The sequence below is a fragment of the Ochotona princeps genome, chromosome 7 (assembly GCF_030435755.1).
Source record: "Ochotona princeps isolate mOchPri1 chromosome 7, mOchPri1.hap1, whole genome shotgun sequence".
Classification (NCBI taxonomy): Eukaryota; Metazoa; Chordata; class Mammalia; order Lagomorpha; family Ochotonidae; genus Ochotona; species Ochotona princeps.
The window spans coordinates 43,417,241-43,561,419 of NC_080838.1; the positions used below are offsets into that span (position 1 = coordinate 43,417,241).

A 144,179-nucleotide genomic window follows, 5' to 3' on the forward strand; every position below is an offset into this window, starting at 1 on the left:
TTCAGCTCCCATGAATCCAACAGATGTTGCAGCACTGCCCGGCCTGGTCTGTACTTGATATCAGCTCTCATATCTACCAGTGGGAGTGATGGTCCAGCAGGGGAGACACTGCAACTAATTTTAACATTTGACCATCACTGTCAAGGCTTTTAAGAAAAAATCTCTTCAGCTAACCTTAGTAGTAATAGTAACCACAATATAGCTACTAATCATATTTTGATGCTCAAATTGTAAAAACCTGACTAACAGAAACCCTTCAAAAATTCTGAAACAGGAGCATTTTGTCCTGCATCCTAGGGAAGAAATAATTTATAATGATTTGAGATTTTCTGTAGGATGCAAGTGAAACAAATTGGAATTGATATAAACATTTCAGAGTCAAACTATTCTACCATTCCTAATTTTTCCAAAACTTTATTCATCAGATTGTCTACTATAATACTATTACAAAGCAAATAGTTTCCAGTAACTTAGTTGGTTGAAAGAGGAAATGTGTATTCGCTGCTCTTTGACTGATCTCAGATATGGTAATACTTATTACTGGGTATGGCTGAACGCTACATGTCAGAGTCAGATGAGGTCTTCTGTACATATTACAGCATCAATTTTCATTTCATTTGAGTTGTCATTAATTTGAGTGTCAAGAAGCTATCTGGAATATATTCTTCTTTTAGTGAAATGGCAAAAATGGAAAAATCTAAATAAAATAAAGCAAGCATATTTAAGGTGTCTTCTATATTTGATTCACCCATACTAGTCACATGGAAAAACCTAGAACCATATGGTAGAAAAACATATTTATACTATTGGGAGGAATTACAAGATACACGGTAAAGCATGCGAATAGTTCTGCAACAGGGAAAAAGTAAAAAGAACCTATTTCAGAGCACTTAGAAAGTTCTAAGAACTTTGAAAGGTTACATTAACATCTCTGTATTTTTGTTTTTTCAGTTTGTGAACCAGTGTCAAGTTAGGTGGCCTACACGATTTAGATTTTTTTCATCCATCTTGTTCATCATTTTGTATTTTCTTCTTTGTCTTTAGAAGACAGAGCAATTAAAATGTAATGCTGAATGGACCTAACAGACATTTATAGGACATTGCACTGTACCGCTACAGAGACATATTCGTATCAACACATGGAACATTACTAGGATAGATCATGTGTTAGGTCACAAATCAAATCAGCAATTTCTAAAAGATTTAAATCATACTATGTATCTTCTCAGATGAAAAAAGGAATAAAAGTAGAAATCAATAAAAACCTTGGAATACTCATAAGTACTTGGAAATTAAACAACATGTTGTTTAGTATCAAGGGGCCATTGCTGCAAATATAGTTCTGTAAAACTTGGTTTTATATTTCGTCCAATCAAGGGTTATGAATGTCATGCTACTGTAATTTTAATGATCTTTGATTTTTAAAAAAGATTAGTTGTACATGGGTGAAATGTTCATTTTCATTTAATAATTGTTGAAAGACATTATTCATATTCCCACTAAACTGGGATCTTGTTATTTTTCACTGTTGAATTTATTCAGTGAAATATTAAGCTATTTTACTGGGATGTAAAATAATGAAATTTTGTAAACATAATACTGGAAAAACATTTGTAAAATGCTCATTATGGTTATTAAATTTTAAGTGAAATCAGGAAAAATAAAACTGCTGTCAGTGGTTGTATAAAGGATTTTCTTCTACAAAGTATGTTGTTACCTTCATCTTATTTTAAATTGGAACGAGATGTAAAAATCTCTGGGGAGGAGAAATTAACATTTTAAAAAATGTTTTCATTTGTCTGCCACCCACATCTCTTTTCCTTTTTTTAACTGACTGCTTTAAAGCATACTTAATTCAATTAAACCAAGACAGCAGGATATGGAGGATTGATGAAACTGTGTAAACACACATTAGCCCCAAAGTGACTTCCTAATTATGAACTTTTTCATGTTAATTTATATTCTGTTTTGATAGAAGTGTGTAAATTACTTCCCATGGTATTGGACTAGTGGCCCTCCAGGAACTAGAATTAAATTTTGTATGTATAGTGAACTTATTAAGAAAGAGTTTTCTGGGGAAAGGGTAGGAGGAATCCCAGGGCCTATGGAACTGTATCATAAAATGAAAATAATAATAACAAAAAGTAAAAAAAAAAAAAAAAGAGTTTGCTTTTTTCCATCAACTTTTGATGTAGTCTATGAAAACAAACAAACAAACAAACAAAAAACTAATCTCCAAAACAAGCTTGAAGGTAGGACTTTTAAAACCATGTTTCATATACAGCTTGGGCTACCTGCCTCCTAGATCAGTGCGGGAGCCAGGCCTGAAATCCCTGTTTTGGACTCTACTTGCCTCTGTTATGTGCTCTGCGACATAGTAGGTCCACGTTACCCAACTGTGAGACCCCTTCCAACCACTGGTTCACTCCCTAAATGTCCCCAGCTGACAGGACAAGGCCAGGCCAAACCCAGAATATCCGCCCCCCTTTTCTTTCTAGCAAAGCAAAGCAAAACAAAACAAAAACCATTTTTTGACAGGTGAAGTGTGAGAGAGAGAATGAGAATCTTTCAAAGGCTAGATCACCCCATAAATGGCTGCAACTGCTAGGGCTGGGTTAGGCTGAAGACAGAGGCCACCAGCTCGACGTGTGTCTCCTCCGTGGATGGCAGAGGCGCAGTCTCTCAGGCCTTCAACCACTGCTTCCCTGGGCACGTTAACAGGGAGATGAATTAAAAGCAGAGCAACGGAGAACTGAACTGTCACTCACATGGGACAAAGCACTGCAGGCAAATGGCTTAAGCTACTGTACAGTGTCGGCCCCTCCCATGGGTATGCTTATACAGGAAAAAAAAAGATGATTTTCAAGATATCACTAATATTTCTAAGAAAAGTCTTCTGTTTTAGTTTTTCCTTTGGTAATGATTGTCAATTTGTGAACGAGTTCATGGCAAAATGTGAACTCCTCCAAAAAATTTAGTCAGGAAACAAGGAAATAACAAAAGAACCAAAAGGCGGAATGATCTTATTGCTACTAGGGAAAAGCTCAGTGGACAAACGGTGCTCCTGAAAGAAGTGGGTGGTTACAGATGGGACCTTTGATTTCAGTTAGTTTCCTCGTTGATGGGATTGCCAGCTGTGCGGATGGTGTTAGCTTTTGTCCATAAACTGAAGACTCCAGTGAGCCGCATGAGAGATCTTTATTCGGGCAGGGGAGGTAGCTGTGGGAGCAGAGAAGAAAAGAGAGAGAAGAGAGGGCAAGAAAGAGAGTGAGCAGAGGATGAGAAGAGCAGAGAGAGCATGAGGAAAAGAGGGTCTGATGGTCTGCTCCCTGGTGGGAGACAGCCCGAGACAGCTTCCACATGGCACGATGACCCATGGGTGTATAGCACTGGTCTTTTATGCATTGTAGGTGTGGGGTGGGGAGGAGGCGGCAGCTCCTCAGTTTGGGCATGCTTGCCTGGCATGTCACCATGGCAGGTGTTGATCTTCTGCACCTGAAACATTTGAAACATTTCTGAGTGAGAGTGTCTGTTTGACTTCAGCAAAGATAGCATTGAGACTAGTGAGACTCTCTTCTGTTGTTCGTGGCCAGAGGGAGGCAAGAAGGAGAGGTAGCCCTGAGATTCAGTCTGCTGCTTGATAGTCCAAGGTTACCAGGTATCCTTGCTTGTGTTAAGTTGTTTGGTTCTGTGGTGTGATCAACTCCTTCAGGAGTCGCTTCTTGTCGGCCTGGCAGATGGTTCTGGCACATCATGTGGCAAAGGAAAAAGCCTGGAGCTCTGACCACCCTGATCCTGAATCCACTTGCTTGAGTCAAATGTAGTTATTTGTTTCCTGGAAGCTAGAACTCTGTTGCAAGTGACAGAAATTTGGCTAAAACTGAGTGATAAATAAATATATATATGTGTATACATATATGTATATATATGTGTGTGTGTTGGAAGGATACTAGTGAGGTTTCTAGAGCCAAAGCACAGAAAAGCAGCCTCTCCTGGAAAGACAGAAATAAGAGCAGGTGCAGGAATTGCGATAACTGGAAACAAACCCTTCCCTTTCCAGAGGGAAGTCATTGGGATTTCCTCTGTGCCTCTTGTTTCAGTTTCTTGTTGCAGGCAAGTGTATGGAGGTAGGGGATGACTGCTAGTGCTTCTGGGTTCCTAATTATTTTCTTTAAAGTCATTTTCCTTTTTAAAATGTTTGGTTTTGTCACATAATGCAATGTAATTAATAAAATATATATATATTTTAAAAAAGAAAAAAATAAAATGTTTGATTTGGGGTGAGCATTCAGACTAGTCGTTCAGACACTAGTTAGGATGCCCTGCAACCTGTATCAGAATGACCAAGTTCAAGTTCGAGCTCCCCCTCTGATTCCAGCTACCAGCTACTGCAGATCCTGTGATGCAAGGGAGATGGCTCAGGTAGAGGGTGCCTGCTATCTGCATCGCAGAGAGTCAGTTAAAGACCTGAGTTTCAGCTGCTTTACAAAGCCGGCTGTATCCCGATGCCTTGGTGGTTTATTTTTCTCTTTAAATTCTTGGAGAGTGTCTTTTTCAATTAATTCCCTCTGTTGTTTAGATGAAATTGTCTGAATTCTTTTTACTTGTAACAAAAGCATTCTTACTAACATCATGAATATCTCAATTCTATCAACAATCCTTTGTTTGTGATTATTGTGTTGTTATTAAGCGCTATTATTGCCTTTCTACAGGTGAGGAGATGGAGTCCAGAGACCACGTTGCTTTTTTTTTTTTTTTAATATTGTTTTATGACACAGTTTCATAGGCTCTGGGATTCCCCCAACCCCTCCCCATGTCCTCCCCCCATGTTGGATTCCTCCACCTTGTTGCAGTATTACGGTTCAAATCCAGTCATGATTCCTTCATTGCGAGCATGAGCCCTGCATAGAGTCCAGCCTCTTATTGTCCAGATAGTTTCGACAGTTTCTTGAGGAGATCATTTCTGGTCTGAAAGTAGAGCTGGCAGAACATCATCCCGACCAATGAAAAAGCCACAACATAGCATCAACAAAAATTTACAACATTATGGAATTAATTGGCATGGTATTGAGTGACCAATATGTTAGAAACTTCAAGTTCTTAACCACATCCTGTGACTACTTCATTGACTATTTTAAAAAGTATTTTTTTTAAGATTTATTTTTTTATTTTTATTACCAAGTCAGATATACCGAGAGAAGGATGGATAGAGAGGAAGTAGAGCTGCCGGGATTAGAACCAGCAGCCATATGGGATCAAGGCGAGGACCTTAGCCACTAGGTCACGCTGCCAAGCCCATACTTCATTGACTTTTGAATTTTAGTTTATACACAACCAGCTGCTATACAGCTTAGAATGGTTATAAGGTACCATTCAGCTGTCTCGTGTCTATTTTCACTTTTATATTTAGCAGTTTATAGTATTGAAGCATAATTTTTACTGAACTTGGCGAATTTTAGGATAGTCCAAACTGGCTTATAACTCTAACTTTAACAATTGAGGCACAAAACAGTTTTGGGAGGGGTGTGCAGAGAAATCTTCAATACCTTAATGAAGAATAATTAATCTTTGTGTCCTACCTAGTAAGATATAAGTGAGTCCAAGCTGACCGTTTCCTGTCTCGTTCTGAGCTTTCCTTATTGGTCTCTGTCTATCTGATCTAATTTTTTGGGGGGTGGGGGGGCTCTGGCACGACCCTGATGAACATTGCAAGAGAGGGTGGAAATCCAAAGTTGGAACTAAATAAGGACCAGAGAAAACTCTCCTCCCGAGTCCCGAGGAAGTTTACTATTCTGTTTCTGAGGACTGACCGCTCAGGGCTCCTGGCTGTTGTTCTGATGTCATTCGATCCTGTGAGGAAGGATCTGGGCTTCTTCCATCCCGTGAGGGAGATCCGATAGGGAGTGGATGACCTCAGAATTCTCAGCCTACGAGGGCACTCCAATTCCCCGTGGCAGAGACCATGTTTTGTGGGGGTGAGGCAGCTTTGGAACTGCAAGATCCAGAGTAATCTCAGCTGAACCTGTACATCCTCTTACCACTCTTGAACACGACTGTCAGGGAAGAAGATCAGCTTCTCAAATAGCACATTGAAACTTGCAGGTAATTGACCAGTATTTTCATTTTTGCTCATATTGAGAGTTTTTCAGATTTGTTTTGAAGGAGCTGAGCCATTGCTGAAAATTCAATGACTTAAAAACAACAATAATGCATTATATCTTGAACATCCACAAGTTGTCCAAGGATCAGTTCATCCAAGCTGGGCTCAAGTGGGGTCACTTATGGTCCTTGGACCATTGGCAAGGTGGGGTTTTCCTATGCAGATGGTAGAGACAAAGGGAACAAACCCAGGTACACATCTCTAATTACAGTGCATCTGCTAATGTCCTTTTAGCCCAAAGAAATCACACAGCAGAGCCCATAGTCAATGGGTGGTGGATACACCCAGTCTCAGGAAGGGCAATGATGCATGGATAAGGGTAGGGATCCAGGGAAGAGTGAAGACTTGGGGCAGTTAATCCCACCTGCCACTCAGACAGGTACCACATACATTTTGGAATTATCTTAGTGGCAGTGTTCTGGTTAATTGTTCCTATGGATGGAGCACTCAGGAAAGCCTCCTCACCCTTCCGCTCCCTTGGCTGAAGTTCAAGGTTTCTCCTGCAGTGGTGGACAGATGATCGCAGGCTGTGAAAGAACGAAGAGCTGAAGCAGATGGGGACTAGCTGGACAGTCTGCTATTAGGGCCTTACCAGGTAGTATCTCTAGAGGAGTTAGTGCGGGCTTCTTCATAGTATGGTGGCCTCGGGGTGTGTAAACTACTTTAAGCACAAGACTTAAGAGCAAATGCTTGAATTCACAGGGTAAAAGGTAGCCATGGAGATTTTGTGTGGAGAACTTCACTTCTACCAGTGTGATCTATCAGTTACTAGCAAGTCAGCCTGTCATATTTTCAAGGGAGGATTATGTTTCACCCCTTCATAGGGAACTTCCAATCTCCCACAGTATGTGGGAAGCAAGCCATTGGTGACCACTTTTGCATTTGGGAACACATAATCTGCCACACAGAGTTCAAAAAGCAGATAATTAGCCCTGAAATGTGGTCATGATTTACCAGTTATAAGCCATTCATCTTAGGCCATATTATCTGATCTATCAGTGTTGGCCTTTAGTAGGGCATTACATCAATATTTATCAAATTGAAAAAAATGACTTCAGGCTTTGGCTTCTTCACTTAAGGGAGTTTGTAAGGAATAAATGAGGTGAAAGACTCTTTACGTTATTTGTTTATTTATCTAGGTATTTGAGAGGCATGAATATGAGAGAGAAAGTGAAAGTCCCATTCACTGATTCATTCCCTCACCCCCCAAATACAATATGCAGGGTACTGAAGTTGGGAGCCAGGAACTCAGTTCAGTGTTCCCACATGAGTGGCAGCAGCCCAATTACCTGCGCCTTCATCTGCTGCTTCACAGGGGCTGCTTTAGCAAAAACCTGGAATGAAGAGTTGGAGCCAGGGATCAAACCCTGATGTGGGATACAGGCATCTTCTGGACCAAACATCAGGTCCCTTCAAGTCTTAATGTTAACTTGTCTTGATATTATGTTTTACTTATACACTTCTTATGAAAATGGTCGACAGAAAGCTGTTTTAATAATTTAAAGTTTATTTTGCTTGCCTCTTTTATTTTCTATTTGTTTTCGAATGAAAGAGATAGAAATAGATAGCTACAGTGCCCATTTCCTGATTCCCTCCCAGTTTTCCCTAACAGTCAGGCCTGTGCCAGGCCAAAGCCAGCAGCCAGGAGCTCATCTAGGTCCCACGTGAGTGCCAAGAACTCAACGGTTTGAGTCAGTGCCTGCTGCTTCCTAGTGTTGGCATTAGCAACAAGTTGGAATTTGGAGCCAGGGCCAGGAATCCAACTCTAACATTCTGTTTTGGGATGTATACATGTTAATTGTTGCCTTAACCACTGGAATGAAAGCTCAAACCAGAAAGTTACTCTAAGATATATATTTTTAAGTTTTTATCATTTTGTTTTGTTTATTTGTGAATAAGAGAGAAACATGCACAGGAGCTATTATCATCTTTTAGTTCACTCTCCAAATGCTCGCAGAAGCCAGGAACCAAGAACCCAATCCAAGTCTCCCACATGGGTTGCAGGGACCCGACCACTTGAACCATCATCTGCTGTTCTGCAGGGATTTCATCTACAGGAAACTCTAACTGAGAGCAGAACTGAGATTCAAATTCAGACACTCTAGCATGGAAACAACCCAGATGTCCATCAAAAGAGAAGTGGATAAAGAAACTGGTACAGTTACTCTCCAGAATACTATTCAGCCATTAAAAAGAATGAAAACATCATAGCTTCTCTCCTTGCAATGACCGAACCTCAGACTAGAAGGCTAGGATTTCAGATGCAGAGATTTATGACAAAGCCTTGGGAGAAGTTTTTTGGCTTTTTTTTTCTTTTTTCTCCCCCCCGCCCCGCACTGTGGATATAGTGGTCTAGGAAGTGAGACAAAGGGGAGAGCACTTTATACTATAAGAAACATGACCAAGAACGATTTCTAGGGCTTCAGTGTGTCTCACTAGGAAACTGCATTATAATTCACCTAAAGCTTGCCCAACAGTGGGACTGTAGATAGGATTTTCCAGTTACCCTGAAACCTACAGAATCATAAAATCTTTCAGCTAAACCAGGGAGGGGTTCTGCCTGTGAAGAGAAGGGTAAATAAAAAAGGGACATTGAGCATGGACCTTGCAGAAAGAGAGTAACCTCAGGAAACTTGGAAGAAAGAAAAAGGGGAGGTGGGGGAGAAAGTTCTTATTAAAATGTTATTACTTATTATTTGAGAGAAGACAAGCAGAGCTCCTATATCCTGTTCTAATCCCTAAATAACCAAAATGGCTGGGATTGAGCAGGGTCAAACTGTGAGCAAGGAATTCAGTCCAGGTATTGGTGTGAGCGGCAGGAACCAGTTATCTGAGCCATCACCGTTGTCCCCATGAGTCTCCTCTGATGAGAAGCTGGAGTGAGGAATGGAAACCGGAAGTAGGATGGGCTCTACTGTGGAGCAACAGTGTCTTAACGCTGGTACTAAGTGCCAGCTTCCCCCACCACAGAAGTCTCATCTTTCTAAAAACAATTTTCAAACAAGAGAAACTTCTCAATTGCTAAGGAATTTCATGCATCATATCCCAAATTATGAATTCCATTATGTGTCTGATGTGGGCACTCGCCCCAGACCCTTGCCCTGCTACCTGATGGGCAAGGGCTAAAGCTTACTTCGCTATGGCCTGAGGCACAACTTCCAGACCTACACGTGGAGTGTGACCTCCAACACGGCTAGAAGGTCAAGGGGAATACATGTGGAATATGATCTCTGACATGACCATAAGATTAAGGGAAATACACGGTGTCATTTATCCAATGACTGTGTCTTTGGTGGGTGGGGGAGAAGGAGGCAGGGGGTCCTGCAGGAAGATGCCTTCCTGCCTTCCCCTTTCCTTCTCTTTAAGAGCTGTAGCCTGTGCATAACAAAGTGGACATTTCTTACCAGCTTATCTCTGGTGCTTTTTATGGCAAGACAGCACCTTTGCCTCACCCTTGGTAACCACGGGGCCTGCTGGCAGGCCTAAACTCCGAGACTCCGAGACCTCAGATTTTGATTTTGGTTTTGATATGGACATGAAGTCTGACAGAAATGAGTCCTGTCCACACTTTTCCTCAGAATAGACGGCATAGAATTTATTTCAAGGAATTGTCTTTGGAATCCAGGGTCCACTTGAATCCAAGTTGAGACTCGTGATTCCATGCAATCAGAACATATATAAATGAGAAAAAGCAGAAGTCCTACATTAAACCATTTAAAAACAAAATTAATTCCCACTACCCAAGACCTAAAAAATAAATCCAGAAGGTGGGCAGAGAAAGTGGGTTGTCTCATTAGATTTTTTTTTTAAAGATTTATTCATTTTATTATAGCCAGATATACACAGAAGAGGAGAGACAGAGAGGAAGATCTTCCGTCCTATGATTCACTCCCCATGCGCGCCAATCCGATGCCTGGAACCTGGAACCTCTTCCGGGTCTCCCACGAGGGTGCAGGGTCCTAAAGCTTTGGGCCGTCCTCAACTGCCTTCCCAGGCCACAAGCAGGGAGCTGGATGGGAAGTGGAGCTGCCGGGATAAGAACCGGCGCCCATATGGGATCCCGGTGTGTTCAAGGCGAGGACTTTAGCTGCTAGGCCACGCCGCCGGGCCCGTCTCATTAGATTTTGCACAGAACTTATTACCCATTTAGTAGCTCAATCCTTGAATTGGATTAGAGTGTTATAATGATTAATATATTTATAATATTACAAGGAATTTATAATGTGTCATTTGAAGCTGACCTTTCTCATGATTATTTTAGCCTAGAAGCAGTAATAATACTTAATCAAGTAAAACTTTAGATTTTTTTTCATGCCATCTCACTATATGTAGCTGAGTTACATGCTACTGTTATTTGATGGATACATTTTATTACATCCAATTTAGAGAGCAACCAAAAAATTAAAAGCTTAATGGCAAAGTGTTGTGCATAGCTTTGGAACATGGCTTAAAATAGCTTTATTGTCCTTGTTGATAAGAGGTGTATGGTCCTTAGAACAGGAGCTGATTTTCTTCTAGATAAAAATCAGTCAAAAGACAATTTCTACATGCTGACAACAGCCCCACCACAGCACCCTTTATTTTCCAGACATAGGGGGGATAAAACCAAGTTCTCAGCTTTCAACCAGTTGTGTCTCTATTTTTTAAATGAATATGTTTCTTGGATTACTCGTCTCACTGCAATTGGATCGAATCTCCTTTAAAATAATGAAGAGAACATTTAAAAATATATTTTATTTGGTACCTAATCAAGACTATCTAAATTAAGAGAAATCTAATGAGACAGTTATGTATTTTTCATTTTGTTTTTGTTTTTCCCATATTCCATTATTCTCTCTCTCTCTTTTTTTTAGTATGTTTTCATTTAAAGAGCAGACTCACACAAAGAACAAAAGAGAAAACAACGAATACATCCTTCAACTGCCTACAACACTTTGCGCTGGACAGGTCTGAGACGAAGAGCCCAGAATTCCATGCACGTGTTACAGATGAGTGCCAGGGACCCAAGCCTGCACGCCACCACGCGCTGCCTTCCAGCATGCCTACTACGTGGGATGCAGACCTCCTAATGCTTGACCCACTGTGCCACTATGCCCAGCCTGATTATTCATCTCTGCTAGGATCGAATGGGAAAGAAGATACACATTTCCTTTACTAAGTGTCTATAATTTTGAGTTACAAGTTGGGGTAGAGAGGATATAATAAATTTATGTTTGTAAAAGAAAGTGCATATTTGTTTTCAAAACTTTTTGTTAAGATTTAAGATTGTGGCAACAAACTCTGTGGCATATGATTATTTTGTCATTTACTAAATATCTAAATATCACTGACATCTGTCATTCTCTCAGATTTATGGTAGCTATTAGATCTGCTGCTGGTCTTTTTGGTGTAACAAGAAGAGAAGCAAGTATTTTACTGATAACAAAGTATTTTCTTAAATAGTTTGTAAATATGTTTCAATATAACTGGTTTGTCTCTAACTATGCCTTTTATTTTATACATTTGCAAGCATTATTTTGAAAAGGATTTCATGGGCTAATAATGTGACCACTGGAACGCATGCGACAAAAATGGCCAAGCAGTTATTTCAACCTTATTAGGGTTAACTTTCTTCAGTTGGAAAATTGTGCTGAAACTTAAATAATACACACAATTAGTTATTTTAGACTATAAGAATTACTGGCACAGTGTCATCACATTATTATAGAAAACTACTTTCTTGTAGTTTTAATATCTGTTCATCGGCCCAGAAGCACACCCCATCGCTAACACTAAGTAGCCATTGCCTCTTCCTCTCTCCACCCATCCTTGACATGTTAATCTCATTTCTTTCTCTATGGACTTAACTGTTTTAGCTATTTCATATAAAAGGAATCATACAATATGTGATATTTATGTATCTGACTTCTTAGCATAATACATAATATATCTCATACATCAGAATTATAGATCATCACCAACCTATATGCCTTTTTTTAAAGATTTATTTATTTTTATTACAAGGTCAGATATACAGAGAGGAGGAGAGACAGAGGGGAAGATCTTCCGTCCGATGATTCACTCCACAAGTAACCACAATGGCCTGGCCGGTGCGCGCCGATCTGAAGCCAGGAACCAGGAACCTCTTCCGAGTCTCCCACGCGGGTGCAGGGTCCCAGTGCTCTGGGCCGTCCTCAACTGCTTTCCCAGGCCACAAGCAGGGAGCTGGATGGGAAGTGGAGCTGCCGGGATTAGAACCAGCGCCCATATGGGATCCCGGTGTGTTCAAGGCGAGGACTTTAGCTGCTAGGCCACACCGCCGGCCCCACCTATATGCCTTTTTTAAGGCTGAAAAATATTGCACTGAGTGTATATGTCATAATACATTTATTCAAGTCAAGAAAAAAATAGGACAAACAACCTAATGTGAAACTTAACATTATGAGGCTGGCACTGTGGCATAAACTGCGACTCGTGATACCATCATCGCAAGTAGGTGCTGGTTTGTATCTGACTTTTCTGTTCCCAACCCAGCTGCCCGAGAAAAAGGATAAGGAAAGCAGCAAAGGATAATCCAAGTGTTGGGCCCCCTGCGACCCAAGCTGATGACCTGGATGAAGCTCCTGGCATGGATCTGACACAGCCTTGAGCTTTGTGACTGTGTAGAGAATGAACAAGTGGATAGAAGGTCCAGAACAACGTCCGTGTGAGGACTCTTGTCTCCTGCACGGCACAGAGTCTATAACATTCCCTGACACGGAGTATATGACCCTCATGGTAAAACGATAATAATGTTGACGGGTTACATGAAGGAAAGGACAGGGAGAGGCCGCGTGCTCCACGGGCGCGCCCAGGTCCCGGCGGGCGCGCTCCCGTCAGGGCATCCGGGTCAGGGCCCCGGGGCAGGAGGGACCGTCCGGGCGGTAGGGGGCGCCGGCGTGCGCCCGCGCCGCCCCGCGCCGCCCCGCGCCTCCCCGCGCCGGCTCGGACCTCCGTGGACGCCATGCGCGCGCTGCTGCCGCTGCTGCGCACGGGCCGGGGGTGGCGCGCGGCCGCCCAGCCGGCGGCGGGAGCGAGGGTGGCGAGCCGGCCGCTGCGCGCCATGGCCCTGTACCGCACGGAGGAGCGCGGCCAGCCCCACTCGGAGGACTACCGCGTCTTCTTCAGTGAGTAGTTGGCGGAGGACGGAGGAGCCGAGCGGGCAGGGCGCTGGAAGCAGCGCGGCCGCCCGGCCTCCTTCGGGCCTTCCCCCGCCCTCGGCAAGTCTGCTCGCGGTCAGGGCCGTCTCCCCGCGCGCGGAGGGACGAGAGCCACCCACGATGGGGTGGTGGTGGTGGTGGTGGTGACAGGCCCGGGCCCCGGGTCGTGACGCGCGGTCGAGCCCCTTCGGCTTGTTTCCCTTCCCCCGGCCGGGGCCAGCCGGCAGCCCTGAGCCATGGGCGGAGCCACCGCGCCGAGGGCCACTCCGGAGAGGCCGGCCCGGGGAACGGGGGTCCCGGGCGGCGGGTCCTGCCGGGTGCACCCCCCGAGGCCGCCCCCAGCCCGGAGCGTCGTCGGCTCGGCTCCGGGGAGACCGCTCGGGCCAGGCGACGGCGCTGTGCCACCCTGCCCCGTACCGTACAGGGAAGGGCCTCTGGGTGGCTGCCCAAGGTGTGGAGCAGGGGGTCGTTGCTGGAACGTGGGAATGGCGTCTTCGGTGCAGGCCCCTGCATGCCCCACTGATCTCCCGAGGGGAGCTGCAATTTCTAAACTCAGGACCCTCGATGGGGTTCCTAAGGAGCCGTGCCTTGGTTTTTCACATGTGTAAGATGGGGCTGTGAGAGTTACACAAATCCTGCCTGTAAAGTAATAACACAGCCTCGAGTATAAACGACCTATTAATTTAGGACACCTAACTGTTGGGAAAGTGCTTATGGTTATCTTGCGGTTAAGATTAAGGAGTATTTTATGGGAGTTTTCTAATGCAGCTGGTACTGAAAGTTCTTCTTTATCCACAAGTGGTTGTTGCCTTGCCTCTGTGCCGTGTATTTTTCCCCCATCCTTGCTTGATCAGGGTTGATCAGGTGAGCTGGTAACCTCAGCAAGAAGCCTCACATTTTCTGAATGAATTTCAGTCCAGAAGGTTATAATGCGAACCGTGGCTGGCTACAGTTTTCCATAAAAGCTGTATAAAATGGCTGTTAGCCTTTGAGCAGTAGAGATTGTCAGTTGCATAATCTGGTGAAAGTGTTCCGGATTGACAACAAACGCGGACATTATTAATAGTAGAAAAGGCAGTAAAGTTTGTTGGACACTGTTGGGCCTGTTCCCAAGAACAAGTTATGGGGCCAACCATCAAGGCCTTCCTAAGGTCTAGATTGTTAAGTGAGAGAATGGTGAAACTTGAGGAAACTGTTTTCCTTGAGGAGTCATAGGTGATTGTCACCTTTTGGCCCCGGCACCTGGGTGCCTGTGCCTTCAGCTGTCCTACCTGGTTGTTGACCTTGAAGTGACCCCAAGGTCCTCTCCGCCCTGGTGTTTCTGATGCCCTCCGCTAGCACTGTGTGGCTAGTGGAGGCTCTGACAGGTTGTGTTGGGAGAGAACTTCTGTTAGGGGGCTTTTCTGAAGCCATATACAATGGGGGGGGGGGGCTATTATTTGCTTAGCTACAAGTGTGCTTGAGACTCAATTGTTTTTCTGATGGTAGGATGCCATATGTAAGTTTTTTTTTTTTCTGACGCAGTTGGATAAGCAAGGCAGAAACGAAGAAAACATTTTACTGGGGCAAATAACATTGGAAGAAACACAGTGTGATTTCGGGCAAGGGTGTTAAGCCCATGGTGAAGATTCTACTGGGAAGGTCATGTTGAATTTGGACAGCTCCTGAACCAACCACCAGATGGCATTGTTGCCCAGGACTTTCTTGCAGGAAGGCATAGGACAGAGTGTAGGAAGGACTGGGTTAGGGTGAAGAGCAGTGTGGTCCCAGACTGGATTCAGCAGAAATGGGTGCCTGTAATGCAGTGTTAGGGTGTAATTCTCTCTCCAAACAAGACACGAGTATTGCACTCTTTGGCTGAAAATTGTTATTCCATGTTGTTAGACGTATTTTCTAGATTTTCTAGATCTGACCGACGAGCTACTAAGAGATACTCGGAGGTACTAGTACAGTGGAAGATGGATTTTGAGCTTCTTGTTGGTAGCTGTTGTCTTTTTCTAGATTTCCTAGATCTGTGTGGGAGCTCGGAGATACTAGCACTTGTGTAGCTGATTTCTCTTAAATCCTATTCATAAAAATCAGAATAAACAATAGATGGTGCAATGGTTCGGTTGGCTAATAATACCCCTGCAAACAAAGGTATTCCGTATGTGTGCTGATTCGTACCCTGGCTGCTCCTCTTCCCATCCAGCTCCCTGCTTGTGGCCTGGGAAGGCAGTCGAGGACGGCCCAAAGCTTTGGGACCCTGTACCCATGTGGGAGACCCGCAAGAGCTCCTGGCTTCTGACTTTGGATAGATTCAGCGCCGGCCATTGTGGCCATGTGGAAAATGAACCAGTGGATGGAAGATTTTCCTCTTTGTCTTTCCTTCTCTCTGTAAACCTGCCTTTCCAATTAAAAAAAGAAATCTTTTAAAAATGTATAAATAAAATCAGTGTTGAGCACTATAGAAACAGGGGTACAGGAGACAGGATAATAAAGGGGAAGGAATATCGTGGAAATCAAGAAGCCTCTTTGATGTTCCTCTTGGCCCTGTGGGAAACCGGCTGCGGTGGCTTGTGTCGCTTCACCTCACTGCCCCTATTTCATTTTACCATGGAATGACTAGACTGAGCAAAATAATTGTTTAAAGAGGTGCTGTGTTGAACACACGAGACCCATGGGATATTTAGGTTCTCTTTAAATGGGATTTCGTGATTTAGCAAGTTATAATACTTCTAGATTAAGTACATTAAGGTTTTGGGAAATTCTGATATAACCTTTCAATGACAGAGCACTTATTTCTCCAAATATTTGCCAACATCTTACCATCATTAGTGTTCCATGAAACTTGATTTGGAGAGCGCAACCTGGGCTGGTTTCTGAAGCTTTGAGAAGCAGTTGTGTTTTTACAACAGCTCTGGGTTAAGAGAACACTTAGGTTGTTGTCCTGGCTTTATGATCCTGGGCAAGTCACCAGATGGCGTCTCTTGCTTGGTTTCTTTATGTGTAAAATGGGGCAAGTACTGATAATATCGCACAATCACCATGACAGTTAAATGAGACTGTATAAAGATTATCAGTGTCTCACACATGGTAGATATTCAACGTACTCTGTGTCATTTTCCCCTTTAAGATACAGAATGAAAATTTCTATTCTGTGAAGGGTAATGAAAATGAGATGTGGATATAAAGTGGCTGTTTCTGAAACGCCCTTATCTGTTCATTGCTGGTTCTCAGAGTTGCAGTGCGGTACTAGATTAACTGGAGTTACACTGAGGTTATTCGTGAATACATTGGAAGACCTAGCATGGCGTGTGTATGTGCCTTTGGTTTCTTTAGTAGCTTTGTTTGTAATTTGAAGAATTATTAATTTATGTTTCACATTTTTCTCAACGGATAATAAGAACTACATTTTTCATAATTTGGACTTTTGTTGCTGTGGGGTAAACAACTGGTTCAGTTAGAGAAACAGGGTTCTGGATAATTAAAGTTGCTTTTGTTTAGCTTGACAGTGAATCATGTTGCCCTTTAAAAATTCATTTGCCTCATAGTTTATTCCAAGCATATACTTACGTTGAAATTGCTGTAGGTTTTCTTTACATCGTTTGTGTAATAGACTAAAACCTGCTTTTGAAAATATTGTACATTTAGACTTAGTAAGACTTGTGTGAGTAATGCACACAAAATGTTTTGAGTCTTAAATGTATGAGTCCCTGCAGTCTGTTTTAAAATTTTATTTTAGAGGATTATTGAGGACTGCCTAGTAACCAGGTCTTTGCCTTCACTCCTAGGAGGAATTCAGGAGCCAGGCAGAATAGCAGAGAGTGAGCAGTAAGCATTGCACTATGAAAGCCAAGATTCACACTTGAGGTTTCTATGGAAGGGAGTGGCCTTTTCTGAATTGTTTAACATTATGTGGGTCATTTAATCAGACAGGAGGTAAATTCTAATAAGACGGAGGAACGCTCCTGACTTCCTGGACAATAGGTGGAGATTTTTTTAGAATCCAGCTACTACGCCGCTCTTCAGTATATGTTCTGATGTTTCCTGTTATGATGGATAGTGGGCGTGTCATTTAGCATGGCGATGTATTACAGTGAACTTACACTGAGCTGTAAGGTCAGTCTTGGATCCCTCAGCTGATGGGAGACTGATCTAGGCAGTGAATCTCTTAATCCTCAGATCAAAGGGAACTAGCCTCTATTTTGGAGGTCTTAGGTATGGAAACCGTTATCCCCAGGTGACTCAATTGCTCCCTGTATCCCTAGAACTTGAGTTGTTGTAATAGAACATAGTGATTATCACATGGGTATGGATAAACTTGATTTGCAGTCCCTAAAACTGAAAAGCAGATTAGTTTTGGAGAGGAAATGCCATGAAATAAGAATCTTGTAATCTGTGTGGAAGAAAAGAAACTCTATTGAAGTTGATTTGTTCATTTATTTTGACAGAGAGAGAGAGAGGGCCTCCATCTCCTGGTTTATGCGCCAGGATGGCTAGGGCTAACCAGGGCTCAGGATCCTGAAACTTTATCCCATCTCCCGCATGGATAGCTGGGTCCCAAGCATGTGGATCTCTGTTCACTGCTCTCCTAGGTGCCTTAGCTGTGAGCTAGATCAGGAGTGGAGGAGTCCAGACTCAAACCGAGTCTCGCTTGGGATTTCTGCATGGCAGGTGATGGTCCACCCTGTAGTGCCACAGCGCAGCCCCCCCCCCCCCCCTTTTTAACATGTTTAGAATTTTATTTATTTATTTATTTAAAATTATTTTTTAATAATCTTACTTAGTTGATTAGGGAACAAAGTGTCAAGGGCTACAGGGTGAAAGTGGGTAATACCATTGTTTCCACATCAATATCATTTTACCCTGTATCTGGGGTCAGGGAAAAAAACAAAGGGAAAAGCCCCACCCAACCTCCCACCCATCCCAGATCCCCAACGGGAGGCGCGCTCTGAGGGTCCTGCTCATACAGTTTTGATAGTTCATCAGTTCTGGATTGCTGCCAATCTCTCAGTTCCAATCGCAATGAATCCTATTCAGAATCCACTGGCTGACAGTCTCTTCATGGTTGGGGTTCTAAGATCAGCAGTTCAGTTGGAGGGATCTCCAAAGAAACTTCATCTGAGATGACCCCAGGCCTGATTCTTGCGCGAGTTTGCTAGTACAGAGTCCAGCACCGTCTGTCACACCAATCACCTTATGCTCATGCTGGTCGTTGGGATTGCTGGGTTCGTTCTGTTTCCAGCCCGGTCTTCCTCGTGAACCAACGGGTGTTGTAGTCCAGTTCGATCCTGCCCACTTCATACTCGGTCCTCACGCAGACTGGTTGGAGCTGCAGCCTAGTTGGGGCTACTCCCCATAACCCCCACCAGTTCTGCCCCCTACCCTGGTTCCCATGCTTGCCAGTACGCACCGCAGGGTTGTCCAGTCTGTCCCACATCCTGTTTAGCTCTCGCACATGTGGATGGGCATTGAAGACCAGCTCAACCCAACCAGCCTACTATCCAGCCCACACACCTACTGGCAGGTGCCTTTCTGTGTAGCCACCCCTGCCCCGTCCTGGTGTTCGTGCTGTCCAATGAGAGTGGTAAGCGCAGCCCCTTGAAATTGACTTTTAAACTCCTTTAGATTCCTTAATCTGGGCCCGGTACAATTAGCTTAATTGGCTAGTCTTCCCCCTTTAAGTTCCAGGATTCCATATGTGTGCCAGTTTGTATCCCGGCTGTTCCTCTTCCCATCCAGTTCTCTGCTTGTGGCCTGGGAAAGCATTGAGAACGGCCCAAAGCCTTGGGATCCTGCACTCGTGTGGGAGACCTGGAAGAAGCTCTTGGCTCCTGGCTTTGGATCAGCTCAGCTCTGGCCGTTGCAGCCACATGGGGAGTGAACCAGCAGATGGAAAATCTTTCTCTGTTTCTCCTTCTGTGTAAGTTTGTGTTTCCAATAAAAATAAATCTGCCAAAAAAAATTATTTCCATAATCCTCTAAAATAAAACATTAGCTTTAGTGCTTGGTATAAAGCATTTTTTGATGCTAATGCTTGCAATCTAAATATATAAATATTTTTTGCATACACATATGTTTATATATAATTAACATCAGATTAAGTTTTGAATTACTGTGAAATTTCTCACCTACCTAGTGTAAGGAATAAACTTTTATCCTGGTACAAATTGCTGTACAAGAGAAGCATAGCTGCAAGTCATGGAATAAAATCTAATTTCAGGTCAGTTGAATGGAAAATTTTGACATGGTTTGGCATTTTCTTGGGTGTATTTATCGGCCTCATACAATACATTAATTATGCCTATGGATGCAGTATGATTTTTGACCATTGTGGAATAACAAAAAAATCATGGCAATCACAATCATTTATCTTCCTTTTACTAAAGTGAGCGCAAATTTATAGATATGTAATATAAAGTAGAAGTTATTTTTCTTTTTTGTTATTTATTTATGAATAATATTTCACAATCCAAACAACTTGTAGATATGGCTATCCAAGTCCATAAAAACCATTTATTCATTTATATTCCTTTTACCTTCCAAACTGGCAATTAGGAAACAATTTTATCACTTACATTGGCATTATCTTAGTATTTGGATATAATATTTATTTAGGTCCTGATTAGTGACATTTAAGAACACTTTTCATGAATTTTAATTATCTGAGATGTTGAGAGAGAGACAAATATACACGGAGAACCGTCTCTCCTCTGTATTTACTCCCCGGATGTCTGCAGCAGGTGGAGCTGGGCCAGATGAACACGAGGTGCTGAGAGCTGAGTCCGGGTCTGAGGCGGGCAGCAGGGCAGGGACCCACTGCTTGTGCCATCGCCAGCTGCCATGCAGGCTGCACGGTACTGGAAGCAGAAGGGAACTCGGGAGCAGAGGCAGACCCCACCCTCTCCAGTGTGGAGTGTGGGGTCCCACATGGCTAAGCCAGGTGCCCACTCACACACACTGTTAGTGGCAGAACTCAGTTTGTGGCCCTGCTTTTTCCTCAGATGTAAGTAATACTCCTCTTACTACGTCTCAATAAGTTTGGGGGCTTGTTCAAGCTCACAGAAAGATTGAAACTTTTGGGAAATTTAATTTTAAAACCGTATCCTAGAGTATTGATTGTTCTTAACTGTAAAGTTAACCAAACTAAGTGGGAAGTTTTTTAAAAAAATTCCTTTAGTTGAATAACAAACTTCCCTGGTTTGCCAGGATTCTTAGAGTTGGATTATTGTTCATTTCCACTGCAGTGGTAGGCCTCTGCCAAGAGGTTGTGCTTTTCTTCTCTTCAGGGTTTCTTTTCTCTTCTTTCTTTTTTAAACTTTTGCTATTTAAAGGAGAGAACAGTTGCAGATTGATGATCACTTTGGGGACAAGAACTTCCATTTGTGCTTATTGTGTATCCTAACTACCTTCTAGTTTTCTTAGGTATCACATTATTTTTAATGAAATTCACTCACTTTTGTGAACAGCCCTAGTGTGGGGCCTGTGGATTTGTTGAAGCAGCATCTCGGTGAAGATGGGGAAGAGCCCTGGCTCTTCCAGAATATTGCTGTGGAGTCCCTCCTACCTGCTCCACCTTCAACCCCTGGCAGCCACTGTTCTATTTATCCCCCGAGTTTTACCTCTTTCATAAGGCTGTGGAAATGAAATTGGTTAAGTGTAGCTTTTCACTTTGTGTAGTGTGATTTGGACGTGTTCATTTTGTTGTGTGTATCAGTTGTTTATTCTTGTTTGTTGAGTAACGTAACATTGAGTAAAAAGAACACCGTGTGGGTGTGATGGTTGGTTCATTTACTGGTTGGGCTGTTTCCAGTTTTGGGGGATATTGAATAAATCTGCCATAAACATTTACTTAGAGGTGTTGGCTACTTAGTGTAATTGCACAAGCTAACTATATATTTAACTTTATAAAAACCACCAAATTGTTTTTCAAAGTGGCTGTACCATTTTTAGTTCCCAGGACCATATTTCATTTGAATAGAAAATGAGAACGTGAGCAGGTATTTTCTGCCTCACTCTCTTTCCTTGGGGCCAGCATTGTGATACAGTGTGTTAAGCCGCTGCCCTGCTGACATCCCCCACCTACAGGCACTTGTCTCTGCTGCTTCACTCCAGATCCAGCTCCCTGCTGGTGAGGTTACCATGTGCTTGGGAGAGGCAGGCTTCTGGCTCTGAGCTATTCACGTCCTGCATGTTTGACCTGAAGATTTCTCTTTCTGATCACCCCTTGTCTTTCTGTAACTCTGCCTTTCAAATAAATATATCTTCTTTTTAATATTCATATTCATAAAAAAGCAAATAATCATTCAAAAATTGGCAATTTTGTTTCTTGTGTTCTTGTGTTACTCAAAGATAGCTGAAAAATCAGGCAGAGGATTTGATGTTTGATATTGTACTCAAAAGGGATTTTTTTTAAGTTTATCGTTTTGATGAATGAAAAACTTTATTGATCATAGTGAATTTCTTGTGGACTGTTTCTCACCTTTTTCTCTACTTTGTGCACAAGTGCTTCAGAAGTTACCCTCTGCTGAGGCGGAAAAACATTCGTGTTCAGTTTGGCGTGGAAAGTAAAATAGTAGGTTTATTATTGCATTTTATTAGGTACTCAGTATTCTTCCAGATGTGAGAGTAAAAAATGAAGAGAATCTGCTCCCTTCATAACTTAATTCTACTGCTAAGTGTGTACACCCCTGTTGAAGGGGTGTTGGTGTTTCACGTGTAGCATTGGGTCAGGTTCCATAGCTCTGCTTCAATCCAGCTTCCTGCTGATGTGCTGGGAAGGCAGTAGAAGATGGCCCAGCTGCTGGGCCCTTACCAGCCAAGCTAGAGACCAGCTGGGAGTTCCCAGCTGCTGACTTTGTTGTGACCCAGCCTCTGCCACTATGGCCCTGTGAAGCAGCGCGGGAAAATTCTCTCTCCTCCCTTTCAAATACATAAGACAACTTGTCGGCAACGCCCACGTAGCTGCGTACCCTAAGCCGAGCGGAGGGACTAGGGTTACAAAAAGACAACATACAGTGGGTCATTCTTGTAAAGAGAATGCCATTTATTTGAGGTTAGCCTGCCTCTTTTATAGTCTTCCTAGTTCCTCCCAGTATTTTCCCAATGCTCAAGCAACTCCTAAGCTCCCCTGGGGGCATCTTAAAAAAGGGGAAGCAGGGAAGAGGGAACTTGCTGTCAAGCCAGGGGCTAAATGTATCAGACCAAGATTGCCCATCCTGTTACCCAGTAGAAACAAGACCTGTCTTTATGCTTCTACTTTTTTCTCCTTTTTTCAGTTTAGTCAGGGCTTGCTTAGAATCATTTTAGATTTGGAAGAGTTGCAACAGTTGCAGAATCCTAGTGTACCACACACCCAATTTCCCCAGATGTTGGCATCTTTGATTCCTGTTATGCTGTTTTCAGAACTAAAGCACCCACTGTGGTACAGTGCTCTTCACTGAGTCCAATTTTATTCAGGTTTCACTCCGCTTTCCATTCTGGGATCCAGTTCCAGTTTTAGTCATCATCGCTCTTTAATGTCCAATCTGGTTTAGTCTCAGTCTTGATTTGTGTCTTCTTTGCTTGCTTATTAATTTGGTCGCTTGCTTCTATCAGTCTAGATTCATGTACATATATTTTATAATTTGAGATCTAATTTATTTTGTTGCTCAAATTGTTAGACTCTTGAGAATTTCTTTATTTTAAAGTATCTTAAAATATCACTTTAATGTACTAATAAGTGTTTGTTTGTTTGAGTAGTTGGTGAATTTCTGACCCTACAAGATGCTCAGGGCTCATTTTGTGTGTTTTCCATCCCTGCTTTATATTCTTTGGAGAGTGGTGTTTAGAAAGCAGAGTCGGGCCCGATGGCGTGGCCTAGTGGCTAAAGTCCTCACCTTGAACACCCCTTGGGCGCCAGTTCTAATCCTGGCAGCTCCACTTCCCATCCAGCTCCCTGCTTGTGGCCTGGGAAAGCAGTCGAGGACGGCCCAAAGCCTTGGGACCCTGCACCGTGAGGGAGACCTGGAAGAGGTTCCTGGTTCCCGGCTTTGGATTGGCACGGCGCTGGCCGTTGCCCACTTGGGGAGTGAATCATCGGACAGAAGATCTTCCTCTCTGTCTCTCCTCCTCTCTGTATATCTGACTTTGTAATAAAATAAATAAATCTTTAAAAAAAAAAAAGCAAGCAGAGTCAAGGCGCTAGATGTGCTCATTGCTGTTGGGATGCAACCAGTCTGAATGGCATCCAAGTGGGATGCTGATGTTGCAGCAGCAGTTTTATTTGCTGTGTCACAACTCTGTACAACTTTTAAGATAATGCCAGTTATTGAAATTTGGTATTTTCAGGTGATTTATTTGTTTTTTCTTAGTTACATGGGACCTTTGTATCTTTGAACTTTTCTTCCCATGGATTTGTAGTTAGAGGTGGATTTTACAAATTACTTAGGTTTCTCCCAGGGAACTTGACTTCAGTTTTACCACAATTTATTTAATAATGAATTTTGAAAAAACTGATATTTCTTGTGCTCACTTTGGCAGCACATATGCTAAAATTGGAACAATACAGAAAAGGTTAGCATGGCCCCTGTGCAAGGATGATACACACATTCATGAAGCGTTCCACATTTGAAAAGAAAAAAAAACCTGATGTTTCTTACTTTTAAAAAAAATTTTATGGTACAGTTCCATTTTGTCTAGCATTTCCCTACCCCCTCCCCAAGTTCCCAACTCTTGACTGATTTTCCCGATATTATTACAATAGTATAGTCCTTCATAAGCAGTCATAAGTCCATCATTTTGTTATTTAAGTGTGTCCTGACATTGCTGGCACAGACAATGCCAGACAGGCCAGCATTCTATGTTAAAATATGTCCAACTGTTTCATTGGGAGTCCATCTTTGATTTGGAAGTAGAGATGCATACTGCCTTGTATCTTCACATCTGGATATGATAGTCTCTGTTACATCATCACTGTACATTTCCTTAAATGAGAAGCCATGTAACAAAGTCAACAATAGGAATGAAGTTAAAAATTTTCAGTACCATGGAGTTAAACAACATGCCACTGAATAACCAATGTATCGATGAAGAAATGAAAAAGAAAAACAACAAAAACCTCTTAGGTAAAATGATGCTACTGTGGTATCTACACGTCAGGGAAGAATTTGATAAGAGAAAAGCAGCTGTTTTGAAGAAATGAAAATAAAAGCAAAAATATCAAAACCCATGGGTTGCAGCAAAAATAGTATGCAAAGGGGTGTCGATCTTATAGTTTGTATGAAGGCTACCTTGTATCAGAGAGAACAAATAGTATTTTTCTTTTTGGAATTGATTGAACAGAATGGTCTCTAGTTGGGACCATTAAGTTGCAAATGGTATAATTCATTCTTGTTAATGGCAAGATAATATTCCGTGGAGTAGGTTACCACAGTTTCTTTAATCACTTCTCTCTCTCTCTTTTTTTTAAAGATTTATTTATTTTTATTAGAAAGTCAGATATACAGAGAGGAGAGACAGAGAGGAAGCTCTTCTGTCCGGTGCTGTGCCGATCCGATGCCGGGAACCAGGAACCTCCTCCAGATCTCCCTCACGGGTGCAGGGTCCCAAAGCCTTGGGCCGTCCTCGACTGCTTTCCCAGGCCACAAGCAGGGAGCTGGATGGGAAGTGGAGCTTCCGGGATTAGAACCGGCGCCCATATGGGATCCTGGGGCTTTCAAGGCGAGGACTTTAGCCACTAGGCCACGCCACCGGGCCCAATCACTCCTCTTGATGGGCATCTGGGTTGTTTCCATGTCTTTGCTATTGTAGATTGTGTTGCTGGCTTCCTACTTTTTGAGTTTTAATCCATTTTAAACTGTCTGCTTTGGGAAATTTTAAGTCACAGGGATAAGTAAATGATTGTAGTAACCCAAATGTAATTTATTTGATATATATCCCCCTTTGGTCCTGGATTGGAGTAAGTTTTAAAAATTGTATTTAACCTTGAATTTAAAGCCAAAAAGTAAGTTTAAGTATATGAGATATTTCTGCTATAATAAGGAAGAATATGTCCTTTGCTTTAACTCTGGTTTTACTTCCTTTGCAGAGAATGTAGCTGGTCACTACATATCCCCCTTTCACGATATTCCTCTGAGAGTGGAGCCTAAACAGGTATATTTTAACTTGCTTTGGAAATTCAGAGTACTCATTTCTGTTATCACAAGAAAGTGCTCGCTGTATGTGCCTTAAAAATGGTAAGAGAGAGTTACTGTAACAAAACTGAAAACTTTCTTTGTGAAGTAAAATCTGTGTAAGGATAGGATTCTTTTAGGCGGATTTGGGGAAAAGGGTACCAGCAAGCCATGGAGTTGAGATTTGAGGAACATAAAAGCTTAGGGGTGATCATTTACAAAGTCAGCTAGAGGTTCATTTTTTAAATAACATAGTTAGCATTTTTGGGTTCTTCTCTATTGCTAGCTGCTATGTGGACATATAATATGAACTTCTAATGAGTGGCTATTATAATCTCCAAGAACACTAAAGCTGAAGGCATTTCATTAACTTGTCTAAGACCACATAGCTGGTGAGTGGCAAATCCAGGTTTTAAACTAACATTTGGGATCACCAATCTCATGCTAAAACTCCATAGACTAGATACTAGCAGAATAAAGCTGGGAAAACAAGGTCGTGTTTGAATACTTACTGTTGTGGAGCTAAGTGACTAGGCGGTTGTTAAGGGGGTGAAGAATGTCAGCCAAGTTGTGGAAAATTTCTGCTCTTAAATACAACTTTGGTCTCAGTAATCACTGGAGGCATTTTGAGCTGTCTTATTAATTGGCAAGGTGACATAGTCGGCAGCAGATACTAATGATCATCATTAATTTGGAAATTTTTTTTTCTTTAAAAATCATAAAATCTGGGGCTGGCACTGTGGCATATGGTAAGCTAATCCTCCACCTCCTGGTGCTGGTATCCATATGGATGCGGATTCATGTCCTGGCTGCTCCACTTCCCATTCAGCTCCCTGCATATGGCCTGGGAAAGCGACAGAACATGACTCAAGCTTTTGTGTCCCTGCACTGACATGGAAGACCAGGAAGAAGCTTCTGGCTCCCGACTTTGGTTTGGCTCAGCTCTGCCCATTGTGGCCATTTGAGAGTGAAGCAGACGATGGAAGCTCTGAAACCTGTTCGCTCGCGCTCTCCCCTTCTCTCTGTAACTCTGCCTTCCAATAAAAATAAACGAATCTTAAAAAAAAAAAATAAAAGTGGTGACTGTTGGGTAAAGTAAATAACCAGGACTACATCCTAGGTTTTGATTACATGGGGTTTGCTAATGGGATTGAGTTTTCATTTTTATTGAAGTTTTTTTGTTTTTCCTTTTCTTAAATTTGAAAAGCTGAGACCAAAAACTATGCCCAATGCTCCCATCTGTTGCTTCTCTCCCAGTTGTCCACAATGGCCAGGGCTAAAACACAATAAAAGCAATAGTCCAAAACTCGGTCCTGTTCTTCCTGTGAGTGGCAGGAACCCAGCCATTGACCACCGTCCTCTGCCTCCCGGGGCCTGCAGTGCCAGGAAGCTAGAATTGGAAGCAGAGCCGGCCTCACCTCCAGGCAGGCAGTCTGACATAGGATTCAGGTGTCCTCCTGACTCATGACTTCACTAAGCCAAAGACTGCCGCTGAGGTTGGGTTTTCCAGAACTGTTGGAAGATCAGGGAAGGAGTAGAGACCTGTGAGGATATGAGGAAGGTGCTTTAGATGCAAGAGTGATTTGACTTCCTTGGGATACTTACTCAGACCGAGCGTCACAAATGTCCTTCATGAGGTTTTGGAAGTCTGAGGCAGGGCCTGCACTGTCCTCTAACCCTGTCAGTGACGTTGGCAAAGGGAAAAATAGTGAGGATCCATCAAATTCTGGTGACCCTCAGCCAGGCTTCCCCATGCATTATCTCTGTCCTTCTGGAACTGCTATAATTTTGAAGTGAGGTGATTTGTTCCTGGCCACAGGTCTTGTCTGTTGTGGAAGTTATTGAATTTAGCTCTTCTACCACCAGTTTGTATTCTTTACTTCTGTTGTGTAATGCCCTAGCTCACTACTTCTGAATGTTTAGCTTCAGACCAAGAAGTCTCATAAATTTGAAGAGAAAATGAAACCAAAGAGAGGAAAGCAGGAACTCTGTGGCCATGTATGTCTGTATGAGTGAGAGTGTGCGTGCCTGTATACACTCATGCACACGTATTTTGTTTTGACCAGTGAACCACCAAACCTAAATAATCTCATGTTGCCCAACATGTCTCCTTGCTTTTGTCTAAAAGCGCTTGCATTCATTTATTCAGTTTTTCAACAAAAAAATCATTTCCTGCTGATTGTGAGCCAGATGCTGTTCCAGGCACTTGGAATACAGAAGTGAATAAAATAGAGGTAGCTCCCATTCAGTTGAAGGAGAGAGACAACCTACAGTCAGCCACATAATGTTAAGTGCTGTCAAAACACACAAGAGGGAAATGTGAAATAAAGAGTGACTAATGGATGGTATTGTGAGGAGTACACCCAAAGCAGACTCTTTATCTGATACCAATAATAATAGATCTCCATTGTCAAGAGCCATGTAATCAGTAAGGAGAAAGTTGGAAGAGTAATCTGAGAGCATTTGAGTGGATATATATGCCAGCTAAGGAGATTGGGGTCTCAGGAATATGAGATTTGGGATTTAGGATAGAACAGTACAGAATCAAACAGGCATGTCAGTGCATTCCAAGGATGCAGAGGTTGGCATCCATGATTTCCTAGTCCTCAGCCAGCAGTGACGGCACTCTTGCACCTGTTCCTCTGGGGTGTGGTAATTCAGGAACAGAAATGCTTTCGAGCTAACTTATAGTAATTATTTTTCTGTTTGCTTTGGTTTCTCCCTTAATAGATATTTTGGTATATAAATATTGTGTGTACTTGGTGAGCATTTGTGAATGGCACAGTTTCTCTTCCCAGCCCACCATGTGGTCTGTTTTAATTTGAAAGTGTTTGGTGGTGGCACAGTTATCACACCTTGGTGGAATTCACAGGAGGTATAGCAAGTGCTTTCCCGGCTTGTTAGCCACGCTCCCTGGAGCTTCATTTCAATAATGAAATGACTGTTTTATGCATAATCACTAGAAGCTGCCAGTCTTTTCTTTAAGACCGAACCGAGCTTTTGCTTATTTTATAAAACTTAGAAAAGAAACTTGAAAGAGATGTAGCTTTTCTGATAACGTAGTTTGTGAAACACTTTTGTACTGTGTTCTCTGGGGATACAGTTGCTGAGGGAAAAAGTCAGGGGGCATTTGGTGTCCTTTTGAGTCAAATGTTTGTGTAACTTCTTAGTGGAATGTTTAGTAGATATTTTTAACTTTTAAAAATCCATTTCGTTTATCTGAGAAACAGAGACTGAAAAAGAGACGGAGGAAGAGAGATTTCTCAGTTACTAGTTTATTCCCCAAATGCCCACAGCAGCCAGGGCTGGATCCTGCTGAAGCCTGGAGCTAGGAACTCCTGGGTTTTCCTTGTAGGCGGAGGGACCCTGGTGCTTCAGGCATCACCTGCAGCCCTCCCCATACCCCCCGGGGGCAGCATTAACGGAAAAACCTTTTCGCTGCTGTGCAGTGCCTCTGGATTCTTTCATGAAATACTACAATCATAAATATCGTATTTTCTTTTATAGGAAAATGGCATTCCTACAAAGAAAGCACGGAATGATGAATATGAGGTATATGCACTCTTGAAGATCTTCGTGATAGTTTGCATTTGTAAAGTACCACTGGAGTTCTCCCATTGCAAGACCCAGGTGTATTCTGATGTTCTTCAAATACCTGTTTGAGGCTACTAGGCCAGATACCACCATTTGGTTTTTCTTTTTCTTTAATCCTAATAAAGGATAGAAGTTACTATTTCAACTTCTTTTAGTGTACAATTCAGTGGCATTAAATAATATCACATCACTGTGTAATCATCACCAGTGTCAGTTTCCAGAATTTTTATCATCATGAGCTGAAACTCATTGAACCATCCCACATTTTCTTCTTCCTCCAAAGCTCTGGTAACTTCTGTTCTACTTTCTGTCTCTGTGGAACTGTTTTAGGTACTTTATTGCCATTTCATAGCATCAAGGCATGAACCTATATTTACTTACTTTTTCTGGTAGGTGATCTGTGGTCTGAAGTCTATTTTAGCTGGAAATTTGTCAGTTTTCTTCTTTGTCTTACCATGAAACAAAAGATTAAGAGACCCATTTTTCCTCTAGTAACAGACTGTTTGGAATAGAGAAGAAAAAAATTAATCAGTTATGTACTAAAGTTAATGTATTTTAAATGAATGCTTTAAATATGCAGCTGTCAAACCTTTGATAGGATACTGATTGGCCTCCATCGCCCCGTCTCTTGCTGTGGGTGCGTTATTATCCTACTGGTGCTAGACAGATTCTCCTGCCCTGCTTCCTGCTTTTCCTCCCCTTTCCAGTACCATTTCCCTTTGTTCTCTGCCTTAATTGAAACTTAGGAATCCAGCCTTTGAATACACTTCTACACATTTTTGTTGGAAGTTGTTAAATTTCTGCTCTTTTTGCCTGCTGCTCATCTTTTGTTTCTCTAAACTGATTGTTGTCAAAACAATTCTTGAATAATCTCCACTAGAGAATGTAGAATGTTGATTTAAACTTCGTATTCCTGACCCAAGTCTCTGCTTGGTGGGGCCTCTTTAATCTTGACATTGAGCGAGTGTCTGGTGCATACTGAGCATGAAGTTTGAGGACTACTGTCGCAGATGTGGGAAGGACATATATGCAGGTATTCAAGGCTTTATGGGTTCCTAGGAAGTCTGAGTGTTAACCTTAAACAGTCATTTCAGTGGCAAAAGCATAACCTTTATCCAGATAACCTTATTTAAATTTAATTCATAGAACACAGTGTTTGGGACTATCTAATGTGAGTTTATATGAAAGTTTGAGAGTTAGAGAGGAAGTTTGTGAGTTAAAGAGTTCTTGTTTTGTTCCTGCATGCAAAGCATACTGACTGCTTTTTTGTGTTTGTTACTAGTTTCTCTTGTTTATTTCTACAACTGAAATATAAGGTGAACATGAAGAAGAGGAAAAGAGGAAGACTAATTGTCCTTTATGATTAGGGGAATTCAGTATGCTGGCCACACATGCAACCTTTTGATTTGGTTTATGCCCCTTTTGTTTTCTTAATTTTTAGTAAATTTTGGCGGAACATTGTTGGTTTAAAGTTAGTTGAATGCATTTTAGCTTGAAAGAAAGACATTAAATATGCTCTTAGTGGTCAGGAACAAGCTGTCAGGAGGGAGTGGTATGGTTTACTGGCTTCAAATTCAGACCTGTTCTTCATTTATTGTTCTTTCAGCCTAACTCAAGTTTCTGGGAGTGGTTTAATAGGTGTCATTGTAAAAAAAACACTTGTCACCAGCTTGGTCTTGTCTGTCAGCTCAGAGTTTCCACATACATTTGTTCTCCTATAGCCAGATTTTCAGGGATGAATAAATTATGGGAACATCTGCCATTTACTTAATTTTTCTTTTTAATAGCTACTTCAGATATATTTAAACAGGTGCAGGGGTACCGTACCTCATAAAAGAGAATGGAAAAATGAAATGTAACAGCAGGTCTGCGTGTAAGTTTTGCTAAGACAGGAGTGAGACTTTTCTAGAAATGAGCAGTTGTGGAGAACTCATGGCTTCATTGTGACTCTTATTTCAGCTTTACAATTTTACCAGTGTAACCTTTAGCCTTATCTACAAATACTTAATAAAACCGTCCTTGTTTCTGTGGTTCAGTATATATTTGCATTAGTTGTATAAATGGCATTATTTGAATTAACAGCATTCTTTGTTTCAGGAAGAAATCCTTGTGGTGTTGTAATGCTTTAAACCAACCTCAGCTATATATTAAAATTGCTTGGAGAGCTTTTAAAAAATAATCAGTGCCTCTAACTGCCTACCACATTGGTTGAATTCAAATGAATGAAAGGGAGAAGTTTAGGATATTTTTTTTTTTAGTTTTGGCTTGCCAGGTGATTTTGATGTGTGGCACAATTGAGAATATTGAATCACTGCTTCTCAACCTGTGGTGAAGAACTAGTTTTCTGGATTTATTCTAATTTCTTGTAAGCTGATACTTTAAAAATGCATTACTGCAAAAGTAGAATTCAAGTTCTAGTTTCTGATGATTAAATTCAGTGAACTTGAAAATCACTGTGTTCAATTACTACAAATGTGTCTAAATGAGGCAGTAATAATCAGGTTGCATATTGACCCTGGTCCAAGGCCCCACTTGAAGAAGTACTGTTTTAAGTCATAGTGCATGCGTAAGATGCTAGTTATTGATAGCAAAATAGTATGCAAATTAACTTTAACCATAAAAGTTTCTTTGGACAGCTGAGGGTAATTATTTTTACACATTGTTGTGACTTTAAGTATTTTGATTTAAGTGCTCTAATGGGTTCAGATATGATAAAAAGAAGCAATGGTTCTTTTGTAACTAAAATAATCGAAAATTACTGGCTGTGCAAACTGAGTTTAGATATGTATCAGTCTAATTGCTGATATCCTTCATTTTTTTCCTCATGATCATAGTTTATATTTAAACATGATCTTATACTTTTCAAAATATTTTACTTCAAAGTATTCTGTACGTTTTGATTTCAGTTACAACAGTTGGCCTTCCTAGAAGCTTTGTGTGGTGGATGACAGAAATGATTCGTTAGATGAAAATGCAATTGCTTTCTTACCTTAGGAACCCAGCCTCTCACTCTTTAGTTGGAGAATGGAAATGAAAGCCTACTTTCTGTTCCCACTCCTGCTCTGTCACTGCTCTGTGCAGGCATTTCCAGGCATGTAGGAGCCTCTGATGGTGTGCAGAAGTGGCCAGTGATGTGGTAGTTTTAGTTCTGCTATTTCCAGGCAACTTGTCTAATTTGTAGTAGAAGAATATCAGGTATTAGGAAGGTAAAACAGTGTGTGAACTCTTATTTTTTTGGTGCAAAACTGGAGCATTCTTGTACTAGAAATTAATATTAAAAGATGTGCAAAAAATTTACATCCTCTCTCTTTTTAACTGCAGAATTTGTTTAATATGGTTGTAGAAGTACCTCGGTGGACAAATGCTAAAATGGAGGTATGGATATTTTATATTAAATGTGAAATTGAAGTGACGATTTTATGATAATATAAAGATGCTTCGGGCCTGGCTGCATGGCCTAGCGGCTAAGGTCCTCACCTTGAAAGCCCCGGGATCCCATATGGGCGCCGGTTCTAATCCCGGAAGCTCCACTTCCCATCCAGCTCCCTGCTTGTGGCCTGGGAAAGCAGTCGAGGACGGCTCAAGGCTTTGGGACCCTGCACCCGCGTGGGAGACCCGGAAGAGGTTCCTGGTTCCCGGCATGGGATCGGCACAGCACCGGCCTGTTGCAGCTCACTTGGGGAGTGAATCATCGGATGGAAGATCTTCCTCTCTGTCTCTCCTCCTCTCTGTATATCTGGCTGTAATTAAATGAATAAATCTAAAAAAAAAAAGATGCTTCAAATTGTCAACATATTTTGAATTTGGGATGGTTGACAGACTTGTGCGTGATTGAAAATTTGGGCTTTAATTTTAACAAGAAAAGTTTCGAATCTGAGTATATGCTTTACAGAGTGTAATTGGTTGTTTTCCCATTCTGGTTTCTTATGTGCATAATTCAGACATGAATTTTTTTGTCTCCCCTTTGTTTGAAAGGGGAAAATATTCTCAAGCATCTTCCAGTTCCCCCACTAGCATTTTTAAGATTTTCATCTTTTCCATGAAACAGGAACCTATCGAACTTACTTTCGCTTTTTAGAATTATTTTCTTTCTTTCAGAATTTGGGTAAGATCCAATCTGATTCTGAGTGTAATTTAATTTGTAGCTTAGTGTGTTTAGTTTGTTAATAAACTTCTGCAACTTTGAATGTGGTGACAAATATTACTTTAAGTATGTAAATGAAATATTGATATGTAGATGTGTATTTTTCCAAATTTGTACTTGGAGGGTTGTCATTGATTTTAGTAGGTTCTAGTAGGGTTTTCTGGTGAGCGTTTTAGTAGGAAAAGATAATGATATTAGATTGTTCATTTTTAAAAAAGATTTATTTAGTTTTATTGGAAAGTCAGATATACAGAGAGGAGGAGAGGCAGAGAGGAAAATCTTCCATCTGTTGATTCACACCCCAAACAGCCACAACGGCCAGAGCTGAGCCAATCCGAAGCCAGGAGCTAGGAGCCTCTTCCGGGTCCCCCACGTGGGTGCAGGGTCCCAAGGATTTGGGCCATCGTCTACTGCTTTCCCAAGCCACAAGCAGGGAGCTGGATGGGAAGTGGGTTTGCCAGGATACAAAATGGCGCCTATATAGGATCGCAGCATGTGCAAGGAGAGGACTTTAGCTGCTAGGCTACTGTGCTGGGCCCAGGTTCTTTTTACATTTTTTTATGTATAATGTTTACCCAGTCTTGCTACTCTTCTTGTTGGTCTGTTATAAGGTCCAAGAACCTGTGGTATTCTTTCTAATTTATGCAGTGTTTTTCATTCAAACAAAAGTTCAATTATTGTGTGTGTGTGTGTAGTGCAGCTTTTTCTTTATTTTTAAATTGCAGTGTAAGTATGTTTTATGGGATAATAATGTGAAAATATAATCACTGATTATGATTTATGATTTGAAAAAATTTATTGTGGTGAACATTTTATAATTTTAAATCTACAGAACACGGAGTAATAGGATTTATTAGTGCAGCATGTAATAATTTATCAAGCTAATCTACATTTCCGTCACCTCACATATTTACTGTTTTGTGATGAGAACATTTGAAGTTTATCAAAATGTATAGTATAGTTGTAATTCCATATATATTCCCCATACTGTTAATAGTTCTTAAAAGAAGCAAACAAAACCATAATCCTTAATGCTCCTCCATGATTGAGAGCATACTGTTTTCTCATCATTTCTCTTTTTACCCTATCCCCTTGTTTCCTGTAACTGTTTTCTGTAACTATTTTCTACTCTTTGCTTCTTTGACTTTCATATAAGTCAAACTATATATATAACAGAATAAGTGATTTTATCTTCCTCTGCCTGCCTTATTTCCCTTAGCGTAATGTTCTCTGTTTCCAGCCATGTTGTTACAGGTGATAGAATAGCCTTGTTAAAGGTTGAATACTCTTTCCTGTGCATGTGGAATACTACGTTTTCTTTATCCATTCATGTGTTGGACACATAGGTTAAGTCTGTACCTTGACTATTATCAGTGTTGCTGCAGTGAACTTGGGGCACACTAATTTCAAATACGTGATGAAATATCCAGAAGTGCTATCGCTGAATTATATGGTAGCTTTGTTTTTCACTTTTTTGAGGAATGTCCATCCAGGCTTCTGGGTGGCTGTGCTAACTTATATTATCACCTACAGTGTAGAAGGTTCTCTTTAATCCACATCCTCACCTCTTACTTGTTAACCTCTCTCTTTTGATAATAGTTATTCTGACAAGTGTGAGAAAAATATCTCATTGTAATTTAATTTGAATTTTCCTAATCATTGATTAAGTATCTATTGAATGTTTATGAGTTGTGTGAAATGTCTGTTTGGATCCCTTGCTTGTTTTTTAATCAAGCATTTTGTTTTCTTGCTGTTAAGTTTAATTCCTCGTGTATTTTGAAAATTAATCCCATATTGTATATAGGATTTTCAAATATTTTTTTGCATTTTGCAGGGTGCCTCTTTACACACACTTTCAAGTGTTTCCTTTGTGGTGCAGAAGATTTATTTATTTTAAGATTTTTTTTCAAAGACTTGCATGGAAAGAGGCAAAGACAGAGGGAGAGGAAAAGAAATTCTCCATTCTTTGGTTTACTCTCCAAATGGTTGGAAAGGCTGGAAGTGTGCCATTCTGACGTCAGGAGCCAAGAACAACTTCCTGCTGCTTTCCCAGGCCGTTAGGGAACCGGATCCAAAGTAGAGCAGCTGGGACTTGAACAGGTGCCATATAGGATGCTGGTGTCACAGGTGGGGCAGCTTTTCCTGCTGTAACACAATACCAGCCATTACAGAAGGCCTTTAGTTATGAATGCAATCCTATTTGTATAAAATGCTTTTGCTGCTGCATTCTTGTGGTCAAGTCCAAAAGATCATTGCACAGACCAGTGCTGTGTCATTTTCTCCCTGTGTTTGCTCCCAGCAGTTTATACTCCCCTGATCTTACATTTAGGTTTATAATGAATTTTGGATTGATTTTTGTGTGTCAGGTTAGGATCCGATTTTATTCTGTGTGGATATCTGTTTTTCCTAGCATTATTGATGGAAGAGACTTTTATTTCCCACTGCATGTTCTTGTTGCATTGTTGGAATCAGTGAAGTATACATGCAGGAATGTACTGCTGAGCTGTCGGTCGTGTGCCATTGGTTTATGCATCAGTACTTCTCCTGTCAGGACGATGTTGTGTGCTGTGGTGTTTCATTTTTGTTTTCAAACATCTTAACTTATTTTTATTTTATTTGATGGACAGAGGGCAAGTGAGTGTCCAGACATATTTAACAGTTTTTTGGGGGGAGGGGGTTCATCTTTGATTTGGAAATAGAGATGCGTACTGCATTATACCTACACATCTTGATGTGGTAGTCTCTATTATACAGTTACTGTGTATCCTCTTTAATGAAAAACCACAAAACAAAATCAGTAGCAGGAAAAAAAATAGAAAATTCACAAAAACATAGAGTTAAATAACATGCTACAGAATGACCACTATGTTGCTGAAGACATGAAAAACAAAATCCGAAACTTTGTTGAACAAAATAATGCTACTGTGTGACTTATGTGTCACTGAATAAATTAATAAGAAAAGAAAAGTTTTTTTTAAGAAATGAAGATAAAGGGCCTGGCACCGTGGCCTAGTGGCTAAAGTCCTCACCTTGAACGCACCGGGATCCCATATGGGCGCTGGTTCTAATCCCGGCAGTTCTACTTCCCATCCAGCTCCCTGCTTGTGGCCTGGGAAGGCAGTCGAGGACGGCCCAAAGCTTTGGGACTCTGCACCTGCGTGGGAGACCCGGAAGAGGTTCCAGGTTCCCGGCATCGGATTGGCTCAGCACCAGTTGTTGCGCTCACTTGGGGAGTGAATCATCGGATGGAAGATCTTCCTCGCTGTCTCTCCTCTGTGTATATCTGACTTTGTAATAACAATGAATAGATCTTTAAAAAAAAAAAGAAATGAAGATTAAAAACAAAAACTATCAAAACCCATGAGATGTAGCAAAAACAGTATTGAGAGGGACATTTATAACATTAGGTGCTTAAAAATTGAATTATCTCAAGGATTATTATAAAAAATTAACAAAGTAAGAAATAAGAAAAATCACAGCAAAAGTAAATGGAATAGAAACTAGAAAACTATGGATTACAGCAAGAAGGACCCAATTTTAAAATGAGCAAAACAAACTGTTAGCCAGACTAGCAAAAAAAGCAAGAGAGAAAAGCCAAATAAATTAGAGATGAAAAAATAAAACATTCTAAGAAACTAATAAGGTGGGTTCTTCTTGCAGAATGAATTCTTTCATTATTATGTGGTGTCCTTCATCTCTTTTAGTAATTTTTATGTCAAAATTTGTATTATCTAACTCTTTTTTTTTGCTTTAGCCTGGTTACTAACTTTTTTTTTGCTTTAGCCTGGAGTATTTTTTCCGTTCTTTCACTTTTAGTTTCCTCATATGCCTCTCTTGGAGGCAACAAATAGATAGGTTTTGTTTTTTGACCCAGTCTGCTAATCCGATGCTTGATTGATGAGTTTAAGACGTTTACATTCAGAAATAATATAGATAGATAATAATTTGGTCCTGTTCTTTTAGTAATGGGTTGTTCATTGTTTTAGTCTTCTTTTGTTTTTTGATTGGGACGTTCTCTGCATTTGCCTTTGGTTTTGGTGGGTGCTATTCCTTTTCTCTGTCAGGAGAGCATCTTTAAGTATCATTTGTAGGGCAGGTCTGGAAGAGGTGAATTCTTTCAGCTTTTCTTTTATGTGGAAGAATTCTTTTCCATTTTCAAAGGCAAAGGAAAGCTTTACTGGGTAAGTTATTCTGAGCTGACAGTTTTTTTTTTTTTTTTTGAATCTGGAACATGTCACTTGATTTTGTTCTGGCCCGTAGAGTTTCCTCTGAAAGGTCAGCTGTGAGTCTGGTTGCTATTCCTCTATGCGTTCACTTTTCACGTACATATTTAAGGATCTTTTCCCTGTGTTCAACTGAAGAGACGTTGATTATCATGTGTCGTGGTGAAGATCACTTCCGGTCAAACCTGTTGGTAGTTCTGTGCCCCACCTGTATTTATTTCCCAATTCTTTCTCCAAATTAGGGAAATTTTCCTGTATTATTTCATTAAATATATTTTAAAAAATTATTGGAAAGTGAAATATACAAAGAGTAGGAGAGACAGAGTAAAATCTCCCATCCATTGATTCACCCAAGTGGCCACAACTGCCAGAGCTGAGCCAATCCCATGCCAGGAGCCTGGAATTTCTTCCAGGTCTTCCATGGGGGTGCAGGTCTTCCATGTGGGTCTTCCATGTGGGTGCAGAGAGGAAGATCTTCCGTCTGATGATTCACTCCCCGAGTGCAACAACTGGTGCTGAGCCAATCCGATGCCGGGAACCAGGAACCTCTTCCGGGTCTCCCACGCAGGTGCAGTGTCCCAATGCTCTGGGCCGTCCTCAACTGCTTTCCCAGGCCACAAGCAGGGAGCTGGATGGGAAGTGGAGCTGCCGGGATTAGAACCGGCGCCCATATGGAATCCCAGGGCGTTCAAGGTGAGGACTTTAGCCACTAGGCCACGGTGCCGAGCCCCGTTAAATACATTTTTAAACCCTGCTTCTCTTTCTGTTCCTTCTGGAATTTCCATGTCTCTTATATTCAGGCTTTAAATCTATCCCTGAATTCTGGAAAACTTCTCTTAGCTTGACTCAGTCCCTCTTCCAGGTTTTTGATATTTTCCCCCATTGTTGAAGGAAATATCTTCTAAGTCTGAGATTCTTCTGTCTAGTTCATTTAATTATTGAGGCTTCCTACTGAATTTTTCAATTTGCTCCATTTTGTCTTTCATTTCTAATAATTCTGTTTGACTTTGTTTTCAGTGTTGCTATTTCCTGTGTGATATTCCTTAAATTCCTTGCACTCTTATGTGTACTTTTCGTTGCTGTTAAGAAGCTTTATAACAAGTTTTTAAAATTTTTGTCCCCCATTTCCTTGATGTCTTCCACGGAGATTGACATACCATTTTGCTCCTTTGAGGGGAGACATCAGTATTATTCATTGTACCTCTGTCTCTTCTTTGCTATTGCTCATTGTTATTCTGGTTAGCAGATTCGTCTCCTTAAGGTTGGTTTCTAAATTGTGTTGCCCACTGATCTACAGTTTGATTTTACTGATTGCGTTTGGTACCTGGTTCTTTGTTTGCAGGCACTTGTAACACTCTTAAGTGAGTTTCAATCTCAGACTCTTACAGTCTTCCACCATGATCTCCATAGTCCCAGCTCCTGGCTCACCAGTTCCAACCCATGTGATCCTGTGCTAGGACCACACCATTGCCTGCACAGCTTTTCTCCTACTCCCGCTTTGAGCAGTGCCTGGGAATAGGGAGACAGTAGCTGTCCTAAATTACTGCTCTGTCAGCAGTGCTGGTCTTGCTGGGACCTGTTGGCCAGTAAGTCTGTAGGCCACCCAGACCTATTTTGGGTGAAACTCATAGGATATCAGGTTGGTACTATTTTGTCTTTGAGAACAGCTTGATGTTTTGAGCCAGAAGTGAGTTCTCTTATGGCTTAGCACCTGTGCAGCTCGCTGTTGTTCTTTTGGCCCCACAGTCTTTTCCTGAGTACACAAAATGGCACCTGATGTGGCACTGGTGGAAGTCTGGGGCTGCAAACTACTAGGTTTGGGGCCACTAGTCTGGGGACTGGTGCAATGTGTTGAGCTGGACATGGGTTTCTCTCCCACGTTAGCACCAGTGGAGCTCACTGTTCCTCCAGCACCACCACCAACCTCCACAGCCTTTTCCTCAGTACAAAAAAAATGACACCTAACGTGTTTTTTTGGTTGAGACTTTACAAAGTGTTCTGCATATGAACATTATATTATGAACAGTGACAGTTTCATTTCTTGCTTTCCTACAGGAATGCCTTTCTCTTGTTTAATAGCTCTGATAGGGACTTCCAGTAATATATAAGGGAAAAGTTACACAAGTAAACATCCTTGTATTGCAGATCTTAGAGGAAAATAATTTGTTCACATTGAACGTATGGTGAAAATCTCTAGTTAGCTTTATTGTCATAGATGAATGGTAGTAAAATGTCCTAGATAACAGATAAAAAAATGCATTGATTACTCTTTTCCGCTTGCCATTCAATGACTTTATTATATGTGTTAGAAAGAATGATGTGTATAAACAGTAGTGCCTAAAATGTCATCATTTTCATAGTTTTTCATATGCAGTACTGCAACTTAAGAATAAGAGCTGGTTCGTTTCATTTTAAAATACCTTTAACCATTAAATTGGAATATTGAGAACTGCAGATTTTAAAAATGCTAGCTGGATTTAGGACTAACCATTTCTCATTCCCCTCTCCCCTTTTTCTTCCTGTACCTTTCCTAGATTGCCACCAAGGAGCCATTGAATCCCATTAAACAAGATGTAAAGCATGGCAAGCTACGCTATGTAGCGAATATCTTCCCTCACAAGGGTTATATATGGAATTATGGTGCTCTCCCTCAGGTAACATTTTTGTTATAATGGTAAAACTTTCCTGTCTTTTGAAAAAAATTGCCTTGTAAATCCTTTGAAGTACTTGAATTTAAATTGGTTCTGAGGATATGTCAGTTTCAGGGGTTTGTGAATTTGAAAATTTTTAATGTGTAGTTTTATTGTGTCAGTAAATTTTATTTCAAACCATAAATATGTCTTTACTCAAGTTCTTGGAGTTAGGAATATCAAAATTCACATTTGATGTTTTGGACACATTTCTTTTTCTGGAGAAGGCTTTACAGTCATGCCTTTAAGTATGATAGGTTAGACTTTTGCATGTTTATGTATGATCACAATAATTCTATTTTTTAAACTTCAGTAGATGAGTATCTTTTTTACATTTTTTTTCAGGTCTTATTGTGACTAGGTAAGTTGTATTACTAAGTGTTGTGAGTTTGTCACTTTTAAGTAGAAAGCACTGCAGCGATAAGCAAGGACTACATAATGCTAAGACAGCATGCCTATCGAGTACAGCACCGAGAATGTGCCAAGTCAGAAGTCTAGGTTTGGGTACCATAGGGAGCATCTGCCTTTTTGTTTACAAAAATCATTAGACCATCTATCTAACTGGAGGTAGTGTTTTTATGTATCTTAACATTTTTGCAAAATATTCCAAGATGCATCTGGAGAAATACATGAGGGAAAAAAAGATTCTTACTTAATCCAGTCTGCAGAAAACAGCTGCCTTTTTAGAATAAGCTTGGAGAAGAAAAGAGAAATGATTTCTAAAGGTTTAGGCAGACTTTGATTCAGTTAGCCCTCCCACGCAGATACATTCCTACTTAAAATGGGCTAGGAATGCGAATATCTGCTAGAATCATGAAAGCAGGTTTTCTGATTCCCCATGTGCCTAAATAGATACTTTTTTTTTTGACTCAACAGTGAAAGGTTAAGAAAGTTGTATAGCTATGAATGGAGACTGTAGGAAGGATGTGTGAGTGCAGGGAAGGCCAGAGAAGCCATGGAATTAGACACACCCAAAGCAAAGCAGGTCTGGATTAAAGTGAAATTCACTTGTTTGTCGGTCTATAAACAGTTGCCAAGGATTTATATGCTAGGGAATATATTATATGTTACATGTATAAACTCAGATGATATGTTAAACAAGGCAGCAGAAAGAATAAGCATGTGGATTTGGGAGCAGGTATATCTCCCTGGGTGTGTTTTCCCTTGCCTCACTTTGTAAAATGGAGAGCATAAAATACTTACTGCATATGGTTTTTGTTGAGGTTAAATGCTTTTGTCAAATTCTTCATGATGTCCAAAAAATCCCTTTAAAGCCTTTAACCTTGTCATCTGTATTTTTATTTCTTATTTCACACTTTATTTATTTATTTATTTATTTTTTGAAGATTTATTTATTTTTATTGGAAAGCCAGATACACAGAGAGGAGGAGAGACAGAGAGGAAGATCTTCTATCCAGTGATTCACTCCTCAAGTGAGCTGCAATGGCCGGTGCTGCGCCGATCCGATGCCGGGAACCAGGAACCTCTTCCAGGTCTCCCACGCAGGTGCAGGGACCCAAAGCTTTGGGCCGTCCTCGACTGCTTTCCCAGGCCACAAGCAGGGAGCTGGATGGGAAGTGGAGCTGCCGGGATTAGAACCAGCGCCCATATGGGATCCCGGTGCGTTCAAGGCGAGGACCTTAGCCGCTAGCTAGGCCACGGCGCCGGGCCCTATTTCACACTTTTTTTAAACCTTTCTATAACACTTAGAAATTGTAACCTGTTGTAGCCTTTAGTTATGTTTAATTTGTTTTCTAGCTGCAATACAGACTTAATAAGGGCAAGAATTTTGTTTTTACACCATCTGCCTAACTTAGTGCTTGGTACAGAGTAGGTTTTCAGTAAGTTTTTTTGTGAGATGAATAGATTAGTGAATGCAGTGTGTTGATGTGTCTATTTCATAAGCAAGTAAGGATATTGAACTTTGCTCTTCTTTAATTATTTGTCCTGTCTATAGGAAGTTTGTTCAGAGCAATTACTAACCCAAATGTGCTTGAGAGAGCATTTAAGCAGCTGAACTCCCTCTAAGTCACAGTCTGTCTGCTTAAGTTGTGATTTTATCAGTCTACCGTCATTATTTCACACCTTCAGCTGTGTAGATGGTTAACCCTCGTAACTTCTACACTCTGCATTCCTAAACTTCTTCAAAGTTTGAGATTAGCTTGGGTTAAAACCATCTTTATTACAGTGTTGCAGCTGTCTGCATGATTATTAGGATACCTCTCTGAATAATTTTTAGGGACTAACCAACCTTGACTTAAAGATTTCTGCTGTTGATATGTGTATTATTTTGAACTTATCTAAATATGGCTCATTGACCCAAATAGTTTATAACCTGAGTCAAGTGACTGAATCTCTCTAGGCCTTTTCTTCATCTAGGTGATTGTATCACCTCCCTCACAAGGTTATTGTGAATGCTTTGTGAACTGATCAAAGCAAAGTGTTTAGTCCCACAGTGAGTGCTCAGTGATAATGATACTGTTGGTGTACTGGTAAAGCTGACAGTGCAGAAAAAAACTGGTTCTCCATGTGGCTGCAGCAACCAAGTGCGCTCTAGTCTGAAGCCAGAAACTGGGAACTCCATCAGGGTCTCCCACATGGGGCTGCTGCTGCTGCCTTCCCAGCTGCTTGAGAAGAGTAGGAGCACTGAGCCAGAGCTGATATGGAGTGCTAGAGTTTCAGGCTGCAGTTTATTTTGCTGCAGCATAACACGCACCTCTCAGGTTTTTGTATCTGGAGTGTATGGTTTGGATTAGAGCCTTGTTCCAGAATGGTTTTCTTCACACATTTATGATTACTTATATGACATTCACTATAAGTGGTATACCATTTATTAATATGATATTGATCATGTCTTACTCATCCCTGATCCTACCCAGAGATAGTACTTAAATATTTTGTCATAGGAATGGGTGATTGACACTTAGAGGAAAAAGAAGCAGCAGTGGGAGATTCTGAAGGAAGGGAACTGCCACAGGAAAATAAATGTTTTAAGAGAGAGAGAGTGAGCGAGCGAGCGAGCAAGCACCTACCTACTGGCTCACTCTCCAAATGCCTGCAGCAAGTGGAACGGAAATGTTGTGAAAACCTGAAGCCTGACACTGAATCCCCAGGTCTCCCACATGGGTTTCAGGAACCCAGTTATTGAAGCCGTCACCATTGCATCACAGATTGTATTAGCAGGAAGCTGAAGGCATCAGCAAGAACTGGGGAAACCCAGGTACTGTGATGTAGTTCACTCACACCCACGCACACAAAACCATCCACTCCCAGACAATCACGTAAAAGAAAAGAACCATGAAACAGGATGAGATTGTATGTGAAAGTATTGCCATTTAATTGCTGTTAGCATCAAAGTTAGGACATTACTAACAGTGATTAGTAGCCTGAGTTTCAGCACTACAGTTTCAAAATTTTGTGAACTAGGTGAAGGTTCAACTTTGTTTACTTATCAGTAAAATGAATTAATAATAATCTGTTCTTCATGGAGTACATCCATATATATATTTGTGTTCCTTAGCAAGTATCACATATAATTACTGTGTGAAGTTATTATTTTTCTTTTTTACAAAATAATATTATGGTTTGGGTGCTAAAATGCTATTGGGCTTTGTTGATTTTTAAAAGCATAAATTTGGTTCAGTTTATTTCTGAATACACTGAATTGGAACTAAAAAGTAAATATCGGAGCTTAAGGCTCCAAAATTTAAAATAGGAGTTCATGTGTAATTACCTACATAATGTAAGAGGAAATAATGGATAATGTAAAATCCTAACTAATAATAATAAGTTGAATCTTGAGATGACACAGTCTCTGCTTCCTATTTTTGTAAATTCAATACAAATTGATTTAGGGAGCTTTGGGCCATTTCATTTATAACTAAACAATTAGCAAGTTTTTGGAAGGGATGGTGTCTAAGAGATATTTAAATATTTAAATAGGTAGCAGCTTCCTATTATACTCCTCCTGGTTTTTGAGATTTAATGAGATAGATAGAACCTTTGTTGAAGATTGGTTTATGTATTTGAAAGTCAAAATTGGCAAGAGAGATCTTCATCTGCTTACCAGTTTGCTACAGTCATCAGGGCTGGGATAGGCCAAAGCCAAATGTCAGGAGCGTTATCTGGATCTCCCGTTGCATGGCAGGGGTCCGGACATTTGGGGCATCCTTTGCTGCTTGTCCAGGTATATTGGTAGAGAGCTGGGTTGGGAGTCAGAATTGGAGCAGCTGGGACGTCGACTTTACAGGTGGTGCTTAACTGGCTACTCCACAGTGCTTGCCCGTGTAGTGCATTTTTTAACTGGCGTGAAATGCAGCGAAATCGTGTTTCTTTTTCTTTTCTAGATTATGTCTTGTTCTTTAGTTTACGAGGTGAAAACAGTTTCTTGTAGTACAAATGACTTTGAAAATAGCAGTTTTATTTCTCAAACATGGAAAGCTAGGCCCCTGTGCTGTTACTGCATCAGAGGAAGCAAGTAGTGTTAGAAGGCACAGTTTAGTCAGAGGGAAGAAGGAAACAAGGGCATTGCCAGTGAGAACATCCAAAATGAAACTTGAGGAGCAGATGTGCCCTTAGTTACTGACTAAACTTGGAAGATGAATATATCTGGAAATACCACCCACTTTGAGATGTGATTCTGCAGACAGTTGAGAGACAGAAAGGAGGAAATAATGTAAATCTGTTTTAATTGTAATGATTCTTATGGGCATGCTGGTGTTGGCCTTGAAGGTTTTTCGCTAGGAGTATGGTTGTCTATAAAACTTGATGAATTTGTATGGAAAGAGGAACATACATATTATAGTGCGTATTAACTTGTAACTCTTCTTTTTTTAGACTTGGGAAGACCCCCGTCAAACAGATGAGAGCACAAACTGCTGTGGAGATAACGATCCTATTGATGTTTGTGAAATAGGCTCAAAGGTTTGTTTTATAGACTGTTAATTCTCACATGTGTTTTGCTTCATTCATGCCATGAAGTTTCAGCCTCTATTCTTCAGTGCTTCAAGGTTTGAGTCTATTGTTTCATCTGATATTCAATTTATTGTTACATTTTTATCTTCTTTCTCCTAAACCAGGGTTTGTAAACTATAGGCCCACGATAATCTTGCCACCACTTGTATTTATAAATAGCACAGCCATTCGCACTCATGTTTGTATTGTTTGTGGCTGCTTTTTCATCACAACATAAACTGAGTTATAGATCAGATTGTACAGTCTGCATGGACTAAAATATTTGTCATCTGACCTTTTACACAAAAGGCTTGCCAAGTTCCATATCCAGCTTCTTTGCCTATTACCCAGACATCTTTAATGTGAAGAAATTCACATTGTGTACCTTTAATGTGTACCTTTTCCTAGGTTGCCAAATGCCATCAGAGGTATAGAAACCCCACAACCCACAGATCAGTTATCCATCAGCTCTTGTATATGTCTTTGATCAGTTCCTCCTTACTCTGTTTTCTGCTACACTTAGTGCTGATATTTTTTGTGCTTTTGTGCAGACATTCAGCTTGTCTCGCTTGGTTCTCATTACCAGCAGGGCATCTTATCTTTGTGTTTATAAAACTCATAGAAACTGGCAAACAAGAACCCCTCGTCATTCTGTCAGATGTAACACACTGCCTGTGCCTACAGACATTCTTCCTGTCCTCCTGCTATTCTGAGAGCTGTAAGTTTTACCTAAGGCCAGGACCTAGGCTGTGGTCTAGATCTGGTTCTTTCCACCCTAAGTGATGATATTTCTTTACCCTTTCTCTTGGTTGTCTAGCATTTCTGGCTTCCTTTCTTATACTGCCGCTCTTCTTTTTTCAAGAGGACTTTGAGAAGTAGTATTTTCAACACTAGTTTCCATTTTCTACTTTTCACTTAATGTTGAACCCACTGAAACCCCCTCCCAGTTATTTCCGTGGAACTGATGCCAGTAGATCTGTGTTAATTTTATTTAAATCATACCCAGTAGGCCTGTTTGATAGGCTTTATCTAACTTTAATTTGTCATGTTGTTTTTTTACTGTTGATTTTTTCCTTTTTGGATCAAAGTCAGTTATTCACTGATGACAAGTATCATCACATCTTGAATTTTCTGTGATCATTCTGGGTCCGTCTTCCTGGTTTCTTTGACATGCTTCTTTGTGTCTGCTTGCTCCTTGGTTAACTTGAGGATCCTATATTTGTGCAACTCTTGTTCTCTTGTAAGAGCTCCTTTGGCGATCCAATCCCAAGGACTGATGGTTTTGGTTTGGCTATCACATTGACAGCTTTACATCAAACCCGCATGCGCAGCTGCCTGCATCTGCACACAGGTATATTCTAGACATCTTAAACTCATATCCAACACAGTTATTTTTCTCTGATCTATTTCTTTCATTATTTCTAGTCTCATTAAATGATACCTCACTTTCTTCCCTGCATGCACCTCTCAGTTCTTACATCAGAAAACAGGGAAGTTGATTCTGTTCCTAAATAGCTTATAACTGTGTTTCTCTCTATTCTCATTGCTATTGGTTTTGTTGAACTTGTTTTAATTCATTTAATTCATCCGTTCTCAGGGATGTCTAGACCTTTATGCAGTGTATTCCCTCAGTGTGGAATGGACCATTCGCCCCCTTCACTTTATTTACTTCCTTTCCTTGTGCTTCTCTTCCCCCTGTCATTTTCATATTCTCACTGAAGGATTACTTCCTCTGGATCCCTTTTCTTGACTTTCCATAGGCTAAAATAATCATCCATTGTGTGTGCTTTGATGCCAGTATTTTTGCCGGGAAGGCAGACTTGTTCTTACACCTAGTGCCCATGTTGAACTCAGTACTGTTACATAACATAGGCTTAATTTAATAATGTTGAACTACTGAGTCACATGTTTCTATTTTAAATCAGGTCAGTTTCAATGTAAACTCATTTTAGCACTTCTAGTATTCTGTATGTAACTGATAAATGTTTAACTGAATAGCACTAAATTTGTTACTGGCAAACCAAAGGAATGGCTAAGAAAATCTGATGAGTTTTTACTGAAGAGTAAGACTAAATATTTTAAATATGAGTGATTTTTGACATGAAGATAGTTAATATTGAAATCATTTTTATATTTTATATAGAAAGCTTGGTACATAGTAGGTGTTTGGTATAGAATTACTGAACTATATTGCCTTATGTTTCCTATGAATATAAATGATCAAATGAGAATGCTTTTGGTTTACTATAGGACAGAAAGTCATAAAATGTAGAAGAAATTCTCAATCAACAGCAAGAGATTCTAGCATAATGAAATTATTAGATGTAACGTAAAAGAAAAATTAATTCTAGCATTGCAATTGCCAGTCAGTAAAATGTGTATGCTCCGTGCTACATGATGACGTTTTGGATAGTGGTAGATGGATACTTACAGTAGCAGATCTGTAAGGTTATGTCACTTACTGACATTGCAGCCACCTTAGTTGTGGTTGTGTACTCTGCAGTGTTTACTCAACTGTGAACTTACACAACACTGCCTCCCGCTGTGGTGGTGCTCGCCCTCGATGACACATGACTCTACTGCTGCTGTCTTCTACAACTCCGCATTTTGTAGGCCTGGCCACTGTTAAAATTTGATAATCACTAAACTGATGGACTTTTTTTTTCCTCCATGGAATCACATTTCTTATTTTTACATGATTTTGTTTTATCTTTGATCCAAATTCCTTCACAGTTTTAGCTTTTTTCCTCCAGTGTTATTTATTGTACAAGAAAATGTTAGTTTATGTAATGAAACCAAAAATAAATACTCCTTCAAAATGAATTGTAATATCAATATATAATGTTCATTTTATTTTTTTGCATTTTACACTTCTGTGGAAAATAGTAATAGCACATTTTGATTTGTGGGGTATTTTTCCACTTTTTTTTTTTTTTTGTTGTTGCAGAGTTTATATGAAATTTTTCCCGAAGATAGATTTTTCCTTTTAAATTTCCTTTGGGATAATTAGATATGATAGGCAGACTTTCGGAGATGGCCTCTTGAAATTGTACACTCTCGTCCCTAGAGCCTGTACGTGTGATAGGTAGGTGCTCCATTGGTTATGGAATGGTATATTGCACTTTACTCTAAAGCAGACAGATCATCCTGGATTATCGTGCAGGCCCAGTGTACATATTCAAGTCCTTAAAAGCAAGAAGCTGTTTGGCTGGTGGCTGAAGAGTAAGTCAGATTCATGTGAGGAAAATTAAGATATTGCTAGTTTGAAGGAGGAAGAAAGGCACAGGACAAGAAAAGCGGCAACTTCTGAGTATACGAGTATACCGTGTGGTCCACTTAGCATCCAGCAAGTGAGTGGAGGCAAGAGAGTGAACCTTAGTTCAGCAGCTGCAAGGAACTGAGTATGAGGTAGAGTCCAGTTGTGCTATGCTTCACCTCTTGATCCTGGAAATGATGGTTTGTTTATTCTGTGTTAAACCTCTGAGTTTGTGCTGTTTATCCAAGTGTTCACACCCCAAGTGGCTTCAATGGCCAGGGCTGAGCCATGTCAGAGTTAGGAGCCTCATCTGGGTCTCCCACATGGGTGACAGTGTTGAAGCACTTGGCCATCTTCCGCTGCTTTTCCAAAGCTGTTTAGCAGGGAGCTCGATTGGAAGCTGAATTGGAAGCCTGCATGGGATATTGGCATCATGGGTAGTGGCTCGCCATGCTGTGCCGCTCCATGGGCCCCAGTTTATTTCCTTAATTGACGAGACCTGAGCGGTTTGTACTAAATAACAAGTAAATATATAATTGCTGTCTAAAGAAATGGGACTTCCCTCCCCCATTTATTTATTTTTTTTTAATTTTTTTTTCTTCTTTTCTTTCTATTTTTTTTTAATATTCATTTATTCATTAATTACATTGCATTACATGACACAATTTCATAGATACTGGGATTCCCCCCCCTTCACCCCAAACCCTTCCCCCATCATGAATTCCTTCACCTTGATGCATAACCACAGCTCAGGTTCCGTTGAGATTCCCTAATTAAAAGTTTACACCATACAGAGTCCAGCATCCCACTTGTCCAGTTCAAGTTCAACGGCCTCTTAGGGAGGCCCTCTCAGGTTTGTAGGCAGAGCCAGCAGAGCGTCACCTCGATCAATTAGAAGCTCCAACATATCCTCAGCAACAGTCCAGGTTTAAAGAGAGAGATCTCTTTGTTGACTCCCCAGTACCTGGCGATGAGAAGGGTGCTTAAGGAACATTGTGCTAGACAGTTTCTTTAGTAATAGTCTGTTTTATAGGCAAAGAAAAGAAGCATAGTCCTGGAAGTTAATAATAGATTGAGAACCACACATGTAGAAATGTTTAATGTTTATTACTTGATGTAAGTAGTAGGTTAAGCTGCGACTTAATATGTTGACTCTAACATCCCATGTTGGAGAACTGGCTTGAGTCCTGGGCTACTCTATTTCTTATGCAGTTTCTTGCTCATGTTCTTAGAGAGCCAGAAAAGGTGGTGTGAGAACCCACACCCACTTGCAAGAGCCAGATGGAGCTCCAGGATTCTTACTTCAACTTGGTCCTGCCTGTCTGTTGCAGCCATTTGGGGAGTGAACCAGAAGCTAGATGGTTTTTCTCTCTGTATGTCACATTCTGCTTTGCACATAAGTACATTTTTTTTTAAAAAAACAGAACTATTCCTTTCTGTTGCTTGTGAGGTCAAAGTGTTTATATCGTCCTGCTGGAACTTGGGAATCACATGGGCAGGATTCTGGCTTACCTGTAGAAGTCTCATCTGGTCTTATATTGTTTGCAGTTGCAAAGTAAATGAGATTTTATCTGTAAAATTGAAAAAGTCAATTTGATTTGCTTTTAGAAGCAAGCTATGATTCCTGTGAGTTCTGCTATGTACCCTGCCACCAAAGCCTGCTACGAGGAACTGGATCAGAATGTTGGTTTGTGCCGAGACTCAAACCGACATTCATGTGGGATCTTAGAGTCACAGGAAGAGCCTTAACCTGTTAGTCCACAGCACTGCCAGACCTTATGGCTTGAAATGATAATCTTTTTCAATTTTTAAAAAATATTTATCTATTTTTATTGGCTAAGCAGATTTACAGGGAGAAGGCGAGACAGAGAGAAAGATCTTCTGTCCAGTGGTTCACTCCCCAGTGGCTACAATGGCTGGAGCTGAGGCAGTCTAAAGCCAGGAGCCAGAGCGTCTTCCAGGTCTCCCACATGGCTGCAGGGTTCCAAGGTTTTGTGCCATCCTGTACTGCTTTTCCAAGCCACAAGTAGGGAGCTGGATGGGAAGTAGAGCTGCCATGATTATAACCGGCGCCCATATGGGATCTCAGCACTTTCAAGGCAAGGATTTAGCCATGGAGCCATTGTGCCAGGCCCTGAAACGATTTTTTTTTTCTCAAAATAAATAACTTAGGGGACAGAATTATACCTTTCTTGTTCCATACCTTACTTTCCAAATATCAAGGTATATCAAGAACTTTTTTTCTAAGACATATGTTCATAGTTCAGCTTCAGGTGGAATTCCATAACCAGATAAACTGTCAAAAATAATAGTACAGAAAAACTGTACATATAAACCTGGCATTGTCAATAAGAGGAAACTGCTGAAACAACTTTAAGAGCATGGAACATCTGCTTTTGTGTCTTGCTATTTCCAGGTTCTCTTAAAATCTTTTTCAAGCATTTTATGAAAGCATTTTGTTTTGTCTATTTCTTCAATATTAATAGTTCTTATGTTGTCACTGATTAGCTTACTAAGACTTTGTTTCATCAGACTTAAAAAAAAAAAATCTGCTTTTGTTTGAAACTAGATTTTGTACAGAGTGAAGGTTTCTATCTGCTGCAATGGCCAGAACAGAGCTGATCCGAAGCTGGGAGACAGGAGCTTCTTCCAGGTTTCCCACATAGATCCAGGTTCTCTGCTTATGGCCATGCTCCACTGCTTCCCCAGGCCATAAGCAGAAAGCTGGATTAGAAGTAGAACAGCTGTAACGTGAACCAGAGCCCATATGGGATGCCAGCACCACAGGACAGAAAATTAGTGTGCTATACCACCATGCCGGCACCCTATACTTTATTTTTTAGTAGTACCTGATAAATATAGGATGTGGAAAGGTACTGTGAAGAGCTTTAAAGGGACTCTCAGTGGGATCGTCACCATGGCCTAGAAGGCTAAGCTTCCCACCTTTGGCTCTAGCATCCCATACAGGTGCCGGTTCATGCTCTGACTGCTGTGGTTGGAATCCAGCTCCTTGCTCATGTCCTAGGAAAACAGCAGAGGATGGCTCAAGTTTTTAGGCCCTACACCCATGAGTAGACCAGAGGAAGCTCCTGGCTTCCAGCTCTGGATCAGCTCAGCTAAAGCCGTTGTGGCCATTTAGGGAGTAAACCAGCAGATGGAAGATCTCTCTCTCTCGTTCTCCTCTCTATAACTGCCTTTCAAATAAAAATGAAATAAATCTTTAGAAAAGAAGAGAAAAATAGGGAGAGAGGCTGATTCTTGGGTCTCTTCTCTCTCCAGACAATAGGAACCAAGTTTATATTATACAGTGATGTCTTTATGTGTACTGTGATTTCTAGGCCTAGTAGATAAGTTAGATTAAAGATACAATAAATAACTTCAGTTTCAGCACCAAATTGCAGCAGTTTTATGCTATATATTTTGTGTGCCAGTTTTTAAAAATGTGTGTCATGTTTTTACTTTTATGAACTTGATTTTTAATTTTTTTTGTTAAGTAACCCCTGGATATTAAAATGACTTACTTTTGAACTTCTCAGTTTGAAATAATGCCTGTTACATGCAGCTGTGTAGATAGGTATAAGGGAATGGGTTATAATGGAAATTCCAGGTTCTTCTGAAATAGCTGACAGTGATACGAGGTGGATTGCTGTTGGGAGACACATTAGCTTCATTACTGTCATCTCAATTCTCTTAGTCCATCCATTGCTCATCTTTGCATTTCCTTTTGTCTCTAAAGTTTTCTTGAATAATGAGATTCTGGTCACATTTGTCTGTACTGTGTCATTCCCACAATCACTGGTCCTGTTTTAGTTAGTGAAATGAAATAAAAGTATTACTTCAACTTTTGATTTCTCTGAATAGAGCAGGAAATGTTGTCCCCTTTCTAGAATAAGAGGTGGCAGCCAGGGAAATTCTTTGCAGAAGAGGGAAAGCCAAACATGGAGAAGATGGTAAATACCAGAAGCAGTTGTCTGTTGTGTGGGAAAGAATTCTGGGAATGCTACCAGGGAATTGGTTTAAACCTCAAGGTAGTTATGAGTGAGCTGGAGTATACTTTTATACTTTTGAAGACTGTTTATTTTTCCTGTTAATTGCCTATTTACGATTTCTTTAGATTTCCAGTTGAGTTTTCATGATTTTTTTTTACAGCTCTGAATTTATTGGACATTAGAGCCCTTTGAGTATCTCATAAATTGCCAAATATGTTTTCCAATTCTTGCATATCTGCTGTGTTAACTTTAAAATTACTAATATTCTCTTGTGATGCCTGTTTTAAAAAAAACTGAAAACATTATCTATTTATTTGGTGCACTACAATGAGAGAGGTAGAGTCAGATGACTGTAACAGATCTGGACTAAGCTAAAGGCAAAACCTGGAACTCCATCTATGGCTCCCACACGGGTGGCCAAGGCCCACGAACTTGAACCACCCTCCTCTGTTTTTCCAGGCACGTTATCAGGAAGCTGAATTGGAAGTGAATTAGCTAGGACTTAAACTGACTGGCTTCTGTGATATCCGTTTTATCATTAAGACCATCTAGAGAGCCTGACGTGGTAACCTAGTGCCTAAAGTCCTCCCCTTGCACGTGCTGGGATCCCAGAAGGGCGCTGGTTCTAATCCCAGTGGCCTTGCTTCCCATCCGGCTTCCTGCTTGTGGCCTGGGAAAGCAGTCAAGGATGGCCCAAAGCCTTGGGACCCTGCACCCGTGTGGGAGACCTGGAAGAGGCTCCTGGCTTTGACTTCAGATTGGTTCAGCTCCAGCCGTTGGTGCTGCTTGGGAAGTAAACCATCGGATGGAAGATCTTCTTCTCTGTCTCTCCTTCTCTCTGTATATCTGGTTTCCATCAAAATAAATAAATCTTCAAAAAAATCTAGATAATTTTTGATTGAACTAATGTATTTTTTCAACTCTGAAAGTTCTATTTAAGTCTATATTATTTCCTATTCTCCCCATTTTTGTAAATCGTTTCAAGGCTGTGCATATTTACATTGGTTACTTTAAAGTTCTTTCCTGTTGATTTCATCATCTGTTATTTCTTGATTTGTTTCTGATTTTGTTCCCCCTCCCATAGAGTTTACATTTTTCAACTGATAAATAGAATTGTGGATGTTGTAAAAGTTAAATTGAATGCGAAAGTTGTGTTGTTTTACTTTAAAGAAGGTTTGTTGTGATGATGTGACTATAAGTTGTAGATGATCCTGATTTTTTACAGGCATTTTTAAAGAACTTTGTTAGGACAGAACTAAAATCCCCTTAACTCGAAGACTAGTTTAATTGTACCAGTGAGGAAGGCCACTTTTGGACTGTTTGCTGAATAACTGCCTGTGACGTAACATGTGACCACCAGCAAAAACTCAGTTGGTTCTTCTCTAGCAGTTATTCTCTGCTTGGCCTCTTGGGATCTTCCACAGGTGTGCGGTTTTGTCTTTATTCAGTGTTTCAAAGGAACTCTTTTTGTGAATTTCTGGTATTATTTGTCATCTCCAACATACTGTCCCACAGATGCCTACTGCCTAATTCCTCCCCTACTTGCGATCTGTTTCTGTTACGGTGTGACCGCGTGTTGTTCCTGGGTTCCTCTGTCTCAAGCACTGAGTAGAAAACCAGAGCAACCACAGGCTCTCGTTATTTGCTTGCTGTGTTGCAGTATGGTCTAATGTCTGAAGAAATGGTTTCATAAAGATTTATCCTCTTTTTCTAGTTGTTCACAATAGGAAAGCAAATTTTTGGGTAAATTCATGGTTGTTGGAAGTGAAAGTTTTAGGCTACTTATATCTAAAAGACATTACAAGACAGGTTTATGACTATGTTTACATTTTTAACTAAGAAGCTTTATAAAACTTAATCTGTTGTACTTTTAATCTTTCAAATGGATTTTATGGTGTTTGAATAAATTTCGGAAAGCCTTGCAAATGGTGAATCTTTTCTCTTTAAAGGTTCTTACTCGTGGAGAGGTTATTCCTGTGAAGATTCTTGGAATTTTGGCTCTGATTGATGAGAGTGAAACGGATTGGAAATTGATTGCTATTAATGCGAATGATCCTGATGCCTCAAAATTTGATGGTAGGTTTGTGACTTTGCAAAAAACAGAAATAACTTAGTATGTCATAAAGATTTTTAGAACTTAAAAGTAGCTCACATGAGAAACAATTTTTGTATTATGGAGTTAATTTTTTTTAACCTCTTCCATGGAATGAAAAAAACAATCCAATATGCTTTTGTCTAAAAGTTATTAAATTGCCAAGGAACAAAACAATAAACATAGGTGAACAATTGAAACTTTCTTTTCCCTGCATCTTTACCCATTCCTTTAAACATCTTATGTTAGCATTCTTGTCAAAATTATTGCGTGAAGCACAACTTCGCTATTTTTAATCTACATCCTTTATCCCTTCTATCACTTCTAGTCTGTAGTAATCAACACTCTGTTCAAATTGAATTGTGATTTATTTGTTAGTGTTTGTTTTTCTGTGTCTGGATTATTTTACTCAATATAATGTCCTTCATTTTCATCTAGTATGCTGCAAATGATAGAATATTATTAATTGGAGTGGAATAATATACATATATACTGTAAAAATTTTTTTTAATTCTTGAGATAACTTTAAAGATTTTTCACATTTTTTGATCTGTTCATGTAATGATGGATGCCATGGTTGATTCATTTTTTAGTTATTGCTTGGTGACGTGGTTATATCTTTAACAGGAACTGGTGTCTTTTGGGCATCTATCAAGCAATGGTATTATTCCTGGATCGTATGACACTTCCATTTCTAGTTTCTTAAGAAGTTGCCTTATTGATTTCCGCAATTTACGTTTACTTCAGCAATATATAAGAGTTCCTGTCCCTACATCCTTGCTGGCATGTGCTATTCTCTGTCTTTGAATAATAGCCATTGTTCAGGGGTAAGGTGGTATCCCATTGTGTTTCTTAGTTACATTTTCCTGATGGCTGAGAAGTTTCCATACTTTTGTTGGCCATTTGTATTTCTTCTTTAGACAACTACCTGTTCAGGCCCCTTGCTAATTTCTTAACTGGGATGGTGGTTGTTGCTCTTGAGTTTTTCTACTTGCTGATATTTTCTACATGTCAGTCCTTTGTTGGATAAGCAGCTTGTTTCATAATTTCTGGTCTTACAGATCATTGATCCATCTTGAATTGATTTTTTGTATGATCAGAAGTAGGAATTCAACTTAATTCTACATATTTGAATCCAATTCTCATCAATATATCTAATACTATTGTTGTGGGGTGTGAGAGAGATCATGCCAGACAAGTCTAGGATGTGTTAAGGATTCTTTATTCACCAAGCTTGGTGATGGCAGGGCCCACTAGAAATTAGCAAATGACAAGTTGATATGACAATCCAGTCTGAATTATAAACCTGAGAGAAATAATGGTCATTGCTATGAAGTCTGGCCGTTAAGCTGAAAACCCATGTTCCAGCTTTGCCAACAATATAAACTATCCTAAGAGACATGCAGCAAACAACCTGGACACACTTACAAAGCTGCCAACACTCATCTTTTCCTGGCTTCTCTGCTCACATTTCATTACTGCTAGGCCTCACCTCTCCTGGAACTCTTGAAAGCACACAAATTTTACAAAGCATGTTAGCATTAGCACCTTCACTGACTCACCCAAGCAGTGAACTGAGGGTGAGGAATCTGTCAGACACACGGGGGCCATATTCAGGGGCTACCTGTCCTTGGGAAGCCAGCAATCAAGCAGATACTGGGGAAGGCGAAAAGTTGGATATGAAAACATGTGACCAAGAGATTGAGCCCCTCCCTATCATGACCCTTTATGGGAGCTTGAGGGAGAGCTTACACAACAACACAGTACCACCCCCTCTCAGGTTCCAGGTGGGCAGAAAGGACCACTAGGTGGATGTGGTGTGACTCTCAAGCTTGAGACCCTGAACTAACTGCCTGAGATGGCAACAATACAGTGAATAAGAACAGTAAAATTGGACATCATTGTCTTATTCCAGATAGGAGGAGAAATTCTTTCAGCTTTTCCTTTTGACTATAATGTGGCTGTTGTTTAGTCATATATGGCCTTTATCACTTTGAGGTATTTTCCTTCTATACCATAATTTGTTGAGGATTTTTGTCTTGAAGGGTTGTTAAATCATACAAAATACTTCCTGTGCATCTATTGAAAGGATCATATGGCTTTTGTTCTTCATTCTGTTGACATGATTTTTGACATTTGCTGATTTTTGAATGTCGAGCCACCTTTGCACCTCCGAGATAAATCCCACTTGATCATGATATGTGATCTTTTTGATGTAGTGTTGACTTTGGTATGCAGATTTTTTTTTTAGAATTTTTGCATCTAGATTCATGAAGAATGTCTGTAGTTTGTGTTGTCTGTGCCTGTGTGTGCTGTGTCTGGTTTTGATGTCAGCATGATGCTGGCCTCATTAGGAGTTTGGCAGAGTCACATCCTTTTCAGTGTTTTAGAATAGTATGATAATCATTGGAGTTCATTCCTCTTTGAATGTCTTCTAGAATTTGGGAGTAAAGCTGTTAGATCTTGATCTCTTTGATGGGAGACTGTAAAATCATTTCTTAAAAATCAGTTAATCATAGTCAGGACTCTAAAAAAACTTTGAACTGCAGTTTTTGCCTTGTGTTTGCCATTGCCAGCTTTCTCAGTCCTCACCCAGCTGTCCTCTAGACTGTCTCAGATAGATGGCAGACTTGGTTTGCCTGCTCCTTTAATAAATATTACTGAACAGAAATCTTGCCTGATCTTACTTTTTGTTTTTTACTCCTTAGCCTGACTTATATTTTTATTAATGCTTACTAAAGTTGGAAGGACCACTGAAAGAGAACTTAAGAGTTGCTCAGTAATTACAGGTGATAAAAGCTTCCTAGTTTTGTACATGATTTTTTTTTAAAGATTTATTATTTTTATCACAAAGTCAGATATACAGAGAGGAGGAGAGACAGAGAGGAAGATCTTCCATCCGATGATTCACTCCCCAAGTGAGCCGCAACGGGCTGATGCGCGCCGATCCGATGCCGGGAACCAGGAACCTCCTCCAGGTCTCCCACACAGGTGCAGGGTCCCAAAGCCTTGGGCCGTCCTCGACTGCTCTCCCAGGCCACAAGCAGGAAGCTGGATGGGAAGTGGGGCTGCCGGGACTAGAACCGGCGCCCGTATGGGATCCCGAGGCTTTCAAGGCGAGGACTTTAGCCACTAGGCCACGCTGCCGGGCCCCTGTACATGATTTTTTAAGTTTATTTATTATTTTCAGTGATATGAAAGGCAAAGTGACGGAGAGTTGGGGAGGGAGAGTGAGACAGAGATAGAACCTTTTCATCAACTGGTTCGCTACCAAGATGCTCACAGTAATTGAGGCTGGGAAGGACCAAAGCCAGGAACCAGGGACCAGGCTGTCACCCTCATGAAGCTGGATTGGAAGTGGGACAGTACTCAAACTCAGGCACTCCTGTATGGGATGCATATGTCCCAAACTGCAGCTTAGCCTACTATGTCACAACACAGCCTCCGGTTTTTAAAATAATATTGTGGTTTTTTATTTGAAAAGGAGATAGCCAAATGAAGGGAGTAGAGACAAAGAGATCTGCCATCTACTCACCAAAAGGCCACAGGTAGGCCCTTTAACCTGGGTTGAGCCAGGCTGAAGGTGGGAGCTGAGAATTCTGACTCTCCCATTGGGTCATAAGGGTCCAGATACTTGGGGTGGCCTCCTCTGCTTTCCCATGTGCATTGAGCAGAGAGCTGGATTGGAAGCAGAGCAGTTGAACTCAAACCTGGACGCTGAGATACCAGCATTACAAACAGTGACTTTACTCACTACATCACAATGCCAGCTCCTACTGTCCTGAATTTCTTAAATGTGCTTTCTCGAAAGATCAGCTTGTGTGGTGTGATTACAATAAACAGTACCTTTCCATCATATGACAGTAATTGAATCTTCTCCTAAAAACATCTAACTTTTCATTTGAGGGGAACTTAAGTATTATAAGCACATCATGTGTTATTTTCTATAATGCTACAGGCATTCCTGTATGGGATGCATATGTCCCAAGCTGCAGCTTAGCCTACTATGTCACAACACAGCCTCCAATTTTTAAAATAATATTGTGGTTACTTATTTGAAAAGGAGATAGCCATATGAAGGGAGTAGAGACATTTTGATGGGCTCAAGTAGGCCCTTTAAAGAAAGTTCCTATATTATAGTGATGAGATAAAAATGAACATTTGGATTTGTTTAGGTCAACAATATCTGATAGACGCTAAAACTTTGCTTATTTTAATGTATACTTTTAAAAAATACCTTTAATATTTATGTCAAACAACTTTTAAAAAATTGTATCTTTTTTTCACACATTTACCTTATAAAATTACAAACACAGGGTTTTAGATGGATTTTTTTAAATTATGAAGTTAATCATATAGTTTAAAGTAGAAACTCAGAAGTATTGAAATTGTCTGCAAAAGGAAAAGTAAAGTTCTGCTTTCCAGTACCCATCTGTCTTCTGATATTTTTCATTGCTTTTAAGTAGTTACTTATATTCTCTAAGGAATGTGATTAAATCTCCGTTTCTTCATTTATGCTTATTATTGATTCAGTTTGCTAACTTGAAGGAATCTTAAACTTTTCTTAATTGTGTTCCCATATATCCTGTATTCTAGTAACTGTTAAACATTATTAAACTTCTGACTATTCAATAGAGTACTTTTTCTTCTCTGCCCTTACAACCTAGCTTCTCTCAGATACACTGTTAATTCTACAGTATCAAAATTTATATGCTTTAAGATAGGTTCTTTTTTTTCATGTTTCATCTCCGTCAAATCTGAAAATTTAATAGCATTTACAATGTTAATAAATGTTACTCAATTATTTTGTTATACTGTTTATTAAATAATCAGTTTTGGACCAATTGTTCTCTGAGTCTTATGCATAATGTTCCTTTTGGAACATAATGTTTATTTTGTTTGCCCTTATAAGTCAGTTCTACTCCTTTGTTTGATTGAGTGGGAGTGGAGGTGATAGTTTCCATCTGCTGATTTGCTCACCAAATGGACCATGCTGAAGCCATGAGTCCCAGATTCCATCTGGGTCCCCTTTGTGGCTGGCAGGGACCTAAGAATTTGAGCCATCACCTGCTGTGTCCTAGAGTGTGGAAGTGGAGGCAGGACTCAAAGTCAGGCATTGTGGTATGAGCTGTGGGCATCCCAAGCTTTGCCTTAACCTGCCTTACCATAAAAGCCACCCCATTTCTGTATTTTATTAGGTTCCCTCATGTCCTTTTCCCTTTATTGTTAGTATATATTTTCCAGCTTTTTTACAGTAATTTGCACAGGAAATGATTCTCTGATTCTGTACATGTCTGAAATATCTTTCGGGGAAATCACCTTTAAGGATTTATTTTTTGAGAGAGTTACATAGAGAAAGGTACACTGGTTCACTCCCCAAATGGCTGCTGTGACAGGGATTGGCTAGACCAAAACCAGGAGCCAGGAGCTTCATCTGGATCTGCCACATAGGTGCAGGGGCCCAAGCACATGGGCTGTGCTTCGCTGCCTCACAGGGCACTGTGGCAGGCAGTTGGATCAGAAGCCCATGTGGAGTGCCAGTGTCCCACTATGCCTACTTAAATAACTTGAACATATTTAATATGGCCTCTTTTTATATGAATTACTGTGTGTAAATTGAAATTTTGATAACAAAGAGTGTTTTTTTTTTTAACAGTTTAGATAATTTCCTGGCTATGCTGGTTAGTTTTTTTTTTTTTTTTTTCTTTAGGATGATAAAAGGTTAAAAAACATTTTTGAGAAAGGCAGCTACTGGAAATTTTCTGGGCCTCTGTGTAAACAGGAATTTTTAGAATGTTTTTCTGTACTTTTGTATTATTCTTTATGCATTTAAAATTAAATATGGGTTGTGCATTGTGGCCCAGCAAGTTAAGCTGCGTGTGAGACTTCTGTGTCCTGTGTATCTGGCTTCCTGTTAACAAGCCTGGGAAGGCAGTGCATGATGGCTCAAGTACTTGAAATTCTGATACCTCAATGGAACTCCAGATGGAATTCTAAGCCCCTGTTAAGTTGGCTTGTGCTGGCTGTTGCAGGCCCTGGGATGAGGGAGGGCAGCATTCAGCAGGTGGAAGGTATCTCCCACTTTGTCTTTGCTTTTCTGGCTCTTTCAAATAAGGAGGTAGGTAAAATTTTAAATTTCTTTTATTCATTGCCACTACCTTAAGAAAAAGCTGTTAGTTGACATAGTTTTACAGTTTTCCCTTTTTAGGAGATGAGGAAGTCAGTTTTAATTTAGTTTATGAAAATTTGTCCTTTTGTATGTTTTATATATTTTCTTTTTACTATATTAATATAGAACTTTAAAGTTATTGTTTAGAGAGTTTTGAGGTTGTTTCATCTGTGATGAAATAACTTCTTTGATCCTAATAAACATGTATGTGCATGCTTAGGTAGACTGTAATATCCTATTTTAATATGTGTGATTTTTAACTGATGTGATGGATCTGAAACCAGCTATTTCATCAGCTACATATTTGCAGTAGTAAAAACCTGTTGTTTCTAATTTCTGTAATTCCAACATTGCTATTTTAAATACATAAATTTCACTTTTTAAAACTGGAGTAGCCACTGTTAAAAAAAAAAGAGAGACGAACTCAAATAACATTTGACACCAAATTCTTTGTGTCTGTGATGGAAAACTGGTCACATTGGCAGGCTCATTAATGTTCAATACTAAGACCATTTAATGTACTGTAGTTAGATTTCAGGCCTTAATGTTTTTAATAGTACCTTAATGGCCTGGAAGAGTTAATAAGACTCCCAGGGCATTGGCCATTAGGGATAATAGTGCTTGGTTATGAAATAACCAAGTTCAGAGCTCTTCACAGAGGTTGAAATAAGAGGACTTGTGTAACTTCTCTCCTGGTTAAGTTAAATAAACCACCTTTTGTTAAGAGGTTGTCAGGATTGCTCTTGATTCCCCCTATATGCCTTTGTGGTTTAATTATTGTCTAATGCTGATTTGAGTCTGTTGTCTATGAGTTACCAGTTATGATCATGGTAGGTTATATTTCACGTTCTCCTCACAGTTTCTAGGGAGTTGGAAGAACTGTTCTGCACCTCGACTGTTGACATATGTCTCGTTAGAGTTAACAAGCCAGTCTAGACTACCTGAAAAAAAAGCCAGGTTCAGCAAAATTATGCTTCAACGCTATAAAATGCTAAATACTATAATGAAAATAGACATGAGACAGCTGAATAGTAGTCTATAGCCATTTTAAGGTGTATAGAACCCGGTTGTATATAAACTAAAATTGAAATGTCATTGAAGAAGTCACAGGATGTGGTAAAGAACTTGCATTTTTTTTTAACATATTGGTTACTCAATAATATGTCATTTAATTCCATAATGTTATAAATTGTTGCTGAGGTTATGTTGGGGCTTTTAATTGATTGGGATGATACTCTGCCGGCTCTACCTTCAGACCAGAGATGGTCTCCCCAACAAGCCGTTGAACTTATCTGGACAATAAGATGCTAGACTCTATGCTTGGTATATGCTTGCAATGAAAGAATGTCAACTGAACTTGAACTGTGGTAATGCAACAAGGTGGAGGAATCCACCATGGGGGGAGGGTTTCGGAAGGGGTAGGGGGAGTCCCCAGTATCTATAAAACTGTGTCACATAATATAATGTAATTAAAAAAAAAAAAACCACCTTTTGTAACTTAGAACTTCAAACAGGAAACAGATGTCTGCACTGCTTCAGAACTGTTCATGATGCTCAGGACTTGGTGCTGCGGAGATGAGCATCAGAAGGTGTTTAACAAGTAAAAACTGTTATCTGTTGTTCTGTAAGAATCATTACCTGGGTTCTGACTTTGCAGGTCTAAAATATGGAAGATGAGACAACAAACACTGAATTTATAACAATAAATTAGAGCAGATGCATTCTGGATGAATTAATTATGTGACCAATTTGGATATATTTAGAGCTGTTACAGTCAGACGTATCAAATGCCAACATCACACCTGTCCTTCAGTTATCAGAATTTCTATATCTCATTTATCTAAGAATTCAGCTTACACTTAGGGGAATTTAGAAGTCAAATGGCACTACATACTTTATTTTTATTGTTTCTCAAGGCAGAAATAAGCATGTTGTAACTGAATCTGTTTGGCTTGATTTTTCGTTTGTTAAGCAAACATTTTTATTCACCATACCATTTTTACTTTAAAACTAAGCACATGAATATGGTGGCCGATTTTCTTCTCCCTAAGCATAATTTAAAACTGCCGATTTGGCTGGAGGTTAGGGGAGCAGAGAATGGAGAAGAGGAAATGACATAGTAATACTAAGGGAAAATATTTGTATTTACTTTTGTAAGCAGAAATAATAGGGTTCTGTTTGTGTTAGAAGACAGTAAAATGTTCTGTTTGATCTGGAAAGGAGTTAGCATATCCCTGTTGTCATCCATATAGTTTTTTTTTTTAAAGATTTATTTTATTTTTATTACAAAGTCAGATATACTGAGAGGAGGAGAGATAGAGAGGAAGTGGAGCTGCCGGGATTAGAACCAGCGGCCATATGGGATTAAGGCGAGGACCTTAGCCACTAGGCAACACTGCCGAGCCCATCATCCATATAGTTTTAACATTTGTGGAGCAACCATTGTATGCCTAGTAACTATGCTAAGTGATTATTTTAGATGATTTGTTTAATTTTCATAAAACTTTAACCAAGATGTGATGTTGCCACCATTTTTCTCCCAGATGAGGACTTAGGCAGGAGAGGATAACTGGTAATTTGGCTAAAATCACACTGCTGGCAGTTGAAAACCAGTCTGGTGTCATAGCTGCCGTTTTTTCACCCCTCTGAAAAGTCCCAGAATAGACAAGTGTGCTTCTGGATTTGGTCCATGTTGCTCTCTGCAAGTGCTTACTATTTGCTCTTAAATCATTTAGATCAATGAGATTTTGATAATTAGAGAGCTGGTTAAAAGGTAGCTGCTTTGATCTTTCCTTTGATTTCATTAATAGGTCTGCCATAGTGGGTGTAGGTGTGGAGGGATGGCATGTAGGAGGAGGCAGTTAAGGAGCAGTGACAAATTGAATTAAAGGGACTGTAATTAAGAATAGAATTAAATTACTGTGAGTCAGTTGCCTCTTTTTTGAACCTTGGCTTCTTGCAGTTTTTTAGATTTGTTATTTTCCTATGATGTGGTGTAGTATAGGGAAGGCCTCAATTCTGAAATCCTCCTTTGCTTGTTCGTTACTGACCCTTGAAAAGTTATATAACCTCTCAAAAGTGCCGTTTCTTCATCTCTGTGATTGTGGGCTTGACCCTCCAGTTGATAAGCACTCCCCATCTTTAAATTCAGCCTATCATTCTCCATATGTAAAAAGCCTAAATTATACTCAGAGTTAGTGCGCATAGAAATAATAATTTAGATGAAAGGATCAGGAAATGGGTTTCTTGAGGATATTTACTTATTTCTAAGTGCTTTGGCTCGCTGTTAATGATGGAGCTTTAACTTCAATGTAGATTTCTCTGACCCCAAAGCCTGTGTGTTTAGCTACTGTGATAAATGCTTAATAAAAGGGTTAGAGTAGAAGAATATTTGAATTTCTACTCTGTGGAAGGTAATTGTATGCTTTTCATTTTATTGGGGATGTGCGATTTCTTCCAAGCGGGTAATAAATATTTATATTTATTAAAAAAGCTGCCAAGTGTTTTCTAACAGGTTTTTATATACAGTTCCAGTAACGCTTCATTTAGGATTTATTTTTATTTGGAAATACTGATTTTCAAGTCTGTTAATTTCTATCTTTTTATGATATTATGTTTTTTATTACAGGTTTTGACTTAATTAGAATAGGAAGGGAGGGTAGAAAAAAGAAAGGGCAAGTCCAGTGAAGGGCAGCTCCTTAGGCCATGTGTGTTCAATGTGACATGCAAAGTAGTGTGGAAAACAGGAACATCTTTCCCAGAGCCAGAGTAGCACCACCTATTAGCAAAATTAATTCTCTGAGCAGGAGACTGGGCCTGTGATGTGGAAAACACAGAGGATGTTGTGGGATAGAACTGTTGTTTCTTATGCATATCAAGTTCTTGCTTTGCACTGGTTTGGTTTCAAGGGGACTGATGTGGCAAGCTGACCTCTGTGGAAACAACGTTTATAATACTGGAAGGAGAGCTTTGTACGAGTCAGTTTGCATCCCTCACTTTGGTAAAATCCCATGGAACCTGAAGTTGCTTGCTCATTGTTTTTTTTTTTTCTCACCCTCTGAACAAAATTTTGGCATAAGACCATTTTCCAGTATTGCCTTTATGTTACTGGTTCAAGTTGAAAATCCTCAGCTAGTTATAGTGTTCCTCATTTTATGTTATTGTCTGGAGGAAGTGATGCACGTGAAAAAACAGTTTGATCCAGTTCCTGAGTGACTTTTTAAAATAGGTTTCCTTCAAGTTTGAACCATTCCATTAGTCTGTTATACATAAGCCATAGTCTAGCCTTGGATCTAAAGTAATTCATAACAGTTTTAATATATATTTGGTTAGAAGTTTTTTTGTTTGTTCTTTTAATATTTATTTATTTATATTGGAAAGTCAGATTTACAGAGAGTAGGAGAGACAGAAAGATCTTCCATCCGCTGGTTCACCCCCAAGTGACCACAACAGCAGGAGCTGAGCTGATTATAAGCCAGGAGCCAGGAGTCTCCTCTGGGTCTCTTACACAGGTAGGTGCAGGGTCCCAAGGCTTTGGGCCATCTCGACTGCTTCAAGCAGGGTGCTAGATGGGAAGTGGAGCAGCTGTTACACAAACCGGTGCCCAGATGGGATCCTGGCACATGTAAAGCTAGGATTTAGCTACTGAGCCATTGCGCCAGGCCTAGAAGATACTTTAAAGATGTAATTTCCTAATCAAATTTGATATTTGCATACACATACAAATGCACCTGCCAACTTGTATTTAAAGCTAACATATTGAAGTTAAACTTGATTCACTTAGAGATCCTAAGCAAATTACTTAACCTCCTAAAGCCCTGGCTTCCTAATTTACATAAAGAAAATAAATAGTACCTACTTTACGGATTTTGAAGCTTGAAAGACATACTATTTCTGAACCATGATTTTTTTTGACATTTTTGTTGATGTGCATTTTTCATGGCAAGGGTTGTTGAGCAATTTTTCAGCTATTGGATGTTTGTATTTCTTTCTTGTCGCCGGCCTGCAGCAACACTACCTATGAGGCATACTCTTGAGGGTCTGGGAAAACAGGAACCGCAACCAGACGACCCCTTATTGCCAAAAGCAACTGCTTTTTTACCCCTCTCTCCACTGCTCTTCCCTCTCCGTAGGTCTTAGCCTTTCTCCCCTTTCTGCTGCTTTTCTCCCCGTTCTTCTCCCCATAAGCCTTATTGCTTTTGTACCCCTCTCTGCTGCCCTGTTCTTATTCCTGTCCGTCTTATTGCTCTTAGTGGCTGCTTTTATACCGCTCTCCAACAATCACTTCTCCCCGTGGGTCCACTCGACGCTGCCTGATAGGCCGGTAGCAATGACATAATCGCAGCGAGAGCATCAACCTATCCCCATGACCTCCTGTTTACCTGCTGGCCTGACAAACCCCGCCTCCTGACCCTGGGCCAGCCGCCATCCTGCGGCGGCCTTTTATGTTCATGGGGGCGGCTCCGGTGCCCTGCTCCCCACACTTTTTTTTTTTTTTGGAATTAATTGACATGGTATTGAGCGACCAGTACATTAGAAAATGCAAGTTCTTAACCACATCCTGTGACTACTTCACTGACATGTATTTCTTTCAAAAGCTAGCCATTGAAGTCCTTTGACTGTTTTTCAACTGAATTGGTTGCTTTTTGGTTATTGAACTTTAAATTTGGATATTAATTCTTTATTGGAGACCTGGTTTCCGAGTATTTTTTTTCCATCTTGTTGGAGGTCTAGTGATCATTTCCTTTGCTGTACAAAAGCTTCTGAGTTTGATATAGTTTCATTCGTTTAGCTTTGCTTTTATTGTTTGTGATTTGGGAGTCCTATCCAAGCAGTCGACTCCTACACCAGTGTCTTGGAATGTTTTCTATTTTCTTTCCGCAGCTTCAGAGTCTCAGGTCTTAAATTTAGGTCTCTGATTCATCTTGAGTTGATCTTTGCATAGAGTGAGAAGTTTGAATCTGATCTCACTCTTGTACATTTATACATCCAGTTTTGCCAGCACTATTTATTGAAGAGATTATTCTTACTCCACCATATATATGGCTTGAACATTTCTGTGGAAAATCAGTTGGCTGTAAGTATATGAACCACGTTCTGGGTTCTGTGTTCTGTTCCGTTGATCTGTGCATCTGTTTAATGCCAGTACCTTGCTGTTTTAGTTATCATAGCTCTGTTATGTGTTCTGAAGCCAGGTATTATGTTGCCTCCAGCCTCACTTTTCTGGTTCAGGTTACTTTGGCTATTATGGATCTTCTGTGATTCCATTTGAATTTTTAGAATTGTTCTTTCTAATACTGTAAAGAATGTCATTGTTATTTTGAAAGGGATTGCATTGAATATGTGGATTTTGATCCAAGTTAAGAAAGAGAGGATAGAGCTTCCATCTGCTGATTCTTTCCCCATTTGGCTGCAACAATAGGGGCTGGATCAGGCTGAAACCAGGAACCAGTAGCTTCAATCTGGTCTCCCATGTGGGTGTAGAAGCCCTAGGATTTGGGCCATTCGTGGCTGCTTTCCCAGTTGTGTTACCAAGGAGCTGTACTGAAAGTGGAGTAGCTAGGACTCTGACCGTCTCCATGTAGGATTCACGTACTGAAAACAACAGCTTGACGTGCTGTGCCACAGTGATGGCCTCTGCGTTATCCTTTACAGTGCCTGTGCGATTTACAGTTGTATCAGCAGCATGTGAGATTACTTCCTCAGTAATACCTGATTTTTATGTTCTTTGGCCAGATAAAATATATCTTGCTTAAATTTTATTTTTGTTGTTACTGAACTAAAATATTTTTTACATGTCTTTATTTACTGGTTTTCATTTGGTGAACTGCCTGTATTTGAATCGATGTATTCTTTTGGCATATGGAAGTTGCTTGGATAATTTGTGTATTAGTCCTTTATTATTAGGTTTACAAACACTCTTTTGCCGTCTAAAGTTAGTGGATTGTTGGCTTACAAAGTTTTAAGTTTTGAAGTTGTTCCATTTTATTAGTCTTTTTATATGTGGTGTTAGTGTTTTGGTTCTTGTTCAATTTTTCACTTACAGAGAAATGTTTTTTTTTTTTTTACATGTCATTATTTTTATGGTTGAGTCTTTGATGTATGTGGAATTGATTTTTTCCCAGAAATTGGATTTTTGCAACATCACTGAATAAACAAAAAGATTTTTTTCTTACTGTTTTGAAATGCTTCTTACACACGATCGGCCTCTGGATGATGTTTGCCATCAGTGATGTATTCCTGTCCCAGTACTGTGTTATTTGGTGACTGGGTCCTTGTACTAAGTTATACAACATTAATCTTCCATAATTGTTCTTTTTCAGATTTATTTTGGTCGGTCTTTTATGATTTTTCTTCTGTATAAGTTTTGAATCCTGTTGTCACATACTCTGGTATGTTTGAAACTAGTAGTTGTTCACCTCAGTGTATGTATCTCTTCAGATTTCTTTGTGTATTTTAGTGCACTGATGCATTTTTGTGGATGAAGGTGTGTGTAAGTAGTTAGAATTAATTTCCCCTCAGAACCAAACATTTTTAAGTGCTTGGTAAACCTTTAACTGATGACCAAACATATGCAAATATGCATGGTGTTGCTCAACCAAAAATGAATATTTTGAGCAAAGTGAAAATATCTTCAAAGAGTGCATATTTTTACATGTTTTGAAGATGTTAGACATTAGTGTGTGAAATCTTGACATATTTAGAAATTGCAGCTGTGTTTAGCATCATATTTATACTACTTTATTTTCATATGTGTAATACTCAGAACTTTGTTATATTCCTGAAGTCAGTCCCACAGTCACCAGATTATCTGACCACAGAAATATCTTTCAAGTTTGAATCCGTCCTGTTGACTTTAAGCTGGTCACCTTTCTTTCCCATTGAAGTAATGGTAATACCTCTCTGTTCTAGGCCTTCCTGCCACTAAAACTTATTTCCACATTGCTTACTAAACTTACATTTTTTTAAAGATGAATTTGCATTTTTACTTGAAAGACATTGTACAGAGAGAGGTTTTCCATCTGCTGCTTCACTCCTCAAATGGCAGCAACAGCCAGAGCTGAGCGGATCAAGAGCCAGGAACTTCTTTCGACCTCCCACACGGATGCAGAGGCTCAAGGAATTGAGCACTCACCTGCTGCCTTTTCAGACCACGAGCAAGGAGCTGGATCAGAAGAGGAGCAGCCAGGAAGTGAACTGATGCTTATATGGGACATCGATGCTGCAGATGGAAGTTTAGTTGGCAGTCCGCCATGCCGGGCTGTAAACCTATCTGATTTTAAGAAAGTTTCTTTATTATTTCATTTTAAAAGAAAGTCTTCTCGGGCCCGGCGGCGTGGCCTAGAGGCTAAAGTCCTCGCCTTGAACGCCCCGGAATCCCATATGGGCGCCGCTTCTAATCCTGGCAGCTCCACTTCCCATCCAGCTCCCTGCTTGTGGCCTGGGAAAGCAGTTGAGGACGGCCCAATGCATTGGGACACTGCACCCGCATGGGAGACCTGGAAGAGGTTCCTGGTTCCTGGCATTGGATCGGCGCATACTGGCCCGTTGCGGCTCACTTGGGGAGTGAATCATCGGATGGAAGATCTTCCTCTCTGTCTCTCCTCCTCTCTGTATATCTGACTTTGTAACAAAATAAATAAATCTTAAAAAAAAAAAAAAAAGAAAAAAGAAAGTCTTCTCACTGCTTTCAGGGAATACGAAATTTTCCAGGCTGCTAGAATCTTGTACTAATCCTCCCCAGGACTTTCTAGATAGTTATCCAGTGTTCACAGGTGTCACCTCTTTCACATGTGCCACACTCTTGCATCTTGCTTTGAACAGATGTTTTTCTGTGTCTGAAGTTCACTGCTAACTCTAAGCCCATGCTTAGCTTTTGAGCACCAGTTTAAATGTCGCCTATGAGTGAAGTGTCTTTGACTCTGTGAGACGAAGTTGTGGATTACTTACCACCTTCTTTTTTGGTCTTCCAACATCACTTTGTTGATACTTTAAAATACCTTTGATTTCACATGTTTTTCTACCTGTTTGTTTCCATATCTGCCCATTCAGGGTAGAAATTGTTTCATCACTGGGACTCTCACTTCATTGCTTTTATCAACTCTGTTGAGGTATTATTTATACACAGTAAGGTTTGCTCCATTTTAAGTGCAACATTCACTAAGTTTTTAAAATTTCTTTTTTATATAAATATGGCTTTTTGATTCATATAAAGCATAGATCTCGTGTTTTCATGATACAGATTTAGCAGCGTGGGACTGCTGCTGCCACCCTCTCCTTTTTTCCTCTTTCCCCCTTCTTATTTTTTCCCCAAATTATTATAATGGCATAATTTCCTTTCTCTTCATTATCACTAACTTAACTCTCCAATAGCTAAGATAAAGATGCCATGATACAGCAAATACAGGAAAAAGGAAAAAGATGGAAATCCTTTTATTACTCAGGAATATAGCCATGGGATGTAAACAGTAATTAAATCCCAAGATGTTAATCTCATGTGTATAGTTTACATTTTGATATTCTGTGTATTGTTCAGCAGAGACTAGAGAAAACATGTGATGTTTAATGTTTGAGACTAGCTTGTTTCACCAGGCATAATTGTTTCCAGCTGTATCCATTTAGTTGCAAAAGGTGAAATTTCATTTTTTATGGCTGAGTAGTATTCCATAAAGTGTGTGTGTGTACATATACATAGGTGTATATATATATATATATATATGTGCACACACATATACACACACATGTGTACACTGTTCTCTTCATCCAATCATCAGTTGATGATCATTTGGGTTGATTTTATACCTTAGGTATTGTGAATTGTGCTGCTTATAAGTGTAGAGGTACAGATAACTCTCATGTGCTGATTTCATTTTGTTTGGGTCTAGTCCTAGGAGTGGGATGGCTGGGTCATATGGCGGATCTATTTTCAGATATCAAGAATCTCATTCTGCTTTCCATAATGGTTGCACTAGTTTACATTCCCACCAACAGTGGATTAGGGTACCTTTTGGCCCACATCCTCACCAGTAGTCCTTGTTTTCTGATTTCTTTATGATGGCAGTTTTCACTAAGGTGAAGTGATTTTTATTTAATTTCCTTTATGGCCACAGATTCTGAGCCTCATTTCATGTTTCTGTTGACCATTTGTCCTTCATCATTTGAAAAATACCTGTTCATGTCCCTTGCACATTTCCTGTTTTTTAAGATTTACTTATTTTATTGGAAAGGCAGATGTACAAAGAGGAGATACAGAGAAAGATCTTTTGTCCAGGGCTCCACTCCCCAAGGGGCTGCAACAGCTGGAGCTGAGCTGATCCAGAGCCAGGAGCTTCTTCCAGGTCTCCCATGCAAGTGCAAGGTTCCAAGGCTTTGAGCCATCCTCTACTGCCTTCTCAGGCCACAAGCAGGGAGCTAGATGGAGTAGAGCAGCTGGGGCACGAATTGGTGGCCACTTGGGATGCCAGCTCATGCAAGCCAAGGATTCAGCCACTAGGCTATCACCTTGCACATTTCTTAACTACACTGTTTGTTACTTTGAGCTTCTTGAGGTCTTTATAGATCCTGGATATTAATCTTCTATCACTTGCATAATTTGCAGGTGTTTTCTCCCATTTTTTTTTTTTGGTTGCTTCTTCATTTTATTTACAGTTTCATTTGCAGGAGAGAAGCTTCTTAGTTCAGTATAATTTCATTTGTTTACTTTTGCTTTCATTGCCTGTGCTTCTGAGTCTTTTCCAGGAAGTCCATCCTTATGCCTATGTCTTGTGGAGTGCTCCCAGTGTTTTTCTCTAGTAATTTGATCCTGTCAGATAATAGATTTAGATCCCTGATGCAATTAGGGTTGATTTTTATGTGAGGTGTAAGATAGAGGGGTCTTGTTTTTCACTTATGCATGTTTTTCACTTATCCAATTTTTTCAGCAAGAATTTACTGAGTTTCTTCAAGTTCACATAGTTGCCTAATAACTGTTATAATCATGATATAGAACATTTCTGTTACTTCCCGAAATCTCCATCTGCCCCTGTGCTGTCACCACAGCAAACCCTGTTGTACTTTGGCAACCAGTGGAATCTTTGTCAGCAATGTATCTATCCATGATGTAGGAAACATGATCTTTGGTTTTTTACTTCTTTCTCTTGCCTGATGCTTTAAAGATTTCTGTATATTTGTGCATCAGTGTGATTTGTTCCATCTTATTGCCGTGTGGTATTCCATTGTTTTCATATACCACATTTTTATTGATTCATCTGTTGGAGAAAATTTAGGTTTCCACTTCCTATGATTTTTTTTTCATTTTTACTAACTCAAATCATGTTTTCTTTATTTTGGAATTATGATTTAGTTGGATATGCAATTTTGGCTTGAACCCAGTGTGATAGCCCAGTAGCTAAATCCTTGCCTTGCATCAGCTGACCCGGATCCCAAATGGGTACCAATTTGTGTCCTGGCTGCTCCACTTCCCATCTAGCTCTCTGCTTTTAGCCTCGGAAAGCAATAGAAGATGGCTCGAAACCTTGGGACCATGCACCTGTGTGGCAGACCTGGAAGAAGCTCCTGGCTTCTGGCTTCGGATTGGCTAAACTCCAGCCATTGTGGAAACTTAGGGAGTGAGCCAGAGAAGAGCTTTCTCTGTGTCTCTCCTTCTTGCTATAAATCTGCTTAAAAAAATGTATTTTGGGTTACAAGACTGTCTTTTTTTCTAAGTTCAATAAAGGTGTTTTTTTCTCTTTGATTATTTCTGATGAGAAATCAAAAACTGTATCATTACCTGTTGTATAATATTGTGTCCTTCTCAGATTCTTGTGCAGATTTTTCTCTAACTTTGGGTTTCAGTAGCCTGCTCTAAAGTATCCTTTCCTGCCCTACCCCCACATAGGGTTTATTGAGCTTTGTGATCATTCAGCTCCTGTTTTCATTACATTTGGTCAATTACCCCATTTTTTTTCTTTTAATTATTATGTTCCTTTTTTTGCTTTTATTTGGTCACTCCCCAAATGCCTACAGCAGTTAGGTCTGGGCCAGGCCAAACCCAGGAACCTTTATCTCCACGTGGGTCTCCCATGTGGGTGGCAGCATTTGAGCCACCATGTGTTGCCTTCCAAGTTGTACATTGACAAGGAACACCCTTGAATGTATCCCTGACTACCTTAAAATTCTTATCTCCATCCATTATGCTCACATTCATTGCTCTTGATCTTGCAGTATACACAGTAAGTCCTTTCATCAATCCTTCACCTAACAGGAGTGAAGATAACAGTCTACCTCTCATGCTAACCTGCTGGGATTCTTGTATACACGTGGGTTCAGCCCATGTGTTCATGGCTTTGCAATTGTGTGCTTTATTGGGTAGTTAGAAGTGCTTAATCTTGTTTTTGATTCGTTTTAATAGATTTCTTTTTTAATTTTAATTTTTTTAAAAAAATTTAAGATTTATTTATTTCTATTGGAAAGTCAGATATACAGAGAGGAGGAGAGACAGTGAGGAAGATTTTCTGTCCGCTGATTCACTACCCAATGGCCGCAACGGCTGGAGCTGAGCTGATCCAAAGCCAGGAGCCCAGAGCTTTGTCCATGTCTCCCATATGGGTGCAGGGTCCCAAGGCCTGGAGCTGTCCTTGACTGCTTTCCCAGGTTACAGGCAAGGAGCTGGATGGGAAGCGGGGCCTTTGGGACACGAACCGGTACCCATATGAGATTTTGGCATGTGTAAGGTGAGGATCTGAGCCACCAAGCTACCACACTGGGACCCTTTGAAATGTTTTTTGAAAGATTTTTTGACAATTCTTTAAAAAAATAATTTTTCCTTAGTTTTAAATTTGTTATTCAAAATAAAATTTCCTAGTTTGAAAGGCAGAGAAAAATTTCTTTAGTCTGCTGATTGACCTATCAAGTACCCACAACAGCTCGGGCTGAGCCAGTTTGAGGCCGTGGATCTGGACCTCAGTCTGGATTTCTGACTTAGGTAGCAGGTAGCTGAGTACTTCCCACTGTGCACATTAGCAGAAAACCTGGGACTGAAATCAAGGACTGCTACATAGGATGCCTGTGTCACAAACTGGCTTCAGCCTCGGTGCCAGATACTTGCTCTTGAACCGTATAATGAACGTTCCATGTTAGTTATGGCAAAGTCTCTAACGCAGGGTAACAGTGTGTGCTACAGAAATGTGGAAGTGCTGAATCTCCAGAACTCATTCTCAGATATTTTCTATCACTTACTGGTTGTTCCATAAATGTATATAGATATATAGAGAGAGTTTCATTAATAAAGCAACTGTGACTTATGTTCAGCTTCAGATGATTTTTCTCCTCGTACATTGTGACATTGTTGTAATTTGCTCCAAGAGTGTTTTTCAAAGGTATGTGGCCCATTGACATCATGTGTAAAATGTGAATTTCAGTGTCTCTAAGCAGCACTTCATTCTTCTCTTTGCCTTGCCCCCTGCCTTTCTGTACTCACTTGTGTGGAATGTCCGGGCTTTGGAAATGTGACTAACTCGCCACCTTTCCACATAACAGACAAGAAGAAAGTGTAAAGAGCAGAGGATCGTTTCTGTCTGTTGCTCCAATGCTGCAGATTGCCTTTTAGTCATACCTAGAGAATGGGGATTCCCACAAGACTTGAATAAGCAAGTACAAAACCATGTGATCTTTGGGTTACGATGTATGTGTGACGTCATCTCCTGCCTTTAGTCATAATTTTCTAGCTTTTGAAGAATGGCCTAATCTATTTGTTATTTCCTGTGCTTTATATTGTGTATAAAAGCACCGTGCTAAATTTTCGTTATGCGACAGTCTGATAGAGAGTTCTGTCATATTTTTTGAATTATTGTGTAGTGGAAAGGATACATTGCCTAAGGAGGAGTTTATTCATGTATTGTAATAATTTTATGATATTCAAGTGAATGTCATCAAAATGTAATAGTTAAGCATTTATACGTTAATGGAACTTCAACGTAAACTATAAAGATGATTATTGAATTTAAAAGGAAAGATTCTGTATATCATTCAGATACTACCTTGTCCTGTTTATATTGCCTTCCTTACTGTGCTTTATTTTCCTCTGGCTGTTGTGGGAGTTTTCACCAATTAACCTGCTAGATATGAAGCATTTATTTATTTTGTTGTCTGTCTCTTCCTTCTGTGTAAGGCATGAAAGCAGTCATTTGTTTCTGTTTTCTGTTTACTGCCTAACTCACTTAAACACTGACAAACGGGGATAACTTTCCAAGTGTTTGCTGTATAAATGCGTGAAGGATCTGATATTAGACCACTGCTTGCCATTTTGGCATCCCACATCAGAGTGCTGGTCAAGTCCCAGCTGCTCCACTTCCTATCCAGCTCCCTGCTAATGTGCCTGTGAGAGCAGTGGAAGATGGCCCGAGTGCTTGGATCCTTGCCTCCCATATGGGAGACCTGGATAGAGTTATTGGCTGCTGACTTCAGCATTGCCCAGCCTGGGCCCTGATGTTGATTTAAGGAGTGAACCAGATGTGAGATCTCGTTCTGTGTCTGTCATTCTGTCTTTCAAATAATTAAATGTCTTTCTAGAAATGTATGAAACCCTTCTAATCCAACTTTAGTATATTCTCTTTACACAGAGCCTAATGTAGCTTTTCTACTTCCAGCCTGCTATTGCCTAGATAATGATGTCCATCCAATAGTATAGCTGTAGCATTTATGCTCAGTGATGTAAACCAATCTCCAAAGGACAAATATCATATGTTTTCTCTGATAAAAGGCACCATTCATGCAAAATACTACGTAATGAGACTAGCATAGTAAGATTAGAAGATATAGTGCAGTATGCATACCTTCTCTGAATAAAAGCTGGACTCCCAATGAAAGGTTATCTTGACAATAGGATGCTGGAGTCTTTACCATTGTCTATAACTACAATGTCATAATACACTTAAATAGCAGAATGATGGACTTGTGACTGGTGCTGAAGGAGTATCCTATTATAATATTGGGGAAACTGTCGGGGAAGGGGGAAGGTAATTGAAGGTGCAAGGGAAATCTCTGAGCCTGTGGAATCATACTGAAGAAAAAAAAATCTGCAGAGAGAAAAGCATAGCTCCTATTCAGTGGTTCTTTCCTCAGAGGCTCACGGCAGCTGGGGCTGTGCTGGCTTGTAGAAGAGAGAAGAGTGTGTAATGTAGGTCTCCCATGTGACTCATCACCTGCTGCCTCCCAAAGTGAGCATTAGCAGGAAGCTTGGATTTGGAATGGACTCAGCTAATGTACTCCATCAAGGACTGGGCATCCCAACTGGTGTCTTCACCTGACCCTGTTGTTGGCTCTGAGTGATTGGTGATATACCTGACACTTTTATGCGGTTGTGTTTCACACTCTCAGATGATATTGCTGTTCTTGTGCATATCTGTTAGAATCTCACTGCACTTGATTGTGTTGGTTACCTTGGTTAGACCTCCGATCATGTGGACGCAAGTGAACACATCTTCTCAAAGTGCTCACTAAATGTTTTATATGAAGGGTCTGTGCTGAGGGATAATGAATGGAGCCAGCACCTGTGGTGCTGCAGCCTGTGTGGATGCCACTCTGGGTCCCAGCTGCTCCACTTCTGATCCAGCTCCCTGCTGGTGTTCCTGAGAAAGCAGCAGAGATTGGCCCAAGCACTTGGATCCCTGCACTGACATGGGAGGCCCAGAAGAACCTCCTGGCTCCTGGCTTTAGACTAACCCAGCTCTGGCCATTGTAGCCATTAGAGGAATGAACCCATGGATGGAAGAGCTCTGTCTCTCTGTTCCGCTTTCTGTATCTCTGCCTTCTAAATGAAGAAGTAAATCTTAAAAAAAAAAAAAAAAAGGAAGGAAAGCAATTTTTACTTTTAAAAATTTTTATTGAATGAGTAGATCATATTTTATATATGAAAACACATGAATCTGGAAGTGGCATGATACATGCCAAGAGTTTATGCTGCTTATTGGACTGGGCCCATTGCTTTGTGGCTTCCTTAAAACAAAGATCTACCCCTTAAAAAATGTTTATTATGTGTGTTTTTTTAAACAGTTTTTTTTTTTTTCACTTACAGATATTGATGATGTTAAGAAGTTCAAACCTGGGTACTTGGAAGCTACTCTCAACTGGTTTAGATATTATAAAGTCCCAGATGGAAAACCAGAAAACCAATTTGCTTTTAATGGAGAATTCAGAAACAAGGTGACAATAACTTTTATCTTTGAATATGCCTCCTCATACCTACATGAAACTTATTTTGTTTTGAGGATTTCTTCAGTAGTGTTTTCTGCTAATTTAAATTGTATAGAATATTAATCATTCTAAAATTTTTTGTGGATTCTAAGTGAGCCAACATAACTGACAAATAAGTGTTTCTATCTGTTTGTGTAACTCCATATTCTCATAAAATGAAGGAATTTTATGATCATTCTGACTTTGCAAATTGTGTTTGAAATACAGCCCTCCCTTCTCCTGGGGGTCAGGAACTTACCCTTGATGTTGCTAGACAGGAACTCCCCTCGTAAGTGTACCCTGTGCTGTGACTAAAGTAACCTGCTTCATAATTCAGAAAGCACTCGAGGTATCTTCCTGTCAGAATTTTTCTCTTGGAATATCACAGAATCATCAAAAAGTATCTCTTAACATGGTTACATATAGGAAATAGGCCAAAAAGTTAAAGTCTAAAAATGTGGAATTTTGTTTAAAAAAAATACTGTACTCTAAATCAACTTTTAAGTGAGTACTAGTAAGTCAAATAGATTTCTAAGTAAAATATAAAATATAAGTAAATTATAAGTGTAAGTAAACATAAAATATGTAATGTAAATATAAGTGAATTATACAAGTAAAATTTGACTAGTAAGTCAAATATATTTCTAAGTAAATAAAACAAGTTAATGAAAATTACACTATCTATAATGCTGTGCAAGAATTGATTGAATGAGCTCAGTCTTTTTTTTTTGAAAGATCTTAACAAAAACTCAGCATCCTGGAAGGCAGCTAGGTCTTGTGGTCCCTAAGGTGGACTGCCGCATCTGTTATCAGAATGCTGGTTAAAACTGCAGCTGCACAACTTTGGATCCAGCTCCCTGATGGTGCTGTTGAGAATCAGCAGATAGTGGCTCAAGTGCATGAGCCCTGCCTACCCCTGAAGAGGAGCCAGAGGAGTGGCTCATTCTTGGCTTTGGCCTGAGCAGGCCTGGTTGTTGGACAGCAAACCAGTGGATGGAAGATTTGCTGTTTCACTCCCACTTTGGCACTCTTTCAAATACATAAATAAATCTTTAAAAACAAAAACATCTTTAGGATTTTTCTCTAAGATTTTTCAATACAAATGTAAGACTACTTTTGACTGAATTTTTTTTAAGAATAAAATTTTATAATTTTTTTCTAAAAATATTTTTTGTATTTTATGTTTGTTATAATATAAAAATCTTGCCTAAATATACTTTTTTTGGTCCTTTATTGTCTCTTGGTGTTTTTCCAAGTTTGAATTAATAGAGTGAAGTCGTTTTTGTTTTCTGCATTGCTTTTTATCACTACTATCTTAATAGAATGTAACTCAAGAAAATAAAGTGTCTGTCTTTAATGTGATGGAAAAAATAGGACTTCAGTTTGTAATTAAAGGCTTTTCCTGTCTTTAAGCAAATGTTGAAACTGGTTTTTAGCCAGAACTATCCGAATAAATTTATTTTTAAAATCTTCCTTTGTATTATCTAGATAATATATTGGATTTCTTGCCTCCAATATCACCTTATTGAGAATTAAGTGATTCATCTTCTCAAGCAACAATAGGCCTGAGAGAGCTATGTTGTCTAGAAGCTGCATTTCCTGTTATTGGGGTAGGCATTGTAACTGCTTGATAGCCTACCTTCTCTGGTACGTGCCCGGGATTGAGTACCATTTTCAGCTTCTCATCCGCCTTCCTGCTAAATGTTTACCATGGGAAGCAGCAGGTGCTGGCTTGAGTATTTATGTCTCCACTGCCAGTGTGGACCATGTAGATGGAGTTTCAGGCACCTGGCTTCAGCCTGGTTGAGCCACTGATGTTGCAGGCATTTGGGGAGTGAACCAGGGGATAGAGAAACTCCTCTCCATTCCCTGCTCCCTCCCCCGTGTTCTTTCAAATAATTCCAGAAAAAAAATTCCCATTGTTACTCGATCTTGGTTCCCATTATTCTTTATTCTTATAATGGATTTAGTTGTCAGTGAAGGAGAAAGGAACTAATTGAATTAGTAAATAAGGGTTCTATGTAAGGAAAATAAGCAACATTCTGGGAAAAACATCTAAACTGTGTGCTTTGGAAATCAAATTTTGCTTAGACTGTCTTCCTTTATTTATATCTAGCAAGAGATGTATACTATTGATCTTACTTTTGGGCATTAGAATTATTACAAGGAAAAAGTCCTGACCATATTAAGCTTTGCTGGGCCATGCCATAGCATAGCATGTTAAACTTCTGCCTGTGGTACTATGTAATGTATGGACACTGGCTCGTGTCCTGGTTGCTCTACTTCGTATCCAGCTCCCTGCCTGTGGCCTGGGAAAGAAACCCCTATACCCATGTGGGAGACCCAGAAGAAACATGGTTTCTGACTTCGAATTGGCCCAGTTCTGGCCTTGATTACCATTTAGGGAGTGAGCCAGCAGATGGAAGATCTTTCTCTGTGTCTCCTCCCTGTGAATCTGCCTTTCAAATAAAAATTAAAATTAATCCTTAAAAAAAGTGCGTTTGCTAATTCCTCAGTTGAATAATCTAAACTTTCTTTAAAATTAGACTTTGTGAAGATATAATGGTGATGAAATTAATAGATGTATGCTTACTTAAAAATTAGATGCCACTTGGGGACTTAATGCCTCATGTTTTGTTAATTTTTGCAGTAATTCTGTGCTTTAGATCAGGTATTAATGTGTGTTTTTCTCTAAAAAATTAAATAGTAATTATCATAGGCTTTACATGCCATGTGTGTTTTGTCAGAATTACTAGACTCTGCCATTGTAGCACTAAAGTAGCATAGGCCAGAAAGACTAGCAGGTTGGATCTGACCTACTGGCCCTAACTTCCCAACTCTTTATGTGAATTAACCCCTCTGTCCCATTTTATGGATGAAGAAATTGAGGCTAAGTGAGTTTAGGTAACTTGCCTAGAGTCACACAGCAGACAAATAAGAAGAAGCCAGAATTAGATTTGCTTGACACCAGAGCTAATACTTTTAACAGGTAACTTCTATGATGAGATTAGGGTTAGTTCTGTGGTAGTGTAACAGTGTAATATTCTATTTGTTTGTTTTTGGCTTGTAACTAGGCTTTTGCTCTTGAAATTATTAAATCTACTCATGATCACTGGAAAGCACTGCTCATGAAGAAGTGCGATGGAGGGGCAATCAATTGGTAAGAATTTGTCTTTCCTGTGTAAGTAGTGTTAGCTTATGATCAATTAATATTAGGTCATGTAATATATCTCTGATCACTTGTTTTTCAAAAAGAGGGGTTGTAAATTTTTTTGACACTTAAAAATACTTAGGGCTAATTCAGTGGCCATTACTGATACTAGGTGCTGTAATGGTAGGAACTGATTGGGTTGCTTTTCTTCACAGGCTTGTAGGTTAGTAGGAGTACTGACAAGCTGTCAGGTGCTTAGTTAGAATACTTTGTGATGTTGTGGGGCTAGTGTTGTGGCATAGAGGGGTAAAGCCAGCACCTGTGACCCCAGCTTCCTGCATGGACACTAGTTCAAGTCCCAACTGCTCCACTTACGATCCATTTCCCTGTGATGTGCCTAGGAAAGCAGGAGATGAACTAAGTGCATGGGCCCTGGCACCTATGTGGGAGACCCGGAAAAGCTCTTGGCTCTTGGCTTTGTGCAAATAATTGCAGCCACTTGGAGAGTGAACCAGCAGATGGAAGATTTTCTTTGTCTTCCTCTCCCTTTCTCTGTAATTCTGCCTTTCAGATAAGCAATGGATCTTTAAAACATTGTTTGTGATGTGTGTTAGAATGAAGTAAAAATTAGTTGTTTTCATGCAGAAATGCTTGATTATTTATCTAATAAATGCCACATAATTTCTTACTAAAGATGTAAAAAGTCTTCTTACTTGGCCCGGCACTGTAGCCTAGTGGATAAAGACCTCGCTTTGCTTGTGCCAGGATCCCATATGGGCGTGTTTGTATCCTGGCGGCTCCACTTTGCATCCAGCTCCCTGCTTGTGGCCTGAGAAGGCAGTTGAGGACGACCCAAAAACCTTGGGACCCTGTGCCCATGTGGGAGACTCTGAGGAGGCTCCTGGCTCCTGGCTTCGAATTGGCTCAGCTCTGGCCATTGAGGCCACTTGGGGAGTGAGTCACTGGACAGAAGATCTTCCTCTCTGTCTCTCCTCCTCTCTGTATATCTGACTTTCCAGTAAAAATAAAATAAATCTTTAAGAAAAAAATCATCTTATCTGTATGGTCTGTATCATGGTTGATTAAGAGGAATCAAGCAACAGTGACATACATACATCATTTAAAAGATATGTTTATTATTCAAGACCCTTTAAATATTCAGCGTATAAACTTTTCTATAAACTCTCACATAATTAAGAATAGAAAGTAAAAATTTTGTAATCCTCATGCCCCTTACAATTGAAAGCTTTAAAGATTGGGAGCTTCTTTTCTAATCCTCCTAATTTGATCCCAAGTTTTTGTAGTGACTCACCTCTGTTTAGGCTTTTTAGCACCTCTGTTATTAACCTTAGTAGTTTTAGCCTATCTGGTGTTCACAGAAAAGTCTCCACATTCCTGTGATCAGTGAACATTATTATTATTTAGATTGTTAATAATTGTGACAAGTGCAATTGACGTAAACAGATTTGAAAACAAAAACAGCAGCTCTTGGTAAGTGTAACTTTAGAAAGCAGAATAAACACGTTAGCTCTGGGCAGTAGAGCCCTGCTCCACTTCATTGGCTTCTTTGCTGAAGCACAAGAAGCCAAGAAGCCGTTCATTCTTCCACCATATACTGATTAATGGCCTACCACCAAGTACTGTGCTGGTATTAGGGATGTTTATGTGAATATGTTGTCTCTGTTCTTTTTGAGCATAGTAATATAAGAATCAAGGGTTACAGTACAAGAGAAATCAGGTGGAATAAATAGTTGTTCCATTTTGAGGGCATGTATTTGGCTCAGCAGTTCAATGGCATATTGATTGTCCACTCACATCCTTTATCAGAGCGCAAAACTCAAGACTCAGATCCACCGTTCAGCTCTTCACTCTTGCCCTCACCTTCTATCCCTTGCATGCCTGGGATTCCATATGGGGACCAGTTCATGTCCTGGCTGCTCCACTTCCCATCCAGCTCCCTGTTTGTGACCTGGGAAAGCAGTCAGGGATGGCCCAAAGCCTTGGGATCCTGTACCCACGTGAGAGACCTGGAAGAAGCTTCTAGCTACTGGCTTTGGATCAGCTTGCCTCCAGCTGTTGCAGCTACTTGGGTAGTGAACCAGTGGATGGAAGACCTTTCCTCTCCTCTCCATCTCTCCTCTTTGTAACGCTGCCTTCCCAATAAAAGTAAATAAATCATTCTTTTAAAAAACTAAAGAATTTTTGAATAAGTTATTTAATATTGATGAACATTTTATTAAAATTTTCGAGAAGATTCATTCATCTTGCCCATAGCACAAATCCTGAGAATTCATTGCTTTGATACACAGCAGAAAGGTTTATGTATTTATGTATGCACGCGAAAGAGCTAGAGAGAGGAGATATAAAAACGGTGCTTGTTCACTTCCCAAATGGCTGCGGTGACTGGAGCTATATCAGGCTGATGCCAAGAGCCAGGGGATTGTTCCAGGTCTGTCATCTGAATGACAGGAAGTCAGCCATGGGACCATCTTCTTCCCTTGGAGACTGCTAGTGAGCAGCTGAATCAGAAGTGGAGCTGCTGGGACAGGAACCAGAAGCATATGGGGTGCCAACATTGTGGTGGCTTTAACATGCTACTTCACAATGCCAGCCCGAGTTCATTTCTCATGTAAGCTAAAGACACACTGTCTTAAGCTTGTCACTTTGGTCATCTCCTCCCTTGTTCACTTAAATTTTATGTGGATCACTCTCTGCCAAGAATGAAAATTTAAGTAATTGTTTCTCATTTAACTAACAGTTGAATTTAACATCGAATTTGGGTGTAACTGAGTATGTTTTGTCCTGATTGTCCTAGATGTTCTTTATGCTCTAGAGTCTAGGCATCAGTATGATGAGATCCTCCAGAATGAAAGGGGTCTCTGATTGTCTGATGAGGTATTTGCTTGCTATTTGCTACATTATTTTTCTTCCTAACCTTGCCATAACAGCTCTGGAAACTATACTTTGCCTAGTTTATGTCCAGCATGGTATCGTTACTTATCTGTGGATTCTAGTTGTCGTTTCTGAGTCATTTTGTTATAGCTTTCTGTACTCCTGAGCGTTTTGTGTTACTCAGTTAAAAGCCTTGTAACATGCCTATTGTTTCCATTTTACACATGACAAATTTGAAGCTACATAGAGATTTAAGTCATTTACTGAAAGTCGCACAGTGCAGCAGAAAGTCAGGACTTTAAGCCTAGATTCCAAACCGACTCGCTGGACAACTGTATTCTTATTGCTCTAAAAATTTTTTTTACAACAAAATAATATTTGTTAGCTAAAGAATTTTCAAGATGTGAATTATATGCATCTGGATAATTTGAGGACAAAGCTTTGGAAATTTAGTTCATTTTTTATGCATTTTAAAAAAAAATTGCAGTGCGTCCTCTGAGCTTACTTCACTTCCTTTGCCTGAATGTAATGAATTGTCTTTCTTTCCTAAGTATTCTGTTATTCAGTAGCAAGCCCTCCTCCAACCCTCTTTGCTCAGTTGAGTTCAGTTTGGGTCCATAATGTTTTTTAGAACCATCCTCCTGATGTGTGTACACCTGAACCACCTAGGGAAATGGTCACAAAGTCAGCTGCATTGACCTCGTCAGCATGGGTGTCTTAGGGTCCCTGAGGAGCAGACCCTGAAGCAGGCACTGGGCTGGTGGCAAGATAGCCCCAGTCTTCTAAGTGTGGCCTCTGTTACCCCTCTAGCCTCACTTTCCTTCGATCTTACTTTGTTTTAGCTGCTTAAAACCATCTGCTTTGATCTGTAGACTGAAACTCACTTTGTTTCCTTTGCCATGATCACCTCGATCACCTCCTCGTTGGTTAAACTGGCTACCTTCTGTACTTAGCCTTCTCTGGAAGGTGTTCCCTTGTGCCAGGCTTATGCTCGCTGGTCCTGGTGTGCTCTGTGCTCCTGCTATACTGCATATTTCTGTTCATATGTACCGTAGTTATTAATTGCTTGTTTATGAACTTGCCTCCTTCAGGATATAAGTTTCTCAAGAACAGATTAGTAAAACTGTTTGGTTCATCTTTATATTCCTAATCCATGACCTGCAGTAGCTAGGCAATAGATATCTGCTATAGTAGACGCTGAATAATATTTTTAAATAAACTAAATAAAAAGATACTTCAGAAAGCTTTTAGAAAACTGAAGAAAAAATTTTAAATTTATGCATAAGAGGTCTTCAAAAAGTTCATTAATTTTTCTATGAAAAATTGCATAGATAGCTTTTAAGATTTCTTTTTTTATTATTTTTTAATGAATTTTTAATCATCTTACTTAGTTGATTAGGGTACAAAGGGTCAAGGGCTACAGGGTGAAAATGGGTAATACCATTGTTTCCACACTAATATTATCATTTTTTCCTGTATTTGGTGTTAGGACAGTAACAAAGGGAAAAGCCCCACCCAACCTCCCATTCATCCCATATCCCCAACGGGAGGCATACTCCGAGGGTCCTGCTCAAACAGTTGTGATAGTTCATCAGTTCTGGATTGCTGCCAATCTCTCAGTTCCAATCGCAATGAACCCTATTCAGAATCCACTGGCTGACAGTCTCTTCATGGTTGGGGTTCTAAGATCAGCAGTTCAGCTGGAGGGATCTCCGAACAAACTTTACCTGAGATGATCCCAGACATGGTTCTTGCGTGAGTTTGCTGGTACAGACTCCAGCACCGTCTGTCACACCAATCAGCTTATGCACATGCTGGTCGTTGAGATTGCTGGGTCCGTTCTGTTTCCAGCCCTGTCTTCCTCGTGAACCAACGGGTGTTGCAGTCCAGCTCAATTCTGCCCACTTCATATTTGGTCCTCACGCAAACCAGTTGGAGCTGAAGCCTAGTCGGGGCGACTCCCCATGACCTCTACCAGTTCTGCCCCCTACCCTGGTTCCCATGCTTGCCAGTACACACCGCAGGCTTGTCCAGTCTGTCCCACATCCCATTTAGCTCTCGCACATGTCGATGGGCATTGAAGCCCAGCTCAACCCAACCAACCTACTATCCAGCCCCTACACCTACTGGCAGGTGCCTTTCTGTGTAGCCACCCCTGCCCAGTCCTGGTTTTTGTGCTGTCCAGTGAGCGTGGTAACCCAAGAGGGAGGTGCCCACTATTTCCCTTCTAGGCCACACCCACTCCCAGATTGTGCACTCTCCAGGTGGTTCTGGCATTTGACTTGACAGAATTAGCTGCCAGTGCCAGCCTCTGCCAGCTAATGCTGCGGCTAAGCGCAACCAACCCTTACCGACTCTAATTTTTGCTTGCACCAGTTGGAACAGTCAGCCCACTGTGGCCCTTCCCTTATCTAGCTCACATGAGGCCCACAGGTGTTATAGCCCTGCCTAGTCTGTTCTCCCTCCATCCTGACTCACGCCTTCCATTAGGAGTAGTTGTCCAGTAGGGGAGCCCACATTCCCCTGTCAGCTTTGCCTCCTCCTCCTGATTATCGCATGTGCTGTTAGGGCACTGCAACCACATCTGGTATGGTTCATCTCACCTTAGCATTCCTTAATGTGGACTAGTATGTGTCACAACCGAACCTGGCTCGACCCACACTCTGTTCTGGTGCTTGGATTTGCCAGCGGGTGATGTGAACAGGTTCAGCCTGGTCTACCCCCAATCCATGCCATGTGTATACCAGTGGGATAATTTCCATTGCCTGTTTTGGGCTGTTTGCTATCGTGCTTCTTGTGCTTCCTGCAGGGACTGTGTCCTGACAGAGAAATTGCCCAGGCTCCTCCATCAGAAACTCTCCCAGTGCCAGGTTTCGCACATACCAGGGGGTCCAAGAGCCAGACCTACTCAGTTCACCTCCTGTCCTAGCAGGAACAGTGGCATTTCCTGGCTGTTCTTCAACCCAGTCTGGTTCTTACTGTTGGATGTTTCAACCCAGCCTCGGCTCTTTCATACCCCCATACAGCTCACACATGGTTCAGTAAGGGCTGAGACCTAGCCTAGTCTGTCACACATCTTCCCTGGTCCTCTAGAGCACCAGATGGTGTTGGGGTCTGGCCCGGCTTGGTGCTTCCAGTCCAGTCCACACTTGTGCCAAGTGAGATTATAATTGTATCCTGATCAGAACACAGCCCCCAATTCCAGTCCACGTGCTCCTTGGTGGGAAACTCAGCCCAGCTAGGGTGTCCCCTTAGCTGCCCAACCGGGCCTATTCCCAGCCATGTGAAGGCCAGTGGTTGCTCTGACACAGCTTGGCAGAACCCCTCACTGGTCCTGGCCCCTTAGATGCTGTGGCTTAGCGTCCCTGTCTCATGAAGATCAGTAGGTGCAAGGGCCTACTTGGCATGACCTGTGCTCCAACCTGATTTCTGTTGTTTCTTGTGAATTAAGGTTTGTTTGGCCTTGCCCATTCTGCTCCCTTCCAGTGGCAGCCCGGCGCACCCCACATCCTGTTTTAGCATACACATTCAGGTGCTGCTGCCTTGACCTGCGCTGACTGTTGTGGGTTCCTTTACCCGTGAGTGATGGCGGATGGCATGGTCACACCTAGCTTAGTCCATTGCTACCCCCAGTGCGAGCTAACCAGGGGGACTTGTATTTCCACAGGGTTGGGCCCACACAACCCCACAGAGTCTACCCCCAGACCAAGTTCTCTCACGTCCTGGATAGTGTCTTGACCCTGCCAAATGTGATCACTCCACCATTCCACCACCCAGTCGGGTAATGGTACCCAACATTGCCAAAGAGGCCCCCATTCATAGCTTTGGTGTGGGCTGGTGTGTAGCGGTCAGGGATGTTCTATGCTACCAGACCATCTCTGGATTCTTAATTGGGCTGGTGAATCTGTCTGACCCAAATTATCTTCTGATACTTCCCTCCAAACCACTGGGTCTCAGTCCCCATGCATGCCTGAAACTTCCATGACCCTGTCACTGGGAATCACCCAAAATTCATTACTCACCTACACTAAAACTGGTCTTAGTCATGGGTGACCCCGGCAGCAACTAGACATCTGATAAACCCCAGACTTCGCCGCCAGGTGGCCAGCAGGCAAAGCCTGACACCACTTGGTGCACTGGCCTTCCTGGGGGAGGCTGAGGACTCTTCATTGCCTTCTGGCAGTGTCTTTGGCGTGAGTCCTCAGCATTGGGTCTGACCCGGCAGGGGCACCCCCTACAGCCGCCACACTGCAGGGAGCTGCAGTTGTCCCCAACCCCAAGGCCTGAACCAGCTTTTAAGATTTCTTTTGCAGTAAAGTACTAATCTTTTAATTCTGTTTTTCATGAACTTTTTGAATTACCTTTTATTTGTTCGGTTTTTTTCCTTAAAGTGGTTGCTCATCAGCTCTCAAGATTATGCTTTTATTAAATTCTTTGTTACTCTGTATAATTTGTTCTCCCAGTAAGTTATTTTGGTTGTTGTTACTCCTTTTCCCATTGTTTAGCAGTACTCTGACAGCTGTAGTTTTTTTTCTTTATTATTATTATTATTTTGTGATACAGTTCCATAGACTCTGGGATTCCACTTACCCCTCTGCAGAATTCCTCCCCAAAACCCTTCCCCCACCCCTGGTTTACCCTATTTCATTGCAATAGTGTAGTTCTTCATAAATAGTCACATGTCCATCATTGTGGGGATGGACAGTGGCAAAGAGTCCAGCACCCAATTGTGAAGATATATTTAACAGCTTCATTTTGAATCTTTCTTTATCTTGAATAGAGAGGAATAATGCGTTGTATCCTCACTTCTGGATATGATAGTCTCCATTATATAGTTACTATACATCCTCTTAAATGAAAAGCAACAAAACAAAATCAACAACAGGAAGAAAAACAGAAATTTAAAGTGCTATGAAGTTAAATAACATGCTACTGAATCACTAATGTGTCACTGAGGAAATAAAAATAAAATCCAGAACCTTCTTGAAGGAAATGTTACTATTGTATGACCTATCAGTGAAGATTTTAATGAAAATAAGAACCTAATTTAATGAAAATAAGAATGTAATGAAAATAAAAACAAAAACATCACATTCCATGAGATATAGTCCCTGCTGATCTTTGTTGGTGAGATGTGTCTCCTGTAGGCAACAAATAGATGGGTTTGTTTTTTAATACAATCTAGTAATCTATGACATAGGATTGATGGGTTTAAGCCATTTAGCTTCAGGGTTAATATGAATAAATGGTAATTTAGTCCTGTCGTTTTAGCAGTGGGTTGTTCATTGTTTGATTTAGTCTTCTGTTGTAATTTTACTGGGATGTTCTTAACATTTGCCTTTGGTTTTGGTGGGTGCTATTCCTTTTCTCTGTCAAGAGAAACTCTTAAAGTGTCATTTGTAGGGCAGGTCTGGAAGAGGCATATTCTTTCAGCTTCTCTTTACTTTGGAAGAATTTTATTTCACTTTCAAAGACAGGAAAGTTTTGCTGGGCATGTTATTCTGGGCTGACATTTTTTTCCTTTTGGAATCTGAAATATTTTGCTTCATTCTCTTTTGCCTTACAAATTTATTGTGAGAGGTCATCTGTGAGTCTGATTGTAATTCTTCTTTATGTCAATTTTTTTAATGTGTACATTTAAGGATGTTTTCCTTACGTTTGACTGAAGAGAGATTATCATGGGTTGTGGTGAAGGTTGCTTTTGGTCAACCCCTTTGGGAGTTCTGTGTCCCTCTTGTATTCTGTTTCCGTGTTCTTTTTCCATGTTAGGGAAGTTTCCATTTTTATTTCATTGAATACACTTTTCAACCCAGCTTCTTTTTCTGTACCTTCTGGAACTCCCATAACTCTTATATTTGGCCTTTTAATCATGTCTCTTAATTCTTTTTTTTTTTTTAAAGATTTTATTATTATTGGAAAGCCGGATATACAGAGAGGAGGAGAGACAGAGAGGAAGATCTTCCATCCGATGTTTCACTCCCCAAGTGAGCCGCAACGGGCCAGTGCTGTGCTGATCCGAAGCCAGGACCAGGAACCTCTTCCAGGTCTCCCATGCGGGTGCAGTGTCCCAAAGCTTTGGGCCGTCCTCAACTGCTTTCCCAGGCCACAAGCAGGGAGCTGGATGGGAAGTGGAGCTGCCGGGATTAGAACCGGCGCCCCTATGGGATCCCGGGGCTTTCAAGGCGAGGACTTTAGCCGCTAGGCCATGCTGCCGGGCCCAACATGTCTCTTAATTCTTAAATGCTTTTTTTTTTAGCTTGATCGAGCTCTGCTTCCTGCTTTTTGATTGTTTTCCCATGTGACAAGAAATATCATCCAATTCTAAGATTATTTCTTCTACCTCATTCATTCTATTATTAAGACTTTCCACAGAATTTTTAATTTGCTACACTGTGTCCTTTATTTCCGATTATTTGGCTTGATTTTGTTTCAGTGTATTTTTCTGTGTGACATATTCTTTGAATTCCTGCATGTACTTAAGGAGCTTTATAATGAGGTTTCTGAATTCTGATTCCCCGTTTTCTCAGTGTATTCCTCATTTAACTCTGAGGCTGACAAAGGCTTTTGCTCCTTTGCAGGGGAGTCTTCAGTAATATTCCTGCACCTCTGTCTCTTCTTTTGCTCCTTGTCCTTGTACCTCTGGTTATCAGATTCTTCTCCTTGTGCAGGTTTCTAAGCTGTGTGAACCACAGATCTGCAGTTTGGTTTTACTTATTGCTGAGGCTGCACCATTTCTTTACAACCTTCTACTTCTGGTTTGAGCAGTTCCCAGGATTAGGGAGACACCAGGCGTCCTAAATAACGAGGTTGTTGTTGTTGGTGATCTCAACAGAACTTGCTGGCCATTAGGTCTGAAGGCCACCTGGACCAATTTGACCTGTAGGTTGCCAGTCGGTGTTATTTTCCCTGTGGGGCCAGTGCAGTGCACTGAGCTGCAAGTGCGTTCACTCCTAGCTCAGTGCATACACAGCTCACTATTGTTCCTGCAGTCTCAAAGCCATCCTGTACAAAATGGTACCTGATATGCCAGTGGTGGATTTCTGGATCTGCTGGCCAGACCTGTATTTGGTGGAACCAGCAGGTTGCCACATTGGTGCAATCCACTGCCAGCTAAGTGCATGCACAGTCCTGTACCACAGCCTTTGCCTCCCTATACAAAATGGCACCTGATGTGGCTCTGGTGGGGGTTTGGGCTGTAAATCCAGCCTGTTTTTGCACTGCCTATTTGGGGTCTGCTGCTCTGTCTCTGCTCCTGATCAAGTCAAACAAATCAGCAGAACAGGCAGTTCTTTCCTGGATTCACCTGCTGAGCTCCTGGTGAACTCCCCTTCCCACCTGGTTGCTGGTGGAGCTCAGATTGCTGCTGGCTGGCTGCCATTGGGGTATCTGGTCACTGCAACACCACACCGTCTTCTCCGCTGCTTTCCAGCTGTATATTCTTTTAATAGGACTTTGTTATCTCTGTTATCTCAAAAAACTTTCAAATTTATTGCTGGATGGTTTTTTGAGATTTGAGCTTTATCATCCACCCCTCTAATTCTGCTTCACCCACGGTTTAGCTAACTTATTTGTTAAGGAATTGGGTATATATTGTTCAGCTTAGTAGTTAATTTATCTACTTATTATAAATAGTAGTATTTATCAAAGCATGCATCATTTTTATGAGGTTTTGGAGTTATTTTTTGTTTTTTCCTTTTTCTGCCTAATAATCATAAAATTAGATAAGATTAAAATTAAATAAAAATAATTAAAATTAATAATATGGGTAATAATATTTTCTTTTTTCTTTTTTTTTTGCCAGTACAAATGTTCAGGTGTGTGATAGTCCTTTTCTTTGCACTCCCGAGGAAGCAAGATCATTTGTTGAATCGGTAAGGGGCATGTGCCCAGGCATCCCTTTGTCCTACAAATATCATGGGGAAATCCAGCAGAAATTCTGATGATGAAAGGTGTCAATTCCTTTAGGGAAGCATAAAATTAAGAACATTACTTTGAAATTTACTTTCTCTCATTTAATAAATTTACAGCAAAAGCTTGAAAGTTTTTGATTGAATTTTTAAGTATGTCTCTAAAAATGGATTAGCCATTAACTAATTTCATATAATGATATGTTTCTTGATGTTTATACATGTTTGCACTCCTTGGTGTTTTCTGTTCTATCATCCATTGTCTAATGTGGGACTGGCTGTTGGAATAGATAAATTTTGGTTCAAAAAAAAAAATCTATGATTCTTTTTTTTTTTTTTTTTTCATTTAGTTTAGTTGTCTTGTAAGGTTTCCTTTTCCATCCTAAGAAGACAACCTTGGATTGTATGTGCCTCAGTGATAATGCTGCACAGAGGCAACTAAATTAAAGATTAATTTGGAGAACACTAAAAGGAAATTTTACATTCTGAGAAGGACATTGCTGGCCTGTTCAAGAGGGAGTTTATGCTTAAAATCCTTTCTTATAAATTAAGACTTTTAAGGAATTATGAGATAGAAACTATTGAATTTAGATCGTAAGGAAAAAATAATATTTCTAAATGTTGTTCATTATGGCTGCTTTTGATCTGTTGGATTTTTTTTTCTCATCAGCTTTTTTATTCCTCTCCATGATGTGGTAAAGTTTAGGTGCTAGAAATGCATTGTATTAAAAATTTTGAAAAATTGTACATTTTATAGTTCTTATTTAGTTGGGGAAATAATACATAAGTAAAATAGCGATGGTTTAAGGTGGTGGAGTGGGTTGGAAATAAATGCTACAATGAAAAATGAGCAGACAAGAGATGATTAAGTAAGTGCCAGGAGTGGAATGGGAATGGTAGTTATCTAAAATAGTGGTCAGGGATTGCATCATTTAAAAGGGCTGAGAGAAAAATCAAGGTCTGTAGAGGATAAGGCAGTGAGTCCAACGAATGTCTGAAGGAAGAGCAGTCCACAGCATGGTCCCAACAGGATACCTGGCATGTATAAAAAATATGAAGAAAAAAATGAAAGGAAGTCTGAATGGAGACAGATATTGAAAGACCATGTGAAGATAAGTGTTTCTACCTGTGGTTGAGGTGGGGAACCATTGGAATGTTCTGAGCAAGGGATAATTTGACCTGCTTTATCACTAGGCTACTTTGGTGAGAATGGGTTAGACCGAGGCATTATTTCATGTGTCTTTTGGACATCTGTGTTTCAGTCTTTGAAAAAATACCTGTTTATATCCTTTGTGCCTTTCTTATCTGAACTGGATTGTTGTTGTTGTTGAGTTTCTTGAGCTCTTTCTAGATCCTCAACAGTAATCCTGTGTCAGCTGTATTATTTGCAGATATTTTCTCCCATTCTGGTTGCTTCTTCATTTTGTTGATGGTTCCCTTTGCTGTGCAAAAGCTTCTTTGCTTGATATGATCTGCCATATAACGCAGCCATCATACTCCTGGGAATTTACCCAGAGGAAATGAAATAAGTAAATGAAGGGGTTATCTGTAACCCCATGTTTACTTAAGCTGAATTCACAATAGATAATATATGGAATCAACCCATGGAGTTGATGAAGAAATTGTGGTATGCATCTACCCTAGAATACTACTCAGCCATAAAAAATGAACTCCTGTTTTTTGCAATAAAATAGATGCAATTAGAGACCATTATTCTTAGTGGAATAAGCCAGTCCAAAAAGACAAAAATCGTGTGTTTTCCCTAATTTGGGGTAACTATGAAGTATTTGAGTGAAATTATGTTTTGAGATTTGATTATTGTTTATAACCCTTATTTAAGCCCTGCTTGTTGAATTCTTTATCTAATAGAGGGTTATACTTCTGGTTGTAAATCAAGCTAGAAGTGCATCATTGTAAAAATAAAAAGAAAGGCAGGGTAGCACAGAAAGTATCATCATGTTGTTAAAACTATATATATATAAACATATATAAGATATATGAAATTGTTATTTTTTTTTAAATCACACAGTTTGGTAATTGTTGAATCTCATAATAATGAAGGTCCTATATATGGCAATTTTTCACTGAGTATACTATACCAGAAACTCATTTTAGAGAAACTTAATGTATGCTGATTGTCTCTACTAAATATTTGTAAGCTGAAGAACTGCCTGTTTAAATGCCCATGTAGTGAGTTGGGTGGAGTTTTTGAGTTTGATTGGTTAACACGTTCTCATGAAGAAATTATCAACTTATAATGAAATCACTTTTCTTAAAAGCATTTTGGCTTGAGATTTCTTCTTTTTGCAACCATCCTGAAATGTTTGAATCAGAATTATTTAGTTATATCTTTTTAGCCATCTTCACTTTGCTTTATACTGAATATTGTACTGTATTCAAAATGCTGTCTTTTATGTCTTTTGTTTGCTCTGAGTAACTTATAGACATTGGTGTCATTCATCAAACTCAGATTCAGATTTAATCAAGTTTTGGGGTTGTACAAAGGCAAATTATGCAATCTGAAATTTGTTAAAGGTCTTACAATGTATGAGTTAATGGGTGTGATATGCACCTAAGTAATATTATCTTGATTCTGATCTACAATTTTTAACTGAATCTGAAGTATGATCCAAGCAAGGGCAGATAGTAGTTGTTTTATGTTTTAAATGAACTGATTAGATGAGAATTTAGATAATGGTAATTGCTTTTGTAAATAGGTATTTTTAAATACACACAGAAAGGAAATAACTAAGCTTCTTATGTAATCATATGTTGATCAGAACGTGAGCTGGTGACCTGGTGCATTGGTTAAGCTCACAGCAGTGGTAGAAAAACTCCCAAGTGACTAAAGGTGTTTAAATCTAAGACACAGGTGTCCTCCCAGGAAGTCTCAGCAGCCTTGGTCTCATGTTGGTTTTGAGTCCTTAATGTTGGATTTCCCTTAAATATAGTCTCAAATAACCTGGAACACACGAAGTGTAATGTAGTAGTGATGATGGTATAGGTGCATAGGATGTGGAAACAGGCAGTGTTTTTTTTTTTTTATTAATTATTTTGCATTATGTGACAGTTTCATAGGCTCTGGGAATCCCCCCACCCCTGTCCCTCCCCTCCCCCTGGTGGATTCCTCCACCTTGATGCAGTATTACAGTTCAAATTCAATCAAGATTCTTTCCTTGCAAACATATACCAAGCATAGAGTCCAGCTACTTATTGTCCAGATGGGTTGAACAGTTTCTTGGGGAGACCATTTCTGGTCCGAAGTTAGAGCTGGTAGAATATCATCCCAGTCAATTAAGAGTCCCAATATAACATCAACAGCAATTTGCGATATTATGGAATTGACATGTTTTGAGTAACCAGTATGTTAAAAAAAAAAAAAAAAAAAAAGCAAGTCCTAACCACAACCTATGATTAGCTCATTGACATTTCAATTTTAGTTTATATTCAGCACCGGCTGCTATATACCTTAAAATGGTTATAAGGTATCATTCAGCTGTCTCGTGTCTATTTCATTTTAGTATTTAGCCATTTGTTGTGTTGAAGTATAATTTTGCTGATCTTGGCAGATTTTAGGATAATCTAGACTGGTTTGTAACTCTAACAAGACATTTGTCGACATTTAAGGTGCAGAACTTTTTTTTGGGGGGGTGATGTGCAGGAAAATCCCCAACACCATGGTGAGGAGTAACTAATCTTTGTGTCCCACCCAGCGAGGCATGAGACAGGCAGTGTTTTGAATAAAAAGGTAGAACACTGTAACATCCACAGTGTTGTATGAAAGTATGGATGGTTGTTTTACATTTGTGTCAGGTCATGTTAGCTGAGGAGTATAGAACAGAGTATTCAGGAGACCTAGGCACATCCTACTGGCTGTTAACCTCCGTATGTAATCTGACTATCTATGCCATGCCTACATTTGTCAGCATTCCCCACATAGGCACTACACAGGCACAACAGGGGATCCAGGTGAATGAAGGGCTTGAGGTGGCTCCATCACCATGACCATCTCACATGAATGAGGTATGCTTATCATTCAAAAATAGTAGTGCATTTCATTTTTTCCTTGGGCTCACAGTAAGACTGAATTCAAGAGACTAACTTAAGGCTGTATATATAGTGTATCTGTGCTTTAATTTAAAAAATGCTAACAGCAAATAGTTACAAGTAGGAAAACTAATGACTGGAGGAGGGATTTTGTAGTTTATTATGGAATAGGGCTTGTAGTGGCTATGCTGCTCAAATAGGTTCCTTTGGGCTTTGCTGCCATTGACTTAGAGTGTTGTTGATGGTGTCACAGTAACACATGCACATTGCAGGAGGTGGCAGCCTAGCTCAGAGCGAAGCGGAGGTAAAAAGTCGTTCCTCAGTTTTCTCACAACAGAAACTTCCTGACAGTGATTCAAGCTTGAGGGGTGGTTTTAGGACACACTAGGGTGGTGTGCATGCATTTCTTTGTTCCATTTGTCATTACATTTAAGATCAGAAAATCACTGACCAGTGAAGAGTTTAGTACTTGCCTTTACTATGAACTCTGTGTTTTCTAGTTCAGATATTCATATGGAAATATTGTAATAATTATATTCAAATGTTGCCATTATCTTTGAGTATTGGACTTACACATGATGCTTGTTTCCTTTGCTATAAAAGCTTAGTACTTTCTGAGTGTATTCTACCAATCAAGAAATATATATATATATATTTTTAAAGATTTTATTATTATTGGAAAGCCGGATATACAGAGAGGAGGAGAGACAGAGAGGAAGATCTTCCATCCGATGTTTCACTCCCCAAGTGAGCCGCAACGGGCTGGTGCGCGCCGATCCGAAGCCGGGACCAGGAACCTCTTCCAGGTCTCCCACGCGGGTGCAGGGTCCCAGAGCTTTGGGCCGTCCTCAACTGCTTTCCCAGGCCACAAGCAGGGAGCTGGATGGGAAGCGGAGCTGCCGGGATAAGAACCGGCGCCCCTATGGGATCCCGGGGCTTTCAAGGCGAGGACTTTTAGCCGCTAGGCCACGCCGCCGGGCCCAAGAAATATATTTTAAGAATGAAAAAATAAAACCTTATGGAAATTACTTTTGAAAGAGTATGTAATGATAAATGTTTTAGAGTAACTTGCCTATTTTTAAAGTTTTTCTATTTTATTTATGTATATACAGTGAAGAAATTTCACATATTTCATGATACAGGTTTAGAAGCATAGCAACACCTCCCAGTACTTACTCTCCCTGCCTGTCTCTACCTGCTTTTCCCCCCTCTGATTTTACAGTGACATATTTTCATTACACTTCACAATCATGAAGTTAACACTCCAATAGGTAAAATAGTAACACAAAGCAAGTAGAAAAAAAACAAAATAAAAACCTGCCATTCCTCAGGAGTACAGACAAAGGCTGTAAACAATATTAAGTTCCAAGATTTTCCTCTTGCATTTAGCAGCTATTTTTTTTGTACTCTGTGATTATCACATATCATGCGGAAACATGCTATTTGTCTTTTGGGTACTAGCTTATTTCGCTAAGCACAGTGGCTTCGAATTGGATTCATTTAGCTGCAAAAGGTACAATCTCATTCTTTTTCATGGCTTAGTAGTTTTCCATAGTATATGCAATGCCACATCTTTATGCAGCCATCAGTAGATTGGGAATCTGGGTTGATTCCATGTCTTAACTATTATGAATGGAGCTTTTATAAATATTCGAGTACAGAGAACAGTCTAACATGCCGATTTCATTTAGTTTGGATAGTAATGTTTTCTAGGTTAGTGACAAGTTACTCATTTTTAAAGATTTATTTATGAGCATCACCAGTCAGTTCCAATAGAGCAAAAAAAAGTATTTATTTATATTGGGAAGGCAGGTTTACAGAGAGAGGAGATAGAGAAAGGTCTTCTGTACACTGTTCACTCCCAAGTGGCCGCAATAAAGTTTAGCATACTGGGAAATAACAGATACATCTTTTTTTTTCCTTACAAAAACCAATTTTTTATTATATTTTTGACAATCTTTACATAGTTAATTAGGGTAAAAAGGTTCAAGGGCTATAGGAAAGTGGGTAAGACTATTATTTCCATATTGTTTCCTTCATATATCCTTCATGTATCCCCACCCAGTTTCCCACCCACCCCAAGTCCCGGATGTGGGGCATGCTCTGAGATATTTGCTCAAGTGGTCTTGATAGTTCACCAGTTATGAATCACTGCCAATCTCACCACTCCGAGCACAATGAGGTTGTTGAAGAATCCACTGATTGACACAGTCCATCATAGAGTCTTCATTTGCCCAGTATTTTGCTGCCAACATATAGCTGAGGTGGTTGATTGACTTGTTCTGTCTTCTGTCATTTCTTGGCTAGGGTTCTGAGTCCAGCATTTCGATTGGGGAGATCCCCACAGAAACTTTGAGGTATTCCCAGACCTGATTCTTGTGTGTTCTAGCAAGCACAGGGGCCGGCACGGTCCATCACCCTGATCAGCTGGTGGTTGCAATTGCTGGGATGGTTCTGTTTTCAGTCCCGACTTCCACTGGAACCAATGGGTGTTGCAGTCCAGCCTGGTTCTGCCCAGCACATACTCGGCCTAGTCAGAGTGACCCACAATAACCCCCACCAGGCCTGCCCCCTACTCTGGTTTGCCAGTATGTGTAGCAGACTAGTCCAGTCTGTCCCACATGCCATTTGGCTCTTGTACATGTCGAGAGTTCCATCTAACCAACTCAACTATCCAGCCCTCCTGAATGTTGTTGAGTGCCTCTCTGTCTAGCTATTCCAGCCCCCGTCCTGGTTTTCGTGCCCTCTCGTGGGGGGTGGTAACCCAAGAAAGAGGAGTCCACTATTTCCCTCCCAGGTCTCTGTCACTCTCGGATTATGCATTCTTCAGGTGGTTCTGTGGTGTGACTTGACAGAATTAGCCCCCCCAGTGCCAGCTTCTGCCAGCTGATGCTGTGGCTAAGCCCAAACAACCCTCACCCATTCTAATTTTTGCTTGCACCAGTAGGAATAATACACCCAGCCTGGCTTTTCCCTGATCTAGTCCACATGAGGCCCACAGGTGTTGTAGCCCTGCTTAGTTTGGTCTGCCCCCATCCCAGCCCACGCTCTCCAGTGGGAGTAGCTGTCCGGCAAGGGGACCCCCCCCCTTATTCCCCCTGCCGGCTCTGTCGCCTCCCTTCCTGGTTCTCACACGTGCTGGTTGGGTGCTGCAGTCACATCCAGGACAGGCAACCTCACCTTGGCATTCCATATTGTGCACTGGTTTTTGTCGTGACTGGACCTGGCCCAACCCACACTGTGTTCTGGTGCTCGGATTTGCCAGTGGATGACGTGAACTGATTCAGCCTGGTCTGCCCCCGACACATGACAAATGTATGCCAGTGGGAAACTTTCCATGGCTTATTCTGGGCTGTTTCCTATCGTGCTTCTTGCACTTACCTGCAGGGACTATGTCTGCCAGAGGAGTTGCCCAGGCTCCTTCCTCCATCAGAACCTCTGCCAATGCCAGATTTTGAGGATACCAGGGGGTCCATGAGCCAGCCCTACTCAGTTCACCTCCTGTCCTAGCAGGAACAGTGACTTTTGCTTACTGGTCTTCAACCCAAGCTGGTTCTTGCTGTTGGATGTTTCAGCCCAGCCACGGCTCGTCCATACACACATACAGCTCACACATGGTTCAGTAGGGGTTGAAACCTAGCCTAGTCCATACCACATCTACCCTGGTCCTCCAGGACACCAGACGGCGTTGTGGTCTGGCCTGGCCTGTTGCATCCAATCCCAAGTCTACACTAGTGCCACGGGAGACTACAACTGTTTCCTGATAAGAACGCAGGCCCCATTCCAGCCCACGTGCCCCTTGGTGGGAACCTCAACCCAGTTAGGGTGTCCCCTTAGCTCCCCAACCAGTTCTGTGCCCAGCCATAGATCACGCACATGCCAGTGGTTGCTCTGACTCAGCTTAGCTCAGCCCCTCACCTGTCCCGGCCTCTCCCTTAGACACTGTGTGTTAGTGTCCCTGACTCACACAGACCAGTAGCTGCAAGAGCCTCACTCAGCATGACCTGTGCTCCATCCTGGTTTCTAGTTTCGCTTGTAGGCTAAGGTGTGCTCAGTCCTGCCCAGTACATCCCGTTCCATTACCAATTCACACATTGGCCAGCCATTGGAGCTACTTTGCCCAGCTTGTCTGACCCCCAGGTCTGGACCACATGTTCACCAGCGGGAGCTATGACTCTCTAGGGGAGTTTCTCAAGTTCCTCCACTTGATCCACTCCCAGACCCAGTTCTCACACATGCCAATGGGTTTTAGGCCAATGCCCAATGCAGTCTGGCCTTCCATTTGGCCGTGTATGAGCTGGTGAATGTTGCAGCCCGGCCCGGCTTACCCCCCAACCTATTCAGGAAGCACATTCGGGTGCTACTGCCTTGACCAGTCTAGACTGTTGCGGGTTCCTTTACCTGTGATTGATGGCAAGCTCCTTGGTCACGCCTAGCTTAGTCCATCACCACCCCAACTCTTGAGCTAACCAGTGGGGTTAGAATTTCCACAGGGTTTGGCCCACACATCCCCCACAGAATCTAGCCCCAGATATGGTTCTCAAGTACTGGTTAATATCATGGCCTTGCCTACTGTGACCTCTCTGCTGATCCATCATCATGTCAGGTAATAGGACATCCTGCTAGACAAGCCCCTAGCCTTAGCTTTTACATGAATTGGTGTTCATGCTCAGCATTGTTAAGTAATTACAAGTTCTTCAGAGGAAGAGTTACTGTAATTGGGAATCTTTAGGATTGATTCACATACCAAAAGCACTGTGGGTTCAACCTGGAGCTACCTAAGCAATAATTCAAAGAACCAAAACCCCAGAGGTCCAGGCTGTGTGGCCAGCTGGCGGAGCCTGGTGCAAAATGGCGCACTCGCCACCCAGGGACAGCTCACCATGTGCATGTGGTGGCTGGCGTGTGGGATCCAGGCATGAGATGCCCCGTCCTGAGGCCCACCAGCAGTCGGGAGGCTGCTGGAAGTTTAAACCCCCAGGCCCAAGGTTGCATCCCTCCCCAATCCCATTCACTGCCCAATGAGGTGGTGGGTGAACCCCAGACCTACCCAGTCACGGAGACTTTCCCCCTCGGTGTACTCACCCCAAAGGAAGCAACCCCCAGAGCCCCTGCAGGCCCGGAGACAGCTCACCACGTGCACGTGGTGGCTGGCGTTCAGCTATATCTTTACAGCATACATCTTTACTCCCAAATAATAGCAGAATTTCCATTATTATTATTTTAATTATACTTTTGCATTAAGTTACTTTATTTTTCCCTTTTCCCACTTTTGTAATGTTGTGACACATTTATACATCAGAAAGTTGAGACTGAAACAGTGAAATGCATGACTATGCCATTGTAATAACTTGGGGACAAATAATAAGAGAGGGATACAGGGAGATGAAAAGGAGAGAGGGAAGGAGGAGGGAGGAATGATCCTTTATGTGTGTAAATATGTATTGGGGGGAATAAGAAAGGAAGGGAGCAAGCAAGCAGCAAAGGAGGAAGGAAGGAAATAGAGAAGAAAAGAAAAAAGGAGGGGAGGGGAGGACAGGATAGAAGAGGAGGAAGGGAAGGGAAAAAAAAGAAAGGATAGAAAGAAAAGAAGAAGGGTAATGATACAGCATCCACATTGCACAAGGATGTAGTGTGGGGTAACTTGTTTTCATCTTGTTTCTACTTGTTTTGCACAGAAAACCACATTCTGTAAATGCTTAAAAAGCAGAGACTAGTTATTTCATGTCTGGACATTTTGTATGATACAGTGTGAAACACTGTAGTTTTTCTATGTAAAGTGCAGGTTCAATTATTATTTATTAGATGAGAGACTGTTCTACCTCACCATCGCACACACAGTGCATGATTAAATAATCTGTTTTAATGTGTCTTTTTTACCCTTCACTCTAAAGTAAGATCATTAACTCCTAGATGCCTTTGCTCAGGGCTCCAAAAATTTTGTGTAAAGTTAAATTAGAAGTTAAGTTTATTTTGTTACAAAACATGTGAAATCTCTAATCCTTGCTATTTAGGGATCCTCAGTTCACAGCAAGTGACAATTATGAAAAAAAAAACTATACAGATGTTCGATTTTTCTGCCAAAATGAGTTTGTATTTTAATTCCATTTTCCATGAACAACTTGAAGTACTCTCGTATAATTTTTATGGTTCAGGGTTGCTGTTGCAGCCAGATCGAAGTTTTATCATCCTTAAAAACAACCATGGTTAAGCATTATTTCTTTTTCTTTCTTGTCTTGAAATCTTTGTAAACAGTTGAGGATGTTGTAAAAAGATAACTCTTTATTTACATTTTATATCATCTATTCAACAAAGAATATAAAATCTGTTTGATCAGCCTTTTTCTAAGAAGTTTGTGATCTGAGCGAGTGTGTTAGATTCTCCAAAGAAACTGAATGAATGGAATGTGTATACATATTTGTGTAATGATATTTGGTCAACAACAAATGGTGTCTGATGGTGACCCCATGAAACTAAAAATAGATTGGAAAACTTCCTGTTTCCTTCTGTTATCATAACTGTTAGCACAGTTGTAGCACAGTATGTTACTCATGTGTAATGGCTCTGGTGTGAACAAACCTGTGCTGCTAGTCACATGAAGTATCACACATACAACCATGTACAGTCCAGAATGTGTGATAATGAAAATAAATGCCATTATCACTTATTATATTCTTTTTAAATTTTTTTTTATTGGAAAGTCATATATGCAGAGAGGAAGATCTTCCGTCCACTGATTCACTCCTCAAGCAGCCGCAACAGTCAGAGCTGAGCTGATCCAAAGTCAGGACCCAGGAGCTTTTTCCGGATCACCCATGCAGGTGCAGGGTCCCAAGACTTTGGGACATCCTCTCCTGCTTTCTCAGGCCACAGGCAGGGAGCTGGATGGGAAGTTGAACCACCGGGACAGGAACCAGCGCTCATTTGGGATCCCAGCATGTGCAAGGCAAGGGTTTTAGCGGCGAGACTACTGCACAGGGCCCTGCTATATTCTTTTTATAGTTGCTTTAGGATGCACTTCTACTGAAGAGGAGGAAAAATCATGTACAGTTAAGTATAAAACCATATGCTGTGCTATTTGGCAGCAGACTCATGTACCTCATGCTGACCAGCTCTAAGTTGTATCACTTTCTCTTGCACTTGATCTGATCTTTTGCTGGTTTGTTCATCTTCATGGCTCATATTCATGACAAAGTCCACTGCTGATGGTGCAACTAAAAGGTTGTATCAAGAGATTGAGATGGAAGTTAAAGATGATTAAACAATACTTATTGGAGAAACCTGGGTGGAATTCCAGGCCCCAGCTTCAGCTTAGCACAGCCTCAGTCATGGCAACCATTTCGGAAGTGAACCAGTGGATGAATGATTTCTTTCTCTGTTTCTCTCTGTTTCTCTCTCTCTCTCCTTCTCTCGCTCCCCCTTTTCTTTCTCTCACACACACTTCCTATCTCTGTAACTGCCTTTCAAGTAAATAAATACATCATTTTAAAAAAAATCAAGAAGGACTTACATTAGATATTGAGAAATTCCTGATGGTCTGTGTTATGATCTGGCTGGGAATGTGTATTGCTCTGAGCACCATGACCATTACTGCAAAGGCCAGCATTTTTTGACAATGTTGAAACAGAAAGCTGGGCCTGACCTTTTTTAATTTGCATAAGGTGAACGTGAGTGGTGAGTCTGAAAACCCTGACATGAAGACACTGAAGAATTTTTGGAAATTCTAGATAAATGCGTCATGAAAGGAAGTTACTTGGCAAAGCACATCTTCAGGGTCGAAGCAGATAATGACCCATGAACGCTCCTTCGGGGTATGGGTAATGGGAACAGCAAGCAGATAATGACCCGGGAAGGCTCCTTCCGGGTGGAAGTAGATAATGACCCGTGAACGCTCCTCTGAGTGTGCATGTGAATGATGGAAACAGCAAAGCAACCACAAGTGAGACATATCCAACTCAAAAGCTTCTGCACAGCAAAGGAAGCAGCAGAATGAAGAGAACAAGGAAAATAGGAAAAACTTCCTGCAAGCTATGTCTCAGATAAAAGACTGATGTCTGTAAACATAAGGAATACAGAAAACCTAACAACAATAAACTGTAGCTCAGAAATGGGCAAAGGATCTGAACAGGAAAAAAAGAAAAAGAAAAAAGAAATCCTAGGGTCTCAGATAGCCTGGCTTGGTCAGGATACAAATCATAATCATGATGAGATACCAACTCATTCCAGTTGGAATCCTGTTATGAAAAAGAACGTTAAACATGGCATCAGGCGTGCGGAGAACAGGGAACTCTTACACGTTGTAGGTAGAAATGCAACAGTGTGCAATGACTAGAAGAAATAGTGCAGGGAAACTTGAGAGACTGCTAATCCAGTTGCCATATGATCCAGCAATTCCACCGGTGCCCTCCTCAGAGATACCTACTCTCATTTGCTGCAACACTGTTTGCTAAAGCTGTTGTAGTGAATCAGCCAGTGTGTCCATCAAAACAAGAATGGCCTGTGTACACAATGGAATATTATTCAGCCATAAAATAGAAATGAAGTCTGTCATTTGCAGCAATATGGGTGGAACTGGCAGCCATTTTTAGTTGAAATAGGCCGGATGCTGAAAGACAAATACTTTGTGTTCTTCCCTTTATGTTGGAGCTATAAAGAAAAACTCTATGTGAACATGGAATAGTAATTAATGAGCAAGGAAGAAGTGAAAGGTTGATGGAAATAAGTTTCTAGTGTTAGCATAGTAGGTAAGTATAGTTGACAATAACCAAGTATATGTGTTGAGAGTAAATGAAGGAACTTCAAGGCCCCAAACGTAGTTGACAGTGGAAACACCTGATTTGATCATTTCACACTGTATACAACTATGAACATTTCACACTGTGCCCCATCACAATATGCAGTTACTGTTCACTGAAATTTATTTGGGGGCCAGTATGTGACTTGGCGAGTTCAGCCACCATCTACAATGCTGCATCCCCAGTGAGTGCTGGTTTGGGTGCTGGTTTGAGTCCTGGTTTGAGTTCCGCTTCTGGTCTAACTCTGTTAATGTGCCTGGGGAAGCAGCAGGAGATGGCCCAAGTACTTAGGTACAAGTATTGGGAGGCGGGGATTGTTTTGTTAGAATTATATTCAAAGTTAAAATATTTGAAAATTTAATGAGAAAAAACAGGATGCACTATGGACATAATATTTCTGAAAAAGGTGATTCCCTCCCCCCAACTCCCCCCCCCCCCCCCCCGCCGCCACTTCAAGAGAAGAGACAGAAGGCATTGCTATTACAGGAGGTAACAACTCCAGATAGGTCATTGTTCCCACGACCTTCCCTGTGGGAGGAGATAGGGAGGTGAAAGAAGCTCCAACTTAACACTTAACAAACAATGATCACAATGAAGATTTTAATATTGCTAATATTTAAATTTTTGTTCTTGTGTAGTCATTGTTCCTGACCATGAACAAGGAGGGCCTGGCGTCAGGTCAGGTCCTACTTCTCCAAGGGTCATGCTTTGTCTTGTATCTAGTCACATACCTTAAGACAGGACAAGCAGTGGGGAAGGGGGCTGAACTTTACAGACTTAACAGAAAATAGGCCCATATTCTAAACCGTATTCCAGCTGTCCAAGACCTTGGGATTCCTTGCTCAGGAAGCTTCCAGCCTGTGTGTGGAAACGGAGTGATGTGTCTCCCCGGATCTGTGCTCCTGAATTGTTTTTTAAAACACCTTAATAAAGATATTGTTCTTGATTAGAGGAAAAAAAAATCCTGTTTCTCAGAAAAAGACTTTTATATAGGCTTCTCTGCTATGGATTATAGATTGAATGTGTTCCTAGAATCTTGGCCAGCCCTCAAACATAAAAAATTTGTGTGTGTTTATTTTCACTTGATTTAGGAGCTAAAGAGAAAGACCATCCACTGATTGAATCCCTCATTGACCACAATAGCCAGGGCTGGCCGTGCCAGCAACCCAGAACTCAGTCACCCATATGAGCGGCTTGGGACCAAGTGTGGAGTCAGAGCTGCAACTCAAACCCAGGCATTTCCATATTGGGGGTTGGCAGCATTCCAGCTGACCTCTTAACACTGCACCAAAAGCTCATTCCAGGAGAGTTAACATAAAAGCTGTAGAAGCAGAGAAGTTATATACGATACCCCTTCATGAGTGTTAATTACCATGTGCACACACGCATGTGTGTGAGTATGATCGTTGTTCTCAGGACCTCAACCATGGAAGCATCTGAGGTTCTCTTTCCATATTGTCATTTACCGGACCTTCAGTATTTCTCATTCAGGTGTGCTTTGTAAAATTTGACTCTGGTTTGTTTATCAGAAAAAATGAGAAATACCAGTGAAAGAAATACTTACTTTCAGGTTAGGAAACAGCTGTGTATAAAATTTGTCTTATTACTGTCAAGAAAAAACATTTTTGAGGCAAACTTTGCAAATAAATGTTCATTATAATGGTTTCTCTGTTTTTGCAGAAATTATCATCTTCATGGAATAAAGAAAATAGTGAAGAAGGTATAGTATAATCTGAGTCTTGGAACAGTGTGATGTGTAGATTTCCTAGTTTATAAAAGTGAAAACAAAAATTAAGTAACTTACAAGTTATATAAACTAAGTAAAATTTTTGTAAGTCATTTTGAAAAAATTTTTACAAAATTTTTTTAAAAGGACAGTGAAAAAATTATGTTTGTTTTTGAAAATGAATAGTAACACTTTAAGACTAGGAAGTGATTAGTTATGCAGTAGCCTTTTTGTGTGTTTGTGAAACCTGTTCAGATAACTTTAAAAATGACTCCAAATATATGATTCTGGGAGATTTTGTTTTCTCTTAAATGAGTTAAATGAGTCAGTTTAACCACAGGCTTTAAAGTCAAATTTATACCAAGGTGAAAAATAAGTCCATTTGTTTTGTTGCCATTATCTGAAGCTCTTTTGAGAAGCAAGTGAAAATGTTCTGTGGTTAAAATTTTAAAATAAAAAAAAATTTACTTATCATTTCTTTTTCAAAAGATTGCAAAGTTTTGACCTAAAGGTCAAGATTTTAATGTGAAATACTTGAAGAATGTGCATCTTCCAATTTGAAGAAACATGGAGATCCATTTACTGTGAGTCAGCTTGTAATACGTTTAGAAAGGAGAAAATCCATAGACGTGTTTTCAAGGAAGAACACACTGTATTCCTTTCATGGTTTGCTAACACTGTTTCTTTAAAGGAACAGCCTGTTGTAAATATTTGACTGGCAACCAAATTTTACAATACCAAGTTTTTCTAGATCTCTGTAGGTTGACATCTCACTGCTGTGTTGTTCATTACAGAATAAAATAAAGTGAGAAGACTAGAATTTTGTATGTAGTTTTACGTAAAGTTTAAACAAATGGCAAAACTTCGTAATGTAAAGGAAAATAGCTGTAGGTGGAGGAATGTGATGTACTAAGCTAGTGTCTTTTTTTTTAATCTGCCTAAGTGCTCCCCAGAAGCCTAGATTAAATTGTTGTTACCCTTCCCTTGCTCTCTCCCCCTTCTTCACCTCTTTCTTGTCACTCTTTTCCCCCTATTTGAAATGCAGAGCAAATATGGCACTTCCTTGGCAAGTGAGTGATTTCTTTGAACTGCTGCCATCAAGATTTTCAACTCTGCGGACTCCAAGGCTTCATATCCTAAAGTGCTACAAGTATTTGTTGACTACTTCTTGAATCTTCTTTTTTCTCACAAAATTTTTAACATATATAATATGTAAACAAATAAACATTGAAACTTTTGAAGTAGTGTCCTCTGGATATGTGTTTATAGGAAAGATTTGGCTTGATTTCATAGTCTAAAGTTTTAAATGTTGATTTTTGACCAGTTCTCATTTCTACACCTAAAGAAACCTCATGATTTATTAGCTTTTTTTTTTTCTGGTTAACTGTGAAAATCCCAGTTAATAAGCTATTAATTTTTTTGTGAATTTCTTATTTTTATGCTTTATTTTCCCAGTTCATTGCTGCTGGGAACTTTATTTAGCCAACCCTTGTCCTCTCCAGTGTATTATTGCCTGGGTAAACAACTTGCATTTGGGTTTTTTTTTTTAATTTTTATTTATTTATTGTATAAATTTTAATTTTGATAATTTTACATATTTGATTAGGGTGCAAAGGGTCAAGGGCTAGAGGAAAGTGGGTGGGATCATTGTTTTCACATTCTCTTCTTTCTTTCCTGTATCTGAGGCAGTGGAGAGATAAGTGGAGATGCCACACCCAACCTCCCAACCATCCCAGGGTCCCCAGTGTGGGACATGCTCTGAGGGTCCTGCTCAAGTGGTTTTAATAGTTCAACAGTTCTGAATTGCTGCCGATCTTGCCACTCCAAGCACGATGAAATCTCTCCAGACTCCACTGGCTGACATAGTCCACCTTAGAGTCTCTGTTTGCCCAGGTATTCACTGCCAACTCTTGACTGGGGTAGTTAATTGATTTGTTCTGTTTTCCGTCTTCTGTTATGGTACCAGGTGTCCTATGCAGGCTCCATGTACTGCCATTTCCTCCATGTGCATTTGGATATGCTGTTTACTGCTCTAAGCCGCTGAGGAGGCTCAGCTCTGATACAAGCACTCCATGGTCAGACCATGGAACCTGCAATTCTCTCCATGGTTGGGGTTCTGAGTCTAGAGGTTCAGTTGTGGGGGGAACCCCAAAGAAACTTCATCTGAAGTGATCCCAGGCCAGATTCTTGTGTGTGCCTGTCAATACAGGGTCTGGCACAGTCTGTTGCCCTAATTGGCCTACACACACACTGGTAGTTGCAATTGCTGGGTCAGTTTTGTCTCTAGCCCTGTCTTCTACACAAACTGATATGTGTTGCAGTCCAGCCCAATCCTGCCCACCGCACACTTGGCCCCCAAGCAAGCCAGTAGAAGCTGTAGTCTAGTCAGAGAGATCTGCAATAACCCCCATCAGGCTTGCCTCCTGCCCTGGTTCCCGTGCTTACCAGTATGTACAGCAGATTGATCCTGTCTGTCCCATATCCCATTCAGTTCTCATATGTGTGAGTGGGCTTTGAAGCCTCGTTCAGCCCAACCAGCCCCACTATCCAGCCCACATAAGTGCTGGTAGGTGCCACTCTGTCTAGCCCTGTCTGTTCCAGTGCTGGTTATCATGCTCACCAGTCTCAGTGGCAACCCAAAGGAGGTGCCAACTCTTTCCCTAATGGGCCCACTCCCACTCCCAGAACTTGCACTCTCCAGGTGTTACTGCAGTTTAGCTCGAAAGAGTTTCCCCCCTGTGCCAGCATCTGCTAGTTTATGCTGTGGCAAAGTCCAGCCAACCCTCACCCACTCTGGTTTATGCATGTACCAGTAGGTATAGTTCGACCAGTTTGGTCTGCCCTCATTCCCAGCTTTCTCGCTCACCAGTGGTAATAGTGGCTTAGCATGAGAGCTCCCTGTAAACCCCTACCGGGTTCACCCACTCTCTCCCCAAGTCTCAAGTGTGTTGGTTGGGCGCTGCGGCCTAATCTAGAGTGGCCCTGTTCACCATGGCATTTGCCAATGGGTGCTGTAGCCTGACTCACACTGGCCTGCCCCCAGTATCAGCTCATGCTTGTTGGGACTGCAGTGTACCCAGCCCAGCCAGCCCCCCAGTACTGGCCCTAAGGTGAACTAGCTGGTATTGCAGCCCGACTTGACATGACCCACACACCATTCTGGCTCAGATTTGCCAGCGGGTGATATGAACTGGCCCACCCTGTTTTGGAACCTTAGTCTCTTTGTGCTGGTAGGTGTTATGGCCCAGTTTAATGTGACCCATTCTATGATCCAACACTCACTGTCAGGTGCTAGGATCCAGCCCTGCCAGACAGGCCCCCAGCCATAGCTTGCGTGTGCACTGGCTTGTGGTGGTCAGCCATGTTCCATGCTAACAAGCCCATCCCAGGCCTTCCATGTGGGCTGGTGCATCAATCTGACCCATAAAATTCTTGAGGTCTCTTCCCTCCAAACCACCATGTCTCAGTCCCCCCACTTACCTGCCAGTACAGTAGCTCTTTCATTGGATGTCCCTCAGGATTCATTCCTCACCTACATATCCAGTGGCCTTATCCATGGATGTCCCTGGGTAGTAATTCCATACCCCCAAGACACCAAAGCTCACCGCTGGGTGGCCATCCAGTGGAGCCTAGCGCCAGCTGATGCACTGGCCGACCACAAGCCCAGGACCCCTCCCCCCACACACACTGCCTAGTGGCAGTGGATGGGGAGCTAGGATCCTCAGCAGGAAGCCTGGGTTGACACAGGTTGTGGGCAGCCACAACCATGTGGCTGAGGGATCCAGACACCTGCGTCACTGCTCGGACTTAAGTTGCGTTTGTGAAGGCCTTTTCCTATAGTTGATTATTCTGGGATTCCTCAACTCTTTCTCTTATAGGCCCTTCAGTTTCAATTCTCATCTTTATGGTGGTGATTACCAAATCTACACAAACCTAGACCTTTCTGCTTGACTGCCTTCTTGACCCCTCTTATCCACCTTCTGCTTTTCTTATTATTGAATAGTATAATTGACTTTCACTTAACCCCCCACTTAAAACCCTGCAATGATATTGAACCTGTTTTACTCATGCAGACCAGGTAATTGATTCTTTGTCCTCATTTCTTTTTTTTTTTTTTTTAAGATTTTATTATTATTGGAAAGCCGGATATACAGAGAGGAGGAGAGACAGAGAGGAAGATCTTCCATCCGATGTTTCACTCCCCAAGTGAGCCGCAACAGGCCGGTACGCGCCGATCCGAAGCCAGGACCAGGAACCTCTTCCGGGTCTCCCACACGGGTGCAGGGTCCCAAAGCATTGGGCCGTCTTCTCCTGCTTTCCCAGGCCACAAGCAGGGAGCTGGATGGGAAGTGGAGCTGCCGGGATTAGAACCGGCGCCCATATGGGATCCCGGGCGTTCAAGGCGAGGACTTTAGCCGCTAGGCCACGCCGCCAGGCCCGATGTCCTCATTTCTTTGCATGCACACTCTTTTAGGTTTTCCTTTTTTGTTAATTTTTTTATTATTATTTTTAAAGATTTGTTTACATGAAATAGCAACCAATGGAGAGAGAGAGAGAAAACTCTTCCATCTTCTTTTTCATCCTCGAAATGGCTGCCATAGCCAGGTCTTGGCTAGGCTGAAGCCAGGAGCCAGAAACTCTCCATAGGTGGAAGGGACCAGGTACTTGGGCCATCGTTCACTGCTGCCTCAGGCACATTGATGTGAGGTGGAGCAGCCAGGACTGGGACCAGCACTCTGATGTGGGCTGCTGGAATCACTGGGCAGTTCGTGTGCTGTGCTGCAACACTTTCCCAATTTCTGTTGTTTTGCCTGGACTCTTCTAACAGCCTGTCAGCTCTTCCCCATACCCTGCTGTCTCAGCCCTGTTACTCTAGTTCATTCATGTTCTCTTGACTCCCAGGAACTCCACCCAGGTCTCCCATGTGGGTGTCAGGAGCTGAAGACTTGGGCCCATTAGGTTGCTCTCCCAGGTGCAGTAGCAGGAAGCTAGCTTAGAGACAAAGTAGTCGGATCTTGAACCAGGCACTCCCAAAAGGAATGTGGGTGTCCTAAGAAATGGCTTAACTTATTGCACCACAGTGTCCCTGTGTAGAAACTGCCTTTGCTAGTTTACCATATGTGGTAGTTCTTGTCCACTTCGAACTTAAGGCTCTGAGTTTTATAATGTTCCCAAGGTTACATACCAAGTTTCAGAACCAGAATTAGAACTCATTACTGTTTGCCTCTAAGCCCTGTGGTTTTCCTGCCCTTTATGTATGCTGCTTCTCACATAGAACCACATTGTGATTTACGCAAGGCTTGAAACGTGGCTGTTTTATAGATGACAGTAAGATATCTGAAATACTACCGCCTCGTTGAAGGAGATTAGTTCACCTTTGAATCAGAAATTTAAACCTAAGCTCTGAAGATACATTTAAGCTGGGGTGGAGTATGTTAATTTTCCCTGTTTTAGGCAGTATTAGCTTTAGGACATATCTGTTACTGTTGCACTTTATTCTCTGTTAAAAGTTACTAAGTGACCAGAGAGGTGGGGACTAGGTGCTGCAGGCAAAGCCAACCCTTAGAATGCTTGCATTCCTCATCAGAGTACCTGAGATGGAATCCTGCCTTAGCCTGCCATCCAACCTCTGGCTGATACACATCCTAGGAGGCAGCGGTTCATGGCTGAAGTCCACTCAACTTGGAAAATGCTAGATGGAGCTGCTGACTCTTGGCTGAAGCCTGACCTACGACTGGCATTTGAGAAGTAAACCCTAAATGAAAGATGTCCCTCTTTCAAATAAAGTGTTCTTTTTTTTTTAATGAAAAAAAGTAAAACATTAAAGCTTTCAATAAGTACTGTAACTTACCCAGTAGGACCTACCCAGTTTAAAAACATCATGAAAGCATGACAATGAGTCCTACCCGGTTAAAAACAGCTGAAATTCCATGACTGGTAGGCCTCAGTGGCCCTCCACTAGGAGAAGCTGATTATTGGTAGGAGCAGGTGTCAGATCCTGAAGTAGGAATTGTGCCCAATTGGAGAATGGGACACTTAAGCTAGTACTTTGGGCCAGAATATCCTGTATCAGGAGAGGGTCTGTCCAAGGGTGTATAAAGCAACCATGCCCACTGTGAGATCAGCGGTTGACTTAGCTATCCTTTCCTGTGTGACTCACAGCAAGTCCAACCGCACCAATGTTTATGGCTCCTTCTGTGCGCCACCTTACAGCGGGTGCTGGAGGCAGAGCACTACCTGGTGTGCTTTCTGCTTGATTGTGCTGCTATTCCTCATGCTCAACACCTAGCCCAAACGCAATCAAGCCCTTCGTGATGAAGGCAGCTATTTCCTCCTTTGCAAGAGGGGGATACATAATTTATCTTTTCCTCCAATGTACTATTTAGTCAGGATTGTTTATATCTCTCCTGCTGAATTATAAATTCATTGGGAGCAGAGACTGATCAGGAAAATTTCTGCATTATTGCTTCACATAGTGACAAGTCATGTTTACTGAATGAAGTTGATAGAACCTCCTGTGAAGAAACTATTTCAGTTATCAATGAAGTGTCTAGAGGTTAGGTGGATGCCTGGGAACTACATCTCATCAGGGTTCTGCTGTTGCAGGTAGAAGGGCAGCTGTCTGTTTCCAAACTTGTGTAAGATCTTTGAAAAATGTAAAAATGTATTCTTTTTAACTATCTCCACAGAAGGTTTAACGTATCTAACCTACCAGTTGTTTCAATTTTATTTGATTTTCTTTCTAGAATATTTATTTATTTGTAAAAGACCCTCTATTTGCTAGTTCTCTTCCCAGATACCCACCAGATTCAGGGCTGGGCAAAGCTAAAGTCAGCAGCCGGGAACTCAACCCAAAGCCACATGGGTGGCAGGAACTCAAGTACTTGAGCCATCACCTGTTCTGTTCCTGATGCATTCGCTGAAAACTGGAATTGGGAGCAGAGCTGGAACTCCACCTCAGGCACACCATCTTGGGAAACATGTCTCCCACGTAGCAAGTGGTATGTTGACCGCTAGGCCAAACACCTTGCCCTAAAGATTGTTTTAAATAGTTTATGGATCTGATCACTGTTTTCAGAGAGCTTCTCATGAATCTTAGGTTATAAAGGTTTTTAAGATTTATTTATTTTCATTAGAAGGATCAGATTTGCAGAGCGGAGGAGTAAATCCGTTAGTTCACTCCCCAAATGGCCGCAATAGCTGGAGCTGAGCTGATCCAAAGCCAAGAGCCAGGAGCCTCTTTCAGGTTTCCCACGTGGGTGCATGGTCCCAAAGCTTTGGGCTGTTCTGTTCTGCTTTAACAGGCAATAAACAAGGAACTGAATGGGAAGTGGAACAGCCAGACATGAATTGGTGTCCATGTGGAATCCTGGCTTGTGCAAGGTGAGGATTCAGCCATTGAGCCATTGTGCCTGGCACAGGTTATACAATTTAATTATTTTACTTGCAGGATTATTGTCACCTAAAATCTGCTCTTCATTGAATTGTTTTTTTTAGAATAAGCTTACTTTTGATGATGTTTTCATAGTTAAGGAGGATGCTTACCCATGTTGACCACTGATTAGGGAGGTGGGGATTGAGAAATGGGGGAGAGTGGATCAGACCACTGTTTCCAGTCTCCTTTTTTTTTCCTATACCTGGGGAAAGTGGGAAAAAAAGGGTTTGCAGTCACCTGGTCACTTCTGTCTCCTCCACATCTCAAATGCAAACCGGTGGATGCTACGGCCCAGCCTAACCGTGCCCACCACACACTTGGCCCTCAGACACACAAGCAGGAACTGCAGCTTAGTCGGAGTGACCCCCCAATAACCCTCACCAGGCCTGCCACAAGCCTGGATTCCTACACATGCTGGTATGTGCAGCAGACTTATCCAGCCCCTCCCACACCCCATTTGACTCTTGTACACATCAATGGATGTTGGAGTCTAGCTCAGTCTGTCCATCCCACACATATGCTGGTGAATGCCACTGCCTGTCCAGCCAGACCTGTACCCAGCCCTGATTCTTATGCTCACTGGTGGGAGCTGCAGCGCATCAGAGGGTACTATAACCTGGCCCAGTCTGAATTGTCCCATAGCCTTGAATCTTGTGGTCACCTGTAGGGATTGTCTCCTGACAGAAGAGTTTCCTGAGGTCCTCTATCAGGTCCCCTTCCAGTGGCAGATTTCACACACTGGTGGGTTCTTGGCCTACCCTGACTTGGCCCACCTCGTGTCCTGGCTGATACAGTGGCCTTGCGTGGCCAGCCCATACCCATTCCATCTCTTATCATTGGATGCTGCAGCCCAACCCTGCTAGCCAACCTCCAGACCCAGCTCTTACATGGTTCAGCAGGTGTCAAGACCTAGCCCAACCTGTCCTAAACCTATCTGTTCCTGCGAGCACCAGCAGATGCTAGAGCCTAGGCCAGTCTGGTGCACCCCAGTCCATACCCATGCTGAGGGATGCTGCAGCCATGTCCAGCCCAGTTCACTGCCCCCATTCCAACTCTTGTGCTCACTAGTGGGAACCCAAGTCCAGCTGGGGTGTGCCATTAGCTCCCCAACCAGGCTTGTACCAGCCATAGCTCTTACACATGCCAGAGGTTGCTCCAACCCAGCCGAATATAGCCCATTACCCAGCTTGGCCTTTGCCATTAGATGCTGCAGCCTCACCTGACATTGTCCATTCCCTGCCCCGATATTCACTGGTGGATACTGTGGTCAAGCTCTGCCCTGCCAGTCATGGCTTTTGTGTGCGCTGGTAAATGGTGATTGATACCAACAAGCCCAGCTCGGTCTCCTACATGGGTAGGTGTTTTGGTTTGACCTTGAAAGGTCCTCCAGTTTCCCTCCTCTAAATCACCCACTCTCGGCCTGCTCATTTACGGGCAAGTGCAGCAACCTGGTTGGTGGGAATCCCCCAGAAGTCACGCCTCACCTATCATGTTCTCCCTCAGCAGTCCTTGCTTCCACACATCTCCAGACCCACTTCCCCGAGCAATCCACAGCACCCCCATGTTCATAAGCATGTAGATCTCCAGGCCCAATCCTCCACCAGTGTGCTGTGCTGCCCTGGGGCCCTGCCCACCTGCCCAGGGCCCACGCATGCTTGGGCGCAGATCCCCATGCTCTGTTTGAGGCATCTGCCCCCAACATATCTTTAAAAATTTTTTTTAAAATAAAATGGGTGACTATGCTGGCGCACTGGTATACTTAACACAAATTTGGCATTAACCAGAATCAGAATGCCTGCCAGCTACTGGCTGCTTTTCTTCTAGCACTGTAACACTTGCCTAGGTATAATGCAAGCCAAACATTTGCCCACAGCTGGAGATCTTTACTGAATTGTTTTTAAAATTCCTTGTAAATTATAAATTATTATTATTATTTTGCTGGGCAGCCTCCCAAGTAAATATATTAATCATATAACACAACACCCAATTTTTTTTTCATTTTTCTGGAAGGCAGAATTTAATCACACAGAGATAAGCATTTTACTGTATGTTAGTAGCAAAACAGCTGAATTTAGTCCTTTAGGAAAACAAACAATTTGAAATAACTCAACTTTTAAGATGCACGAGAAAAAAACCAAGAAAAACACGGATAAAAATGATACCTGGATAAAGGTAAAATGCCTACTGAAAAGAAAATGTCGAAAAGTGCTTGATAACCATTACCTCATTTTTTATGCATTCCAAACAAAATACCTTTTAAAACTATCCTAAAATAGTGGTTTCTGAGCAGTGGTGGGTGTTGCCCACGTGGTGTTATTTCTCTCAAGTGACTGATATCCGCACAGTAAGATGCTCTGGGAGGGATCTTCTTGTTAACAATATTGATGGCATTTTGAGAATCCTTCATACAGATTTCTCTAATGCCCCTGGGAAAAACAGTTTTAACTTTGTAGGGCTGATAACCACATGTTTACTGCTTCAGTTTTGTAGACTGTGAGGCAGAAATAAACACATGAAAAATAAATAAAATAAAAATAGACTCAGGGCTCAAGGTCTGAATTCTTGTTGCACAGTTGCTTCTTACATGGGTTTTGTTGTAATTATCGATAATGACTTCCATGTTAGAAACTTGACCTCCTGAACTTGAAACTAGAGGTAACATTTCAGTTTTCAGAATGAAGACAGTAATCTGGAAAGAATGACAAAAGAAGTAAGAATAATGTTTAGTGGAAAATGAGAAAGCCATAACCCATGTGGATCTGATATAAATAGTTCAACTGGTAGAAAACGTTTTAAAGGGCATCTGTTGCACTTAAAACTCTAATTACTGTATTTCAATCTGTTTTTCTCAGGCAGAAGTCACTTTGGCCTTTTCTTCCCACAGTATCAAATGTCATTCCTCTTATTTTCTTTAGTTTTTAAAGAACAATTTATAAACTAATTTACTCATGGCGATTTTAGAATGCTTGGTAAGATCTTAAAGCATCGTTTGATTTTTTACCCATGTCCACTCCAGCGTCTCTCCTGTGCTTCCAAACAAATATACTTGACAGTATTACTATTGGCTCTAGACTAGACTTAAGCACTTAAAAGCAGATTATCTGAGGAAAATGCAGTAGCTATAGACTGCATGTTGCTGCTGTAACTCTGAAGGAGGATTTAGAATATGGAAGTTTGTGGGCTGGAAAGAATTTTGCCTGTAAGGAGAGGAATGTGGAATCCACAGAGATGAATTGCCTGAAACCATATAGCATGCGAGTGATGGAGACTTGTTTCCAACTAGGTCTGCTGAAGCCAGACTTGTGTTTCCTTTCCTGTGCACTTTGCCTGCTCTAAAGTGGGGGGACACTGATCATTTTCCGCTTGGTGCTGTATGCCTGGACGAATAGCATGTCATCCTAAGGAAGTGACCACATACAGCATTTACTGTGCTCTGCGTCAGTTTCTTTCCCACTGACAGCTGTTTAAAATGTTGATACCTTTAACACAATGGGGATTTCTTTTTGTAGGGCAAACTTCTTGATGGACTGTTGGGTCCTACCACTGCCCATTTTGTAGTGTTTCTTGTCATTGTAACTGTGAGATCCATCTTTTAAGTTCAGGAATGTGGGATGCAGCTTTTAAAAGATATCACTTGTGATTCAAGCAACTTTTCTGTATGTGTCCACCCTTAGACTCATTCTTGCGACGTCCCCTTTCTGTGGTTCCCAACGTTCTATGCAGGAAAGAAACAAATGTGTGGCTGAATTTTCACACACCCTGATGGTAGACAGTGAGTGTGTGTTGAGCTAAGTTTTTCAGTGTTGAATGCTAATGATATGTTAGTACTTTGAGCAACTGGGAGGTACATGAACCAGCCATTCTACTTGAAATACTCTCTTTATACTAACATCTGTTTGTGTGGGTTGTTTCCCATACTGTAAGACAAAAAAGTGCAGCAAATTAGGTTTACCGCTGCTGATCACTCTTTTCTAATGGAACTGAAGGAAAGATTTAAGGCAGAGACAGAAATCCAGAGAGAACAGGTGGTGTGGGAGCTGGAGTCAATGTTGGCTGACTGCACGGTAGCCTGATTCTTTCTTTTCTTTTCTTTTTTTTTTTTTGCTAACATATTTTCTATTCTTTGAAAGCACATTGCATCTTATTACAAAGAATACATTATGTGAGAAGTGTTAAGAGCTCATATGTGGGATCGGATATATGGGATGATAGTGACAAAATAGTTTACTTGTACCTGAAAGCACGTGAGGAAATAGGTGGTTTTAAAATGCAATTTCATGTTAGATTATTATTTCTTGGGGAAAGGAAGCAGTGTTACATGCAGATGGCATTTGACTTCTTACCCTTTTCTCTACCCTGAAACTGAGAAGCAGTTTGCTGCTTTGATACCAAGTTTCCCCAATGCCCTGAGTTCACCTGTTCGGAGTCTTTCCTGACGCTCAAAAGGACCTGTCCCTGATGACAGCCATCTTTCTGGGCACTCTGCATCCTAATTTGGACCTCTTACTTGTGTGAAGGTCTGCATTCTAATCTTCTGGAAGCACCCTACAGCTGCCAGAGTGAGTCTCCTAATATAAAAATAAGGCTGAGGGGCCTGGTGTAATAGCCTAGTGGCTAAAGTTCTCGCCTTACATGCTCTGGGATCCCATATGGGCAATGGTTCTAATCCCGGCAGCCCCACTTCCAATCTGGCTCCCTGTTTGTTTCCTGGGAAAGCAGTCGAGGACGGCCCAGCGCCTTGTGACTCTGCACTAGTACCCATGTGGGAGACTTGGAGGAGGCTCCTGGTTCCTGGCTTGGGATCGGTACAGCTCTGGCCACTGCGGCCACTTGGGAAGTGAATCATCAGACAGAAGATCTTCCTCTCTGTCTCTCTTCCTCTCTGTATATCTGGCTTTCCAATTAAAAAAAAAGAAAAAGCTGAGTGATGACCAGCATAAGCATGGTAAGAAACACAGGATGCCTCTCATTTCCTCACACTCATGGGTATGGTGCTATGTGTTTTTTTTTTAATCTTAGAATGGAAATGTATTGGTGTTTGATAAGGAAATGAATTGATTTGGATAGGGAAGTAGGTGCATGTGTGTCGTAAGGCTTGTTGGTTGCCCAGTTTTACATTTCTGCCTAACAAACAGCTCTAGGAACACTGAAGTCTGCTTGGAGAGGTGTCCACTGTTGAACCAGAAAGGCCTCAAGTCCTTCTACCTCCTAGCTGTGGTCAGAAGGGAAGGAAGTATCGTCTTGGATTCTTCTGTAATATCCCAGGCGCCTATTTGGAGAGAAGACAAAGGCACAACAGCTTGGTGTATTTTTGCAAATTCTAGTTTCCGTTTGCCCCTGTAAGGCGCCCTACTGACACAACTTCAGTAAGCAAGGTGGCGATGCAGGGATTCGTGACTTGCTGCTTCTGTTGCTCTTGGACCGGAAGTTAAGTGAGAAGAAAATTCTGTGTGGGGCTTTTCCCTTTGTTTCTCCCCTGACCCCAGATACAGGGGGAAAATGATGATATTAGTGTAGAAACAATGGTATTACCTACTTTCCTGTAGCCCTTGACCCTTTGTGCCCTAATCAGCTAAGTAAGATTATTTAAAAGAAGAAAATTCTTAAAAGCTGCCACCCAGAATAGTGCCAAAGCAGTGATCGCAAATTGGTCTCCTAGCAGGCAAATGGAAAACTGGACAACTCCCCTGCTGCTCGTCTGGAGTTTTGTTTGCCAGTGCTTGTTGACACTCATGGTAAGGCAGGTGAATGTGGGCTTGTCACCCAAAAACCTAGGTGGTCACCAGAGTTAGCACTGTGTGACGAAGTAGTGAAACTCCTCCGTAGCTGAAAACCTTCTGTGGGGGTGTGCCTGCTCCAATGCTGATAGAATTAATAATATTGAAACAGTGCTTCCTGGCAAGTTAGGCCCAAGAAAGCTAAAGGCAAAGCAACATCTGTTATGATTAAAACTAGTTAAAAAGCATAGAGACAGACAAAAAAAAATCATAGAGACAGAACAGAAAGACCAAGGAGGCAGTCTAATACAGTTGTGAACAGCTGGATGCTTTTTATAAATTCTCATTCGTTTTGCAATGTAAGAGGTGCAACAAATTTAAATAACCAAAACTGATAGATATATACCAAGTAACGGTTTTTTGGCTTGAACTACAGTAAAAGTTTCCGATCATAAGCCATGCAAATAATCACTGAATCAAAGAGCAGCCCAAGTCCATAATCTTGTGAGTTGAACAGCTACATGGTGAGGCCTCACTTCCCAGGTCAAAAGCCAGTCACCAAACTGCAGAACTGAGCTGTTCAGAAGCTGCATGAGTAGCTGCAGAATCATAGCTATTCAGGAAGAGAAAAAAAATGCGTGTGTATTTCTTCTGGGAAATAGTCGTTGCAGGGAAACAATAGAGATGAACTGGTGATTATAAATCACAAATAGAGAACTGATCAGAAAAAGAAAGAGGGAAGAGATAAGTCTAACTGATTGGAAATGTTTGTGATCTGCAAAAGTAATTAAAGTTGGAATGCTTTAACAAAGCCAATTGAGGAGGAAGCAGGAAGTTCCATTTCCCCAGGCCTAACATTGTAGGTGAAAATATGAATCTTCTGTTAACTGTTTCCAGTGAGCAGTTGTGTTGATTCTTAAACTCTAAGAAGACACCAGGAACTTCTGAAAATCACAAAGATTCTAACTTGGTAGCTTGGGATTTCTTTAGCATACAACAAAGTGTGGTGTTTTTAGATATAAATTAATACAATGTTGAAAAACACAGACTTTGAGGTCATACGGATTTGGACTTGAATCCCACTTTTTCCCATCCTGTAATCTTGGGCAACTTGTTTAAATGCCCAAGTGTGGGTCTGGCATTTTGGCCTACTGGTAAAGCCTCCACTTGCAATACCAGGATCCCATATGAGTGCTGGTTCAAGTCCTGACTCTACTTATAATCTACCTCCCTGCTAATGTGTCTGTAGAAGTAGCAGTCGATGGCCCAAGTGCGTGGACCTTTGCACCCTATGGGTGACCGATGGTGTTTCAGGCTACTTACTTGGGCTTGACTTAGCCCTGGATGTTGCACCCATTTAAGGAGTGAACCAGGAGATGGAAGATCTCTCTCTCCATCTCTTCTCCCTTTCTGTCTGTAACTGTGTGTTTTAAATATATAACTCATTTTTTAAAAAATGATGTGTTTCGTAAAATGAGGATGAGAATACTAAGAGTCCATTCTGCTCTATTCAATGTATTAAGTAGATTATCTCATTTTTTAAAAGATTTATTTGTTTGAAAGGCAGCATTGCGGAGGGAGGGAGATGTGCAAATACACACACACACACACACACACACACACACTCTTCCCTGCACTGGTTCACTCTCCTGATAGCTGTAATGGCCAGTGTTAGGCCAGGCTGAAGGCAGGAGTCAGGAGCTTCGTCCTGGTCTCTCATGTGGGTAGCAAGGGTCCGAGCACATGGGCCACCTTCTGCTGCTTTTCCCAGGCCATTAGCAGGCAGCTGGATTGAAATTGGGGTGGCTGGTCCATGACTCCATATGGGATGCTGGCACTGCAAATGGTGGCTTAATCCTCTGCCACAATGCTAGCTCCTTGACTAGAATATTTTATTCTATTCAAGATAATTTAGTAAGAATTGAGAAATGTTTGTAAGGATACAGAGTATCTTGTAAGCCCCCCAAGAACAGGATGCATGGTGGGCCTCCGAAGATGGTAGTATCCAAAAACGAAGATACATTCAAGCACCAATGAGATCTGAATCAGTTTCTCTTCAAATCAAATGCCTTTTGTCTCTGCATATTCTTCATCTTCTCCAGAGGCATGCCAGTGCATCCTGTGCTAGCCTCCCTTAGGATGTTGGTTCTGATATATTATCTTGTAATGGAAACTTTATACATATATGAATTTGATCGTCTCACTTTACATGACGTTAGCTGTCTACCTGTGGTCTTCTCATATGAAGCTGTACCGGTTTCTAGGATGTGATGATAGGGATAAGGATAAAGGAAGCATGGTGGTGTCTCTGTGACTCTCATTGACTTGCTAGGGACAGTATGAGGATAAGAGGAGACCATGTGTGTCAGACTAGAATACTGCCTGCAGAGTTAACCATGGACTTTGACAGCAGAGCAGATGGGCAAAGGCTTAAATCTCATCTGCCTGTTGAAACCATGTTTTTCTGAAACTTGCTGAAGTCATAGGGGTCTGATACCCATGAAATCTTTTCTTCCAGATATGCTAGAAAATTGCCTTGTATCAGAGAGAAGATACAATACTTGTGTTGGGATTGGGTATTTCACTGAGCGTTATGGTCTATAGTTGGGGACATTTTGTTGCAAATGGTAGAATTTCAGTTTTTTTAAGGACTGAGTAGTATGCCATGGAGTAGTTGTTGTACAGTTTATTTATCCACTCCTCTTTCAACAAGCATCTGGTTTGTTTCCACTGTCTTCACTATTGTGGATTGTGCCTCTATAAACATAGGGTCATAAGTCACTTTCTCATATGCAAATTTTACTTATTTGGAATATACTCCTGGGAGTGGGATAGCTGGGTCAAACAGTAGATCAGTTTTCAGTTCTTAGCACTCTCCATACTGACTTCATAGTGCCTGCACTAGCCTACTCTCCCATCAGCAATGGAATAGCGTACCTTTCTCCCCACATCCATGCCAGCACATGTTGTGACTAGAGATCTGGATGTAGATCAGTCTCATTGGAATTAGGTGGAATCTCAATGTGGTTTTTATTTGTACTTCCCTAAAAGCTAGGGAGCCTGAGCATTTTTTCATATATCTATTAACCATTTGAATTTGTTCTTTTGGAAAATGCCTACTCATTTCCTTTGACCATTTCTTAACAGGGTTGTTAATTTTATTGTTGTTGAGTTTCTCAAGCTCTTTGTAAATACTGAATATTAGTCACCTTTCTGTTGCATGGTGTGCAAAGATTTTCCTCCATTCTGTTGGTTGCGTCTTCACTTTGTTAATTATTTCCTTTGCTGTACAAAAGCATCTTGGTTTGATGTAGTCACATTTGTTTATTTTGCATTGACTGCCTATGCTTTGGTGGCTTTTCTAGGAAGTTTTCACCGATGCCTACATGTTGGAGAGTGCTTCCTACATTTTCCTCTAATAGTTTGATGGTTTCTGGGTACAGCTATAGGTCCTTGATCCATTTAGAGCTGATTTTTTTATTAAGAAGTAAGAGGTGGGATCTTCTTACTTCTGCAGGCTGATAGCCAGTTGTTCCAACAGCATTTTTTTAAAAAAAAAAACAGATTAAATATTTTTTCCTGGGTTAATTTTTGTTCTCTTGTTGAAGATTATTTGGCTGCACATGTGTGGACTAACTTCTGGGGGCTTCTATTCAGTTCCATTCATCTGCTCTGTTTCTGTACCGGTACTAGACTGTTTTCATGACCACTGCTCTGAGGTATGTATTGAGGTCTGGAATTGCAATAACTTGCAGTATGCATTTCTACTTCCAATTAAAGGGAACAATTATGCCTCAATAATATGATGCTAAATTGTCTGCCTTTGTCTATACTTATAACTTGATGCTGCATGTGGATAGCAGAATATTGAATTTGTAACTTCACTGGAGGACTATACTACTCTAAGAATATGGGGAGGGGAAGGTGGAGAGGGAAAAGGTTGAGGGAACGGGGAGAATCTGCGGTGATCTCTCTTGTGCCTGATATATTTACTGACATTGGGGAGTAGCTCAACAGGTATCTATATGAAAGGCTATCTGGTATAATTATTTGGGCATTTTCCCTGAGTTCCTATGTTTAAAAAAAAAGTGAGCAACTTGTTTTTTATCATTGTATTTTTTTCTTCCTTACTGGTTGTGATTTGATTATTGGTTGCTAGGAGCAAGACAGACACAGATTAAAGCAACTTACTAAACACCGAGTTCATGTTTACCCTGAGCAGGCACATCTTCTCTGGCTATGAGAAAGTAGCTCTAAGTAGAAGCAGCAGTCAGGCCCCTATATTCCCATGCTCTGCCAAGACACAAGCTACTACCCAGCAAGAGCTGTTTTAACCCTACTTACTTCAGGCTTCCTATTTTTAGCATTTGAATACCCCCTTTAATTAAAGCAGCATTATGAAATGGGCATGAATGCAGTTTTTCTTCTGCCTCTGCAGCAATTATGGTGTCTAGAGGTAGTGCTATGTACAAGAAAAATTATCCCCATAAATCTGAGATCTATAATTGATATTGTAAACTAGGTGCCTTGTTGGGAAACCTAAACTCAGGCACACTGAGTCGTTGATCCTTTTTCTGATTTGAGTTTAGTAATGTACCAAATTTTATAATGTCTTCATTTGCTGAACTGTCACATTTAAAGACCAAAAATATAAATAAAGGCAAAAAGCTAACTTCTCCCTGAAAGATTGTACAATGGTTTCATGCTTGTGGGAGACATTACCTCATATATTTCCTTCTTGCAGCTTTGCAGACTTTCCCTTTGGGGCTAAGTTCTCCTTTAGTCTAAGGTCAATATTTATTTTAGAAGCAAGGGGAACAGCACAGTTATTAGTAAATGTCTCCTAGAAAAGCATGATGCGTGTCTTATGCAGAAAAATGCATCTTCTTGCATGTGACAGTGGACTGGCTATGGCTGCTTCTAGTTTTCTGCTGCACTAAGAGAAGTGCAGCCGTGCACCTGGTTTAGAAGAGCATAGGCTGCATCTGTCTGTCCTGCCTGGAGCCAGCTTACTCTGCCACAGCCTTCCGGAAGTTGCCTTGGAGAGACTTCGTAGCACTGGACTGAGATGAGCTGTCTTCCAGGCATCAAGGAGAAGTAGTTTCTTGGTAGCTCCCTTGTGCCTTAGGATGCATGTACACTGCAAATGTGAACCTCAGGGAGGTGCTCCTCTTGTTCAGTGGCCATGGGTAGGTCAAGATGAAGGAGAGTTTCCAGCCCTTGCACAGATGTTGTTGGAGCCTGCTCGGAACCTCGCACTGGTGCCCCACTGTCTTTCTGGAGCAACTTCCCTTGTGTGCCTGTCCAAGTGTCTTTTAGACAACTCTCCTTGGAAAGATCATTCCATCAGCATGTCCAAAACTTGAACTTAGAGTTTTTCCTTCCAAACACATACATCTCCCATGGGCAGATGAAATCCAGCCTCCATCCACTTGCCTAAGCGAGTAATCCCAGCACGGAAACAATTTCTCTTCCTTTTGCCTCCTGTAGCAAGTTCCACTGGGTCATGTTGATCCCGCCTCCTCATGAATCTTTAATTTTGTGATTTGTGCTTTTCCCAGGCTTACTTTAAAATCCCCCTCTTACAGTACTATCTACTACTATAGGTAGTTTCCTGCAGTAGATCCGTTTTTAAAAATGCAAACAACTGGAGACCTGAGACAGCAGCATTAAATTGTCATATTGAAGTAGTTAAAATAGGTACTAATAGTATGAATAAGAACTACAGAAATATGAATATCTGAAGTGTTTTTTCATGTAGAACAATGTTAATTGCCAAACAAGCCACTGGTACAAACTCAGTTCTCTTCAACTTTTATGTTTATACAACAAGCATAATTGGGTTAAAGTGCAGTTTCAGATTCCCTTGGTCTGCATTAGGCATGTCATCCTTTCTATCAAGTGTTGAAGAAGTGGAGTGGGTTAAGCCACTACCTACAGTGCTGACATTCCATATGAGCAGTCCCAAGTGCTCTGCTTCCCATCAAGCTCCTTGCTAATGCATCTGGAAAGGAGTGGCCGATTGTCGTAGTGCTTGGGCACCTGCACCCGTGTGAAAGAGCCGCACGAAATTCCAAGCTCCTGGCTTCAGCCTGGCCCTGCCCTAGCCTTTGTTGCCTTTTGGGAAGGGAGTCAGTGCAGGGGGGATCTTAATTTCTCTCTGTAACTTGGCCTTTCAAACATAAATAAACATATATTTTTAAAAGAACACCAGGACTTGCATGGCAAGGCCTTGCCTTACAACTCTTGCATTAATTTTCATATCAAGAGATTTTTGCTGGAAGAGAAAGACGTGTTCTTGGGAGAAGCTTCCAACCTGGGTATTGTCCTGATGCTCTCCTGTAGGTGATAATTTCCCACTGTAGGTGATGATAATCTATTTTTGTACCAGTGGTAAGAGCACTAATTTGCATGCACCGCAATGACATTTTACACTCATATAAACTCTAAAACAAATAAGATTAAAACAAAACGTCAGAAAAGCACATTGCTACAGGGTGTAAATGTAAAAGCATCTCAGTAGTTACTGAGAAACTGATTGGCCTCACAGCCTGTGAACTGTGCTCACAGGGAGACCCCCAGAATGCTATGCAATGTCAGCCAGTTAAGCTGAAGATAATGAATGGGTATTTATTTTTTTCTAATGAGTTTTTAAAATTTTTTTAATATGTTTTTTTAAAGATTTATTTGTTTTTATTACAAAGTCAGATATACAGAGAAGAGGAGAGACAGAGAGGAAGATCTTCTGTCCGATGATTCACTCCCCAAGTGAGCACAACGTCTGGGCCGGTGCTGTGCTGATCCGAAGCTGGGAACCAGGAGCCTCTTGCAGGTCTCCCATGCGGGTGCAGGGTCCCAAAGCATTGGGCCATCCTTGGCTGCTTTCCCAGGCCACAAGCAGGGAGCTGGATGGGAAGTGGAGCTGCCGGGATTAGAACCGGCGTCCATATGGGATCCTGGCACGTTCAAGGCGAGGACTTTAGCTGCTAGGCCATGCCGCCAGGCCCAAGTTTTTTTCATTTTTGTTCTGAAAGTACAAGAAGATATTCTAAGAGTGGTAAAGTTATTTTCCTGAGACAGTAAGGTTTATAATTTTTTTGCAGAAATAAAAAATGCTATTTATAGAACTTCATTTTGTTGTTTTTTCATTTAGTAATGGTCATGGGCTTCTTATGTACCAATACATACTGCTTTTTGTGCATCTTTTTTTTTTTAAGATTTGTTTATTTTTATTGGAAACGCAGATTTACAGAGAGAAAGGTCTTCCGTCTAGTGGCTCACTCTCCAAGTGGCTGCAACAACCGGAGCTGAGCCGATCTGAGGCCAGGAGCTTCTTTTGGGTCTCCCATGTAGATGCAGGATTGCAAGGCTTTGGGCCATCCTCTACTGCTTTCCCAGGCCACAAGCAGGACCTTGAAGGGAAGTGGAGCAGCCAGATATGAACCAGCACCATATGGGATCCCGGCGTATGCTAGGCGAGGACTTTAGCCACTAGGCTACTGCGCTGAGCCCATGATGCATCTTTTTTTTTTTTTATAAGTGTTGCCATTACTTTCATGTAATTATATTATGAAATAATGTTTAAAATCCTTTTGTAGGGCCCGGCGGCATGGCCTAGCAGCTAAAGTCCTCGCCTTGAAAGCCCCGGGATACCATATGGGCGCCGGTTCTAATCCCGGCAGCTCCACTTCCCATCCAGCTCCCTGCTTGTGGCCTGGGAAAGCCGTTGAGGACGGCCCAAGACTTTGGGACCATGCACCCGTGTGGGAGACCCGGAAGAGGTTCCAGGTTCCCGGCTTCGGATCGGCGCGCACCGGCCCGTTTGCGGCTCACTTGGGGAGTGAATCATTGGACGGAAGATCTTCCTCTCTGTCTCTCCTCCTCTGTGTATATCTGGCTGTAATAAAATGAATAAATCTTTAAAAAAAATCCTTTTGTATCAGGAGAAACAGTTCACAACCATTAATGGAAACAAAAAATCTAATACCTGCATGGCTTTAAACTATATTTTATTGGTAACATTTTTAGAATGCTTCCTAGATACTGGATTATAGCTCTACCTATAAGCAAGATTTGATTACAACCAGAAACTGCATTTAAGGGTGTGGTATTTTGAGTCTGTTGTATAAAAGTGAGTCACTGATATTGGCTATGGCGAAATCCCATGCTTCCTCCATACAGCTTTTAAGTCTCCTGTTTGTCCCTCACTGTGGCAGTGAAAGAAGCAAAGCTTTCTTATGAAATGTGATGTCACAAAGAACTTACTGCTAATGACAAAGCTCTTCACATAGACATGGCTATTTCATCTCTGGGAATTGGCCAGGCTGCCTTTTCACGAGGAATCAACCCTGCTGTGGACATCCTGAGCACAGGGAAAATCTGTGTGGCTTCTTCTCAGAACCTTGTACATCCCTTAGGAGCAACTCAGAAATTGGGGCAGGTGTTTGCTGTAGTCATTAAGACTCTGCTTGGGACTCACATCCCACCTTAATTCTCCTGGGTTCAAATCCCATCCCACTCCACTTGCCTGCTAATGTGCACCCCAGAGCAGCAGGCGATGGTTCAAGTGCTTGGACCCCTGTCACCCACGTGGGGGATCTAGCTTGAGTTCTAGATTTCAGGCTTTGACTTTCCCTAGCTATGGCTGCTCTCATATTCCTCAATATATGTGTTACATAAATGTTCCTTTATTTCTTCCCCAGCCTCTTGTGTGACTACTACACAAAGCACACACAGCAGCAGATGTGTCTATTTCATCACATCTTCTTGTCCCATTCTCCCCCTTGGTGATATTTTTGTCCTGTTTTCCCCCAATTATACATTGGGTTGGAATGTATAATATCACATTCATCTCTGTAGAATTAGTATGTCGTGCAAGGCTGATACAGGGCTCAAGAATTTTGCATAAATTCAGCTTATAACTTTTTCTTTTATTCATTTATTTTAGATAAATTCATCCAGCTGGGGATCCCTCTGTCAAGAGATATAAGCATAATTTTGCTTTATTATGCATGTTCTCATAGTCTCCTAGGGGTTCACCCACTAGGTGTTTTATTATGTTAGAATGCCAGCAATTGGGCAGGGAATTGGTACAGCAGCTAAGATGCCACTTGGAATGTCCACACCCCCTATTATGCTTCGGTTTAAGTCCAGCCTGCTCTTTGATTCTAGCTTCCTGTCACTGTGTACCTGAGAGGCAACCAGTAATACAGCTCAAGTAGTTGGGCCCTGCCACTCACATGGCAGACCTGGATTGAGTTTTGGGTTCCTGGCATTGGGCTGGCTCAGCCCGGTTGTTAAAATTGGGAGAGTGAACTAGGAGATCTGCAAACAGGAGATCTCTCTCTCCTCTCATTAATAAGATCGATGGTGTGAGGGACTACTTTGCATTTCTTATTTTCTAAGGTGATTACATTTATAAAGCCTTATTTAATTTTTAAAAAGGATTTGTTGATGTACTTGAAAGGTGAAATTATAAAGAGAGAAGGATAGATGAGAGAGAGAGGTTCACTTCCCAGTGGTTTGAATGGCTGAAGTGGCCAGGGCAGGGCAACCCAAAGCCAGGAGCCAGAAACTCCACCACACACTTTCCCCATGGATTCACAGACTCAAGAACTTAGACCATCTTTCACTGCTTTCCTGGGGACACCATCAGGGGGCTAGATCAGAAATAGAATGACAGGGTCCAAACCAGCGCTCATATGGGCTGCTGGCCTAATAGGTGGCAGCTTCATACACTGTACCACAGTGCTGGCCCCCTAAGATGCTTAATTCTAAAAGGGAAAGAAATAATTTATGAGAAAAGAGAGGCAGGATCTTGGGACTGTATTCAGGAATTCTGTTTTCTCCACTTGAATGTGTTGGACTTATTTAAGCCACTGAAACTTGGTCTCTATGATGGATGGAACTGGTCACTCTTCTAAAACAAGTTAAAGGTGTGTTACATGGGAGATCAATTTAGGGAGTAAGTCATCCTTCATCAGACAGCTTGGCTGCTTCCTCACACTGATGACTCTCTGCCTTGGGAGTATTGCAGGGTGCACAGCTGATGTTTCTCCAGCGATATGCGATGCTTTCTAGTCTCCATTGTCACTGTCCTGAGCCAGTTGGCAGAGCAACTGTGTCTGATTGCTTTAACTAACATGCAGGCTGACAACACTGTCTCTGAGTACCTAGCGGACATTGGAGTCTTTGTGACTTGCAGTAGATCTTTTCTCTGTTTCTTTTCCATGGGAATCCTGTGACTATAAGAAGCTGCAAGGGGGTCAGGGGAGCCTGGGAGGAAGGGCAAGGAAGTGCATGTGATGTGTCAGCTCCACCGCTTCTCATCATACATACCTCCTGTTTGGATAACACATTGCATTTGGCTGCAGCTGAAAAGCAAAATCCTAGATTTAATGAGCCAATAAAATGCCTGCAGCAGCAGGGGTTTGGGGAGTGGCCTGACTTTGCACTAAGCTAAAAGCCGATAATTGAGCCTGTGTGCCAGCTGAGACCTGGAGATTTCTCCGGCAGGAGCCCTGGCATTAACATTTTTTCCCCTTTTCCATTCTGATGTGCAGCCAGCTCCTGATGAAGGCTCAAGCCTCAGAGTCTCCAGAGAGCTCACTGCTATCACCTAAATTATTTTGATTAACCCTAACTCTGAGAGTCTCAATTTACTGCCATGCACATTAACAGTAATACTCATGTGGAACCGCCTGCCGGGGCAGGTGACAAACCAGGTCTAAGCCAACGGGCTGAGGTTGAGCCTTTTTTTTTTAAAGCTTGGACTACTACTGTCACTGTTTCTGCTTCAGAGGCACACAAGGGAGAGAAAAAGGGTAGAGAAAGGCCACATTATATTTTTTTAAATGTTCTCTCTTGCAAGTGACAAGTTTTCACAGTGAAATGGCTTTCATGGTAATATTTTTCAAAATATATATTGAAAGAACCCACTGTCCTATCACATCTTTAAAACAATTCTCATACTGTAACACTCCTTAGAGATCTTTTTTTTTTAAACCAACAAGGCAAAAAAATTATGATCAACATATTCAATTGGAAGTATGGACCTAGATGGCTGGCATTGTGACACCTTTTGAGCTTGATGCAGAATCTGGAGCCCATGAAGGAAGACAGGATCAAAGGCTCAATCAAATGCCCACAGCTCTCTGGGGTTCTGATAGATTTTTTTCCCCAGGCAGAGAAAATGAAACTGAAAAAAAAAAAATCTGATTTGTATGTCAGGATTACCGTTCGGCTCTGATTCCACACCCCCGAGTGTCAGCAATGACGGGCCAATTTAAGTTAAGGTGGTTCATTACCACTCGAGCAAGTGTGTTGTATTATGAGCTAGAGCAGCTCTATCAATCTTTAGTTATTTCATTTAGAAGGAAGTTCTACGCCACTTTATTCTCCTTTCATTTGGAAATGTCCTTAGAGCATTTCTAATGGTTATTTGGGATAAAAAGCATTTGTTTAAACTCTTACAGTTAGGCAACAATCTTCCCAGCTGGTTAAGGAACCTCAGGTGGGTATTCTAGAGCAAGTTTTTGCATTTTTTTCTCCTCTTGCTCTTTCTACCCTGTTTCTTTTGCATCAGTTGCATTTAATTTGTGTGTGGGAACTTGAAAAAAAAAATAAAGAGAAAGTCAGACAAGTCATGAACAAGAGGTGAGTAATGCCGGGAAAGGCTTTTCGAAGTCCAGAACTCCACAGGCTTGATGGAGCACCGAGGCTGGAGGTAGAGGCAGTGATGTGTTCTTTAAAGAAGAAAGAAAGAAAAAAGAGAGAGAGGAGAGAAAGAAAGAGAGAGAGAGAGAGAGAAAAAGAAAGAATTATTCATTTTTTTTTTTTGGAAAGACGGATATACAGAGAAGGAGATACAGAGAGAAAGATCTTCCATCTGCTAGTTCACTCCCCATGCCGCCACAACAGAGGTAAGCTGATCCAAAGCCAGGAGCCAGAAGCTTCCTCTGGGTCTCCCACATGGGTGCAGGGCTGCCCTCTAGTGCTTTCCCAGGCCATAAGCAGGGAGCTGGGTGAGAAGTAGACCAGCCAGGAAATGAACTGGTACCCATATGAGTCCCAGCAGATGCAAAGTGAGGACTTTTGCCACTGGGCTGCCACACTAGGCCCACTCATGTGTTCTTAACTAACTATTATCCAGCATATCCACAAGAAGAGCCTGGTTTAAGGACAACTGGAAAGTACAGGAAAAATATTTTTGTTTGGGGAAGCAAAAATTTCCTTGGTGTCAATTAAAACGTAAGCTGAATTCTATTCCCATTGCAGGGGCAGGGGGTGTGGTGAGGTAGGGTGGTGCAGAACTAACATCAGGGTTCAGTGTTGTGGCATGGTGGATTTAACCATTGCATGTGAAACCAGTGCATTGGGGCACTGGTTCAAGTCTTGACTGCTGCACCATTGACACAGCTCTGTGCTAATGTGCCTGGGAGTGCATGCAGGAGAAGATGACTCAAGTGCTTGGCCCTGGTACTCGTGTGGGTGATCCAGATGAACCTCTTGACTCCTGGCTTTGGCCTGTTCAGCGCTGGAGGAGTGAACCAGCAGATGGGAGATTTCTGTTTTTCCCTTTTTTTCTGTAACTCTACTTTCAAATAATCAATAAATCTTTTTTAAAAACTGAAAGCAGGGCCCGGCGGCATGGCCTAGTGGCTAAAGTCCTCACCCTGAACGTGCCAGGATCCCATATGGGCACCAATTCTAATCCTGGCAGCCCCACTTCCCATTCAGCTCCCTGCTTGTGGCCTAAGAAAGCAGTCGAGGACGGCCCAACACCTTAGGACCCTGCAACCATATGGGAGACCTGGAGGAAGTTCCTGGCTCCTGGCTTCGGATCGGCGCAGCACCGGCCGTTGCGGCTCACTTGGGGAGTGAATCATCAGACGGAAGATCTTCCTCTCTATCTCTCCTCCTCTGTGTATATCTGACTTTGTAATAAAATAAATAAATAAATCTTAAAAAAAACTGAAAGCAGTAATCATTGTTATAATAATTAAGGAGTCATGCATTAATGAGTTTAAGTGAGTTCCTCTCAGATTTCCTTTCAAATTGAGAACAGATTTTCTTTTTTTTTTTTTTTTTTTTTAAGATTTATTTTATTTTTATTACAAAGTCAGATATACTGAGAGGAGGAGAGATAGAGAGGAAGTGGAGCTGCCGGGATTAGAACCAGCGGCCATATGGGATCAAGGCGAGGACCTTAGCCACTAGGCTACGCCGCCAAGCCCGAGAACAGATTTTCTTGGCTTGCTTTAAGTTTTAGAGTCAGATCATCTGGTTTAATTCATGGACTTACCTTTCAAATTTCAGAGTTCACAAATAAGAATCAGCTGAAGAATGTGTTAAAGTACAGCTTGGACTCCTATTTGGATTTCCTGATTCAGTAAGTCTGGGATGAAGTAGAAGAATTTGAATCTCCGCAAGTTGCCAGGTGTGTTAGGCAGCGTCCTAAAGATGTCCCACTAAGAATCCTATCTTGTGACTATTCAAATAGCATGCAAGACACAGCCGGGGAAGACTTTTACCAATGGAAATTAGCTTGCTCGTGGGCCAGAAAGCCAATCAATTATTCTAGATTACCTAGATGAGTCCAGTGTACTCACAGGAGCCCTTAAAAGCAGAAGAGCAAGGCAGGAGTGTCAGAGGGAGAGAAAGTTATTTCTGCTCCAAGGGGAAGGGACTGTAAGCCGAGCAGTGTGGCTGGCATCTGTGTGGTAGAACTCAGGCTGCTCCTGGGATCTGACCCTCTGGAACAGCCTGCAAGTGGAGTCACACCGAGAGCTTCCAGAAGGGAGTGCTGCCTGGCAGACAAAAACTGTAAGCAGAGATCACGCTGGCTGCACTGAGGCTGACCTGCGGACAGGGTGAGTTAGTAACTTCGTGCTGTTTTAAGTCACCAGGTTGATGGGATCTGAAAGAGCAGCTTCAGAAAGTCAACAGCCCTGGTTAACAGGTGCAGTCGAGCTGCCATTGGCAACTCGCTGGTTTGTCCCGTGAAAATCTTCTATTAGGAACTACTTTTCAGAAATCTGGAAAGTTGTTTTCTCTTTCTTTTTTTCATCTCACAAGTAGAAAAAAAGTAAAGATGAAGGTTTTCTTTCAGGTAAAAGAAAACATGTATAATGCTTGAGAAACAGTCACTGGGTAACTTCTGTTGAGTTATAATACTTAGTAGTTGCTCTAAGCCAGGCACTGGGCCAAATATTTAGTATAAAATCTCCTCACATATCGCTTCTCGGCCTTTTGGCTAAGATCAAGTGTAAAATCTCCTCACTGTAACAATGGGAGGTAGACGTATTGTTTTTACTGATGTGTACACTGAGCATGGGAGGCACTGATATAAAATCAGGCAGTCAGCAAAAAGTGAAGGTGAGATTGAACCCAGCAAGGCAGGCTCCAGACTCTAAGCTCTAAGTTGCCATTCTTATATTTTATTTCAAATCTAGTTTCATATCTGCAACCTTTTCTTGTTTGCCACTGGTGTTAAATGCTCTTACACAGTCTTACAAAATGATGTCATGTAAGCTCTATAGTGTAGACTTCATTAAACTTTGATACTATAATCATTCATGTCTAGCATTTTTTCAGCCACTATCTACTGAATATATGATATATGCCAGGCACAAGCTTCCAAACTTGAGAATTAATTCTGGCATAAACTTTACAGTAACTAGAATCAGTAGCTGTAAAAAAAAAACTTAACAGATAAACACTATAAAATCCATCCTAGTAGCCTCAGAAATAGTAGTATGAGGCTATCTGCGTCATTACCAGCATCATTCTTACAATGCCTGGTAACACAACAGACTTAGCAAATCATACAAGACACCTAGTTAATTTTGAAGTTCTAATAACAAATAATTTCAGCATTAATATGTTTAAGTATTATGTAAAAACTACTTATTTAAAAAGTTACCTGTTTATAGTTATAAGCTTTAGACCTTTATCCTACCTTAATGCAATAAACAAAAAGACTAAAATGAGGGGGTCTTCAGACAAGGTCTTCATAAGGCTTTAAAAAATTTTTTTAATTACATTTTTCTACCAACATATTATTTGTAATTAATCAACTGAGAAACTACTTGTACCAATGAAAGCTCCACTAAATGCCTGGCTATAAAGTATGCAAAAGTCAATATCTTTTATATGTACTAGCCACATTTATTAGAAAAACATGATAAATTAGCAAGCAACAACAAAGAATAATGATAACTTACCAAGAAATAAATGGGATAACAAATAGAAAAATGTAAGATGTGAAGGATGTGAAAGGATTTTTGAAAAATATGTAAGAATATGCTATAGTCAGATATCAATTCTGTTTTAGCTGACTGGTGTATTTGATACAATCCTGATTAACACATCAGTGTCATTAGGGGTAAGAAGAAAGATGAAGAGCTTAGCAAAATGACTATAAAATCTTCTAGACTCGTGAACACAGAAGTAGCTTAGAATCTATAATACAGGAATAAAAGGGATAAAGATGTGTCCAAACTAAATTTGGTCCAATAGAACTAGATTTTGGTACATAGTCACTGAGATGAAATTAAGCCCAGCAAATGCCAAAGCCTTCTAGAATAAGGACGTAACTTCCAAGGAAGGAAGGAAGTAGTAAAGCACAGTGAAATGCCAGTGTAGACAGGATGGTGTATGGGTTATGCACTTCTGCGACTACTGTGTTAGGGTGTGGCAACAAAACTGCACTGAGGTAGGAAGCATCTTCTCTGCTCTGGCAGCCACCTGCCTTTCAACAGGTCACATCAGTAAATCAGGAGAAATGTGAATGAGTGAGTGTATGTGCCACTTTCTGTCAACCTGCAGCCCAACTGCATTTCTTCAAAGGCATCAATCAATGTTCACCTGTTTTGAATAAAGACCGTGACACCTATGGAAAAACCCAGAGGGAAAACTTTTATAAATATATTGAACTTAAGAGAAAGCAAAACATATATTCAGTTTGGAAGAATCTGCTTTATAAATATCTAACAAACAAAATGACGTTATTCTATTATACAAAGGACTCTCCATTTCATACAAAAAAGACAATGGAAAAATGCATGCCTGCCAAGAAGCTGTTGGAACAGCTAATAAACGTAAACATTTGCAAAGATAGCAAGACTCTAATTGCTTTTAAAAGTAGTAAGTTTGCTGGCTGTCCTTGTGGTGCAACAAGTTAAGCTGAGGCCTCCAATGCCAGCATCTCCTGTTGGAACAATTCAAGTCCTAGCCACTCCACTTCTGACTTGATCTCCTGCTAATGTGCCTGGGAAAGCAAAGGAGGGTGGCCTGAATATGTGGCCCCTGAAACTTACACAGGGTATGTGGATAAAGTTCCATGCCCCTGACTTTGGCCTGGCCTGGTCCAGCCCCAGCCTTTGCAACCGTGTAGGGAGTGAAAACAGATGGAAGACCTCTCTGTCTCTTGCTCTCTCACTGTCCCTCTCTATCTCTGTCACACTGGTTTTCAAATAAATATTAAAGAGAAGCAAACAAAAACTCATTAGCTTAGTAGGGGAGCAGAGACATAATCCCTTACCTGCAATGAAAGGGATAAGGGATAATAAATTTAGCTGCTACAGGTTCATGGATGCCTGGTTCAGAAACAAAAGACCTGAGTCATCTTCTGCATCTTTGCCAAGTGCATTAGCAGGGAGCTGGATGAGAAGCAGAAGAGCAGAGACTTGAACCGGTGCCCATATGGGATGCTGTCGCAGGCAGTGGCTTTAACCACTATGCCACAACACCATCCCAGGCCTTTTGTGGAACTTCATTGGGAAGATGATACAGAGCAAAATGTTTCCGCTGTAAATTCCTTCATTTGGAGTTAAAGCCTTTAAGGAGCTAATAAGGGTTAAGTGGGTCATCAGTGTAGGTCCCTGATCTGACAGGCTTAATGTCCTTATTTGAAAAAGAAGAGACGGGAGAATATTATCGCTTCTATATTGCTGGATTTTGTAAATATGTAGTATTTCTTTTGTATTGGGGGGAGTAAGAATTCTTTTGGGGGAGTGGCTGAGGAAGTGTAAATTAATTTCAGCATAACTCCTCTCTGTACCTTGCTGGCTGCCACCTTTCAGCCACTTTTATGATTATAGGAACATGATGGCTCCCATCCTAGAAATTTTGCTGATGAGTCAGTGCATCGTGAGATGAATCATCTTAGATACCATTGCAAGTGGCTCTTGATGAAAGGGTGGTTGGAAGCTTAGTGGACAGGGCTGATGTCACATGGAATGTTAGACTTCATATTAAATGTGAACTTGAACTGTTAAAAACTGTCCAGTCATTAGATGCATGGAACATCTTCTGACTCAATCTCTCTGTTGCCCCAAATATTGCTGACTTATTTTAGTGGTTCTCTTTTTCGTTTCCTTTTACTGACAACTTTGTCTCAATATTACTGATAATGTAAAAATTTTTTGATATTGTAACTGTTTAAAAGGCAAAGATTTATAGATTATTTTTAATGGTAGTTAGTGCTTTGGGGTAGATCTAAAAATAACTTCTGAGTCCTTATGTTAAAGCAAATTATTTCTTAATGTACAGAGAGATGTTTTCATGAGTTGTGTCATTAGGCATTCTGCCTTACTCAGGGGAAGTGTTTTCATTATAATTGGTGTTGCCCTAGTTATTATATACTTGTTTATTTTCTATGTACAGTATTACTCCATTAACTCTTTGCATAAATTTATGAAACTCTTCATAATTCAGCACATTTAGCTTATTATAGCTTATTACAGACTGGTGGTGTCTTTGGTTATTGATACAGAAATAGGTGTATAACCCAGATGTCACTTGTGACTTGTGCTTCTGGAAGGTATACATGAATCTGGTTCAGATTTCCAATATGTCAGTTTTTATGCCTATTGAATTTTTTGGCATTTCTGTGGCTATGTCACCTTATTTTCCTGGGGTCACCTGTGCTCATCCTCAGTCCTAGCATAGTCCTACTGTGCTCATCCTCAGTCCTAGCATAGTGCTATTGTGCTCATTTAACCTGCACCAGCCAATAAGGACACCTTCATCATTTCATTTTTTTTTCCCATGAGAACGTCCAGTTGGTCATGAGTTTGTAGACTGGGCGATAATATTGAACACTTGAAGTGTGGAAGGAGAGATCGCTTCACACAGTCTTCCTCCAGCATGCTTGCCTGTTTGTCTGTGCCTGTTGCCATCTGAATGTGTATGTGTCATGGACAATGCCCTGGACAGTACAGTACAGTCCTCTCAGCATGACCCCTCCTCCTCCAAGACACAATATCCTCCTCAGGTCATTCTATCTGCTTCTGTCTCCAGGAATTCTGGAGAATCAACATTTTCTTTTTCACTTTACTATACTGTGAACAGTGAAATGTAGCATTGATGTTCTTGCCTCAGATCAGTGGCCAGATACCTTTCAACTATGCATATTTTACTAAGGACTAAGGATACATAGATAAGACATAATGAGAGAAACATTTAACAAAAAACCCTTTCCAATGGAAAGAAATATAAAGTTAACATCTAGAAAGGCTCTCACAGGCCATCTGTGGAAGCTCTTCACTCTTACAGAGATGAGAAAGCCAAGGGAAAAGATGACATGATTGACTGACACAGATCTGAGATTGGTCTACATGCCGTTCATCTCTCAGTCTAGTTCTTCCTCCTGGCATCATGGAGAATGTTGATGATGCCAAGGATACAAGTGAGACAGCTAGAAAAACATTGAGGAGTAAATGTAAGAGGAAAGGAGGAAACGCAATAGGCAGGGGATAGCTGGTCACAGGCAGGGGTAGGCTCCCTTAGCCAAGTGGAACCAGGAGGCTGAGCTGTGTTTGCCAGAGAATGAAAATAGGTGTGGGTGACGCTAGGTGGCTAAAAAGCAGAAACCCAGTGCTTCCCCAGCACTGATATGTAACATTTCCGGTGATGTCACCCTTTGAGGGCAGGAGTAGTGATAATCTGCATCTAGTAAAATTGTGACAGTGTTAATTCAGAGACCTTAGACACAGATACAACATGATTTCCCATGATACAGAAACTTCACAAGTACAGATTGTAAGTAAGGATGAGGAGAATGGAAATACTGTTGAAATGTTTGTTCCCTAGTGTGTTAAAAACAGGAAGCACCGATAAGGGATGCCAGCATTGCAGGCAGTGGCTTTACTGACTACACTTCAGCATCAGCCTGTGTCACTGCTACTTAGTTTCTCTCTTTCCAAATAGTGTTATCAACACGTGGTCCACTATAGCTACCAATGTTCCACTCTCTATGACCTGTCTTCCATTTTATACCCATCATGGTACTGAATCTGTCTTCTGTCTTGTGCCTCAAATTCTGGAGGGATGATCTGGCTCACTGTGTTGAGTTTACCGCTTTGCTTTTTATTGTCTCCACTGTTGGTCATCTCAGCTGCGTTGAGAGAGGAAGTGGTCACGAGCCACTCAGGGCTGCTGTGCTGTTCCTGAGGAAGTCCAGACACTGAGATCTCTGTTTTTTCAAGCTCATGGATTTGAGAAGTAAATTAATCACATTTTCCAACTCATTAAACATCTCTCTGTGGTCTTTTGACTGGGGATTCAGATTCTGTTAGTGAGCATTTGAGAGGTAAAAGATGTTGGAGCTCATCAGAGACCAAGAGAAGTGAAAAGCGCTGCAGGTGTGAAGCCCGCCATCCAGAGCTGCACATGCCCACAGCCACAGTGCTTAACCAAGGACTGTGTGCTGCTGAAACACTAACATTCTTCAATAGACAAATGAGAGGGAGAGGGAGAGGAGGAGAGACAGAGATGTTTTCGCTGCTGGCTCACTCTGCAGAGGGTAACCATGGCCAGGACGGGACCAGGCTAAAACTAGGAGCTTATTTCATGTCTCCAACATGGGAATACAGAGGCCCAAGCAAGTAAGCCATCCTCTGCTGTTTTCCCAGACCAGGAGGGAAGAGGGAAACAGGATTGCTAAGTGGAGGAGCTGGGATTCAAACCAGCGACCATATGGGATATCAGTGTCACTGACCAGGACTTTACCTACTACGCCATAGAGCCAGCCCCAACTTCTAATATTTGTAAGTGGCCCAAATTCAAAGCAAAATCAGGATAGGCACACTGATGTAACTGAGTAAAGCTGAAACCAACAATGCTGGCATCCCCATATGAGCAACAGTTCAAGTCGCCACTAAACCTCTTTTTTTTTTTTTTTAAAGATTTATTCATTTTATTACAGCCAGATATACACAGAGGAGGAGAGACAGAGAGGAAGATCTTCCGTCCGATGATTCACTCCCCAAGTGAGCCACAACAGGCCGGTGCTGCGCCGATCCAATGCTGGGAACCTGGAACCTCTTCCGGGTCTCCCATGCGGGTGCAGTGTCCCAATGCATTGGGCTGTCCTCAACTGCTTTCCCAGGCCACAGGCAGGGAGCTGGATGGGAAGTGGAGCTGCCGGGATTAGAACCAGTGCCCACATGGGATCCCAGGGCATTCAAGGCGAGGACTTTAGCTGCTAGGCCATGCCGCCGGGCCCACCACTAAACCTCTTGCACTCCAGCTTCCCACTAGTGCTCCTGGGCAAGCAGAAAATGGCTCAAATGCTTGAGTTCCTGCCACATATATCAGAGAGCTGGATGAAGCTGCTGGCTCCAGCATTGCTGTCATTTGGGGAGTAAACCAGCAGATGAAGGATCTTCTCTCTCTCACTATTTCCTTCTCTACCTCTTCCTCTCCACATCTTCTCTCTCTGCGTAACTCTGCCCCCTCTTTTTTTTTTGCATCATTCTTCATTCTGCCACTGTACTGATATATGCCTACTGGATTTCCTCATACAACTATTTTTTAGTTGATTTTATTTTAAATATTTTGTACAGAATTGAGAGGGATGCATGCCCATGTGGGCCTCTGATTAAGATGAGGGGGATCAGGTATGGAGGAAGTTGGGTGGGACATATGTTTCAGTCTTTTTTTTCCTCTCCTGTGTTTACATGGGATGAGGGGGATTGGGTCACTCCTTGCTGTCAAACTACATCAGCACCCGGACATGGGAGATGTTTCTTTGATGACACTTAGAGATCCCAGCGTGGGGACAGTCCTTTGATGATGCCTTGAGGACCCCAATGTGGGGAACAGTATTCTGAGGGTGTTATGTGAGTGGTTTCCATAGCTCGGAGACATTATCAGTTTCATTACACCAGGATGAAGAAAATCTTTCCAAGGTCTACCAGTTGACAAAGTCTATGTTGGTGCATCCATGGACCCAGTAACATGCTGCCATGCTTGATCAGGAGAATTGTCCAACCTGTTCTGCTTCCCTTCCTCTGACATGACAAGTAATGTCTCCTGCTGGCCTAGATGTAGAACCTCACCTGCTTTCTCCATGTAGAACTGGATGTACTGTCCACTGCACAGGCATCAGCAACTGGGGAGGTCCAACCCCAATACATACACTACACAAGATTAGGCTACACATCCTGTGATTTTCCCTGTGGCCAGGGCCTGAGTCCAGCGGTCTAGTCAGGGAGTTCCCCAGAAACCTCACCTGAGGTGACCTCAGATTTGACTCTTCTGTGCCAGCTGGTGCAGGGTCAGGTGCTATCTGTCACCTGCACTCGCCAATGCACATACCAGTGGATGCAGCTGTCTAGTCAGTTCTGCCTCATCAGTTCTACCTCAGCCCTATATCTCTCAAACCAACTAGTGCTACAGAGCAGCTAAGCCAACCTGCCAAGATCCAATCCTCAGGCATTCCAGTGGGTGCCATGGTCTAGGTGGGGTGACCCTCAGTAATCCCCCACCAGTTGTACCCCTAAAGCCAATTTTTGTGCATGCCAGTCTCTTTGTGGTCTAGACCAGCCCAACCGTATCCCATCTGGCTCTCGTGCACACCTATGGGAGCTGCAGCTTAGCTCAGCTTGACCCGTCCCCCTCTCCAGGCCCCAGAATCGTTCCTCACCTGTGCTGACAGATGCCACTGCCTTATTAAGCCTGGCCTGCTCCCAGCCCTGGTTCTTGTGCTCACCAGTGTTAGGTACAACTCAGCAGAGTAGTGCCCACAGTTCCCTAGCAGGTGTGTTTCTAGCACTGGATCTTGCGCCTGTTAGGGGTTACTGCAGTCCAGCTTGGCATGACTCACACTCACTGTGGGCACTTTCCAGCTATTTCTACAGCCTATGTTGGCTGGCCTGCACCCATTCTGGCTCTCATGTGTGCCAGCAGTGCAGCAGCCTAGACCAGCCTGGTCTGTTCCCAGAGTAGTCCACCCCTAATGCCAGCTCTCACACTTACCAGTGGAAGCAGTAGCCCAGCAAGGAAATCCCTAGAGTTCCCCTACCAGGCTCTCTCTCAGATCCAGATCTTGCGTGTGCCATTAGATGCTAAGGCCAAGTGTGAGATGGACTACTCCCAGTCTCAGCATTTGTCAGCAGGTGTGACATCCTGGCTTAGCCCAACCCACCCAGAGCCTCTGCTCTTTCTGATGGGTGCTGAACTGACAGATGTTGCAGTCCAACTCAGCCTGGCCTACACCTTATCCTGGCTCACACTCATGCCAGTCTGTGCTATGGACTGATCTGGCTCACTTGGGGACCAGAGTGGTATATCTTGTCTGAGTTCTCTGCCTTCCCACTTATCTTAAAAAGGAAAAAAGAAAGAAAGGAAGGAAGGAAGGAAGGAAGGAAGGAAGGAAGGAAGGAAGGAAGGAAGGAAGGAAGAAAAAGAAAGAAAGAAAGAAAAAAAAGAAAAGAAAGAAAGAAAGATATGCAACTATGCTGGCATTGCCATTCTGGTACAGTTAACACAAATTTGGCATTAACCGGGCCTAGAATGCCCATTAGCTATTGGTTGCTTTTTCCCAGCAGTGTAATACTTGCCTAGACACATGGCAACCTAGGCAGTTGCCCACAGCTGGGAGTAACTCTACCTTTCTAGTAAACAAAACTTTATAAGATCAGGATAGATTTGCTAAAAAGGATGTATTTGACAAGTCTTTCCATTTTATCCTAAGAGAGGAAATGAAATAGATCTGCAGTAGTGAGAGTGTGCTGAGGAGTGGGGAACGGGGCCCCCTTTCCGTTCCTGTTTTTCAATAGAGCCAGTTAAGTGGTAAATGATAGAATTCCATTTGCTATGTTGTGGTGATGCGAGATCCTGATGTGCGGTGGCAGGATTTGATGGTCACAATGCAGGATTCAATTTATTCCATTATGAGAAAGCAATTCAAGAGCCACCTAGTCTTTAGCTCCAGGGAGTCTGTTGGGCAAGCGCTGACAGGGTGACCGTTCATCGTTGTGACTAACCCCCAGTACCATGGGGGACCCAGTCACAGCCATGGCAAAGGAGTCCTCAGGGCAGTCACTGCAGTTCCCTCCACTGCCTCTGGCTGAGGAGCCACAGGATGCCAGCACACAACAGCAAGGATGAGAATGCAGCCCTCGGCACTGCAGAAGGCTCCTGAGAGATGGAATCCCTGCTCCCACATCAAGCTCCCAGAGCAGACTTAGCTACTGCCTTTGTCTGTAGACGCAAACCAAGGACTAGAAACCCTTCATCTTCTATCTTCTTCTTCCTTTTTTTAATTTTGTTTTTAGTGATTTGTTTATTTCTGTATTAAAAAGGTAGATTTACAGGGGAGAGACAGAGAGAAAGATCTTCCATCCACTGGTTCACTCCCCAAGTGGCCTTAAGAAGCAATGAGGGGGTAGGAGATGAAGCGAAAGCCAGTGCCAAAGTGAGATGCTCCAAGATTCTTTCCTCTGGACCGTACAGAATGTTGGGTCTGCTACGGCGGGCATCTGGTCTGCATGCTCTAACAGCACATGATTGCATTTCTGTTACATTTTCCCAGTGGCAGTCTGTCGTCAGTCTTCCAAATTTGAATCTTCACAACCAAAGAGATCTCTTTGCCACCTCACAAGGTCCCGAATGCTTTTACCCGACTCACAATAAACCAGGATTTCCCAGTGATTCTGCGTAATACTTGGGAATCATTCCTGAAATGTGATCAACATATCATTCACATTCAAATAATTCATAGTGGTAGCAGTGGGAATAGGAAACAGCTGATGAAAGCAAGCTGTAAGAATTACTCATGTTGGGAGCTCGGCAGCATGGCCTAGTGGCTAAGGTCCTCGCCTTGATCCCATATGGCTGCTGGTTCTAATCCCGGCAGCTCCACTTCCTCTCTATCTCTCCTCCTCTCAGTATATCTGACTTTGTAATAAAAATAAAATAAATCTTAAAAAAAAAAAAAAAAAAGACTCATGTTGGGCCCCACGGCGTGGCCTAGCAGCTAAAGTCCTCGCCTTGAATGCCCTGGGATCCCATGTGGGCTCTGGTTCTAATCCCGGCAGCTCCACTTCCCATCCAGCTCCCTGCTTGTGGCCTGGGAAAGCAGTCGAGGACGGCCCAATGTATTGGGACACTGCACCCGCATGGGAGACCCGGAAGAGGTTCCAGGTTCCCGGCATTGGATCGGCGCGCACCGGCCTGTTGCGGCTCACTTGGGGAGTGAATCATCGGACGGAAGATCTTCCTCTCTGTTTCTCCTCCTCTCTGTATATCTGACTTTGTAATAAAAAATAAAATCTTAAATAAATAAATAAATAAATCTTTAAAAAAAAAGAATTACTCATGTTGGTGTCAGAGGCAGACATGTCTAGATTTCTTTTTCTTACTGCAATAAAGCAAAAGATAGTTGAGGGGAAAAGGTGCTGATTTAAAAATATTTAAAAATATTTAAAAATATTTGCGTTGTCTCAGTTGTGTCAAGGTTTGGTGGTGACTGATGGAGACAAAACTGTGACCTTCACCTTTTTTTCCCTATAAAACAAAGTGTCAATCTACTGTGTGGGAGACACAATTGTCAGCAGTGTCACTGAAGGAGCAAAATTACTGGTTGTGATCTGTGGAAGGTGGAATCCTTGGGTGTAAGAGAAAACTGTCAGATGCATATTTTTCAAGACAGAATTGTTGGCCATGTCAGTTAAATAACAGGGTACTTTTCTTTTACTGCTGAACTGTGAAATTGACCATTTTTTATCCCCTTTGCTATTTGAATTGGCTAAATGTACTCCACCCAAATTGTCACGTGCATTTGTATTTGGTAAGGACAGATGTGCGCATGAGCTTTTGTATTATGGCTGGAAAGAGATGTACGTGGTCAACCAACCAGATAACACATGATAAAATGTGGCCTGCTTTAATGAAGAAAGAAACACTTTAGCTGCCTTTAATGGGTGCTTCATTTCCAAATGAAAGGCAGTCCAGGTCAGTGGGAGGAGCAGCAGACAGAGAGGGAGTGGGGCAGTCATTACTAGAATGCTGTATTTAATAACGTGACTGGTGACAGGTTTGTGATAAGTCATTAATTCACTTCTGTGGCATGCTTTTTGGATCCCTGTGTTTAATAGATTCATTCTTTTCTCTTTGTCTCTCCACCACCTTCTTTCTTTCTGCCCTACTTTTCCCTTTATCCTTTCCTAAATTTGTTTATATGAAAGGCAGAATTTTAGAGTGAGGTCTTCCATTCATTATTCATTCCCCAAATGGCCAAGTTCGACCCAGGCTGAACCCAGAATCCAAGCCTTCGATCCAAGTCTCCTGTGCAGGTGGCAGGGGCTCAAGCACGTGAGCTATCTTCTGATGCTTTCGCAGCTGGATTTGCTGGAACCTGGCTTGAAAGCAGAGGTGCCAGAATTAAAAACAGCACTCTGACTTGGGATACTGGCAGTATAAAAATGGGA

At 41.3% G+C, this 144,179-nt stretch overlaps 1 protein-coding gene, 1 non-coding gene and 1 pseudogene across 3 annotated transcripts; all 3 read left to right on the top strand.

Moving 5' to 3' along the window:
• Positions 1 to 13,099: 13,099 nt before the first annotated feature.
• Positions 13,100 to 106,546, top strand: PPA2 (inorganic pyrophosphatase 2). Of its 2 annotated transcripts, XM_004594316.4 has the most exons (12): positions 13,101 to 13,305; positions 25,388 to 25,452; positions 28,980 to 29,024; positions 32,388 to 32,441; positions 39,968 to 40,087; positions 44,960 to 45,046; positions 54,271 to 54,397; positions 76,634 to 76,761; positions 79,866 to 79,951; positions 90,636 to 90,705; positions 105,264 to 105,303; positions 106,355 to 106,546. In XM_004594316.4, the coding sequence occupies exons 1-12, from the start codon at positions 13,143 to 13,145 to the stop codon at positions 106,381 to 106,383; spliced, it is 1,014 nt and encodes a 337-aa protein (XP_004594373.4). In that variant the 5' UTR covers positions 13,101 to 13,142; the 3' UTR covers positions 106,384 to 106,546. The 2 variants fall into 2 exon arrangements, with proteins under 2 accessions (XP_058522961.1, XP_004594373.4); XM_058666978.1 differs by lacking the exon at positions 28,980 to 29,024 and having other exon boundaries at positions 13,100 to 13,305.
• LOC118759038 (U6 spliceosomal RNA) lies at positions 23,826 to 23,932 on the top strand. Its single transcript, XR_004995946.2, has one exon. It is a non-coding gene; the product is annotated as a U6 spliceosomal RNA (small nuclear RNA).
• A 26,149-nt stretch (positions 106,547 to 132,695) lies between the features above and the next one.
• Positions 132,696 to 132,808, top strand: LOC131480878 (U2 spliceosomal RNA; annotated as a pseudogene).
• The last annotated feature ends 11,371 nt before the right edge of the window (positions 132,809 to 144,179 follow it).

Coding starts and splice junctions, on each gene's coding strand:
- PPA2 (XM_004594316.4), top strand. CDS start 13,143: ATGCGCGCGCTGCTGCCGCTGCTGCGCACGGGCCGGGGGTGGCGCGCG. Junction 54,398..76,633: donor TGATGCCTCAAAATTTGATG/GTAGGTTTGTGA, acceptor TTTCACTTACAG/ATATTGATGATGTTAAGAAG. Junction 76,762..79,865: donor ATGGAGAATTCAGAAACAAG/GTGACAATAACT, acceptor GCTTGTAACTAG/GCTTTTGCTCTTGAAATTAT.